The 144,179-nt window shown below is 44.6% G+C and overlaps 1 protein-coding gene and 1 long non-coding RNA gene across 6 annotated transcripts; one reads left to right on the forward strand and one right to left on the reverse strand.

Annotated features, from left to right (window-relative positions):
* Window positions 1–49,112: 49,112 nt before the first annotated feature.
* On the reverse strand, window positions 49,113–57,601 carry LOC146771008 (uncharacterized). Of its 5 annotated transcripts, XM_085640361.1 has the most exons (5): window positions 50,127–55,931; window positions 49,952–50,030; window positions 49,760–49,857; window positions 49,608–49,678; window positions 49,113–49,224 (listed from the first exon to the last, which is right to left on the reverse strand). In XM_085640361.1, the coding sequence occupies exon 1, from the start codon at window positions 53,159–53,161 to the stop codon at window positions 51,728–51,730; it is 1,434 nt and encodes a 477-aa protein (XP_085496487.1). In that variant the 5' UTR covers window positions 53,162–55,931; the 3' UTR covers window positions 49,113–49,224; window positions 49,608–49,678; window positions 49,760–49,857; window positions 49,952–50,030; window positions 50,127–51,727. The 5 variants fall into 5 exon arrangements, 4 of the variants coding, with proteins under 4 accessions (XP_085496487.1, XP_085496486.1, XP_085496485.1 ...); XM_085640360.1 differs by having other exon boundaries at window positions 49,608–49,857; XR_014975315.1 differs by adding an exon at window positions 57,403–57,601 and having other exon boundaries at window positions 49,120–49,857; window positions 50,127–50,220.
* LOC146771009 (uncharacterized) lies at window positions 55,937–107,990 on the forward strand. The gene is made up of 2 exons (XR_014975316.1): window positions 55,937–56,660; window positions 107,312–107,990. It is a non-coding gene; the product is annotated as an uncharacterized LOC146771009 (long non-coding RNA).
* The last annotated feature ends 36,189 nt before the right edge of the window (window positions 107,991–144,179 follow it).

The raw sequence follows: 144,179 nt of genomic DNA on the forward strand, positions 1-144,179 counted from the left end.
GACATCTCTTCAGTCGTCTCAAGCAGCAAGTCTTCATTGGTCTCCATTGAAAACAGCATCACGATCCGACACCAAAAGACACCTATGCACCCGGCTTCCCTGGGTGAGGTAACTCGTGCACTTCGGTGCCCAAGTGTGTGTTGGCCCTCGAAATACTTACCCTGTAAGTGGCTTGCTTGTTGATTTCTTCGAAGTGCCCTAAAACTTTAAAATACAAACTGCGACTTGCTCCATTGTAACCTATAGGAAACCCGCGGCTGTGTTTAGACACTGCACGCGTCTCCCGTGGGCTTGTTACTAACCTGCTAACACTGCAGTAGTGAAGCCCCAGCGATTCCCAAGGCCCTAGGCTTTGTCATTTTGCAAGTCGAGTTTGTTAAACCATTTTCTTAGTATATGGTCTGGTACGCCCCTAGGGCTACAGCCATATTTGTGCTTAATTTATGGAGAACTGTTGACATTTGAATGTGTATCTGGGTTCTAATCTCATAAAGAGATTAGTAGAGTGTATCTAGAAATAAATACATATATATTTGATATATATACCTATGTGGTGTCCTTTTCATTTGGTAATTCAAGAGATTATAAGGTAAAACAAGCTGCTTTACATTCCTCAGAGACTTAGCCTGAAGGCTGCTCTCCACAGCTAGCACTAGGATAGCTTTCTTTAAAAGGTTGTGTTAAACCTATCTACCATAAGAGTCGAATTGGACTGGTGCAAGGTGGCCACTATAACTAGTGACCAGCATATGCCAGGCCAACTTCTCACAGGAGGGTCATAGACCAGACCCGGCTACCCACTGCCATTGTGAAGGTTGTAAGCTGTGTGCAGTGGTGGGATGGCTACCGGCAATGGGTTATGTACAGGACCAGCCCACCGATGCGCACAGTTGAAGGCTGTGCACAGCGGGGGGGGGGGGAGTTGTTTGAGCACCTAGTGGTGGTTGGGCACATGCAGGGAGTTGGACACCCATGAGAAGTTGAGTGCAGTGCCTGGTCAGAGGCCAGGCTTTGTGGGACTACCCTCTGCTGCGCATTGCCGGAGGCTAGACCCTGCTGCCATACCAGGAACTGCAGTGCCCAGCAAGGCCCCCAGTGAGGTACCGTAGTACAGAAAAAACATTCTAAAAAAAAGAGAAGGATATGTCATAGACCAGGTCCTGTCACCAGCCACCATTGTGCAGAACGTTGGCCATATGGAGTGGGAGTTAGCTGCCTGCAGTGGGATGGGCACCCAACCAAATCAACACTCTGCACGGCTGAGGCTCATGGGCAGTGGGGGATTGGGTGTACACATAAGGGGAATGTGGTGCAGGTTGCCTGAGGGGGCTGGGCATATGCACAACTTCAAATATGACTGAAGAACTGCAGAAATTAATTGAAAAAACACAAAGGTTCAAATGAAGGTTAAATAGTTGGGTAATAGGATTGTAAGTTACATTATAAAATACAGAATTAATTGAAACAACCAAGGGTTAAGTGATGTTATAATTTGGTACTAAAATGAGTTAAGAACTATGTAGTGGGCTGGCCCCACATGTTCAGGAGATGAAGTAGACGTAGCCGAGATGATTTTATGTAATTTATTAAGTCCATAAGTAGAAGTTACAGCAAGCTAGACCAAGCCCCACCAGGAGCAGCCTCCTAGCTGCTCAGCCCATCTTCCAACTGACAACACTCACACACCAGGCACCCAAGCATTCCACTCATGACGCTCATGCCAACATTCTACATGGAACACTCACATTGGCTGAGCATCTAGGTACAGGATAAAAGGGAACATATTAACATGACCTGAGGATACTACACATCCTCTCCCTTTTACACTGGAAATTAATAAGACCCAAACTAAAAGGAAAGCAACTATACACAGAAATGTACAAAAGATGTAAATAGTCCATAAACCCTGGGATGAATGGTAAAACCACATCACGAGAGGGAAACAGACAGGCAAAGGAGGAAAGAAGGATGAAAGGATATAAACACACACTAACACCATCCTCCTCCTTTAATAGTGAACAAAGAAAAGTTAAATAGCTTAAAAAGAACTCACATAACAAGTGAGCAAAACACACGTGAAAAGAGTAAAGGGAGAAACGTACCCTAAGACTCTACACAATGGATGGACGACACCCAAAAACAAGCATTGGCATAGCCAATAGGTCTCGCTTTTGGGAACTTATAAGTGTTTAGCCATGCAAAAGTTACATAACTAAATACTTCTAAGGTCCCAAAAGCGAGACCTATTGGCTATGCCAAGCGGCCGTGCGGCCACGAAAGTGATCACAATCGCGATCAAACATCAAAGCGGCCGCGAAAGTGAAAGTAATTGCGGTCAAGCGCGGTGGGCGCGCCCGCGCACATGCACTGTAGCTCTAGGCTGGCCTGGTAGCACTTTTTGGAGCCCTCTCGAAAAGTCTCTCCAGACCAGCGCATGCGCTGAGTCAGGTGAGACCTAAAAAGATACTCCTCAGCAAAGGAGACTGTGGCTCAAACGCCACCCCTCATGTAAGGGACACTGTCCCAAAACAGAAGCAGTGTAACAGGTAGTGTTGCATGGGACTGACACCCAAGTGAAGTATAAAATGTTACATGGGACTGACACCCAAGAACTTGTGCAGCAAAAACAGCACAGTGTGGCACATGCACACATAACGTCAAGGTGAAGCACAAGGTGTCTTACACACACACATGACGACGTAAAAAAAACCATGGTGATGCGCAAGGCGACATACACACTGGACACAACATGACGTTAAACGTGTAAATGGGACTGAAACCCAAAACACACATCCAAAAGAAAGGATGTACTCCTGAGGATACTACAAACTAATGTTTAAAAAACTAAAATAACCACCGGGTTTCCCAGTTGTACTTTAGTGAACTAACTGTAAATTGTGCCCCGCCGTGCACTGCTTAGGTCTTCACATATAACATAACTCATGACATTTTAAAAGTTCATGTTCAAGAAAAACTTTATTCGGTTTAAAAAACAAAAACCATGAAAGCAACAACATCAGATTACAAATTTCACAGGGAAAATATTAAAAAGAAGAAACAACGGGTCTTATTATATTTCATCCAAGCCCAATCGTTTTCCGAAGTTTAAAAACATTTTTTAAAAAGCTTAAGACTACGGTAACAGTTAGAACAGAGTCCATTCGTTGAAATTCTAAAAAAGCTGGGCGGCATTTATTTAATTTCAGTTCTTTAAGGAATGGTATAATGAACTGTCTACGAGGTAAAGTATAAAATTTACAGAAAAATAGAATATGGATGTCAGATTGGGACGAAGAATCATCACACGGGCACAAGGGCAGATTAGACGACCATAAGTTCGTTTCTGGGAAGGTCAGAAGTCTAAACACAATGTTTAATCTAAAACGGGTCAAAAGAAAGTGATCATAATTAGACAACGGCAAAGTTAAGTAGGGCTGTACTTTGAAATGAGTTAGCAAACAAAGGTGCAGAGTAACTGACTTTTTCTTCGCTTCCTCATGTCTTCTTATGTCCTCGAGGTATTCCATACATAACTTAGACAATAGGTTTCTGGATATACTATCCATTGAGGGTGGGTCTTCATAATATTGTAGGCAACCAATATTGATCATAAAATTTTTGACATAATTTAGCCAATCAGATCTACCCACATTATCCAAAGTTAAAACATCCTGTAAAACGGCCCGGTTCATAACACACTCCCTTATTGTCCATACCCTATGCCACAAAAGTATGGGTTGAATTCTGATGGTGTCAGATATATAAGATAAACCAAGTTCAGTGTGACATATATATGTCGCGACACTTTGAGGGACTGTCAGGATGTACCTCAGGAACCTATTCTCAGCTTTTTGAATTAAGTCAATATTGGAATACCCCCAGAGGGCCGAGCCATACATAGCTACCGAGGTGCATGTGGCTTTATATATTGTTATAATTTCTTTTATCGGTTTCTTACCCAGTTTTTTAATAAAATTTTTCAAGGCCATTATAGTTTTTGGGAACAGAAAAGTTCTGGCCTTAACCGCACTAGTCCATGCCCCAGTGTCATGGAACAAGACTCCAAGATAAGAGAAAGTAGGGACAATTTCCAAGGGGACATTATTCAAAAACATTCTTTTTTTCTGCTTTCCAAAACCATTACCACAGTACATGGAGAAAGTTTTACTGCAGTTAGCCTTCAAATCTAAACTAGACATGAAGGTCTCAAATGATTTAACCAAATTTTGTAGTGCCATGGGGGTACGGGCCATCAGGACCGCGTCATCCGCATACAGGAGCGCTGGGATAGACCTCCTCCCAACCTTAGGCATGTCCCCACACTCCTGCAATAGGTGGCGCTCCAAGCCATTTATATATAGCAAGAATAAGACGGGGGCCAGGACGCAGCCCTGGCGCACACCCCGGCCCACCTCAAACCTTCTAGTGCACTGACCCCCATTACCATAACGGACCGATGCTGTGGCCCCAGCATATAAGTCTTTAAGAAAGCAGACAATGGAATCTTCCACACCCATTTCTTTCAAAATTGCCCATAGCTTGGCATGTGATACACAATCGAACGCCGACGAAAGGTCCACGAACGTGAGATACAAACGTTCGCCCTTTATCCTTGTATACTTTGATTGAAGGATCATTAAATTTAGACATTGTTCGATAGTGCCAATGCCCTTTTGGAATCCATATTGCAAATCACTCATTAAATCATTTTCCTCGATCCAGCTTTGTAATCTTGCCAGGACGATTCTCCCTAGGTTTTTATGGATGAATCCAGAAGGGAGATGGGTCTATAGCAAACACAACTTGGTCTGTCTCCCTTCTTGTAAATGGGTACAATGATCGAGGTGAGCCAAGACGGGTTTAAGCCCCTAGCCAGTGCTGCGTTAAAAAGTTGTACCAGCAATGGACCCCAGACCTCGATGTTTGCTTTGAACAGATCTACAGGGATCCCATCCGGCCCTGCCGCCTTGCCACCCTTAATTGCTTTCAGACCCGCGATAACTTCCTCCAAGGTTATTACGAGTCGTTCAGTCCCCACATCCACAATAGCCCTTACTGGAGAATCTATGCTATGACTTGCATCTTGGGACTTGTAAAGAAATGAAAAATGCTCCACCCAATCCTCCTCAGTGATTGCAATCTCTGTACGTGCTTTGGAATTATCATAGAGGAACGGGGTATTTACGGCCCTCCAGAATGCAGATGCATCCTTTAGTTGTGATGCTTCACATAAAGCTACCAGGGCCTCTTTTTTAATGATGTTTTTCCTATTTTTTAGGGCTTCATTATATTATTTCCTACATCCTCTTATTTCTGTGGGATTACTAGGTATCCTATGTATTGCGCGTTTAAGGTCAGTAAGAGACCGGGTACAAAAATTATCAAACCAACTTTTCTTACCCTTAGTCTTCTTCCTAACCTCCACCCACAAATTATCCTTTATTGTGGAAGCTATTATATTAAAATGCTCAATTATCATCTCATTGTTAGACTTTTCATCCAAACAGATAGAGAAACTGCTTGGGCAAGCGTTCAACAGCTTACCCAAAAACATTTCCGGGACCACCTTGCTCCATTTTAGGTTATACCCATTCTGTCTGCCTAACACTACATCAGGGACAGTGCACATAGTGGGTACATCTTCAGGCCCATTGAAAAAAGGGTTTTCAACCTCCATTGTTTGGGGCAGATGATCACTTAATGGTAAATCCAAAATGTTTGAATTAAGAATCTTATGGTTACAATTATTTGAGGCGATGATAAAATCGATTGTAGACTGTAATCCTCTACCAATAAATGTAGGCACAAAGGTAGTAGGTTTATGAGCAATTTCATTTATGTAACCCACGTCATACATAAACAGTATGTCATTTAATAAATCCCCAAGCAACGAGTGATTAAAATGAGATGGATTTGTCTCCTGCTCTATTGTTAAACCGCAGATGCCCTGATTACCCCTAGGGCAAAGTTTGCAGTTAAAATCCCCTCCCCATAAGATCATAAATTCCCTGCCAATTTTATCTGTTTCGTGTTGTATATCCTCCCTCAGCATTATTAAGATGCTAGGGATTTCTTTCCTAGGAATATTGTTATAAAAATTTATAAGAACAATACTAAATCCCTTCTTATTTCTTAGGGTAATTAGTTGATAAAAGCTAGATTTTGAGGTAAACTGCGTCTTGGCGCATTTAAGCTGATTCGAAACCAGGGTGAGTAAACCACCCTTAGCTCTTCCATGTTGGCTGCCCACTGCCGGTGTGAAAAAACTTTTGTAACCATTAAAGTGTACTGGGTCTGTAGACCAGGTTTCCTGAAAGGCCATTATATCATATCCATCTGTGACAGTTTCCCAAGATGGATTTTTTATTCTCTCCTTTAGTCCTGCCACATTCCAGAAAAGGAATGTGCAGATTTTCCTTATTTCGTTATCCCCAAGGTCACATAAGTGTCCTTTATCCATTGCCTTTCCAAATTGCTTGTGGCGAAGGCCTTCGTTATTTCCCCCATCCTTAAGATCGAGTATGCTTACTACATTACAGCAGTCTTTCCCAGTATCAGCGTTAGTCGCACTGAGAACAGTTTGAACTTGTAAACTGTCCTCATTGGAAGGCAATGGCCTCTGTACATTTAAATTTCCACTAACTAATTTCCACTAGTTGGCAGGCCCCCGCAAAACTAGGGATGGTCTAACACGAGTATCCTTCTCGTGTCAATCCACGCAATCAAGACCCGATAAAACCTCAAACCGGTTATAAGTTGGTATGTTGTGGGCAAATGGGACCATACCTCTGTTAACCCACAGGGAGTTATCACCATAGTTCGGGCCTCTGATGCAGGGATAGTGCTGCCTAGGATGGAAATTTGATAAATTAACTGGTTGCAGCAATGAGGTCCGGCTGAGATCATAACACATACAGGCAGACCTATTCACAGGGTGCCTTTTTGCCTCATGGTTCTTGCGACGTTGGGCTAGAACATATTGGTAGAAATAATTAAGGTAATGGGTGGAGATGGAGTCATTACTACGTGGATCAAACCAGTCCCCAATGTGCCTGACGGCTCTATAATCTTTAAAATTTACAATGATCACGTCACCTGTTTTGTCTTTGGGGCGGGCCCCCACCCAGTTGCAGCGCCTAACGTGTAAAATTTCCCCATTTATGTGGGCGGGCAAAGGTCTATTGTTACTCAGCCAATAAGTTACTTTATTCCTTAGAGCTTGATGATCTTCCTTATTTTCAAAGGGGAGCTCAGGGACGCCCGCCATAACAATCACGTAAGGGGCAGCTTCCGGGGGTAAGTCTACTGTACTATAAGAATGCCCAGTTTTATTACTAGTGTTTCCAACCTCACTATCCTTATTGGCCTTAGTGGCCTTATATTGTGAAGGTACTAGTTTTCCTTCCAAAGTCAAGGTAGCCGTTGTTAGATCCCCTGCTTTGCTATGGGGTTCCGTCCTATTGACAGACTTTTTTGTCGGCAAGGGCACGGTTAGCTCCTTGGTTTGAGAAGGGGAAGATAGTTTTTGACTACTCTGAATAGGTTTAGAGGTGGTCGCAGAACATGATGGAGCTGGTGTTAACACTGTCGACACTTTTACAGATGTTTTACTAGGGTTCATATTGCCTAAGTGACTCGCCAAAAAGTGAAGATGAGTTTTCTTCTACTTTTTTCTCAATCAGGTCCAGATGTATATTAATCATCATCATTTTTTCAAAGAGGGGCTGCATAGAAAGTTTAACCAGGTGCTCAATTTTTGCCAAGAAGTCCCCCTCATTGATAGCGCGGCAAATGGCCTCACAGGGAGTTGATGAATCAATCACAGTCCTCAAAGTTGGATATAAATTAATCTGAGAATTTTCCATTTGCCGCTCGAACGGTGGACCTCCCCCTCTTTGCTTACAGTCAACTTTATATGGGGACGTATCTTTTGGGGATGAGGAAGACGCGGGTGAGAATCCCGGATAATATGGTGACCCCCCTTGGCAAAAACTCGCAGTCTCTATCAGGCGTGCTGAAGGGATGATCATCCATACAAGGGCTAACCAGAAATTCTCCCACATCCTCCACAACCCGAGAATTAGGTAAATCAATATGATCTACTAGAGAGTAGTGGGGTTGATCAGTATGGGTATCACAGTCCCTATGTCCCCCGTAGATGAACCCTTTTTATGTTTAGTGGTTGATACTTTGTTTTGGTTATCATTCCTCCTGTGCCTCCGAAATGCTCTTTTAAATTTTCGTGCCGATTTAACGGATAGCGGGGCATACTCTGAATCAACCTTAGGGTTGGCTGATTGAGCTACATGTCTTTTATCATGCACCTGAGCTGTAGTCAGTGCAATATTCCCAACATTAGTGATGGAGTCATTGGACGCGCGTGTGTCTACCAGGGTAAGAGACAACTCTTCCGATAACATGAGGTGGGCATCCTTTCCCAAGGAGGCCCTTCTGGCAGTATTAATCTGATTTACCTTTTTAATTAGGTAATTGTCCAAGGTACCCTCCCCTTGAAGCGTAGTCGCATTTTTACCCTTGGCCATCGGGTACAAGTAAAGATAATTGCTAGCTATAGGCAAGGTATATACAAACTAAACACGCAGTGCAACCCCCAAATATGCAACAATCCTTACACCTATGGAATTTAAAATAACCAATACTTGCGCAAGCAGAGTCTCGGGCCCAGTCCAGTCTCTGTAGGCCTCTGAGGGCCACAGAGGGCCCGCCCTTTGCCCGGGCTTAGCCCGGCGCTACCCGTGCGCGGTCCCGCGACGCGGGGGGCGGAGTCAGTTTAGTAGCGCCTTCGGGCGCGAAAATGCGGCGATTCCGCTTCCAGGGTGCAAGGGATCCTGGGTAGTGTAGTCCCGTCTTGCACTCCCCTCCCCACACGGCGGTCGCGATGTCCTGCGACGGCGGGAGGGAGAAACGGAGGCCAACAGGAGAGGCAGCAGCCCAAAGAACCACAAGGGCACACAGGTGAGCACCAGGACGCAGGCAGTTCGTGCAAACAACCCCCAAATGATGACATCACTGATGGAATCTATATCGGGTGCAATATATGGTATGATAAAAATATTCCATCTACTGCATCTACGTGACCACTACATTGCAAGGTAATATTACATCTGTGCCGGGAAAAGTATCCAGAACTCACCAAGGCTACGCACATTCGGGAAGGTCGGGGTGTTTCACAATGCCACCATCATCTCATGACAGAGTGTCCATGTACTCAGACCACACTGGCTTTGCCACACTTATGGTCATCTGAAGTGCTAGTTGCCTGAAGTGCTAGGCATAAAAGGCAATGGTGAGAATGCGGTATCCAGTGCAGAATGAAGGATGTCAAGCTTGGGCTTCTTCGATAAACAAACACATGATTTTCTGGAAAGTGGTGTGGAGAAGCCTTATGACTAGCCATGCCCAAGATTGTGGCCTGCCCATAGGAATTTATTTGAGATTTCCAATCCAAGATGGCGAAAAGTCTTTTCCTGTGATGTCAGACCCTGTTTGAATCATAATAAGGGAGGCAGTCATACGAAGAACATGTGTGCAATACATTTGTTCCCCTATTTTTCATTGCGTTCTTTATCGTCTGCTACTATTTTTGTCCCAGGTTTTTGCTTCTAGCAGTCGAATTTTCTGGGGGTTTTTCAACTGGAATTCTTGTTCATCTCTTTCATTCTTCCTGTTGACAAAGCAAGTTAGGTGCCCTGCTGATTTCTTCAGTTTTAATATTCTTCTTCAATCATGGGCTAAAAGACTGTCAAGGAGGTCCTCCTTTATATTGGGACCCTCTTAAGGAGGTACTTGGAACCCTACATCTTTACTATTCTGTGCAGGGTGGCATTGGTCCTACTGGGAGTCAATGTTTCTAATTTAGAAGTGGACTTAACAGATCTTCTCAGCGTCCAGGTTCTGGCAGGTAAGTCTAGGTTTGTAGCTGTGGAGGTAAGAAAATGACCTTGATGATGTTGTCAAGCTAATGTAGTAGATGTGATATTATTGAAGGAGACATAATTGACCTTGACACAGTCCCATCTCTTATGTTATCTTACCAGAGATTTGGATAAAGCTCTTTTGCCAATACTTTCCCTCCCGCATGGTCTATGTTGGGTACTTTTGAGGATTTTGACACAGGAGTCTGTTTTCTGTTTGAGTAAGATCATCAGCGGTGTGGGTTGGGCATTGCTTGGAGCTCATTACCCAGCTTGAGCCACATGTATGAGGACAGATTTTCTGTGTCTTGTTAGGGTCCACTGTAGCCACATAATTGAGTTTAGCTGTGTATTGCTGGATGGATGTTTGATTTAGTGTGTTTTGTTTTGTCCTGGGTTGTACACTGTTTAAGTGTGTACTGCTGTTACGAGGTTGTTGCTGCCTCTAAACAGTGACAGTTGTATATGAGTTTTCTTACTGTTGTGTTCTGTTGCAGGTTGTGATTGTTTGTTATGGTTTCTATGGTTTCTGATATCCAACTATAGCTCAGATGTGCTGCATGTGTGCTCATTGTTTTATTGGATCCTGTTGGATGCTGTCTGTTATCTATAAGAATGTGCTGTTGTGTGCACAATAACCACTATGTGTGCCTCAGATCCACATGGATTAGAGCTCCCAAAAGCAACTCCAGGAAGGGTGCACAGATCTGGAGAATCGCTGCTAGAACTACGCTGCCAGGAATGAGAACTGTGCTGACAGAGTAACTTGGGAAGCAGGGGAACAAAATAAGGAAAGAGGGTTAAGCTGTGTCCAGGAAGGAGCTACAGGTGTGGCACAAAACATTGAGGGTTTGAAAAACAAGGAATTATTTGATAGGATCGAAAATATATTTTTGTCTATGCAGAAAAGTTTACCAATAGCAACATATTCCTCGAAGGCCAGTTGGGCCTCGAGGACTGAGGCAGTATTCATAGGACCCTGCAAATGGTAAAGGGATTCTGAAGAAGAGGGAGAGAGCAAAGCAACAGTTACTAGCCCAAAAGGAGCGACAAAAACAAGAAAGGTGCACAACGCCGGAAGGCCAGGAGAAAAAAAGAAACAGTGACTCACATGTTTGCCAAAGACTCACTTCCCTTGAGAGCTTTTATAGTATCCATGCTTCTAGTAGTACAGAGGTGCAGTACCCAACAGAAAGTAAAAGACATTGAGGTGTGGGGGGGGGGGGCAATTATCAAGCTGCATTTTGTAGTACATTCAGTAGTACTATTAACATTCTACAAAATGCTATTAACTAACCTTTGTGGGGAGATCCACGCCTCCACCTTTGCTATTTTATTTTTTATGAGTGAAGCTCTTCAAACGACTGCGGAGATTGCTTCATATGTAGGTATACATTTTTGTAGTAAATGTACGAATAATGGGCTCAGTGGCCTGAAAATGGGGAATTTTTATGAATAAATAGGAGGAGTTTAGGGAGTACTTAGGTGAGGTTAAGGTGGAGAAGGGGTTTAGGGAGCGACATACACCCACAAAAGCCCACTGATATTCATAAAGTGCCCTTTTATAGTTACTACAGCCAAAAAACACCCAAAACATTTATAAATGTACAAAGCAGGAGAAAGTTAAGCACCGCACATGGCCAGCCACTGGTACTGCAACACCTTCTTTAAAAAATAATGGAGATAGGTACTTAATATAGAACCCAATAGAAAATAATGTTAAAATAAATTAACTAATTTTAGGTATTTAAAATATGTATACAATTATTTTAATGTCATACTATTAAATATAAATTAGAATCAAATACTACAATGTTAGAAAAAATTACATAACTTTTTTTAAATGTATTTAATATTGCTGTACTTTTTTTACTTTAAAAATTACTTTTGAAAGTTTCCTTAAACTTTACCATAGGGGCATCTGTGCCCCAATTATGGTGTCTCTGCCAAGTGTGCAGAATGCCAAATACAGTGGTGCTATCACTACTAGTTGTAACTATAGCGTCGTATATGACTTTCAGGGGGTAGGGACATGTAAGTGTACATTTTTGAGTAACATTACACTCATGAATGGTGAACAGGCAAAAGAATAAAGTTACTCAAAAGTGTAAGAGTAAAATTACAAGTTTTGATTTACTCACATATTTTCTCGCCAACAACATAATTCCCCATGCAATATTCTATGTAGCCTTTATCTCTTTTCAAGATGGCCGCCACTGTGTAGGACAGCATTTTCCCCATCAGACTGATTGTGCATGGAATACGCTGCCAGGCGGCACCCAGTTGCCCCGAGCGGCACAACCTTCCATGACCATTCCTCCCATGAACATGATCTGTAGGTCAGTATTTGTGCAAAGGCTGGCGTGACTCCCAAGACTGATGTGGAATCTTCTTTAATAACCAACTATATGGAATATCTGACCTCTGTCTAATGAGCTGTGTTAAGAGTTTGTTTGCCGTTGTTGCCAGGTGTCATTGTGAGTGTGCTGTACCCCATATATGGTGCATCTGCACTTATGTTTGGTGCCTGCTAGGTGTAGTCTAAAGTTTCCTGTTAAAGGCATAGTCTAAACAAATAGATGGCCTAGCCACCTTCCTCTCCTTACCTGGGCTGGAGTCTCAATTAGACTGGCACTTCCATATCAAGGCTGTTGAAGCAGTTCATTTTCTAAGCCTAGACAGAGTAGAACTCTTTTCCTACTTCCAGACCTGCTGAGATCTAGGAGTGTCTCTGTGACTATCAGAGCTGTTTGTCACTAGTGTTTTGGAGCTTTCAATTGGTATTTAGCCCTAAACTACGTCCCTGCAAGGTAGTGAAGTTGTCTAGTCTAAGGCTTACTCAAGGATGGTGTGTGATGTAGAAACTCAGAATTCAATGACTACCAGTCAGTACACCAGGGTCTAGCCAGTGATTTTACTCAAAGAGAAAAATTACATTACTTCTGACATACAACACCAACAGCATATCATTATCTGAGGGCATTTCAAATGGCACACAGCTACTCTGAGAATAATTACTGTGAATGGGAAGACCATTTAGGCTGCTCCTCTAAGACAAGCGTCATATGGTCACATCGTGAAGTCCGTCTATTTGCAGCCCAGGAGGAACTAGTGGGTAAGGTTATCATATTACTCCCCTGACCACTGTCTAGCGAGAGTTTGTGAGTAGTAGCTCGAGGAATCCTCCAAGTTGTGGTTACCCCTGGGTGTCGCACCCTTGCACAATACCACTCTGCCCTAGTTGCTTGCCGGCTTATGCCGGCGACAAGAGGGGTCAGCGGTCAGTGATGTCATGAGGTCTGACTTGAAAGCACACCTTGGCTTCACTTTAGTGGACAGCACCAGCACCAGTGTTAAAGATGCCGCAATCCACCTGTGTTGCTCGCAGTCCTGTGGCTCTTCACTGGGGGTGGGGTGAGGGATCTTTTTCGGGCCCATTCACAAACACACCAATCAAATAAAGTGATGAACTCTCTCTGGGTCACGGTGATGATCAGGAGATGTAGGTCAAAGTTCCCTCCAAGTGTGGTCTGAGACACCTCTCCAGTTGCTTCGATTCATCGGGTAAGGCCTGTTGAGTACTGGTCAGGGGATAAAGTGATAAAGAGAAATGAAGGGCTAAGAAAAGGAATGGAGCTTAGGTGACATAGTGTTTTGATGGGCGTACAGTGGTTAAGGCAATGGGAAGCTGCGGAGATGACTGAGAAGAAAGAAGTGACAGGTTTGAGAAGGTATTTTTAGAGAGAGGGGCTGAACAGAGAGGGTAAATTCACAGAGGGAGTGCTGAGCAGAGACAGAAGAGCTGATGACACGGGAGTCCAGAGGAAAGAAGCAGATGAGAAGAAAGTGAGGCCAGGCGAGTGAGCGGACAAGTAGAGAGAGAAGTTGAAGGGACATGCCAACCTCAGATACTTTTCATACAATGTCATTTATATACTCAATAACAAGCAATGTTTATCGTGTCGCACCGTATATGGCTTTACACTTTCACAAGTAACCCTAGACTCTCTCAGGGCGATGACGCGAGCAGCCAGGTGCCCAAGAGGAGTAACTTGGTGACTGAACGGGAATGCTTCAACGTTATGGCTGTGGGGCACCAGTGGTACAAAACTGTACTAAAAACGGTATACTACCCAGTAACCACCGACTGCCCCAGGTACTCAAGAAATGGCTTGGTAATTGCTTCATAATCTTGAAGCACTTGCTCCACAGTCCAAATGAAATCCTATCAGTAAATGGTTGCAAAATTGATTAATTACATTCAGCTATCTGTCAGACATCCGCTAGTACAGGACTCGAATTAAGACAGAGTGCGCGCCTCTCACTGGAAACAGGTTATTGTCAGATATATGTAAGGCAATAACATGGCTACTTGTACACACATGCACTAAATATTACTGTATAACGTCTAAGCTAAGCAAAAGATGGCGGCAGGTCAGGCTACCTTACGTGATCTGTTTATTAATACTCAGATCTCACACTCAGCTCAGCCCCATGTGGCTCTAGGCAATAACTCGCATAATTTCCCCGATGGCCCCCAGCACCTTGAGACCCTTATGTGTGATTAGTTCGCACTTTACAAATATCGGATTTATTTTATTTAGTGTTCACTGTGCAATTTGGCAAATTCGTCATTGTGGCTCTTAATTAAGGTAATAGGGCTGAGTGTGGGTAGACAACATTCAGACTACCCCCTGCAGCCCTACCCCATTGGTCTGCATAGTGGCTGCTACCTCCTCCTTGAAGATGTCAAGGAATTGGACTATGCGAATGTTCAGCATGAGGTTTCATGGGCACAGAGATTCAATAAGCGCGTGCCTACAACTCCGAATTCCCAGAGCCCTTAGTTCTTTGCATAGCAGGGCCCTTTGGTGTTTCAACAAGTGTGGACAGATGCAAAAAACATGCATCAAGTTTTCATCCGCTGAGTTGCATGGTCTGTATTTTTTGCTTATAGCAATCCCCAATTCCATCCACTTTGGGGTGTAATTCAAGGGCGGGAAGGACCCTAGCCGCAAAGCCATAAACATTTTCTTTGTTTATTGAGTAGCTGGTCCCCAAATACTGTTGCTCCAGTATATTTGTATAGGGATTTAGGACCAGCCACCCATTTAACCATTTTGCAAGGTCACTTGTCCTCCAATCGACTTATCTTCTGGATACATTTATTCACTGTTATTTTAAATACAGTTTGAGTTATTGACATTTGTCCCAAGAGTTGAATGGATTCCTCTAGATAGTTCTTTCTTTCTATTCTTTCTCTCTATTGACTTTACTCTTGTATTCTATTTCCATATCTGTCATAAACCCCACACCTATATGCCATTTATCAAGCCCTTGTTATGGGGAATGACTTCTGGCTCATTATCCTAATAGTCCACTGGCTGCCCCATCCTTGATCTCTGCACAAGTCCCTCTCCTTCAGGACCAGCACACACAACCATACCAATTTGTTTTTAGAGTTTTATATAGCGCGAACTTGACCCGAAACATTGGGTATCAGAGCGCTTTACATGAGCACCAGTTTCGTTACATGAGGACACATTCATTTTTGTTAGGCACGGGGAGATTAAGTGATGTGCCCAGAATCACAGGATGTTGACCTTCGTTGTTGAGACTCGTACCCGGTTCCCCGGCTTCGAGGTCGACCGCTCTAGCCGTAAAGCTACATCCTCTCCCCGATTTTTATAATTGTCTTCCTTCCCTTCCTTTCATCCCATGAGGGTGAACAGCACACTCCCGTGACCACAAATAAATACTGCATTGCAGGGTCAATTGTTTACCAAATCTCGCAGGAGTTCAGCAGGTCACGTGAAAAGTCAGCAACCATGTTGTTTGTGACCTGGCTTTATAAGCCACTTCTACCCACTTGGCTTTTCTTCCCTTTGTTCTCAGTGGACACAGCAACAGCACCAAGAGGAAGTTCTGGCAGATGTACTATTCCAATTGGATTGTGGAGGACGTGAATTGTGACTGAAACGGCGTGAATTTCGGGGATAAAATAAAACTCCTGTTTAAACGTGATTAATATAAACTAAAAAGCGCATGGGTGTTGTAAGTGATACCATGATTATCGAGTAAATCAAAAACCGGGATCAGACTGACCTGTCGAAAGATAAGCGTCAATTTCTATTGGTCTGTCATGGCGAACCATGAGTGTTAGGAAGATTGTCTACAAAAAGGGAGGTAATGCTGATTAGTACAAGGGTACAACAACAGTCTTACGAAGCTGTACAAACCATGAAAACGGTTGTTAGAGGTCTTACCGCGATGGGATGTCAGTCGAGTAGCATGGTAGAATCGAGCATTCGAAGTCCGGAAGTGTTTACTTCCTTGTATATTCGCGGTGTCGTGAATCACTCATCACGTGATTGTAGAAAGTGAAAAAAGACTGTGTCGTCGTGAATGTAACAATATCTGTCCGAACGATAGTGTGGTTGGCGAAAAACATGTATTAAATGAAACTGTAATAGTCAATGTGTTGACCTATTACATACTTTAAGATTTGGTGGTAATTATATTACCAGAATTATTATCGAGGAATGAAAATGCCTGTGTGTCAATAAAGTTTTGAATGATGGAAAAAAAAGAAGAAATGGTAAATGTATCACCTGTGTGTGGATGTGTGACATCTACAACACCAGGGTGTGTATAATAGGTATTTGAAGGTCTATGGAGGTGCTACGGGACGATGATGACGTTCCGTATCCGATAAATAAAATACAAAAAACGTTAACAGTAAATGCATTGGTGGCGTAATCTATACGTTATTATCGAATTTCGTATTGTCAAAACAACGCAAATATAATGTGGTCAAAGCAAAATGTAAGGAGCGTGAAAAAACATCTGGTGAGGAAAGTGCTTGTGTTTTAAAACCTGTAACATTTGTACCAAGCTGACCTGTGTCAGTAAGGTGTTTACGTTTTACAAAACAGTATGCTTGAAATCATAGTCTCTTTACAAAAAACAGTGTAATTCGAAACGTTCATTTAAACCTTTCGGTTGAAGCGTATTCAAATGCTTCATCCAAAATATTTCTCTTCTCAGAAGGTGTTGAGAATTGTCTCTTCCAGGGAGGATAGGTACCTGTTCTAGTATACAAAAACGTAGTTGACTGGGATTATGATGATGCTCAGTGAAATGTAAAGCAACTGTAGATTTGATGTTCTTAAGTCTAATATTGCTTTTATGTTCAATGATCCTGGTTTTTAGTTTTCTTTGTGTTTTCCCCACATAAGGTAGGCCACACGGGCATTTCAGTAAGTATATCACATTGCTGCTGTCGCATGTGCCTGATACTCGTAGTTTAATTTTTGTTCCTTGTGTGGGATGCAATATCTCACTGCCCTGAATTATGGCGTTGCAATTACTACAATTGTGACACGGAATAGTTCCTCGGTATTTAACTGTGGTAACTTCCTCTTTGGGTCTGAGCAATTCCTTAAGATTACGAGTGCGATTATACGCAAATCTGGGAATGTTGTTAAATATTCCTCTGAAATCTTCTTCTTGCGTGAGTAGTGGCCAGTGTTTCAAAATGATTTTCTTAATACTAAAACTTCTGGTGGAGAATTTGGAGATAAATACTGATCTTTGTGATTCGTTTTTAGGTTGAGTTGTCAGTAACTGTTTGCGTTCAAGTTTCCGGACTCTTTCCTGTGCTAGATTTAAAATGGTTTCGGGATATCCTCTTTGTCTGAATTTCTGGATTGTAGATGTTTTGGATTGATTGTAATAATCTGAATTGGAAGAAATTCTTTTGAGGCGTAGTAGTTGTGAAAATGGTAGATGTTGTTTGAGTGAAGGCTGATGGAAGCTTGAAAAATGTAAAAAGTTATTTTTGTCAGTTGGTTTGGTGAATCTTTAGTTTCAAGGTTACCTTCATCGTTGATGACCAAGACATCTAAGAATGGTATTTCCCTTTTGTTGATATTATGCGTGAAACCAATTCTGTCGTCAACCTGATTCAATTCTTCGATGGCTGTTAGCAGAAGGGTTTCTGAGCCATTCCAAAGTACAAAAATGTCGTCAATGTACCTTCCATACATGATGATGTGTCTGTGCTAATTTGGTTTGGATAAAATATTTTCTTGTTCGAATTTGTACATGAAAAGGTTGGCATATGCCGGTGCGGCACAATTTCCCATGGATGTTCCTGATGATTGGATGAAATATTGGTCTTCCCATTTGAAGTAACTGTGGTATAGCGTAAAATGTAATAGTTCCATTAGGAATACTTTGAACATTTCCTCATGGTCGCTTGTGATCAGGTAATGTTCCACCGCTTGTAAACCCAAATCATGGGGTATAGACGTGTACAGAGATTTCACGTCGATGGTACACATGATCATGTCTGCGGTAAATGATTGTCTTTTGGATTCCAGTAGATTGAGAAAATGAGTGGTATCTTTGATGTAGGTACTCATATTTTGGACGAGTGGTTGGAAATGCTTGTCTAAAAACTTTCCCACTGGTTCGTGGATAGAGTTTATGGTGGAAACGATTGGACGGAATGGTGGAAAATTGGCATTTTTGTGAACTTTTGGAATCATGTAGATATAGGGAGTTGCCGGGTTGGATTTGATCAAGTATTCTTTCTCTTTGATACCAATGATTCCTTGAGAAATGGCTGCATCCACTATTAGATTCAGAATATTCTTGAATTCGGTGGTGGGATCCCTGTCATGTTTTGAGTAAATATTGGTGTCATTAACGTGTTGATTAACGCTGGTGTTATAAAAATCAGCATCCATGATCACATCATTCAAAACTTTATTGACACACAGGCATTTTCATTCCTCGAGAATAATTCTGGTAATATAATTACCACCAAATCTTAAAGTATGTAATAGGTCAACACATTGACTATTACAGTTTAATTTAATACATGTTTTTCGCCAACCACACTATCGTTCGGACAGATATTGTTACATTCACGACGACACAGTCTTTTTTCACTTTCTACAATCACGTGATGAGTGATTCACGACACCGCGAATATACAAGGAAGTAAACACTTCCGGACTTCGAACGCTCGATTCTACCATGCTACTCGTCTGACATCCCATCGCGGTAAGACCTCTAACAACCGTTTTCACGGTTTGTACAGCTTCGTAAGACTGTTGTTGTACCCTTGTACTAATCAGCATTACCTCCCTTTTTGTAGACAATCTTCCTAACACTCATGGTTCGCCATGACAGACCAATAGAAATTGACGCTTATCTTTCGACAGGTCAGTCTGATCCCGGTTTTTGATTTACTCGATAATCATGGTATCACTTACAACACCCATGCGCTTTTTAGTTTATATTAATCACGTTTAAACAGGAGTTTTATTTTATCCCCGAAATTCACGCCGTTTCAGTCACAATTCACGTTCTCTCTTTGACAGCGTTCCCGCACAAATCCATCACCTCACAGCATTAATTGCATTAATCACGCTCAAACATGAGTTTCGTTTCATTCTCGAAATTCCCGCACAAACAAGTTTGCTATCACCCTTATAGCATGAATTTCACATCTTCATAGTCCGGCACTCTTCCGCTCACAAACTAATGTACTTCATTTTAATAACAAAATGGGAGCTAGCGTAATATGTTTTGACAATTTTTTGATGAAATCTGTGTTGTACCTGATTACTTGAACATAATGTTTATTAATTCCCCTGAAGAAGGGTTCGCCCGAAATGCATAGGGCTGAAATACTTTGAACTTGATTTTGAATTTGTCGACAATCTACATGGGTTATACTATGCTAGAAATAGTATGAATGTCAAAGAAATTGTTCACAATTTGAATTAAAGAACACCTTGCGAAAGAATTCATTATTAACTGGATCACCGTTATTTGAATTTTGACAACAACGGAGTGCTGCGTAAAGGACGTTACTCCTACGGGAGACAACGCATTCACATTCACAGTCTTCACCTCCTGGCTCAGGGGGTTATTTACCAGGCACCCTAAATAAATCCAACAGCATCTACCACAAACACAAGGAGTGCGACGTTCCACAATCCAATTGGAGTTTCATATTTATCGGCTGAGCCAAGGTGGACACGCACCCATAAACAAATAATGCAATTTGAAGACATCGCACACACGTCAGACCAACGTGCTGACACGTTTGTATTTACGGAAGAGGATACACAACGAATCTACTCATTGATTGATGACCCTGAAAGCACGACAACATCAACAGGATCGACACAATCAAACATCAAACAACTGATGTATATGTCCAAACGAATCATGAACCAACGATTGCACGCTAGCACATTGATAAAATACCATAAAGCTCAAAGAATTCCACGAGGTCTACGGATATCCCTCAAATCAACATTATGCAAAAATAACGCACGTTTCACAGAAAAATGGTTTGCTATTTTGAACAAGTGTTCCTTAGACTTAATATTACTCATCATTGAAGAACTAGCAAAATTGATTGACGAACTGAACAAGGAAGCTACCGTTTTAAAAGAAGAACTAAGCAAGTCTTTAAACGCAGAAGAGTGGGACAACGTTCTCAAAGACATCAACAACCAACTTGAAATTTATTCGAAGGAAATCAACGATCGCAAGATTAGGAAATTCAAACGAGACACCACTGATTATCGACTCGGAGAGGTCTATACATGGGCGGACATATATGCACGACGTAGACAACAACGATCAAACACAGGAAGATCCTCAGAAGAAACTTCCTCTTCTGACGAAGCCCAACACAGAAAGCAGCCTCCACCCATGAACACCCAGAGACCAGACAGAACATCTGCCCCTGTAACCCAAGATCAGGATCCTTCTACTAGCAGAGACTCTTCTTTTTTAGAACGGGGCAACGCCCCACAAGAAGAACCCGGAGGAGCAAGTCTAAAAAGAAAAGTCATGACGGATACAATAGCCAAGAACACAAGGAGTCAGAAACCCTAGTAATGAACATTTCAAGACAACCAATTTCGCGTTTTCAACTGCAGACATTACAGAAAGGAACTTCGTACGTACCAACTTACCACTCCAATCTACTAGAGACACAAGTCTGCGTATACAAATTCCTACGCACACTAAGGCTAAGACATTTCTTTTCAAACGTGCTAGAACCTTCAGCAGATCAACCACAGAACAAATTATTGGGCCTAAGGAATCCCAGCAAATTTATTCCACCCACCAGTCATAAGGTTCTCGATGTTTTTGAAAAAATTGTTTTAAAGGAAGTACAAGACACATTCAAACAACCTCGTACCAAAAATTCCAACCTGAATCAAAGAGAAAGACAAACTTTAGAACAATTGTCCAAAAACAAAGAGATAACCATTTGACAAGCCGATAAGGGCGGCGCCCTTGTGATCATGGATACTGATTTTTATAACACCAGCGTTAATCAACACGTTAATGACACCAATATTTACTCAAAACATGACAGGGATCCCACCACCGAATTCAAGAATATTCTGAATCTAATAGTGGATGCAGCCATTTCTCAAGGAATCATTGGTATCAAAGAGAAAGAATACTTGATCAAATCCAACCCGGCAACTCCCTATATCTACATGATTCCAAAAGTTCACAAAAATGCCAATTTTCCACCATTCCGTCCAATCGTTTCCACCATAAACTCTATCCACGAACCAGTGGGAAAGTTTTTAGACAAGCATTTCCAACCACTCGTCCAAAATATGAGTACCTACATCAAAGATACCACTCATTTTCTCAATCTACTGGAATCCAAAAGACAATCATTTACCGCAGACATGATCATGTGTACCATCGACGTGAAATCTCTGTACACGTCTATACCCCATGATTTGGGTTTACAAGCGGTGGAACATTACCTGATCACAAGCGACCATGAGGAAATGTTCAAAGTATTCCTAATGGAACTATTACATTTTACGCTATACCACAGTTACTTCAAATGGGAAGACCAATATTTCATCCAATCATCAGGAACATCCATGGGAAATTGTGCCGCACCGGCATATGCCAACCTTTTCATGTACAAATTCGAACAAGAAAATATTTTATCCAAACCAAATTGGCACAGACACATCATCATGTATGGAAGGTACATTGACGACATTTTTGTACTTTGGAATGGCTCAGAAACCCTTCTGCTAACAGCCATCGAAGAATTGAATCAGGTTGACGACAGAATTGGTTTCACGCATAATATCAACAAAAGGGAAATACCATTCTTAGATGTCTTGGTCATTAACGATGAAGGTAACCTTGAAACTAAAGTATTCACCAAACCAACTGACAAAAATAACTTTTTACATTTTTCAAGCTTCCATCAGCCTTCACTCAAACAACATCTACCATTTTCACAACTACTACGCCTCAAAAGAATTTCTTCCAATTCAGATTATTACAATCAATCCAAAACATCTACAATCCAGAAATTCAGACAAAGAGGATATCCCGAAACCATTTTAAATCTAGCACAGGAAAGAGTCCGGAAACTTGAACGCAAACAGTTACTGACAACTCAACCTAAAAACGAATCACAAAGATCAGTATTTATCTCCAAATTCTCCACCAGAAGTTTCAGTATTAAGAAAATCATTTTGAAACACTGGCCACTACTCACGCAAGAAGAAGATTTCAGAGGAATATTTAACAACATTCCCAGATTTGCGTATAATCGCACTCGTAATCTTAAGGAATTGCTCAGACCCAAAGAGGAAGTTACCACAGTTAAATACCGAGGAACTATTCCGTGTCACAATTGTAGTAATTGCAACGCCATAATTCAGGGCAGTGAGATATTGCATCCCACACAAGGAACAAAAATTAAACTACGAGTATCAGGCACATGCGACAGCAGCAATGTGATATACTTACTGAAATGCCCGTGTGGCCTACCTTATGTGGGGAAAACACAAAGAAAACTAAAAACCAGGATCATTGAACATAAAAGCAATATTAGACTTAAGAACATCAAATCTACAGTTGCTTTACATTTCACTGAGCATCATCATAATCCCAGTCAATTACGTTTTTGTATACTAGAACAGGTACCTATCCTCCCTGGAAGAGACAATTCTCAACACCTTCTGAGAAGAGAAATATTTTGGATGACGCATTTGAATACGCTTCAACCGAAAGGTTTAAATGAACGTTTCGAATTACACTGTTTTTTGTAAAGAGACTATGATTTCAAGCATACTGTTTTGTAAAACGTAAACACCATTACTGACACAGGTCAGCTTGGTACAAATGTTACAGGTTTTAAAACACAAGCACTTTCCTCACCAGATGTTTTTTCACGCTCCATACATTTTGCTTTGACCACATTATATTTGCGTTGTTTTGACAATACGAAATTCGATAATAACGTATAGATTACGCCACCAATGCATTTACTGTTAACGTTTTTTGTATTTTATTTATCGGATACGGAACGTCATCATCGTCCCGTAGCACCTCCATAGACCTTCAAATACCTATTATACACACCCTGGTGTTGTAGATGTCACACATCCACACACAGGTGATACATTTACCATTTCTTCTTTTTTTTCCATCATTCAAAACTTTATTGACACACAGGCATTTTCATTCCTCGAGAATAATTCTGGTAATATAATTACCACCAAATCTTAAAGTATGTAATAGGTCAACACATTGACTATTACAGTTTAATTTAATACATGTTTTTCGTCAACCACACTATCGTTCGGACAGATATTGTTACATTCACGACGACACAGTCTTTTTTCACTTTCTACAATCACGTGATGAGTGATTCACGACACCGCGAATATACAAGGAAGTAAACACTTCCGGACTTCGAACGCTCGATTCAACCATGCTACTCGACTGACATCCCATCGCGGTAAGACCTCTAACAACCGTTTTCACGGTTTGTACAGCTTCGTAAGACTGTTGTTGTACCCTTGTACTAATCAGCATTACCTCCCTTTTTGTAGACAATCTTCCTAACACTCATGGTTCGCCATGACAGACCAATAGAAATTGACGCTTATCTTTCGACAGGTCAGTCTGATCCCGGTTTTTGATTTACTCGATAATCATGGTATCACTTACAACACCCATGCGCTTTTTAGTTTATATTAATCACGTTTAAACAGGAGTTTTATTTTATCCCCGAAATTCACGCCGTTTCAGTCACAATTCACGTTCTCTCTTTGACAGCGTTCCCGCACAAATCCATCACCTCACAGCATTAATTGCATTAATCACGCTCAAACATGAGTTTCGTTTCATTCTCGAAATTCACGTCGTTTCAGTCACAATTCACGTTTTCTCTATGACAGTGTTCCCGCACAAACAAGTTTGCTATCACCTTATAGCATGAATTTCACATCTTCATAGTCCGGCACTCTTCCGCTCACAAACTAATGTACTTCATTTTAATAACAAAATGGGAGCTAGCGTAATATGTTTTGACAATTTTTTGATGAAATCTGTGTTGTACCTGATTACTTGAACATAATGTTTATTAAGTCCCCTGAAGAAGGGTTCGCCCGAAATGCATAGGGCTGAAATACTTTGAACTTGATTTTGAATTTGTCGACAATCTACATGGGTTATACTATGCTAGAAATAGTATGAATGTCAAAGAAATTGTTCACAATTTGAATTAAAGAACACCTTGCGAAAGAATTCATTATTAACTGGATCACCGTTATTTGAATTTTGACAACAACGGAGTGCTGCATAAAGGACGTTACTCCTACGGGAGACAACGCATTCACATTCTGATGTACTATTCCCTCACCCATCACCCTTGCAAGAGATACTCTTGGAGCCAGCAGGGGTCTTGCCTGGAATTGAGAATCCAATGGAGAAAAGTAGATGAACCAACAGGTTAGTGTGCATGTGTAGTGTCCCCTTGGAACAGTGCTAAATGCTAGTTGCTCGTCTGCCAAAAACGGGTTGGCAAAACTATTCTTGTGTATCCACTTTCTGGTTCAAACCCTGCTTTTGTCCTACCAGACTTCTGTCTACGTTTATTGGGGGTATAGTGGGTGCCTCAAACTGAATTTTAGTGTTACATGTGGGAGGACAATAGGATTACCATAATACACCTTCCCCACACACCATGCACTCAGAGCTCAAATTTAGTGTGACCACAGACTTTAACCATCATGCAAATGCCCAAAGTCGGTAGGAAGGACCCTGGAAACCTTTACTCTTTTGGCTAGGGTATGCCCAGGAGTCATTACCACCCACTAGCTAACTCCAGCTAGGCATAAATGTGACATTTCCAGGCACCCACTTCAGAACACTTTCTGGAACTGTAGAAGAACAGAAGAGGACTGAAATTGCTGTCTGCGACATGAGTAGCATTCCGAAGGACTGGACCTGCTCTCTCTTGTACCCAGGACAAAAAAGCGGACTCCAAGTGTCAAAAGGCTAAACTGTTAAAGCTACAGTGACACAACAAACTACATGATGCCTTTTCCTGTAACTGCCCTGCTGACCAGTAGCAACTGGGTCTGGCCTGAAGCTTGCTGCTTGGTCTCTAAGTGCCTCCCTCAAGGTACTGGTGGGCTTTAGAAGTGGACTTCTGTGGTTGATTGAGACTTAAAGGACCAACGTCAGAAGGTAAAATCTATGACCAGGATGAACCTGGTTGATGTATCTGACCACGCTCCATTGCGGCCAGCATCAAATTGCACCTAGATCCATGTCTACGGCAACAACTGACTATCATTGGAACTTTATGCTTCTTGCCATGATTCCACCTTAAACCTAAAAATGTATATTTGCGGTTCTCCTTATTGAATTCTTGTCATTTTGGTTTATTTTTGTTTGTTACATTTTACTCAATTTTCCTAATTTGGTTTGGTAGTGTTTTTGTTTTGCATTTTGACTTAATTACTGCTTTGGTAATGCATAAATACTGTACACATTGCCCTAAGTCAGAATTATTCAAACTTTTTTGCTTTGAGCCCCCCCTAAGCAATATTGTTTTGAAGTTGCTCCCCACAAAACCTATATGGCAAGGATTTATGAGGTGAGGGGGGGGGGTGATCACAATGGGAGGGATCATGAGATCATTTCCAGAGTGCTTTTCTGTAGCTCGTAAGTCATACTAAATGTGGGATTTATAAAAGAGCAACAGATTCAAACAATAACAGAATTGACCAAAAACACTAATGCCCATAATTGGGGTGCTGTGGGCGCCAATGCACTCCACCTGCTGCACTATTGATTTCTGTTGCCCTGAGAAGCAAGCTATCTCCTCTTCTTTCACCATTCCCCACCATGTCGGACCATCACTTCAATCTCGAAACAAGTACGGTCTCTTTCTGAAAGAAAATGACCTACTGCTTGTTGCCCCCCTTTTTGCGCCAAGGGCGCCATCTGTCCTAATGCTAGCAAGGAAAATGACCCCCCATGCCCACTTATCATTGTAAAGCATTCATAATTGTGATGCAGTAGCTCCCTGGGAAAAAGTGTCACTGCACCTGTTTCACCAAGGATAACTACTGCCTTGCTTTCGCCTCTGACGCTTGTTAACATGGGCTCCCATCTCTCTTCATCCCTCCCATCGCTCATCATCCCCCTCCCTGCCATCTCTCATCATCCCTCTCCCTCCCATCGCTCATCATCCCTCTCCCTCCCATCGCTCATCATCCCTCTCCCTCCCATCTCTCATCATCCCTCTCCCTCCCATCTCTCATCATCCCTCTCCCTCCCATCTCTCAGCGTCCCCCTCACTCCCATCGCTCATCATCCCTCTCCCTCCAATCTCTCATTGTTCCTCTTCCTCCCATCTCTCAGCGTCCCTCTCCCTCCCATCGCTCATCATCCCTATCCCTCCCATCGCTCATCATCCCTCTCCCTCCCATCTCTCATCATCCCTCTCCCGCCCATCGCTCATCATCCCTCTCCCTCCCATCGCTCATCATCCCTCTCCCGCCCATCGCTCATCATCCCTCTCCCTCCCATCTCTCATCATCCCTCTCCCTCCCATCTCTCAGCGTCCCTCTCCATCTCATCTCTCTGATGCCCAAATCCAGGTGTATCCTCTGCTTCATTTTCCCCTGCCTTGGGCCATTGCTCCTTAGCCCAAAGATACACTGGCACAGCAAGTATGCCCTGGGCCTCTAGTGCAACTGCAGCACCAGTGATACCTACAGCTCTGCGAAGTAGGCTGTCTACTCTGCCCAATCAACAGGGCCGTTACTTTGAAGCCAGATGCCCAAAGCAGGCTTTCTGCCACTATTTGTGAAAAACAACACAAAAGCTAATTTAGCACCCCCCGCCCTGTTGGGCGCTGTTCTGTGTACAACAATGGTAACCTGCACACTGATGCTAGCAAGGAAAATGCACCCCATGTTCTTTTTCATAGCAAGACTGCCATAGCTGGGGTCCAGTGCCCACTCACAGAGGGTAGGGAAGAAAGGGGGGGGAGTCTCCTGTGCTGTGAAACAGATAATAGAGAACTAAAGAAGAAACAGGCCTTCTCATCAAGGCGCCTGCTACCTGAAAGAAATACAAATCTGTGCAATGGTAAATCACCAAATATAAAGGCTGCTTTGAACCTGTGTAGCTTTTAGTTAATGGAGAGGTAATATATGTACCCGTTAAAAGGAGTGCACCCTTTTAATGGACAGATATAAATATCTACACTAGATATAGTCTGAATGCTTATCACAAAAAATTTATCATTTTAAAGCACTTGTTTTATCTTAAACAGTATTTTGCAACAGCCCGTTTTATACAGTCTAATACAATTTTAGAAATAATGACATTCACAGTGCTTTCTGTCACATACTGGGACCTCGTGGCAATATAAATGTAGGAGAGTAGGATCTGCACTTGTGTTGCCCCCACTTTTTTTCTGATGTTTACTCTGGTTTCTGGCTATAGTCTGGCTGGGTCCCTGCTAATCAGGGCCCCAGCCTCTCTGTTCTCTCTAAACAACTTGGAGTGCATATTAGATGCACTAGTGATTGGATACTGTGGTACCTTATGAGCCCCTGGTATATGGTACCTTAGGTACCAAGGGCATAGGTACTTCACAGGCCTACCAGGGGCTGAAGCATGTATTATGCCACCCCTGGGAAGCAAACTAAATCTGACACCACAGGCCTGCTACTACAGCCTGGGTGAGGTAGTGTTAGCACTCCTCACTGAGGTATAGGTTCCCTATATCTCACCTTACACACACACATAAACCTATCAGTCACCCCTAAGGCAGGCCCTAACAATCCTGAGGGCAGGGTGCTTGGTTTTCCATGTGAGGGGGTGCCTCTGCCTGAGCAGGGCCCCTCTGTAGTCCTCAGAGTCTATTCTCTGTGGCTGTTTGTGGATGCAGTTAAACCATATACTCTTAAGTGCATTATAACCTAGCGGTAAATGCTAACTTTGGGATGGCTGCATCAAAATATGTCGTGTTTGGTGTCAAACGCCTTGGAATCATACCCCCACACCAGTAACTGGTGTGGGAGTATGATCCCACCCTTCTAGAGGGATAGACATGTACCTACTGTGGAAACACGGTAGAAATCTGAAAGAGCCTGGCATCACAAAATTGATTCCACCAGCACAGACACTGGGCTGCCCTCCTGCTGCTGACTGAGACTCGCAGTGGAGGAGGCCCAACAATAGGCATCCTGTCACAGGGAGGTGTAACCACCTTCCAGACAGGATTTAGTGTATTGGGGCTGGGTGGGTGCACTCCTAGAGTACTTTGAAGTCCTGCACTGGGGGAGCAGTAGGCTCCTCTGTGCATATGCCAGCTCAAACCAGTTCAAGGGCTACCTGCCCCTGCTCTGGCGCAAAACTGGACAAAGGGAAGTGGGTGTAACCACCCACTCCCCTGACCCTCCCAGAGGAGTGGTCATAGAGCTAGTCCCTCCCTTTCCTTTAGTATAAGATAGGGAAACTTGCCATTGCAAACTAGATATCCCTGGACGACGCTCTACAAGACGAATCCTGGACCTTCGACGTTCCACTACCTTTGGAAGACTGTAGAATCTCCCTTGGAGTCACGGAGTGACTCCCCTGCTTGGCAGGCACCAAAACTTTGAATCAGCTGTCGCAAACTTTCCCGCTCCCGCCGGAGTCCGAAGTCCCTGCAGCCCCGGAAGTGGATTTCCTGACTTCTCAAAGGCCATTGTGAGCCCCCAGCAAAAGGCGAGTGGACCCCACGAGTGACGAGGAACAGCAATACCTGGGTACCATGCACTATTGTCGAGTGCAACCCCTTCACGACATTCTACAAACTTGTGCATTGGACCACGTGTGGTCCAAGCCTCCAGCAAGATTTCCCTCGAAAATCAGAGGCCTACCTCGTCCCGAGTGACCGTGGGCTCCTGTGAAGCGAATCCTCCTGAGGCGTCTTCGCGATCCCTTGCCGGTGGGATTGTGGGTCCCCTGAAGACTTTTTCATTGAACCAAAGGGTTCCCCTGGTTTCTCCAGGCCTGCCCTGACTTACCCTTGCTGGGTGAGTCCCTCAGACCTTGCTGGTCTGCATCGCTGACTTTCTTCATATTCCACGAGACTTGCTGTTGCCAAGGCTTGTTGGCTCCAATCCGGTTGTCGACACCTCAGTAAGCTGCAGACTTCGTGGGACACTCCAAATCCAGCTCCTGGTCATTGTTGACACCTCCTGGACCTCGTGGATGAAGAGTCAAGACGCCCGTGAATCACCTGAAATCACCAGACTTCCGTGGGCATCCATCTTCCTGGCCCCAGGTCACTGGCAAGTGGCTGTGAACACTGTCCCTTCTGCTTTCAGGTCTTCCTTCTTCTGAATCCAGCCTTGGATTCCACCGGACACTTCTCCGGTCTTCACAAGCAGCAAATCTTCTTCGGCTTCCATTGAAAACGACTCCGCTACCCGACACCAAAAGACACCTATGCACCTGGCTTCCCTGGGTGAGGTAACTCATGCACTCCGGTGCTCCTGTGAGTGTTGGCCCTTCGAAGTACTTACCTTGTAAGTGGCTTGCTTGTAGACTCTCCCAAAGTACCCTAAAACTTTAAAAATCCAACCGCGACTTGCTGCATTGAAATCAATAGGGAACCCGCGGCTGTGTTCTCACACTGCACGCGTCTCCCATGGGTCCTTTACTTACCTGCCTAGGGTGGATTAGTGAGGCCCCAGCAATTCTACAGGCCCTAGACCTTGTCCCCTTGCAAGTCGACATTCCTAAACCTCTTTTTTAGTATATGGTCTGGTACGCCCCTAGGGCCCCATCCATATAAGTGCTTAATTTGTTGTGAAACATTGATTTGTGCATATGTTCCTGACTTCTAATCTCATAAAGAGATTAGTAGAGTGTGTCTAGAAATAAATACATATATATTTTATATATATACCTGTGTGGTGTCCTTTCATTTGGTAATTCAAGAGATTATAAGGTAAAACAAGCTGCTTTACATTCCTCTGAGACTTAGCCTGAAGGCTGCTCTCCACAGCTACCACTAGGATAGCTTTCTTTAAAAGGTTATCTTAAACCTATCTAACAAAAGAGTTGAATTGGACTGGTGCAAGGTGGCCACTATAACTAGTGACCAGCATATGCCAGGCCAACTTCTCACAATAAGCAAGTCACTATTCCTCACTGCACGAATCAGGATTTAATTCTGTATCTCTCTGGTCATACATAAAGACATCTGTAGTGACCACATTAGCCAACTGAGGTTGTATAAGGTAAAAGAGTATATTTCCCTTTGATTAGTTTAACTTGCATTTTTTTTTCATTTGAGGTGTGTGCATGTTTTTATATACCGTTACCCGAAGGTGGAAAAAAAACAATAAAATGATGATTTGTTCCTTCTTTTTAGCCATGTCTTTGACCCAGTCTTCACATTCACTGACCCTGCCCACTGAGTAGTACCGTCCTCACACATTTTTATGGGCTTTAACTTCTGCATGTAAATGAAGACAGCCTAGTAAGTTGCATTTCACTCTTCCAGGCTATCTTCATTTACAAGTAATTGCAGACCCATTTGCTCCCCCCTGGGTACACATCCACAGCCCCCCAGGGGGGCGCGCCCCACAGTTTGAAGACCTCTGCCCTATGTTAAGCCTGTCTGCCCTGTGCCATAGCTACCGTGGGGAGGAGCTCAGGTTAATTTAGTGACTTTGAGGGTTCATCCTGACAAGGTTCGTGATCGTTCCATGAGGTTGGTAGTCACCCACTGCATATAATAATCCATTTTTTGCAGCAACGCTAAGGGAGGGTTAAGAGGTCACGTGGCTTGTGCGTCCAGGGTACTCAAAGATGCACAATCTAAGTATTCTGTAAAACAAAACAACAAAAAACATTAGGGGATTGTGAGAAATCATCTGTTTCAGGTCGTATGTTTAGGGATTTAAATGGACAACTCACCACATGCTGCTGGTGGATCTGCGCCCTTCAAGGAAGGAGGGAAAGGCAAATCCTTGAATGGCAAAATGGCTTCCCAGACTGCAGGAGTACACCTTTAAAATGGAATATGTGCCAGGGTCAAAATACATTGTAGCAGAGTGTCTGTCCTTCTTACCCTTACCTGATAAAACGGATTGTTAAGTGGAGGTGGAGAGTATTGTGGCAGAGGTGCATGACTCTATACAGAAGTGTATTTTACGTGATCTGTGGCTTAAGGCTGTGGATGATGACATGATGCTGCAAAACACTGGGAGCTACAGATAACATGGTGGCCTGAGAAAGGTGTCCTGAGAGATGAGATGAGAAAGATCTCTTGAATGTGGCTACAGTGTTATCATGGTAGGAGGATGTTTTGGAAAGGAAGGACTCATTGGTGGTACAGAAAGGAAGAATGTATGACATGGTGCATGAAGGACTAGATGGAATCAGTGCTATGAAGAAAAGGATCAGGGCAGATTTTTGGTGGCCGGATCTCAACAGGGATGTCTAGCATAGGGCGAAGCACTGTTTGGCATGTGCATGGAGTGACAAGTCACAGAAAAGGGTGATGTATTAGTTTCAGGAGACCCTCAACCTTCTAAAGGCTGGGAAAAATGCATCTGGTGATAGTGGATTCATTTTCCTGGATGTATGCGATTATTTTTTCCTGGTACCCGGAGGGTACGTTTGTAACGTATGTTGTGTTTATTTAAGAGTTTATGAACAGGGTTCCTTTGGAAGTAGTGTCTACTAATTGGGTACAACTGGTTTTGATAGAAATTAACAGCTTTTGAGTAGGTTGGAATGTGCCAAACCAGAACCTATATTTATTACTGCCAGACAAACAGGCTGGTGGAAAGATAGACTAAGGTCATAAACTACAGATTACGTTTTGCGATTCATGAAGTTGGAGACCAGAAAGAGACAATGGTGAAATTGGTTTGCGGCTACTGCATTACACCCAATGTGGTAATGTGTGTTTCTCCTTATGGGTTGAAGATGGGTAGGGATTTCTCTTCTGAGCTTAGAGTTGGATGTCAGTAGGGTCCACAAAGGAAAGGAAAAGAGACACGGGTCCTATTTGTGGAAAGAATAGTATAAAGGATGAGTATGTAGCCGGTCATTGGATGAGTGTAAGACTGGGACCCATGATCAAGAAGGGGTTGGCTCAATGTTCTAAGCCACAGCTCTCCAAAGTCCATCCTGGAGGGCCTGATCCATGCCAGATTTTTATCATATCCCCGTTTAGAAAAATGTAGTTATCTTAAAAATCTGGCATGCATCCGGCCTTCCAGGATCGAGTTTGGGGAACCCTGTTCTAAGCTTATGCAAGTGGTGGGAGTGGAAAAGAATGTGTGCCTGCGCATATCCTGAAAATGGAGGACAGAAAAAGGAGAGGATGAGGAAACGTGTGTGTAGGTGCGAAAGTTTCATGTTGTGAACGCATGGAAAGGTGAGTGGAAAAGACAGTTAGAAAGGGGCCATCTGACATGACTTTTATGCGGCACTGTGATCATGCCGTTGTGTGCATTGTTTCTTCCCAGGCATGTAACTTTGTGACGTATCATATCTTGTTTTTATTTATGTTATTATGCTTATTATTCTTTCATTATTTAGGAAAAGGGAGTGGTATAGTGAGTAGGAGCTTTGTTCACTGTTTTGGGTGGGAGCTATGCTTTAGAATGTTATTACATAATATGATATCATGGTATTTACTCAAGCTCCAACCGCATGGAGTCCAATGCGGCCAGTCCACCTACTTCGCTGTTGTACACTTTTTTCTCTGTGTAAATAAACATAAAGCCATTCAACCTTGCACGTGTACTGTGTTTCACTGGCGACGAGGATGTACGTTTCAAGTAGTGTTATAATGGGCTACTACGCTGAATTAAAGGGATATGCTGCAGTATTGAAATTGTCTCATTATATGAATTCCAATTGCATATAACACTATGCTCGGAATTTCTCCTGTGATCGAATGGACTGTTTTATTTTCTTGTGTGCGTATACTTGTTTCAATGTTGCTTTGTGAACTGTTGATAATCTGTGTTACAAAAATAAATAAGGCAGCAACTAAGCTGCTAGACCAGTGTTGCCTGTGAGTAAGACGGGAGTACGAGTGCTCTGTGGGCAGAGCTACTGTGCAAACGTACCGGCAACAGGTGCATTTACCCACTGAGCACTTATTCTTTTATATTAAAAGCGGTAACTCCGAGCTGTTCTTCATGTGTTCAGCCAGTTGACAACGAGATTCTCCTTTCACAGCTCGTTTTCTGACAGGTTCTGTGCAACATTGGAAATAGGACTGGACAGAAGTGGCTTTAGGACTGGAAATGCAGTTATTACAGCGAAGCCTTTCAAAGCACACTGCGCCCTCTTTCAAAGCACACTGCGCCCCTATCTGCGTTACTGTGTCACTACTCGCCTGTAGTTACATGGGGCTAATCGCATCATTTTCTCATTACAAGCGACTTTTGACATCAGAACCTGCTTTAAATAAGAAAATAAATCACAGGCATTTACAGACTTTCATGTATCGTAAATAAATCAGAGGGAACACTTTGATTTCATTGAAATGCCAGCTCGGGTGCGCTGTGCATTCCCTCACCTAATTACGTTTCATATTACTGTCACAGGTTGTTTTTTCTGTGTTTCTGTCTTGCTTTAAGGAATTTCTACTCTAAGTGGATGCCTAGGCTTGTCATGTTCATAAACCAACATGAATAGTACAGAACAGGGCTCCCTTAGAGAGAGCTTGCAGCCTATGATCTCTTGGCAATTTTTTCACAAGGAAAACTACATACACTATGTGTATGTGAATTTCATAGTTTTTACTGTCTTGCCAACATGAATATCAAAATAGGCGCTCCTGAACAAAATGGTGTGGTGCAAGAAGTTAGTAACAAAAAGTGAATCATATATGCACAAAGGATCTAAACAACAGATTTCCCACTGTTTATTTTATTTATTTGTCTTTAGTGCCCGAATCCCCCCCCCAAAGGGGTATCTCCGTGCTACGGAAGTGCTACAGAGTCAACAGAGGGGTTCAGAAGAGTTCGGTTTTAAGAATAGTTTGTTCATTCGCGGGGGTGTAAAGGAAGTTGATTCCAGTAGGAGGGGGCCAAATGATAGGCTTTCCCACCTATATGGGATTTCTTTACACAAGGTACCGTGAGGAGCAATTTAGAGCCCGATCGGAGTGTTCTGGAAGGTTGGTAACGTATGAGTCTGTCGGCGAGATGGCTAAGGGCGTTGCTTTGTAGTGCCTTGTGTACTATGCAGCAGATTTTAAAAACGGATCCGCTTGCAGATGGGCAGCCAGTGTAGTCCCAGGAGAAGAGGCAAGGAGGCGGTCCTGGCAGGAGAATTAGAGACTAGGCGGGTCGCTGTGTTTTGGACCAGCTGGAGTTTGTTAAGAGAGGATTCATTAGCTGAGATCAAAAGGGCATTGCAATTGTCAAGACAACTTATTAGTAGTGCCTGAAGGAGTGTTTTCCGGACTGTCATAGGGAGGAAAGGAAAAACCTTCTTCAAAAGACTTGTGGAAACAAGAGCTCACTGTGGTTGCGATTTGCTCTTTCATAGTGAGTTTCTGGTCTTGATGTACTCCTAGGTTTTTCACCGATGTTTTCAGGATCGGTGCAGGACCTAGGTTAGTGGGCCACCATTCTGGGGACCACAGTAGGGGTGCCTCTCCAAAGAGCATAATTTCAGTTTTTACGAGCATTTAGCAGAAGGAAGTTGTTCCTCATCCAGTCCGAAATGGCTGTCATACCTTCAGAGAAGGCAGATTGAGTATTGATGGAGTTTTTGTCGAAAACCATTTGGAGCTGGGTATCATCAGCGTATGAAATTGGGATGAAGCCCAGCTTCCTAAGTAGATCTGCAAGAGGATCCACATAAATGTTAAACAATGTGGGACTAAGGCAGGATCCCTGGGGCACACCTTTAGTCAACTCTGACTTTAGGGAGTGGAAGGTGCCGAGATTGACAGTTTGGGTAAGATGGTTTAGGAAGTTTGACAGCCATTGAAAGGCAAGATTTTGGATACCAACGTTTCTTAATCTAGTTAATAAGATGGAATGGGATATCGTGTCAAATGCTGCTGACAGATCCAGCAGCACCAATAGTGCTGCCTGTCCATTATCCAGGAAGTGCCTAAGGTTATCCGTGACTTCAATAAATGCTGACTCCGTACTGAATTTGGGACGAAAACTGGACTGCGAGGGGTCAAAGCATCCTGTTACTTCCATATGGTCTGAGAGGTATTTATTAACATGTTTCTCCAAAAGTGTACTCCGATATGGTAGCAGAGAGATGAGATGGTAGTTTGACAAATCTTCCGGAGGAGCATTAGGTTTCTTTCTAATGGGAATTATTTGGGCAGCCTTCCATTTGGAAGGTAATTTGCCCTTGATCAGGGAGGTGTTGAGAATGGTGCAGATCATGGGTGCCAACTGTTTGTGAAGTAGCGAGGATACCTTAGCAGGTAGGATATCGTGAGGGTAGCCTGATTTTACTGTTTTCATTAGGGACTCCACTCTGTCAGTTGTAAGTGGGAGAAAGCAGTCCAAGGAATGTGCAATGTCGGAGTGTGAGGGGTAGAGGGTGGTGGTATCTTTCTGAGGGTCCTTATCTTTGGTGATACTGTCGTAAATGCTCTCAATCTTCTGAGTAAAGTGATTAGCCAGCTTGTCACAAAGGTCTTGTGTTGGGGTTACGTCGTTATGACATGCTTTAGGGTTCGTGAAAGAGTTAAGAATGTGGTAGAGTTCTTTAGAGAATTTTCCTGCCTGGTTCAGTTGTGATTTGATGTGGGTTTTGCGTGCCTTCTTTAGATTTTTATGGTATAGGGCCAGAAGGCTCTTGCAGGCTTCTTTATCAATTGTGTCATGGGAAAGACGCCAATGTCTTTCTAGCTTTTTGCATTGGCTTTTTTCTTTCCGTAGATTGGGAGAGAACCATGTCACTTGTGTTCTGCCGGATTTGGTAGGGTAGGGTTTTTGTGGGGCCAGTTGGTCTAATGTAGTGTTAACTAGATTGTTATAGTTGGCCAAGTCCTCCTCAATGTTTTTTTAAGTCAAATTAATATTGGTGGGTAGGGCATTCGCGAAGTGGTCAGGCATGATTTTACGCCATTGTCTTCTCAATCTGTGGGAGGATATAATAGGAGTGGAGTTGACCCTTACATCTTTTATGTGAAAGCTAAGTAGAGAGTGCTCAGTTCAAATTAGTGGGCAGGGGGCCTCACAGCAGATATTTTGGGAGGTAGTCAGGATGAAGTCTAAAGTATTGTCCTGCCAAATGGGTGGGGCCAGTATTAATCTGCTCCAGTCCTAAAGTGGCTAAATCCGTCAGGAGCGCTGTAGCGTCTGCATTAGAGGAGACTTCGCTATGGACGTTAAAGTCTCCAAGTAGTATAAAATGGTTGGTGTAGAGAATGTGAGGGGCAATAAGCTCCATGAGCTGTAGCGAGAAGTTCAGGGCGGGGCCAGGCGGCCGATAGACAAGTGCGCCTTTCCATCAGTGGTGGGATTGGGATTCGATTCTGAATCTCAGGATTTCAAGTTTGTCACTGCTATGTTCTATAGTAGTGACCTCGATAGAGTCCTTGTGTACTATAGCTATGCCTCCACCCATCGTAGATTGCCTGTCGCATTATTGAATTTGGTAGCCATCGGGAATAGCCACCGTGATGGCAGGGGTGGAGCTAGGTTTTAGCCAAGTTTCTGTTAGGAAGCAGATATCTGTAAGTCCTGATGAAAGCAGGTCCCAGATTTTGAAGGCATGTTTCGGTAGAGATCTGACATTCACCAGGAAGCGATGCCAGTCCCGATATGGATTGCAGGAGGGACCGTTAATGGGGAGTAGGTGAGCATTTGAAATCACCTGAGGGTATTCCTTATCAGTGGTGTCAGTCATGGGATTTGCCAGTGGTAATCCTAGACTGTTGAATTGGCAGCTACTGCAATCAAAAGGTCCTTCCAGCAACGGAGGAACCTTGCTAGTCCATCTGGAGGTGCTGACCCCTCTTAGTGCTGTTAGCTCTGTGCTAGTGTATTTAGAGCTTTGGCTGTCGTCTGAGTTAAAAAGGAGCAGGGGTCCTGGCGCCGGCGGTACGTCAGCTGCGCGTAGGGCAAAGCATGTGTTTAAGTAGATCCAGGGAACAGCTAGACTGATAACCCTGGACTCCCTCCCTGCCCGGAAGTGGATGAAGTAAGGAGAACACCACCGCAACTCCCTCTACGCAATAGGGTGAAACCTGTGGTATACCGGGGAGGAGAGGCAGAATTCAGCCGGTGGGAGCAAGCGAGCGGGAAGCTGGGAAAAGGGTCAGGTCAGTGGAAGCGTCTGGTAGAAGGAGATGTTGCAGAGTAAAGTGTCCATGCAGTATTTAAAATGATTTAAAACCAAATACACCTATTATCACTATTGAGGGAATAAAAGCATAAAAGGATTTAAAAGCATTGAACTTTTGTGAGCAATGAGTAATGAGGGTTGAAGCAACAGCGTTAGCCTTACTCTGTAGCGCGCATCCACTGCGCGTAGGGCAAAGCATGTGTTTAAGTAGAGCCAGGGAACAGCTAGACTGCTGACTGTTGACAAATGATACGTTTCTACAAGCACAGAACTCATATACATGAAATTTGCTGTGCAGGAGAACAACTTGATGACAAAAAACAGTGAACTGCGTTGACATTTTGACCCCTTACATTGATTGCTATGGGGTCTTCATCAGAACAGAAGAACAAGGGTAGCAACATATAGTCCATAAAATCCAAAAGAGAGAAAACCAGTTACAAACTAATTACACTGGGTAAGGATCAACAATGACAAGAGGAGCAGTCAACTTACCCTAAGGGTGTGTCCAGAAGAAGATTTGGCAATCATCAAAGTATTCACTTTTTGTCATGAACCACTTTTCTTTTGAGCCCTATATTGAACCTTTCTGCACAAAAACAATCCTGAGAGGCTTTTTCCTCCTTCTATGTGTTCTGCAGAATGCACACATAGAAAGAGGAAGTAACAAGGAGAAATAAAGATATTACTCCTTGTTACGCATCACCTGGGGAGGCATATCTTTTGGGCGCATTCCCAGGATTACAAGGCCTTGTAAATCTGGGAATGGGTCAAAAACTATGGGGGTTGTGTGAGAACACCCACACAACAACCACTGAACGCCCTCCCAGGGTAGAGTAATGCAACAGAGCAATTTGTGTTGCGTCACTCCAGATTTTTTTATGCCACTGAAAGGCATGCAAAGAGGCTTCAAAATCGGACTTGAGGTTTGCGTCGCTCTTGCACCATGTTGCGTGGTGCAAGAGCGATGCAAACCGGGTCATAAATATGGCCCCATGGGTTTAACATACAACAGATTGTTTATGTAATTTTCCTTGTGAAAAAAATGCCAAGGGGGCATAGGCTATAAGCTCTCTCCCAGGGAGCCTTGTTCTGTACTATATATGTATTATCCAGGTTCCCAGGGTGACCCCTTTCCTCTTTATCAGAAACCAAGAGGGTCAGTAAAAAAAAACCTATGCCTGCAGTTTCAGACCCTGGTTTACCCTGGGTGAGTACCTATGCACTCTGTCATCCCTTCCAATTTAAGAACCCGTTTAGTGCTGGTGCGCATATGATGCTGTTACAGGTCCAAGGGCTGCTTTATAAACCTGCCTTGTGTTTTTGCATCCCAACTTCCCCGGCGACAGCCCAGTGGTATTGTTTAACCCTTAACTACATATGTGCAGTTTTATTTCATCGGGTTATTCTTTTTCAGCACATGTCATAAGGGCGGATTCACGAAGGCATGTAAAAGTACCTTACGTACGGAGGCATGTAAGAGTACCTTACATATAAAGGCATGTAAGAGTACCTTACGTACGGTACGATGGCATGTAAGAGTACCTGTCGTACGAAGGCATGTAAGAGTACCTGCAGTACAAAGGCATTTCAGAGTACCTTACGTACGATGCATGTAAGAGTACCTTACATACGAAGGCATGTAGGAGTAGCTTATGTACGAAGGCATGTAAGAGTACCTGCCGTACGAAGGCATGTAAGAGTACCTGCCGTACGAAGGCATGTAAGACTACCTGCCTTACTAAGGCATGTAAGAGTACCTTCCGTACGAAGGCATGTAAGAGTACCTTCCGTACGAAGGCATGTAAGAGTACCTTCCGTACGAAGGCATGTAAGAGTACCTCCCGTACGAAGGCATGTAAGAGTACCTTACGTATGAAGGCATGTAAGAGTACCTTACGAAGGCATGTAAGAGTACCTGCCATACGAAGGCATGTAGGAGTACCTTACGTACGAAGGTATGTAGGAGTACCTTACGTACGAAGGCATGTAGGAATACCTTACGTATGAAGGCATGTATGAGTACCTGTCGAACAAAGGCATGTAAGAGTACCTGCCGTACACAGGCATGTAAGAGTACCTGCCGTACGAAGGCATGTAAGAGTACCTGCCGTACAAAGGCATGTAGGAGTACATAACGTACAAAGGCATGTAGGAGTACCTTACGTACGAAGGCATGTAAGAGTATGTGCCATACGAAGGCATGTAAGAATACCTGTCGTACGAAGGCATGTAAAAGTACCTTCCGTACGAAGGCATGTAAGAGTACCTTACGTACGAAGGCATGTAAGAGTGCCTGCTGTACTAAGGCATGTAAGAGTACCTTCCGTACGAAGGCATGTAAGAGTACCTTACGTACGAAGGTATGTAGGAGTACCTTAAATACAAAGGCATGTGGGAGTACCTTCCGTACGAAGGCATGTAAGAGTACCTTCCGTACGAAGGTATGTAGGAGTACCTTATGTATGAAGGCATGTAAGAGTGCTTCCGTATGAAGGCATGTAAGAGTGCTTCCGTACGAAGGCATGTAAGAGTACCTTCCGTACGAAGGCATGTAGGAATACCCAACGAACCCTTACATTCCTTTGTGAACCAGCCCCGATATATCAAAATTAGTAAAAGTGCAAAGACGGTACCGTCCTTTCTATTTATTTTGAGAGTTTTATAGAGCGCGAACAAGATCCTTGCGGATATCAGAGCGCTTTACATTAATACAAATGTGACTTAGCAAACAGGATAAAAGCAGGTAGCAGTCAAATAAACAACATATCGTACAAACAGCAGCAGGGTAGATACCGGGAAAGCATCCCCAAAGCGAAAAGTCCAGGGCGAGGGGGGTGATTGGCACATTATAATAGAAGGGCATAAACATATAGGATCTGTATAAGTCGGTGCGTATAGGATTGTGTTCATGTGAATTTTGCCATGAGAATAGCTTTGACTTCCTTTTTGAAAGATGCGGTAGAGGCATTCAGTCTGGTTTCGGGGGGTAGAGTGTTCCAGATTCTGGGGGCCATCCCCGAGAAGGATCGTTTGTATATTTTCTTCTTGTTGAACCTTTGAGGTTTCAATAATAGGTTAACGGCACTCCTTGAGGATCTTAGACCACCAGAGATCGTTAATTTCTGTGCGAGGTAACGGAGTATTATGATGTAAGGCATTATGCGTCATGCATGCTATTTTCAGGTGGATCCTAGCTTCAAACGGTAGCCAATTCAAGGCTTTTAAGTCAGGGGAGATGTGTGAACTTCTTTTCGAGCCAGTGATGAGTCGCGCTGCAGCGTTTATTGAGGCTCTTAGGGGCGCAGTTGTCGCTTTTGGGAGGCCACAAAGGGAGACACTACCGTAATCCACACGAGGGATGACTAGCGCTTGTACTGCCAACTTGAAGTCATCGACTGAAAGGAAGGGTTTCAGCTTCCAAGTATTTATCTGGAAGTTTGCTCCCTTTGTAGCGTTGCTAATGTGTTTTTGCATAGAGAGGTTGCTGTCAAGAGTAATACCCAGAGATTTCGAAGAGTCCACGATGGTTTGTTGCACGTTGAGTGCGGTAAGCTGTTTGATCAAGTCTTGCATTAAGGGGACTCTGGCAGGTGGGGCTATAAGGAGGAATTCTGTTTTTAGAGCGTTCAGTTTGAGATGGTTATCTGCTAGCCAGGACTGGGTATTCCTGAGAGTGGAGTTCAGCAAATTGATGTCTTCTAGGGTGTTGTTCTTGAGGTAGAGTTGTGTATCGTCAGCGTACATGTGAAAATGTACGTTGGAATCATGGAGCATTTTGGTGAGGGGTTCCATGAATAGGTCAAACAGTGTCGGAGAAAGTGAGGACCCTTGCGGCACTCCCAACGTTACTGGTGAGGAATTGGAGAGCGTGTTGTTGACCTTGAATTTTTGAGTACGGTTATGGAGGAAAGAGGTAAACCAGTTTAACACTGACCCTGATAAACCCATTCTGTGTTCCAGGAGATCTAATAGGTTCTCGTGTTTGACCGTATCAAAGGCTGATGATAGGTCTAGTAGGATGAGTAAACAAGATCCGTTCTGGTCAAGGATTTGTAGCGCATCATCAATAATGTGCATCATGGCAGATTCGGTGCTGTGGCCTGCTCTGAAACCTGATTGGTGTTTATCAAGAAGGTCAAAGTGATCAATGTGTTTAGTCAATTGGCGTTGTACACATTTTTCAAGAAGTTTAGCGAGGGTGGGAATATTGGAAATAGGACGATAGTTATTAAGGTCAGTAGGGTCGGCTGTAGGTTTCTTTAGAATTAGTGAAACCTGTCCTATTTTGAGGGAGTCCGGTATGCAGCCTTGTTGAAGAGAACTGTTAATGATTTTGGTCCAGAGTGGAAGAAGCCATGGTGCGAGGTCTTTGACAGCATTCGCAGGGAGAGGATCGGTGAGGTGATTGGCCGGCTTCAAGGCGTTGAGAATCCTGCCTAAGGTTTCTTCGGTGTACGAGTCAAAGGAAGACCATGTTGCATCATTTTTTGGGCCAGACTTAGGGGGGAGTTGGCATGGCGGGGTAGGGAGGGTAGTGGTGATTTTCGTAAGAGGATCAGAGTGAGGTAATCGGTCATTTAGGAGATCCATCTTGATGTTGTCGATCTTCTGATTAAAGAAGGTAGAGAATTCTTCACAGTTGGGTTGTGGGCGAGCTAAGTTTTGTAGCCGTGGAGGTGCGTCCTTGGATTGTTTTGATTAACTCAAAGTTTTTGGGGACGATTTTTAGCTTGGTCTAATTGGTGGCTGAAGAAGTCTGCTTTAGTGCGCTTGATCTTTTTGTAGTAAGCATTTCTCTTTTTCCTTAGTACTTTGAGGTGATTAGCAGATGGAGCTGATCTCCAATTGCGTTCCAGGGATCTGAGGGCCCGTCTATCCTCAGTAAGAAGACCGTTGTACCAGGGCTTAGAAACTTTGGTGGGAGCTCTCTTAAGTTGCAGGGGGGCTACCTCATTGATTAACGTGGACATGGCGTTGAGGTAGTGGTTGGTGTGGTCATGGACGTTGGAGGTACCTAGAGGGTCCTGAAGCAGGTTGTAGCTGGAGGAGGGTAATGAGTTAGGGTTGAGATTTTTCAGGTCTCTTTTCCAGATCTTTGGATTTGTAGAATGAGCCGAGTTGAATTTTAAAGTTTCCTTAATGTAGAAGGTGATAATATGATGGTCCGACCAATCACAGGGTTGGATCGAGTCCAGCTGATTGACGTCAGATTTCAAGATTATAAAATCAAGGGTTGAGCCTTTGTTGTGTGTCGGGCTGTTGCAGGATTGGATGAGGGCTAGATCATCCAGGAAGTTTTTGAGGCTGTTAACCGCGGCATCATTGCTGTCATTCCAATGGAGATTGAAATCGCCAAAGGAATATTTGAGTGTTTTGCCGCCCGTTGTTAGTAGAGATCATGTCCATGAAGTGTTCAGTGAAGAGGAGGTTGTCTCCTGGGGGATGATAGATGATGTGGAGTGAGCATACTAGTTTGCCATTGCAGCTAATGGCCAGGCATAAGTATTCACACGAGGGGAAAATAGGCGATATGGCTCTATTTACAGTAAGGTTGCTACAATGAATACAATCTATACCTCCCCCTATCTTGTCCGATCTGTCCAATCTAATGATGTCATAGTCTGGTGGGACTAGGATGTCGATGAGTGGGGTGGAGGATTCTGTTAGCCAGATTTCAGTTAACTTTATCCTGTCCAGCTCCTGTGACATGATGAGGTCAGCTATATCGGTTGCATGTCTAGAGGCCGATCTACAGTTTAGCAAAATACATTTAAGACGGGGTGAGATGAGGGAGGGGGAGGAGTCCTGAGTGAGAGGGATTCTTCTAAGGTTGTTATCGCTGACTCCTCTATTGTTGTAGGTAGCAGGTCTGAAGGGGTTGAGGTGGATGGTCGGGATGGTCAACTTAGAGGACATACAGGGGTTGAGCAGAGCAGGATCATAAGAGTGTAGAAGAGAGAGAAGGTCGCTCTCCGAGAGCTGATTGATGCTACGCATAGGGCGTGTACGTGTGTTGTGGGACGAGACTGTTTTCCAACTGGATGGAGGAGTTTTAGAGATGGAAGAAGTGTGGTGTGTGCGCTCGATTGAGTTATAGGTTTTAGAGGAAATAGAGCGCCATGATTGTCTCGACAGCACCACTTTAAAAGAGTGGAGCTCCGTTTTAATTTGGTGCAGCGCGATCATAATTTCATCTAGTCTAGGGTCTGGAGCAGATATAGGCGAGGTGGATGGCTGCGCTGAGGAAAGGATGGGTGTGTGAGCAGTAGCTGGTATGCAAGGAGGTGGAGGCATTGCTGTGCGTGAGTGTGGGTGGGTTGTGGGGGTGGATGGATAGTGGGAGTGGTAGGCTGATGTGTGGGTGCGGGAAAAGAAGGGACAGGAGTAGGGATGGTGGCTTGCACTGCCGGAAACGAGGTTTCTAAAAGATGGTGGGGTGTCAAGTTATGTGCCAACAATCTACGTGGAGGGGGGTGGGTGTGCTGAGGGGACGATGTGTAGGGAGAGGCAATATGGGGCGTAGATGAGGTAATGGTAGAGAAAGTATCTATGGGAGATAAGATGTTACAGGGGAGGGGGCAATGGGCTTAAGCAGAGGGGGTTCCAAATCTAAGGGGGGGGCGCATGCTATCTCAGTCATGAAGGGCTGAGGAGTGATAGGGTTGGGTGCAGTGATGTGTGGTGTGTTGATGGGATTGATGGTGTTCAGGGGGGGATGCCAGAAGGAACCGATGCTTGTGGTGTCGGGGCCTGACTAAGGGTGAGGGTGTCAGGCCTGCAGGGTGGGGAGGATGAGGTGACGTGCGGTGTGTGGAAGGGAAGAGTAAGTTGAGTGGGGGACGGAGGAGGAGGAGGGGTGGTGTTGTTTGCCAGTGTGGGCGGTGTTATCAGTTTTGTGCTGGTGCGGGTGTGGGTTGAGTAGCCAAGTGGGGCATAGACACCATATTATTAATGATGGGGAAGATGTCAAAAAGGTTTACCTTATGGTCTGTGGCTTGGATGAGGATAGTAGCATTATTGTATAAGGTGATAGTAGCTGTCGCAGGAAAGAGCTGGGAGGGGGAAATACCGAAAGCTGTACCGTGAGAGGTTTTCCTCGTGGAGGAGATCGAGAGCGAAGCTAGGAAAGCTTTTCTCTATTGAGCTCTTCGTTTCGTGTGGAAAATTAAATCTGTGGTAGTAATCCCACTGTGAGGTGAGAAATAAGGATCAGCGAAGAGAGTTTCGGGGTGAAGTTTTAAAAAGTTGTGCCTAAATCGTTTGGCAGATTGTTTGGTGAGATTAGGGGGATAAGTGATGCTATAGGAGTGCGAACCTGCGCGCTCCATGATGATGCGTATAGCACGGTAAGAGGCGAAACGTGCTAGGGGTAGGTGGATGTCAGCCACGGGTGCCGAGTGATGGTGAGGCTGAGAGGTACACAAGGGAAGGGGGAAAAAAAAAGGGGTCAGCACGAGGGCTTAGAGGTGGAGAGGCTGGAGGTGTGTAGTGTGAGGGATTTACAGTAAATTCACTGAGGGGAAGGGGAGGTCAGGCTAATGAGAGGTGGAGGGTGGGGGGAAACTAGGAAGGTCGCATCAAAGCGAGCGAGCTAATAAAGCAGTTATGTGGTCCATAGTCAATCAATCAAAAGTTCTTTATTCGGATGTTAAAAACACCATAAAAGAGCATATATACACAATATAAAAAAAATTTTTTAAAAACAATTAAATCAACGTCATAAGAACATTTGATGAGGGGAAAAAGAACATGTCACATAGTAGATACATAGCTTCTTGGCATCACAGTTTAAACCTGTCCTTTAGTTAGTCTTAATCTCAATGCTACTTTAATGAAGTTCAATATACAGCACAAGGTCAATGGATCAGCTGCCCTTTGTAAAAACATTAGCGCTGATTTGGCTTGAGTCAGGTTGGCCTTTTTCAAAATATTAATTAAAAAACTTCGCCTTGGAATGGAGTAATAAGAACAAAAAAATACAAAATGAAGGGTGTCCTGCGGAGACAAATTGTCGCAGCCGCAGGCACCCTTCTGCTCAATCGAAACAGTGTAGCCTTGTGGATCAGCTAATAAATATGATAAAAGATTGAGCCTAAAACGAGATATTAAAAATCTGTCCTGAGCATTATACATTAGGCAAAGATAGGGTTCCATTCCCACAGTAGTCTTGATAAGGCTATGTGCGTTCACTGACCCCTTAGTCCCTTCTTCCAACGCTCTACTAGCGTTTCTTTGGGCCAGGAACAAGCTTTTTAACAAGGGTTTATCCTGCGCTCTGATTACTAATGGGTTTGTGAAGAGTTCTAAATGACCCAAACTCTCCAAGGTGGCCTTAACATACTTAAACCAAGGTATATTCATCCATTTTTCTCTTCCTAGACAGTCACTCAATATTAGCCTACTTATCTTAGCTTCTGGGTTTGACCAAATATTGAGCCACGCTGAAATGGGTCTATACTTGACCATGTCTTCAATATATGGCCTCCCTAGCTCTCTATGGGCAATGATAGCGGGGGTACTCTGAGGGATTTTTAGTATAGACCGAAAGATTTTATTTTCCTCCCGCTGTAGTTGTTTAGTATCTGCGAAGCCCCAGACTTCTGCTCCATACAGAGCTTTAGAAAAACAGATGGAGCTATACAGATACATTACTTGTTCTGGGGACCATCTTCCTAGCCTTCGCCCGTAACTAGTCACTGCACCATTTGAAGATATTAGTTTTCCGCATCTCTCTTCTATCAGGGATGTGAATTTTAACCTTTCATCGAACAATATCCCTAGATAGGAGAAGATCTGCACACTTTCCAATGAGTGAGTCCCAATTCTGTGTGTAAACTTGGACTGGGATTTCTTGCCTGCCCTCATTACAAATGATTTACCAAGGTTTACAGAAAGGTCTAAAGTACCCATAAACCTTACGAACCCATCTATTAGAATCTGCAAACTTTTCGGGGTACGAGCTAGTAAAACTGCGTCATCTGCATAGAGCAGGACTGGAATTTGACGCGTGCCAATTCTCGGGCAGTCAGTGTTTAAGGCAATCAGGGTCTGCTCTAAGTTGTTAATATAAAGAGAAAATAAAAAGGGCGCAAGTATGCACCCCTGTCTCACCCCGCTAGAGCACACAAAAGCTTCAGTGAGGCCCCCTTCAATATTATAGCGTACCCTAGCTGTTGTGTCTCTATGTAACTCCCTAAGAATTGTAATCAGTCCCTGCTCAATCGCAAGTTGGCTCATCATTAACCACAGTTTGTCCCTATTTACATGATCAAAGGCAGCCGCCAAGTCCATGAACCCTAGATGGATGGATTCATTACTTGTCATGGTATACTTGGCGACTAACATGTACAGGTTCAGACATTGATCACTGGTTGACCTTCCCGATCTAAATCCATATTGAATGTCCGAGATGATGTTGTTATCCTCGGTCCATTCAATTAGTCTATTAAGGATTACCCTTCCCAGGATCTTAGCAGAGACGTCAATCAGTGAGATGGGCCGGTAACACTGGGGGTTATCCCTGTTACCCTTCTTAAAGATGGTAACAATAGTGGCGGTCGACCAGGTTCGCGGCAGACAGAACCTAATTGCTGCATTTATTACCCTAGTCATTAATGGGGCCCATAACGCCACGTTACTAATGAACAGGTCGGGTGGCACCCCATCGGGACCTGGTGCCTTGTTTTTTGATAGGCCCTCAATTCCCATGGTTACTTCAGCTAGGGTAAACTCAACCCACTGTTCCTGCGGGATAACAACTTCTTCGGGGGCGACGATCATCTTCTCATGGTTATATAAGCTCTTAAAGTGTGAGACCCACTCCTCCGGGAGGATATTTACACCAACCTCCGGGGTGCGGCTATCATGAAAGCAGGGTTTATTGATTATGCTCCAAAATTTTGAAAGATCCCTACTTTCTGCTGCCTCCCTTAGATCGGCCCGCACTTCCCCCTGAAGAACTAATTTCCTTCTTTTAACCTCGGCCTTATATTTTACTCTGCACTGAGTAACCCTGTCTATATTCCTGGGCTTCTGTTTTAGGCTGCTTTTTAGTTCTCTAAGGGCCCGTGAACAGTCACTATCGAACCATCTTGGTTGGTTTGGGATTCTTTTTGCAGTTCGCGTTGTTAAAAGCCCATCAACCAGACTGGTAATCCTCCCAAATGCACTTAATTATTGTGGTCCCTCAATTGTCATGTCAAGACATTCTTCAATGGGCTGTTTCCCTTTCTCAATTAGGGCTCTGTAGAATGCTGAACACTCAATCTTGGCCCACTTGAGCCGCCTTCCTTGGTCTGTCGCCTTCACTAAACCTCCACCCACTGTGCATGTCCTGGGTGAAACCTGGTACTGCAATTTCATTATTAAAGGATTGTGATCACTAAATGGGTTCCACTCAATTCCAACCTCTAAGATCCAGCGCTTGAGGGGCCTGGAAACTAAAAAATAATCAATGATTGACGAGCACCCTCTCCCTTTGAAAGTCGGGGGGAGGGTGCTGTCACTTCCCATGGCCATCATGTCCATTGTGTGTTCCATGTTGTGACTAATCAAAAGCTTACTCAGGACTCTACCTTCCGGTGTATGGGCAAAATGGGGACCTTTTTTAGAGGGACAGCGTGACCAATCAGAGCTTATTGAAAACAGGAAAGGGCATAAATGAGTATTTAGATCGCCCATAATTATGTGAAATGGATGCATTGCTCCATTTGCATATGGATAATCCTTACTCAATATCCAGTCTAATGCTCCCAAAATGCCATTTTCCTCATTACCCTCACCCTGATTATATATATTGTATAGTATCAGGCCAAGTCCTTTCCCCTCGAACCTTACGGCTTGTACATTGCGGGATGGACTTAATATATTTGACCATTTACCTTGCACCCTCAAATCCACATATATAGATAAACCCCCCATAGCTCTGCCAGAGCTGGGTTTTAAGGCTGGAATAAAAAAGCATTTAAACCCCTCTATATGAAAAATGCTATTTTCGGTAACCCAGGTTTCCTGCAGGGCTATTACCTCGAATTTTGTAATATATTCCCTCCACTCCTGATTGTAAAACTTGCTTGCCAATCCAGCCGTATTCCAGGAGATAATATTTAAACCACCCTCTATCTTCCTTGCCTGACCCGATCTTTGAACAGTTTCTTGTACCCCACCTAAGCCTCCCTCCCCTCTTATTCCCTTGTGCCCCTGGGGTGTTCCTTTTTTTTTTTTTTTGTGTAGAAAATGAGGACCCCCTGAAAGTTCCTAGGACAGGGTACAATATATTTGTAGAGTAACAACCTAGGCAATTCTTGTAAACAACAATAGTCAATATTTTCCTTTTTGTAGACAGACCAGTTTAAACAGTGAGACGAAACAGAAAATAAGATTGTGATTCTTTTTTAATTAGAAGTTCTATATACATTCACAATTAAAAACAATTTTATTCTATACATAATAAAAGAATTATAACAGATGTTAAAATAAATAACGGGTTACATAAAGATAAAAGATAAACAAGTGTAGTGGCACAGATTTTTATAGTTCGACGCGCGTTTCGGCGTAGTTTACGCCTTCGTCAGGAAAACTAAGGCCACAATTCCTGTAATAAAAAAACAAATAAACAGATTCTAAATAATGTTTCGTCACTGTTTTTTACAATTTCTACAATTTCTCTCATTAATTGGGTTTAACATCTCTTAGGTCTGACTTGATAATTCAGGATGATAGATATAAGGTATGCCTTCAGTCACATGGTTATAATTATGTATGATCATAGACAAAAACAAGCAATCTCTGGGATATGATTAGCTTCGTAATCTAGGTAAAACATTAACAGAGTACATTCTATTTTTTAACATTCAGCTTATTAGTAGTTCGTAATGGTTTCTATAGAAAGATAGAATAATAGAATAGTATAGAGAAGGAATATAAGGTCTTCATTAGTTTAGTTTTAGAATGAAGAGCAATTTATTAGATGTCTACCTGTATTTCAAGGTTCAGGAGGAGGCTTTTTCCAGGTGGGTAGGCAATTAATCTTTCTTGTTGATGGATACCTATTAATGTGGAGCAAATAGTTAGCTATTTGTATTTAAAGACATTAACTTTATTCTAAGGTTTCTCCGGTTAATTTATACCTTAATTGATGTTTGTTCGCTCAAAAATAGAAAATTTGGAGATGAGCTAGCTATTCTTTTATAGTTGCATTCTGGTGAATCCAAGAATATAGCGCAACCTAAGGCGGAAATAAAGAATACATGACTAGCTAATATTTATATGGAAATATAGCTGCACAGCCTAGTTACTTGTTGGTATCATTGATAGGTTACCTTATTAGATTGAAGATTTGTGTGTCATTGACATTTCTTTTGTTATTTCCGTATAAACGATTCTTATGTATGTTAAAACCTAGAAAAAGTGGAAGTATAATGATGTTAAAGAGCCGTGATATATATCTAACTGCATGTGGAGTATACATTGTATTTCTGTGTGGTGCCGCATTACCTGGTATTTAATGAATTCTTGTACATGCCGGTCTTGATAGAAAGTTGTAGGTAAATAAAACACTGTTGAAGAGGCGTCACAGGTATGATATAACCTAAAGATTGGAAATGACACGGTTTGAATAAAAATAATAATGGTAATACTCGAAGGAAGATGTAGAAATCTGATTAATTGCTGTATTATTGTTACAGACAAAATGTATACATGTACGAAAGGGTATTATTCTTGCATGGTTTAAAAGTACTTTCTGTGATATTCGCTAGCGGGCCTTAATAGAGTCGCTTTGAAAATGAGAATAGTTACTGATTAGTATGGGCGGATAGGTTTTTAATGTGTGTGACACTTAAAAAGGAAACGTATAGACTGTTTCATTAATCTAGATGTTTGCCGACTTTTCATTTATGTATTACAAAAATGCACGGCTACATAATGTGTCACATTCAAGGCGATTGCGAGTTTAAGAATGGCTATTAGTTACTGTGCCCGAATGGGTCTTTAGCACGTGTGACGCTTAACCAGGTATATACACAGTTTGATTTAATTCGATGTTTACTGGCTTTTCGTTCATATATTACCAAAGGAGACGGTTACATAGTGTCTGTATATAGAGCGGTTGACGGGCGTACTTTAGCATATATGCCGATTCAGACGATATGTATACAGTTTTAATTATCTAAATGATTGCCGGCTTTCCGTTCATGTATTGCTAAACGGGACGGCTACATTGTGTGCGTATACAGAATAAATAACGGGCGTTTTTCTATGATTGCTCTCCAACTAATTCAAATTGATTTATAAGTCTCGTACTTGCTCTAACTAGTTCGGTAATCTAATTTATTATTACATATTGGGGATAATGTTAGGTTGCGAGCCATCTTACCTTTCTTTTCGACGCGTTGACGATATCGACCGGGCTCCTTGGATAGCAATTGAAACAATGTATCCCAGTATGTAGCCTTTATATTGGCTGTCACTTGTTAAGGTCGTGTTTGCTAATTGGTGCGATTCTAAAGCCTAACGTATGCGTGTGACGTAGTTCTAGTATGAGGCTTCATTTGCAGTGTGTTTAATTGGCTGGCCTATGAGTTTAGCGTATCGCTTTTCAGATTATATAATGAAGCGATGAAAAACGATCGGAAAGGCGCGCAGTGTGGTAAATTAAGGTGACATGTGTTACTCGTAACAATGTCACAGTTCGTGCTCTTATTATCACAACACAACACAACATCGTTGATAAACGATGTAACCTACAAGTTGCAAGGACAGTTAATGTGTCACAGTTTTACAAATAGTTTAATAAAACGATGTGAAACAATCGAGAAGGCTCAGAGAGTATGCGTATGAAGCCCTCCACCATCCTCTATCTCACTTTCCGCTCTATCGGGGCGTGATGTATCTCCACTGGTGATATTTAGCTGATCAGCGGACTCGACCTCTCTTGTTTCCGGTGATGGTACTAATTGGTCTGTGTTGTTCGGTTGCCACGTAACTAAGGGGGAGGCAGCCTGTACTGTGTTCAGCAGTTCATCTGTCTCAACCCTCAGAATGTTAAATTCCCCTTCATTACTTTGATGTAACATTACGACAGGAGAATGGGTTAGTCAGTCATTATCCTCTAGGAACATGAGGGGGGTGAATCTATTATCCCACATAGCCAAGCCTACTTCCTGCAACTCCATCCTTACTCTCTGACATCCTTGAATTACATGAGGATTTATACGACTTATGTCCCTTTGTCTACCCTCATGATGTCTTTCCATATTTGGGGCAAATTGACGAGGATAAAAATAGTCCAGGGGTAGAGCTTTTATAATCCTGCTATGTGTTGCTATGTCCTCTCTTAGGATGTATTTAACCACACTACTATCCCTAAAGTTGATAATGATGCAGTTTCCGCTGATATCTTTATGCCTGTTACCAAGCCAGTTCACCCTTCTGACTAAAAGGATCTCTCCATCTTTCCCCTGTGGCAAGGGTTTATTACAACTCAGCCAGTGTATGACCTTGTTTTTCAGTTCCTGATGGAACTCCTTCTGATCGCCCTTAAGTTCTGGGACCCCTGTGAGAATCACTACTAATGGGCATGCCTCTGGCGGTAGATTTATCGTTGGGAGGGAAACTAAGGGTGCTAACCTGAGCGCACTCGTTGATTGACAGGGCACTTGATTTGTTTGAAGTGTGTTTGGGGGGCTTAAATAGTCCCTTGGTGTGACATTTGGGTCCTGCCCTTGCACTCCCTTTTGCTGGGACTTCTCCTTTTGGCTTGTGGGCTTCATCTGCTGCATTATGTGAACCTCTCGTGCTGAGGTCTGTATGGCTTGGGCTTGTCTCTCCTCTAAATTGCTAGGTTGTCCCTCATCCGCTGAGGCACAATTGGAACCACTGACACTAGGAGTAAGAGTGGCATCCGATACTGGCTTACATGCCCTATCCCTACTTTTTACTTCGTTGAATATCTTATCCAATCTACTCACAAGTGGTTTAATCTGGCTGGCTATGAAGGTTTCCAGTTGTAATTGCAGGTCAGCCATAATTTGCGACAACCAGAGTGGTGGGATTGCATATTGTTTAGGCTCAGCCTCCCTCCCTGTCCCTATTTTGTTTTTTGATATAAGTGGGGCATTGCCAATTTTAGATCTCTTTGATCTAACTTCCGTTGGGCCGACTTTACGTTTCCTGCATGCCCCTGTTGGTATACCCAAAGTTTGGTCTCCCGTGTCCCTTTCTGATGTCTGCTGGGCACATGGGAGATCCGGAGCACTCGACTCTGGGGTTTGGTGGGGGGAAGATTCAACTCTCTCGCAGACTATCACCTGTGTTGGGGACGATATCTCTAATATTGGGGTCAGGGATAGGCGTCTCTCAGTACGTTCTATTTCGCTAGAGACCGCTCCTATGGCTTTTTGCAACATACGGTCAATTGCCGTGGGTTGGACCTGTAGGGGCAATATGCCGTCTTCCATAGTGGACGGCTTTAACTGGGTAGGTAACCTTAGTTTTGATTTGGTTGAGCGTGTTCTGATTGTGCCTGCCATGCTACCTCTGTTTTACCCTTTAAACCACCTGGTGGTATGTAACAACTTATGCTCCCACCAATCACTCGACAACCCCTACAGGTTTTCCCGTGACACCCGTATGAGTCTTAAACACCCCAAATAATCACCAGCTCCTTTATTCAATGTCTTTTTGTATCTTCCAGGTTGCTCTAGCCACACTCGCAATTCTATATTGATTGGAATCCCAGTAACTTAATGTATAAAAGGGAGTCAGTCCTGAATACTTGCTACTGGTTCTGTTCTACTTGACAAGTGCTTTCAGGTGAATGTTTACTCACAGTTCGATAGGCGGGCTTCCCAATCCTTTGTTCCCAGTCACAGTATCGCTGTTAGAGGGGCGGCCCAGCCCTGCCTCTTCCTGTCACTGACGGGCAAGGACGGGCCCGCCCTTGGCCCGGGCTTCGCCCGGACGCTGCCCGCGCGCGCCCCGCGCTGCGGGGGCACCTGACAGCCTTTATGCTGGTCCGGCGCGGCCGCGTAGCGTCACTGGCGTGCGCGGCCGCAAAGAGTGCTGGGAATTGTAGGCCGTTCCACTCACGGCGGCGTTTGTCCTGGGTGATGCCGTTCCGCTGCCACTACTGTTGAGCCGTTCCCATCACGGGTATCGAAGGCCCAAGAGGCTCTGGCCAAAGGTACGGCGTCCCGCGCTGCGGGGGCACCTGACAGTCTTTATGCTGGTCCGGCGCGGCCGTGTAGCATCACTGGCGTGCGCGGCCGCAAAGAGTGCTGGGAATTGTAGGCCGGTCCCCTCACTGCGGCGTTTGTCCTGGGTGATGCCGTTCCGCTGCTACTACTGTTGAAGGCCCAAGAGGCTCTGGCCAAAGGTAAGGCGTCCCGCGCTGCGGGGGCACCTGACAGCCTTTATGCTGGTCCGGCGCGGCCGCGTAGCGTCACTGGCGTGCGCGGCTGCAAAGAGTGCTGGGAATTGTAGGCCGTTCCCCTCACGGCGGCGTTTGTCCTGGGTGATGCCGTTCCGCTGCCACTACTGTTGAGCCGTTCCCCTCACGGCTATCGAAGGCCCAAGAGGCTCTGGCCAAAGGTAAGGAGGGGGATCCAAATCTATGGGGGGGGCGCATGCTATCTCAGTCATGAAGGGCTGAGGAGTGATAGGGTTGGGTGCAGTGATGTGTGGTGTGTTGATGGGATTGATGGTGTTCAGGGGGGGGATGCCAGAAGGAACCGATGCTTATGGTGTCGGGCCTGACTAAGGGTGAGGGTGTCGGGCCTGCAGGGTGGGGAGGAGGAGGTGACCTGCGGTGTGTGGAAGGGAAGAGTAAGTTGAGTGGGGGACGGAGGAGGAAAAGGAGGAGGAGGAGGGGTGGTGTTGTTTGCCAGTGTGGGCGGTGTTAACAGTTTTGTGCTGGTGCGGGGTGTGGGTTGAGTAGCCAAGTGGGGCATAGACACCATATTATTAATGATGGGGAAGATGTCAAAAAGGTTTACCTTATGGTCTGTGGCTTGGATGAGGATAGTAGCATTATTGTATAAGGTGATAGTAGCTGTCGCAGGAAAGAGCTGGGAGGGGGAAATACCGAAAGCTATACCGTGAGAGGTTTTCCTCGTGGAGGAGATCGAGAGCGAAGCTAGGAAAGCTTTTCTCTATTGGGCTCTTCGTTTCGTGTGGAAAATGAAATCTGTGGTAGTAATCCCACTGTGAGGTGAGAAATAAGGATCATCGAAGAGAGTTTCGGGGTGAAGTTTTAAAAAGTTGTGCCTAAATCGTTTGGCAGATTGTTTGGTGAGATTAGGGGGATAAGTAATGCTATAGGAGTGCGAACCTGCGCGCTCCATGATGATGCGTATAGCACGGTAAGAGGCGAAACGTGCTTAGGGGTAGGTGGATGTCAGCCACGGGCGCCGAGTGATGGTGAGGCTGAGAGGTACACAAGGGAAGGGGGGAAAAAAAAGGGGTCAGCACGAGGGCTTAGAGGTGGAGAGGCTGGAGGTGTGTAGTGTGAGGGATTTACAGTAAATTCACTGAGGGGAAGGGGAGGTCAGGCTAATGAGAGGTGGAGGGTGGTGGGAAACTAGGAAGGTCGTATCAAAGCGAGCGAGCTAATAAAGCAGTTATGTCGTCCATAGTCAGTTTCTATAGCCTATGGGAGCAACCGTGTAGTCCTATTTCCATGTCCATTAGGGAAGTGTGGGCTCTGGGGAACCACCAATAGAGTCTAGTTTCGCTGACCATAGGAGCTGAAAGATGGAAAGGAAGTCCTATTTCAGTGTTGACTGATTTAAGTCGGTAGCTGTGGCCGGTGCTGGGAGTGGACAGGACAGGAGATATTTATGGTCTCGGCCATTTTAGGGGAGAATAAACTATGGTTGCTGCCATCTTAAGTATATCAGAGGACATACATGTGCAAACAAATGGTAGTAGAGTAAAATGCCCAAACAAGCGTTACCTTGAAGAGACCGAAAAGTTTGTTTAGGTGTATAAAGAATCGGCAGCTGAGATGATCCAGGTCCTCTTTTGATTGGAGGGGGAGTTGTGGCCTTGAAATGTTGGAGTCATTTGTATCCAGAATGATGATAATAATTTAGACACTGGGGCAACAACGAGGCAGTGATCGCGTTATTTTGTGGGTTAAGGTCATTTTCTTCGAGATCATCCTAGGGGGCGGGGCCGAGAGGTGGCTTCGAACTGAGGCCCGTCGAACCCCGCTTCCGCCTGTGAGCCCCGAGTGTCCTCGATGGAACAGAACACCGTGGTCAGGAAGGGCAAGCCTCCACAGTTGGCGTTTTGGTGATTAACAATTCTATATTGTACTTGCTGGATACATGATTGAGCGGTTTGCGGTGCCATGGTCATCCATCGCTCCTGTGGGAGGCCTGCGGCGGGAGAGGCCAGGTCGCAGGGTTTGGCCGCTCCGCTGGCCAGACGAGCAGCGGTATGCAATTAGAGCCCCGACGTTCCAATCAGCTGCACGCCGAAGGCCAGACGAGCGGCGGATCGAGATCAGGCCTCGACGCTCCTATGAGCTACACACCGAGGGCCAACAGCTGGCGTCTGTAGCAGCTCCCACTAGAGTTATTTGCGGTGAGATAGGTCACCGGTCACATACGCTCCCGCACTGAACCAGCCAGCTGAGAGCGCCTGGAGGCGGAAAGCAGCGCCCAGCTCCGCTTTCTCCGCGAGGTGAATCGCCGACCAGCTGCCCGGGGAGCACAGTCTTCGGCGTCAGGACCTGCGGGGGAGCAGCAGCACTCACCCCTAGGTCTTGCAGCGATGTCTCCCTCGCGGCTGGCCACCCAGGCACACCAGGGGTCCAGGAGACCGTCTCTGTGCTGTCCTCAGCGTCGCTGTCCTCAGCGTCGGAAGGTGCAGGGGAGCAGCGGGTGCAGCAGCACACAACCCTAGGTTCGTCCAGCGATGTGTCCCTCGCAGCCGCAACCCAGGCTCGCCAGGAGTCCCGGAGACCGTCTCTGCATGCGCACCACAGCAAACGGATGCTGAGGGGCTGCAGAACGTTGCGACGAGGTAAGTTGGGTCGGTCCGGGCGATCCAGTGCTACAGGGCACACGATGCAGTAGAGAGAGAAGGGTAGCTGGCGGGGTTTACCAGGGATATACACCGATGCGATAATCCCCAACCCGGAGCTCTTGCAGGGAGCTCCTACTCAGCAGCCATTTTGGATCAGCCTTGAAAAACGAAGTAATTCTATATGATCATTCCCAAATATCTTAATTTTATCCCCGTTTTAGATGCTTTCGGGCCAATTTACAAGGCTTATAAGTGCACGTGAAAGAGAACTGCAGGGATACGACTGTACTAACTCCATAATTCCTTGGTGTATAGGCCCCGGAATGTGTAAAACACTGGCGAACCTTACAATGTGTTAATTCACAGTGCAGACACCAGGTGGTTCTACCGAGCTTTTCTGACAGGGCCTTTTAGTTCCATGTCAACTCACTCAAGATGACTTGGGCGTACAAGGCAGACACAGCAGAATGTAGTAGGTTACAGGAAATATAAATACGACTTACTCATTGACAGTAACAAATTGATAGCTTAATTTGGCTAAACAAAATACGTTTTTAACAGCGTTCCAGATCTCCTTGTCAGGCTGTGTGGGAAGGTGTCTGTGATACAATCCTACACATTATCATCAAAGTCTTGTAACAAAGATCTCGGCATTTCCCAGTTGCACCCGATGCTGTTTTAGCCTTGCTGATTGCTTTCATTCTCAGCCCCGCCCCGGCTCCAGTAAACAAAACTTTACCTTTTGCTCCTCGAGCAGCCAGGAAAGCGAAACCGCCGTTGGGCCTGGATTGAGGCCAGAGTCCCTGTATTCTGCTTGCTCCCCCGTCGGAGGCCTCTCTCTCCCTGTCATCCAGAAGCCCACAGGTTAGCATCTTGTGATTGTGGGAAAATCACTTAATCAGAATGTGTCCGTCTGTAATGCAACTGGTGCTCATGTAAAGCGCTCTGATTACCTTCGGGTCGAGTTTGCGCTATATAAAACGGCAAAACAAAAAGACTGTGTCACAACTGACTACAAGCCCACTAGAAAAAACTTTACTAGTCTATTATGCGGTTCGCGATAAAACTGTTTCCCTTGGTTCTGATGAGTGTATTTCCGAGACCTGTTTAAAATGACCTATTTTTTATATTCATTATCTGCATTTGAATTCTTAGTTTAACAGGTCACTAAACTCACAGCAAACTCACAACACACAACACTCATGCTGAATCTTAAAGTGGACCTCCTTTTTCGAACGTCCGTGCCGCAGCGCTGTGACGTCACTGTCCCCTGGGGCTATAGCCAGGTCCATTGGAATTAAACGATTTTGCAGCTGCTGTGTTTCCTTATCATTATGGATTTGCCTCATAAACCATAATCTTCTGCATAATTTGCAGATGTACAAAAAAAACGTCAAACGGATCAAAAGTAACTACAAATGCAGCAACTCCCATGGCTGCTCAGTGAATGGCTCTTTGAAAGGTTGACCTGCCCTCTTTCTGTTGCTTGTTGGTCTATTTCGCTGTTAAACTGGAACTAATGAGATGAAACCTTTGCGCGGACAGATGTTAACCTGTGGGAAACTGACAAATTATGGAAATAATGCTATTAAAAAATGTGCCACATTATGCCGTATAATCTCTCTTGCTGCAATATTTATTCACCTCTGGCATAATTTGGTCCTCCTCTGCTGCCCTGTGACCGTGGCTATAGCACTGGGACTTGCCCGTCTGACTGTTCCACAGCGCCAATGACGTCATTATAAACTCTTCTTTAATCGGTGCTACTGCAATGTGACGTCAGCGTCTCCCTTAGACCAAACCCTTAAAACTGCCCAGCACTTCTGGCACACCAGTCCTAGCACCGCAGTTAATTATTTAACTTATTTTAGAGCCATCAATCAATGGTTTAAATCCTACCTTAACCCCTTCTGTGCCACGCCCTTTCCCCCTCCTGTGCCGGGCGTTTCATTAGTGGGTGGGGTTCATGACGAGATAGTCTCGTCATGGGCACAGCGCGACCGTGCTCCATGACGAGACTATCTCGTCATGGGCACAGAAGAGGTTAAAGCTGTTATCAGTGGTGTGACTTATGCCTTTCCTTTTGTGACAATACACAGAGTTCTGTTGCTCCAGAACACTACACAGATGTCCCAAATTACCAAAAACAGTGCAACACAGTAGGATTCATGAAACCGCCTACCGAAGCAGTACCATGAAAACCACAAGGTATTACAACATATTGTGAATTAAAACCTGAACATCAAGCGTCTGAAGGTACAATAGCTCACAGTCATCCAGCACAATTTCCTTGGTGCAACAACATAAACTGTTGCATTGATAAGCACTTATAAGGTCCAGAGGCGAGACCTATTGGCTATGCCAATGCTTGTTCATCCTTCGGTTTTGACCCAGAACAAAAGAGAGACAAAGACAGAAAGGGGAGAACGATAGCACAAGACAGTAAAACAGCGCAAAACCATTGAGAAGGAGAGAAAGGAGGGATGAAAAAGAGCTTGGAAGAGGGCGACAGACAGAAAGAGAAGAGTAGTGGAAGAAACAGCGGTGAGGTGAAAGAAAAGCTTGAAGTTTTGATATTCAGCAACAACCCCAGCATTTGGGACTGTGTGGTCCCTCAGTCGTATTTTTTTTTTTAAACAGTTAGGGAATGCAAATGTGTCCCGAGTCTAATATGTAGAGCCTTCATGCCACCTTATAGCTGTCTCAGAGCACTTAAGGCAGCGAGTGTGTAAAAGTATTAAAACAACAGCCGTAGGCAGAGCACGCGCCCTCTATCAGGGCCTTGAGAAGGAGGCTTGTCTAAGGGAGGGCTCAGAGCACTCTTGGTTTGTGGAAGTTTTAGGATGCTAATGGTTTAAATATAGCGCTTTAAATGTTCTCCCATGTCCTCCATTGTTGCAGCTCATGGAAACCCTCAATGACCCCGGATTTACTCCGGGTACCGCAAGCTGTCTCTTATTCATTCTGTTTCATGGTTTTCAACCATTTGTGCTTGCAGTGAAACTTCTCACTGGACATCCAGGTTTCGCTTTCTGCCCCTTGGCAAGAGGAGACCCACTGTAATTAGGATTTGGTGCCCTGAGTCTCTTCGAGAACCAAGATATCTCTAAACACGAAGCTGCTGAAAGTTTATACTCTGTTCTACTCATAGTGATCCCTGAGTTACTTTTCTGATTTATGGAACACTGTTTTTCTTTTTGACTTTTTTTTATTTCTGGTGTGGTCAGATGCCTCTTTACCAAGCATCAGCCACCATGGGATCAAATTACGAGTAGGGCAAAATGGGAACCGCATGAGTAATATCATCTACCCGACCACGACTGGCCCAGTGTGCCAGCACCTGGATTTCCTGGGTGCGGAAACACCAGACAAACCATCTGGTAACATCATTTTGGGATTTGGTGCAGGTACAGTCAAACCCAGGTCTAGAGCCTGACTGATTCCTGCTAAGATACATGGGAGCATTTAATACCAAGTTCACAGACGTATTATGTTGTAAGCAATGAGCAACTGGTACTAGCGGTATGGTACCAAATACAATGAGTTAAATATATATTATGCATGAAGAGGTAAATGTGTGAAACTCTGAAATGAGCACATTGAAGTTCAGATTGTGATCAATTCAGTTTGAATTGTAGTTCTGAGTGAACAATGCACCTTGCATTCAAGTCTGTGAACTTGAATGCACACTGCATTCAAGTCTGTGAACTTGAATGCACACTGCATTCAAGTCTGTGAACTTGAATGCACACTGCATTCAAGTCTGTGAACTTGAATGCACACTGCATTCAAGTCTGTGAACTTGTTATATTTCGCTAATTAATAGCATGTGTTGACAGCACATGCAGCTGAGTAGCACCATTTGGAATTTGAAAAGATTTAATTGGAGTAGGATTAGCAGTAAGAAACGGAACCCAACCTTAAAAAACGTAAAATTAGCATTTAATACCACCCATTGCCAGGCCGCATCCTCCTCTTCCCTCTCACCAGGACGCACCGCCTAGTCACATGGTAAATGGGAGCATTAATCGCCATGTAACTGAGAGTTCCACGTGGGATTTTGTCTGAAAAAAACATGACTGCAGGTATTCCCCATCCCATGAGAAATAACTTATAATCAGGGCCGCTGGAATTATGCGATTTTACAGCTTCAGCATTTTTCACATAAATATCAATTTGCAGCATTTGCCACATGGTCTATCATCTGCTGCAGTATCTGCAGATTTTAACAAAACAAATTGTTTATAGATCAAATGGATCAAAAGTTACTTGCAGCAAGGTGTTGCAGGGCAGTGATAGGCCGTTTACAAAGGTTTCCTGTTCATCTTTCTGTTGCTTATTGCTGTATCAGTGTCAAACTAGTACTAATAAAGTCAAACGTTTGCCCAGAGAGTCAACCTATGCAAAAAAAGAAAAAAGAAATGATGTAACACTATCACAAAATGTGCTACATTATTCCGCATAATTTGGTGTTTCTTGCCACATAATTTAATCAAGCTTGCCACATAATTTGGTCCTGTCCTGCTGCTTAATTCCAGCGGATGTGGTTATGATAGCTGAAATTATGGGCGTGGATGCTGGCTGGAAACACTATTTCTCTCCACACAGTATACCTGTCCATAAATGTGCATTTCCTGTAATCAGGGCCTATATGTTTTGTCTAAAATGGTCTTCCTGATCTCCCAGTGCTGCCATTGTTGCCATGCAAATGGCCTGCCATTGTGCTAACAATGAGACGTGGTAAAATCATAACTAGTACAGTAGCAATCTTCAAACTTTTTTATACCAAGCCCCCTTAAGTAATGTTTAAGGATGAATGCCGAATACTGTCCGCATATTGTTAGAATTGAGTGATATTTGTGAGAGGTTAAGCGCTAAGAAGGCAGAACAAATGTGATGCACGCAGTGCCTCCCCACGCCTACAAGTGCCTACACAACACCGGTCCCAAATACCTCAACAACAGAGTCACCCTCCACGTACCCAAGAGAAACCTCCGATCAACCAACCTCACCCTCGCCGAAACCCCTCGCATCGCCAGAGCAGGCGGAAGAGCCTTCTCCTACATCGCGGCCAAGACCTGGAACGAGCTCCTGACAGACATCAGACGTGCCCCCTCCCTGAACACCTTCAGGAAGACCCTTAAGACCTGGCTCTTCGGCTAAACAGCACTGCTGACCCTCCCAGCGCCTTGAGACCCTCACGATGAGTAGCGCGCTTACAATTCCCTGATTGATTGATGTATTGTAAATTGCATCCAACGCTGTAAGAATCACACACAGCAAAGCAAGCTTCCCTCACACACTGAACAGGTACAGCAAAGTAAGGCATAGCGCAAGCTTCCCACACGCACAGTGACTAGAAGCCGCTCTGTTGGGGCTCAGGCCCACTCTGCTGGAGCTCGGTCTGCCTTGGCCCCTATACTGGTACACCACCGTTCCAAAGGCACCTCAAACTGCTTTCATCCTCCATTTGTAAAGCTGTGCTGAGATACACAGGACCCAAGGTGCATTAACTGTTCACGAGAAACTCTTGCCTAACTATGGGAACCCCTAACCTGTCCTCCACATACCTCAAGGCAGCCCTCAAATACCTACAACTGGCCTCACTGACCCTCATTTGCACTCATAGACCCTCATCTGCACTTACAGACACCATGCCCTTCCCGCCTACCCCTCTACACGCTCTTGAACATGAAGTATACGTCTGCTGACCCTCAGTCCTGCTTTGCTGGCCCTCAGATATCTGCAAAGCATCTCTGCTAACCCTCAGTGGCAGCTGCAAGAGCCCCTTAATCCCTCTGTGGTCCTCAGAGCCCTGTAGACACCCTGGACTAGCCTCAGATCCTCACAGAACATGCCACTCCTGGCCAGCCTGCTCTCAGTTCTCAGCCTAATGATGTTCCAGCCATCTGCATTCACTGAGGAGCCGGACACTACAACTCATTGGGGCTATCTTTGCTGCAAACAAAATGCCACGTTTAGGCTCCACCCAGTTGCCTCCAGTACATTTATATGAGCACATGCACATATTTTCACATGTTTTTGCACGCCATTAATTACCACAGTCCTGCAGGTTAGTAGCAATGTTAATACATCTTCTACAGAGCACTGCATATCACTTTAAAACCTCAGTTTCAAATACAAAGGGGGAGATTTACCCAAAAAAGTCAAGCAGCGCAGCCCCCCACGAGGCTGCGCTGCGTTGTGCAACAGGGGGGGAGAGAGCAGGGGAGCGCCTTATCTTCAGAGATACGTCTCTCTCCTCCCCTTTCCCTTGCGCTGGTACTATTTTCAGGTGCCGTGTGCCATCCACACACCTTAGCTCTAGGGTGTGTGCATGAGTCAAGCATAGGTTTTGTACAGGAAGGGTACCCTTCTTGTACAAAATACTATGCCTAGACACAATGGAAAGCTTTTACCACTATGCAGTACTCATGCAAAGTCGGAAAAGCACAGAGAAATTAAAGCATTTCTCCTAGTTAGTGCCTCCTTTAAAGTGGCGTTAACTGTCAGCTCAAAACCATGTCTACAAATCTTTGTAAATATGGTTTCTTGTCAAAAGGCATGGGTGGTTGCATGGGAACGCTCACGTTCCACCCGTGTAATGCCACATTGGCGCTAAGTAACGCCAAGCAGTGCTTCGCGCTGCTTTGTCCTACTTTCAGGGTGACTTCTAGCACAAAACAAGTTTAGCGCTGGAAAATAAATAGCAAAAAAAACATTTAGCGCTGGTTATCATCACTTTAGTTACGCTAACCCAGCGCAAAATGTTTGTAAATCTCCCCCTACGAATCTATCCTAGTATATCAGTGCATTCTCTTTTTCTAACCTGTAGGTCAGAAGATCCTATCCTCTGAAATAGTTTAAAGGGTTATGCCCCTGCAGCAGACATCTCTCTGCGATCTTTGCGCCATGAGTTTGAATGTTCGTGGGGCGTCATTCTTAGCAAGCTAAGTAAAATTAATGTCATTGAGTTGGGTGTCAATATTAAGTGGCAAAAAACATTTCTGTATCTATTTGTGCTACATGAATAGTCATTATAAATTTGTTACGTAATTAAACTATTATTCTCTATTGTGCACTTATGTCATGAATCCGAATTATGGAAAACAGGATTGATTTCTGAACCGGGCAGTTTAGCCCACCATGTTGCCTTCTTCCACACCCAGTTAGACACTCAGTAGGGGTTTCGCCCATTTTTAGAGGGGAGGGGAGGGGACTAAGGGTGTGTCTATAAATGCAATAGCCAATAGCCTACACTCTACTCATGAAAAGGGGCAAGCTTTCAGCGTCAGGACCAATGCAATTGAGGGAGAGGTGCCTGGAAGGGGGGTTCTTTGGAAAATACATTATATAAGCAGACCCATTCTATCAGTAGTCAAGAGGCAGTGGTCTGGGAGGATGTGCTGCTGCCTGGCCCTAATGTGTTCAAGAGTTGGAGGGCGGCTGGACCTAGCAGCCATCCTCCCTCAGCCAGGTTGGGAACCCACCCTTCTTCAAGAGAAGACACAGACTTGAGAGACTGAAGTATTTACTTTGTAGACCTGAGGGTGATTCTAAAAGAGAACTCTGTCCATAGGATAACAAAGGTGCTTGAAGACCTCTTTGCTGTATCATCCAAGGAGCCCACCCAAGGAGAGCTACTTTATGCCACCTTAATTGCCCACTCTGTCTAGAAGCCGGGTAAATCAACTTTTCACACTAAAGAATAATCAATTATAATTAATAAGTGGACTGGGGGATCTCCCTTTTGTTTACATAACAGAACCTTTAAGGGAGCTTTATTTCTGGGTTTCTCTGCACCCCAATACTCAAAATAGCTTGGGCTCCCCTGAGGGATACAACCCACAGCTTGAAGACCTCGGTGTACTATAGTATAAGATAGCTTTAGTAAGTAACTGTCACCATGACCAGCTATCAATATGTTGCTTTTATATGGCTGCTAAGCAAGATATTTTACCCACAGCAGTATATGTCTAATGTTGTCAGGCTCACAGACCGCCAGGTACATTCACTCCAGAAAAAGCAGCATATGCGTCGGAATCTTTGGCCAAAAAAATACATTATGGCCTTAAGAGTAGGCTGTGGAAGCTTTTGCAGACTGGCTGGTGACGCCTTGAGCAGCAGCGAGAACAAATAGAAAATATAAAATGGTCCATAAATCACTTCCGTGGTGTGGGAGGTTACATCCAGGTGAGCATAAGAAGAGACAGCACAAGAAGCGGTCAGATTAGTTGCTCCTTGCCTGGAAATGTCTTGAGTTGTTGTTAGCTGTAGTGTCAGTCATAAGCTTTTATTCGATATGCAAGATATCTTGTAAGCACATAAGAAAAATACAATTATTACAGTAGATACATAAAAACACAAGCTACAAGAAGCCAGTAGGAAATTTATAAAAAGATAAAAAGGACATAGATTGCCCGTTAATAAATTAACTAAAGAGAATTAAACAGCTACTGACAATTGCAAAATTTTTAAAGTGGTCCTGGCTCATTTGTTGTAAGAGATTGGAGCAGGACTAGACCTGATTTGCATATGGTTGGAACATGTCTGAAACAGCACTGCGGAAGAATAGACTGGAATGTGCCAGGAGTTATTTTTGGAATTTTATATAAACATACTTGCTTATCTCAAGTACCAAACTGCAAAAATCTGCAAAATCCACTTCCTTCTCCCTCCCTTGTGGGGTGCCGCAGGGATCGGCGCTTAACCCCACACTTTTCAATGTGTACATCACCCCCCTGGTGAAGCTTATTCTGAGCTTCGACCTGACTGTACTACTATCCTATGCGGATGACACTCAGATAGTGGTGTCCGTTTCGTCTCAGTTTGAAAGTGATGCCAACAATTTATGCAGCTGGATGGCTGCAGTTGCCAGCTGGATGAAGAAGAATTGTCTTAAATTAAATTCAGAAAAAACTGAGGTGCTGCTCTTTGGGAAAGACTCCTTTTGGAATGGATCCTGGTGGCCTCAGGAGCTGGGTGACCTGCCCAAGCCTGTGCAGAAGTAAAAAAAACATGGGAGTCATTTTTGGCACCAAATTATGATTCGATGCTCAGATCAATGCAGTGACCTCTGGGGGATACTTTATGCTACGAGTTCTCAAAAAAATTCTCCCGTTCATCCCAACGGATTTACAGGCGACCATAATGCTGGCCCTTATAGGATCCAAACTGGATTACTGCAATGCCCTTTATCTTGTCACCTCGAAATATTTGCTAAAAAAATTGCAGTCCCCACAGAACGCGATGGCCAGAAACCTCTTGAACATCCCTAGCTTTAAACCAGTATCTCACCTGCTACACGGTCTTCATTGGCAACCCTTGGAGAAGAGAATCTCATTTAAGTCTCTGTGTTTAATACATAAGGCTCTTCACTGTACTGGTCCGCTCTATTATCAGGAACGATTCAACTGGTATGCGCCCAGTAAAACACTAAGATCTAGCTCGACGCACATGGTCCTGATCCCCAGAATTAAACGAGCAAACTGGGGCCGCAGAATGCAGACCTTCCGGGGGGCAAAGTTATGGAACTGCCTCCCTCTTGCCCTCCGGTCTCAATCTAGCTTGCAGCTATTTAGAAAGCAGCTAAAGACCTAGTTCTTTCCCTCTGGTAACAATAAAGTTACTCAGACCTAATTCGGCTTGTTGCTATGTCCTCAGTCCTTGATCCGCTTAGTGATAAGACACCTTCGGGTAATGCGCACTTTATAAAATCACTTCATTCATTCATTCAACTCTATCGTTCTATAAAGGGGAGTTATATTCTTCGGGAGAAACTTACTGGCGTTCGAATACAAACTATATATTTGGAAGTGATGCTTGCAGTCCCTGGTGTCACACCTGCTCCGCCAATCCAAGGACCGTCTAGGATCCTGGCCCTGCCAGGGTTTCTGTCCCCTCTCTGCCTCCCTGCTCTGGGGGCAGGGGGAAGCAATCTCCCAATGTTTTAAAAATGAACGACACAGCCCTGGAGTACCACCTTTTTGTCGCAAGTCGCTGGGTTCCTCAAGCTCGTGCACAATTTCTTGGAGGCGCTCTTTTTTCCAGGGCCCACACCTGCCCCCCTGTTTTTAGGTCTCGCCTACGCAGTGTGCATGCGCTGCTTAGGATGGCCTTTAGCTGTCGCTCTGCTCATTTTCAAGCACACACTCGTGTTTGTGGCGGCATCCACCTTGCGGGAGCGAGCAGGGGCGCGCCACGAGTGCAGTGCTTAAAAATGAGCAGACTGCGCGCACGCACTACTCCAGGGCTCACCTCCTGCTCCCCCTCTCTCTGACGCAGATAAGCAGAACAAAGGCAATTCTAAAACAGAGCTGTTTTTTCAATGCTCATGTCTGCCTCTGAAACCGACCTTGGTTTGCATTGTATAGTTTATTAATGTTTTCACTTCAGAAACATGTCAGAAAGCTTTTGCTGTTGTTTCACCAAATCTTTTATTTCATTACTGACAGAAGGTTCATAACTTGAACACACTTAAGTTTAATTCTGTTGGGACTCTGCTGTTGCATGAAATCTCCAAGATTCCGAGTTTTGTGACTACATGCATTAACATCTTGTCTTGTGACAGATGACATTGACATAGACTCCATGTGGTGTAAATTAAGTTAATTCAGGCTGCTGACTGGCACACGCGGGGAGCTGAGAAATACAGCCAGGTTTCACAAGACAAGTCAGTACACAAGATTTCACCGAGCGCACACACACCTGAACAAACTGGGCGTCTACATAAAAGGAGCTTAAACCGACTGAACACCGGAGGCAAACTTGTTTCTTTTCTTTGTGAGCCACTCTCACTGCAGGCACGATAAGTTTTTTTTTTAATTAAAGGAGCATTGCGCTTTAATGCGCTTTAACTTTTATTGCGTCTAATATTCGGTCTCTTTCTGCTCTCCCATATGCCCCCTTCTGTGCTGGCATTCTGCCAGCACCCTCCTACCCAATAGTCATCCACCACCACCACGTCCACCACCACTATCACATCCACCACCACCACGTCAACCACCGCCACATCCACCTCCACGTCCACCACCATGTCCACGTCCACCACCACTACGTCCTCCATCACCACCTCATCCACCACCACCACTACGTCCACCACCACCATGTCCACCACCACTATGTCCACCACCACCATGTCCACCTCCACCACGTCCACCACCACGTCCACCACCACCATGTCCACCACCACATCCACCACCACCACGTTCACCACCACGTCCACCACCGCATCCACCACCATGTCCACCGCCAACACCACCACCACGTCCACCACCACCATGTCCACCACCTCCACCACCACGTTCACCACCACCACCACGTCCTCCACCACCACCACGTCCTCCACCACCACCACGTCCTCCACCTCCACCACGTCCTCCACCACATCCATGTCCACTACCACCACCACGTCGTCCACCACATCCACCACCACCACCACGTCCACCCGTGACAGGTAAAGTGTCACTGGAGGGCAGGGGCAATAGGAGTGTCAACCCCGGCTGTACATGGGACATTTAAGGATGCTTTGGGTGCAAGAAGACGGGAATAGGGGCTAGAAGTAATACACCAGACCCAAGATACATTTTGAAGAGGCGCAATGTCACTGGGACTCCTGTAAAAGCACTTGCAGTATCTCTACCTCACAGTGGCATACCTGCACGAGCAACTCACACAAAACAAGCATTGCCATAGCCAGTAGGTCTCGCGAGACCTATTGGCTATGCCAATGCTTGTTTTTTATTTCTTTTCATGTAATTATAATTGAAGGCAGATTGCATCCCGGGAGTCCCTTGCCAGGCGCGAGGAGACAAAACGTGTACCCCAAGTCTTTCTGTCCCCTGCCTGCTGCAGTGCTGCCATTAGAAACTCTGACCTCAGATGGTGTTGCCCAGCGATGGCACGACAAGCTATCTGCTATGCGCCCCCTCCCCCCGCCGCCTCCCACTCCATCAGGCGCTGATCAGTGGTACCATCGGAGACGATTGAACAGAAGAACGTGCATGGAGGATGGGGGCGATGGGAGGCTGGGACTGCCTGTGATTCTGGGGTGCACCTCCTCCCCCTCCAAATACGGAAACCTGATAGTCCCGTCCCGCGAAATGGCAGCTGCTGGTGAAAGGGTCTGGTTCCTCTTCGGTCGAAATATCAAAGCCTGTGTCCTTGGATCCCTTGAAATATGACTCCCCGTGGAACATGGCTGCGCGCACGGTGCCACCAGAAATGTGTCATCTAGTGATGCAGGGTTCCACGCGCACCTTGAAATATGTTACTTTGCCAATCATCCGGTCACATGCGCCTATAACATGTGCATCTTTGATGCAGGACTGCTCACACCCCTTAAAATATGCGCCACCCTCTGACACAGGCTGTACTACCCCTTGACATACGTCATCCTGTGATACAGGGGTGCGGGTGCACGTACCCCTTAAAATAAAGCAGCCTACGACACAAGGCTGCACGTGCTCCTTGAAATGTGTTATAATGTGATTCATCCTTTGATACAGGGGTGCACACTCTCTACCCCCAGAAACAAGAGTACCTCTCCCTTCTGCCAGTCACGCAAGCGCCGCATTCTTTCCCTCCGAAATACTGCAACCTGCAATACAAGGGTGGTCGCACTCGCTCCTTGTAATGTGGCAAGCTGAGCTGCAAAGGTGTTTGGCCTTCACTCATGACAACCTGTGGTTTGTGTGCGCTCTTTCAATGGTACAGGGGCACTGACTGGTGCGAGGGTACTGTGCTCAGAATGTTGGCAAGCCTCACCCACCAGGTGGTCTGAAGACTGTGGCAGTTGGCACTGTGCCCCTATAAGGGGCTAGTTGTGGGCAGGGCCAACGGAATTATGCGGCAAGGGAAGACCAAATTATGCTGAAGTGCTGACTAAATTATGAGGCAAGAAAGGGTAAATTAATTGTCATAATGCAGCACACTTTGTGCTAGTATTATTTCATTCCTTTCTCATTTTTAGATTTGTTAACGCGGTCTGGGCAAAGGTTTCACCTCATTAGTACCAGTGTAACGCCCAAATATAGCAATAAGGAACAGAAATGTGAAAACCTAAGGTTTGTGGAGGGCCTTCCACTCTCCGAAAACACGTTACTATGTTTTTAGTAATTTTTGATCCGTTTGAGAGAATTTTTTTTGTTAATCTGCAGATTATGTAGCAGATGATGGATTATGTGGCAGACGGGCGAATCCATAATCAAGCAAAAATAAAATTTAAAAAAGCTGCCGTAAAAATCCATTATTGCAGTGGTCTGGTTTATAGTACAACTCTGTGGGGCTCTTGTCATGTAAAATTAAGTGGGGGACCATGGGTGGGGAATGCTGTTAGCGGTATAGCCTGATCATAGGGCTGATTACACTGTGATTGACTAATCGTTGAAGTATGTGATGCACAACTGCCGTGGGTGTAAGCAGCATTTATAGAGAAGAGTGGTGATTACGTTCCCACTTCGATATCAATGCATGTGATCTTGGGCAATTGTCTGTCATGTATCTGACTGCTCCAATGTAGTTACCTTGACATGTGACTAACTACTACAGTCCCGCTCCATCATTACTGCCTGTTTTGTGATCAGCTGTTCTCCCTCCAAACTGGCTCTTCAGAGGCAATCACCACACATTAAGCTCCCCCTTTCCAGTTCCAACTTGTGTTTCAAATACATTGGCCTGACATGTGACTGACTCTTCTCCAGTCTTGTCAGCCTTTCAGCGAGATTAACTGGTCTGATAAGTGACTGACTCTTCGTTCGCATGTTTCTAGTTCAGGGAAGACCTGGCTGGCAATTCGGGCTGGACAGTTCCCATGAGGAACAGGGTCAAGAATGATTTGCATATGGCTGGGTCTGAACTGGGGTGGCAAAGTGAGCTAAAGAATGATGATGGATTCAACCCAGATCTGTGACTGCGGGTGAGTGTCTAAAAAGTTTCAGCATGTTGTCCATCAACTTCTTGTGTTTGCTTTATTCGCCCTGAGTTGGCAGGGTATGCCCAGACGTGGGTCCCGGGCTCACTGTGCCACTGGATTCAAGCTAGCCTGGCTGATGATGGGTGTTACCCAGAAACCGGTCCCAAGATGCTTGTTTCCGGTCCCTGGAAGACATGGCTTGGCAGTTCGAGCTGAACTGTTCCCCCCGAGGAGCAGGGTCAAGACTGATTTGCATATGGCTGGGTCTGAACTGGGGTGGCAAAGTGATGATGGATTTAACCCAGATCTAACAGTGACTGGGGGCGAGTGTCTGAAAGGTTTCTGCGCTGTGCTTTCACCTTGTGTATGCTTGCTTGCTTTCTTCCTTAACCCTACCAGTCTTTCAGTTGCGCTGCTGGTATATTTGACTGACTCTGAGCTCTTGAAGCAGCAGCCTTTGCAGAAATGCCTACAGTCACCCACACCCCAACACGCCTCAGAGGATTTCTGGAGGAGCCATTATATTGAAGCTGCTCTCCCTGCTCCACCAGGGAGAGGCTTTGGTCCCCGTCCTTCCGGGAGCAGGTGTGCATCGCTCTGCATGTTGCAGCCTGTCAGGGCACCCTGCACAAACACCTGCCTTCTTACTAAGCACGGCAGAGGACAGAGGGTCAAGTGCACAAGATGTTCCAGTGGATTCTTGCACATGCTGCAGAGCGCTGCGTCCAAGCTTCTCCTTGCTCAAATTGGGATGTTGGTTGCAGATACTGGGCCCAGCACTTATTTTTGGAAACCGGGAACGTTTTTACATCATTATGTTTTGTCCCAATGCAAGAGAGAGAAAGAAAAAAGAGAAAGCAGGTGTATGAGAAATATCTCACACACATCTTTTTATTTAGTATAAATTAGCAGCAGCGGCTCCTCTGCAATGCCGAAGGAGCTTCACCTCACTGGCTTAGAGCCAGCAGCTGAAAAATAAAACGATATCTTTCGATCAATTTATTTTTTAGCTGCTGGTCCTGAGCCAGCATTTGCAGGGAGGGGCGGGGCCAGGGCATGGAAGAGGGGAGGAGGACTGGTTTGTTTACTTCTAAGTTAGTATATTTGTTTGGCTGGTTGTCTTAGGCCGGACAAACACACATGCACCCTTAGGTTTCTCCAACTCCAATGTATTGAACAGCCACAGCAGGGTTGGAGAAATAGCGCAGACTCCCTGTCCTGAGTGGAGCATCAAACCAGCCAGCTCAGGCCAATCTCTCATGCTTGAGAGCAACGTGGGGATTGGATGGGAGTCAAGATGCTATTCCAGGGACTCCTGGGACAGGAACTGCACCAGAGTGGCTCAAGATAGCTGGCAGCACCAGGTAAGTGTTCTTTTTTTAATCATTAACCTGCCCCGCCGCGCGCTCCGCCGCGTGCTTCTCGCTGCCCCGACTCCCCCCCCCCCCCCCCCCCCCCCCACACACACACACACCCTCGACCCACCCCACCAATATTTTTCTGTGTCGGCCGCGACTGAAAATTTGGGTCTAGTCTTTACAGTAGGGCTGTGAAGGGAAAAGTGGTAGGAAAAGGAGGGCAGATAGAGAATTAGAGAGCGAGCTATTGTGAGAAGGCCTATAGCATATGCCTCATGGATAATTATTTCTAAGCGCTGGTCCTTGTCAGGGGCGTAACACAGGCCCCCCGCAGCCCCCACGGTGTGGCGGGGCTCCCACGCTCCAGGGGCCCCCCTCACGCTCCACAGAGGGAGACTGCTGTGCCTGCAAGCAAGCCTCTTCAGTCACAAATAAAATAGTGCTCCTGCGCGCACGGCATCCCCAAGTCCCCATAAATTAAACTGTGCGCGCAAGCCATGGTGACGGCCTCTAAGCCTCCGAGTCTTCCCTCTCTTTCTGTCTCGCTCCTCAGTTAGTGAAAACCGAGACTTCAAGAAACGGGTAATATCCTCTCTTTTGTCCTTTCGTTTATTTGCTCCCTTATGGAATGGACCCAAAAAAGAAAAACATTTTTGCTGGATACGTTGTCTTTTTCTGACACAAGTGCAGCCTCGGGGCGGAGAGAAATAAAACAATCCAAATGTGAAAAATAAATAACTAATTAAAGCAAGACAGCGTGGTTGCAAGGTGTCCAGATTGATTTATTTACACCTAAACACATTAGCGCCACTTTACAGTGTTTGCCAGTGCAGTGATACTTTTGTTTACTCCTCTCTCTTTGAACAACATAGTTTTCCCTGTGTGGGAAAGTGCACCTTGCCTGGAGATACTGAAATACCTGCTTGATGGGTGAATTGGAAAACAAAGTGTGTACAGCAACTGTGTGTTTACGAATGTGGTCTTTTTAAACCATACTGCCTATGTTTTGAAAGAATATAAGCAATGGACACTGAAACAGGTCCTTTCCGGGCCCTGTAGTCATGGCCTTACCTTTTCATGCAAGAGTACTCACTAATTCCAGAATAATGAGTGTAAAAGGAAAAAGGTAACCATGTTGTTCCTGCTTACATTTAACATGCTTTCCTTAATATTGCTTTCCCTATGAGTGTTTACTTTTTTCTAGGATGTTGTTAATTTTGTTTAGGCAACATATTGCTCTTGTCTAGTGCATAATTAGAATTGTCACATCCAGGTGTTTATAGCGGGTCAGTGCAGTGCAAGTTTCTCTCAGTGGGGCAGTATGGTGTTAACTGGGGGAGAGGATGTGGCGCTATGGTCAGAGCTGCTGAAGTGGAACTGGTGAACCAGGTTCAGCCTTAATGGCCAGGCTCCCAGACCACTCTCCTGAGGGAGCACATTCCTGTGCTACACCTTGGAAGGCGCCGCAAGATTTTAAAAGCCCTGGTGTCTTAGCACCAGCAGGTGGACCCTAGCGGTGGCAGGTGTGGATTAACCTTGAAGGCCTGTCCACCACTATCCATGAAGTTCACCTCCAGTCTTGGGGACAGACCTATGAAGCAGCACACCATAGAGAGACTCTGTCACTGAGGTCACAGGACCCTTGAGCAGGGTGGCTCCAGGGCAGTGCGACCGCACCGGGCGCTAACTTCAGGTGGGGACGTCGTGTTTGTAAGTATAATATGGTTTTAAAAGCACTTGCTGCCTCCTTCCTGGCCTCCAACATTTTTGGGCAACAATAAAAATGTCTTGATAACTCTAGTGATTAATGTTCTTAGTAGAGAGAGATGGTGTTTTGTCTAGTGGTAGGTTTGACTCATGGAAAGGAATGGTAGAGGTGTAATGTGCAAGCTGCTAAGAACATGTGCCATGCAGATCACAAAGTGCACATAATGTGAATAGGTCAGTGGGTCACTGCTTTTGTCAGAGAGACCCTATTGTTACTTGCAGTTAATAAGTTAAAATCCTAACATAGAACAGTGAGCTATTAACTGTCATGTAAGAGCTGCATGCAAACTCCAAGGTATAAATTAGAGCATTATGTTTTTTTCCCCAGTCTTCGATTATCCTAATGTAGCACAAAAGGGTTCATTTGGGTAGAAATCAATTCGGATTATTAAAGAGAACCCCCAACCATGGTATTATGGTTTTAATTCTGAGTTTGTGTTTCTGCAGACCAATCACTATTAAACTATGCTGCCTACTAGTATGGTTGTCATGTGACTCCTACACCTTGTAGTCCTTTGTCTTATGTAACATTTCCTACAGAGTGATTTACACACATATGAATGATTGTCTCTGTGTAATATGTGTGATGTAAAGTGCTCTGATACCCTACACTGGTATTAGTGGTGCTGTACTGTGAGAAGTTGGCCTGGCATATGCTGGTCACTAGTTAAAGTGGCCACCTTGCACCAGTCCAATTCGACTCTTATGGTAGATAGGTTTAAGACAACCTTTTAAAGAAAGCTATCCTAGTGGTAGCTGTGGAGAGCAGCCTTCAGGCTAAGTCTCAGAGGAATGTAAAGCAGCTTGTTTTACCTTATAATCTCTTGAATTACCAAATGAAAGGACACCACACAGGTATATATATCAAATATATATGTATTTATTTCTAGACACACTCTACTAATCTCTTTATGAGATTAGAAGTCAGGAACATATGCAAATATCAACGTTTCACAATAAGTTAAGCACAAATATGGCTGGGGGCGTACCAGACCATATACTAAAAAAGAGGTTTAGGAAAGTCGACTTGCAAGGGGTCAAGGCCTAGGGCCTGTAGAATCGCTGGGGCTTCACTAATCCACCCAAGGCAGGTAAGTAAAAGACCCACGGGAGACGCGTGCAGTGTGAGAACACAGCCGCGGGTTCCCTATTGATTTCAACGGAGCAAGTCGCGGTTGGATTTTTCAAGATTAAGGGTACTTCTAGAGAGTCTACAAGCAAGCCACTTACAAGGTAAGTAGTTCGAGGGCCGACACCCACAGGAGCACCGGAGTGCACGAGTTACCTCACCCAGGGAAGCCGGGTGCATAGGTGTCTTTTGGTGTCGGGTCGCGTCGTCGTTTTCTATGGAAGCCGAAGAAGTTTTGCTGCTTGCGAAGACTGGAGAAGTGTCCGGTGGAATCCAAGGCTGGAGTCAAGATGAAGAAGACCTGAAAGCAGAAGGGACAGTTTTCACACTCACTTTCCAGTGACCCGGGGCCAGGAAGATGGATGCCCACGGAAGTCGGGTGATTTCAGGTGATCAAGGGTGTTTTGACTCTTCAGCTACGAGGTCCAGGAGGCGTCGACGATGGCCAGGAGCTGGATTCGGAGTGTCCCACAAAGTCTGCAGCTTACTGAGGTGTCGGCATCCGGATTGGAGCCAACAAGCATTGGCAACAGCAAGTCTTGTGGAAATCGAAGAAAGTCAGCGGTGCAGACCAGCAAGGTCTGAGGGACTCACCCAGCGAAGGTAAGTCAGGGTAGGCCTGGAGCAACCAGGGGAGCCCTTTGGTTTGATGAGAAAGTCTTCAGGGGACCCACAAGCCAACCGGCAAGGGATCGCGAAGACTCCTCGTGAGGATTCGCTTCACAAGAGCCCACGGTCACTCAGGACGAGGTAGGCCTCTGATTTTCAAGGGAAATCCTACTGGAGGCTTGGACCACACGTGGTCCAATACATAAGTTCGTAGAACGTCGGGAAGGGGTTTCACTCAACAATAGTGCACGGTACCCGGGTATTGCTGTTCCTCGTCACTCATGGGGTCCACTCGCCTCAGCACTGCTGGGGACTCATAATGGCCGTCAAGAAGTCAGGAAATACACTTTCGGGGCTGCAGGGACTTTTGGACTCCGGCGGGAGTGGGAAAGTTTGCGACCGTTGATTCAAGTTTTTGGTGCCTGCCAAGCAGGGGAGTCACTCCTTGACTCCAAGGGAGATTCTTCCGTCTTCCAAAGGTAGTGGAACGTCAAAGGGCCAGGATTCTTCTTGTAGAGCGTCGTCCAGGGATGTCTGATTTGCAATGGCAAGATTTCCCTATCTTATACTAAAGGAAAGGGAGGGACTAGCTCTATGACCACTCCAATGGGAGGGTCAGGGGAGTGGGTGGTTACACCCACTTCCCTTTGTCCAGTTTCGCGCCAGAGCAGGGGCATGTAGCCCCTGAACCGGTTTGAGCTGGCACATGCTTTTTTAAACATGCTAACAGTCTCTGCAAAGATTTTTCCCTATTAGTACTAGTGGAAAATACAACTGCAGCAATGAGAGAGGTGACCAGTCAACCTTTGCAAAGGGCCCTCCACTTCACAGCAGCACAAGTCACATTTTTTAGTAACTTTTGATGTGTTTGAGCTATAAACAATTTATTAGTTAAAATCGTCAGATTATGCAGCAGATGTATTATGTGGCAAATATGGCAAAGCCATAGTTATGTGGAAAACATTTGCAAACTAGGATATTTTGCCATTCATGTTTGAACTGCTCTTGTGGAAAAAGGGAGGAGAAGTGCTTATGACAGAAACTCCATGGCTGGGAGACAAATGGCTTGCGATTCCACTTTTAAGGATATTTGGGACATTCTGTGATTGGAAACGTATCCCACTTTGTGAATGTATTTTAATGTTAATAACACATATTTAACCTTAAATAAACGTGTATCTATTGGTTAAATTAAATAATGTAATAAGCTGCAACCGGTTAGTAAAATGGGAAACTGTGAGAAGTTGGCCTGGTATATGATGTTCACTAGTTAAAGTGACCACCTTGTACCATGCCAAGCAACCCTTATGGTGTGGTTGTAAGTCAACCTTTTCGGACTAGCTGCCCTAGTGGTAGCGTAGGCTAAGCAGTCTTTGAGGCTAAACTCGTGAAGCGTGTTAAGCCAGCTGTTTTACCAAATGCAATCCCCTTTTATACCAATGAAAGGACACCACACAGATATATATTCAAAATATATATGTATTTATTTCTCAAAGTAACCCCTAGTCTCTTTATGAGCACAGGAGCACAAATCGTCAAACAAGATTACAGTAGAATACACAGAAGTTGCACTTTATATGGATAGGCCCTGGTGGCCGCTCAAACCATATTCTAAAATAGTGGTATAAGTACCACGAACAGAAAAGGGAAAAGGCCTAGGGCCTCTAGAATCGCTTGGCCTACAAGGAGCTAACTTCAGTTAGTGACCAGGAGGTCCACGGGTTGCGTGTGCAGAGCAAATAGTTACACGCGTGCTCCCATAGGTTTTCAATGGGTGCGTAAAAAGTACAAAGTTACTGCAAAAAGGATCTTCCGGATGGACTATGAACTCAAGATTGGAAACACAGACACTAGAGATGATACTCTACACTTGGGCACCGGAGTGCCAGCTTTTCCTCACCCACAGGAAGCGGGTGCGTAGGTGTCGAAGTGCGTCGGGTTTCTTCTATCTGTTCAGAGGAGCCTGTGGACAAAGATGCTGCAGGCGGTCGGCCCGGAAGAGATGCGGTGGATCCAAGGGTGGATCGGAGTTGTAGAAGACCTGTAAGCAGAGGGGACAGTGTTCACAGTCACTAGCCAGTGACCAGCGTGGCACCAGGTGGGTACCAGGCGATGTCGGGTGCAAACAGGAAGAAAGGTGTAGCTTGTCTCTGCAGCCACCTGGTCCCTGAAGGTCGACGACGTCCAGGAGTCGGTTCACGAGCTGTCCCACGCAGGCTCTCGCTGTCGGCGGTGTCGGCGACTTGATCGAAGCAACCAAGCCTTGGCAAACGCAATTGTTGTGGAAAACGAAATAAGCTGATGGTTCTGACCAGCAAGGTCAGAAGGACTGCTCCTTTGGAGGGGAGGAAGGGCCAGTCTGGAGCAACCAGACCAGCGGTGTATTTCTTGAAGTTCGTCGCCAAGATGGCCACTAGCCAGCGGGCCAGCAACCGGTTAGGCGCGTCGAGTGGCAAAATGCAGAAGGGCCCCACGCAGATCGTGGAGATGCTGGAGGGCTCACCTTTGGTGCAGATGCTGCTCGGATTTTGGGCTTCTCAGATCCCAAAGCACAACTTGGAGGGAGCCTCGGTTGTTGCACTTGCAGCTTGTCGTGGTCGTTCCAAGATGGCTGGCTCCACGTGTCTCGTTGCCTCCATGGGTCTCCTCTTTTCAGGGACTGTGGATCGGGCGGTGAGAGGTCTGGAGGTCCAGGTCTTGTCCGTCTCTGGGCTCGGGCTCCGGCGGGAGGCGGCGGCAAAGCAGACGTTGATTCGCTGGATGGTGCTTGCGTTAGCAAGGTGGTCACTCCCTGACCACAGGGGAGATTGGCTTCAGTCCTCTGTGCGGCAGAGCGTCGAAGTTCCCGTCTTCTTCTTGCTTTCAAGTTGATTCCAGGATGTCTGAAGTCTTAGGACACAGCTCCTACCTTTAAGCGGATTCTAGGGGCCGGACTACCTGCTAGGTCCCTCCCTATGGGTGGGACCAGGAAGGGGGGTGGTTACACCCCCAATCCTTTGTCCAGCTCGCCCCAGGCCCGGGACTGGTGTGCCCCAGGACTGGATTGAACTGGCATATGCACCGAGGCTCCTTGTGAGCCTCAGGCATGTCTGGTTTCTTTCAAGCCCTACCTGACCAATACACAAAATCCTGTCTGGGGTGGTGCACGCACCTCCCCTGGCAGGAAACCCTTTGTCCACACCTCCCAAGCTGGAAGGACGCCCAGCAGCAGGAGGGCAGACTTGTGTCTGTGGTGGCAGCATCCATTTTGTGGAGCTGAGGCTATGTCTGATTTTACCTGGGTTTCAGATACTGTACATGTCGTGTCCCTCTAGAAGGTTGGAATGCTAACCCCGTCTCCAGAATTGGCGAGGGGTTAGTATTCCAATTCGTATGACACCTTACTCGACATGTTTTGATAAAGCCAAACCAAAGATAGCATCTAACCGCGAGGTTCATAATGCACTTAAGAGTATATGGTATGACGATATCTGGAAACAGTAGAAGGAAGTGGTTCCGACCACTGCAGACAGACTCAGCTCATGCCAGAGCACCATCTCACATGGAACCAAGCACTCTGCCTTCAGGATTGTTAAGGCCTGCCATAGGAGTGACTTATAGGTTACCAGGTGTCCCATTTAAGGTTAGGTATAGGTATACTACACCTAAGTAAGAGGTGGTTACACCAACTTACCCCAGCTGAGTGATCAGCCAGTTGTGTCAAATTTGTTAGGCCAGGCCAGGGGTGGCACAATACATGCTTCAGCCCCTGGTAGGCCTTAGATACACCAATGCCCTGGGTACCTAGTGTACACTGGTACAGGGGCTCACAGGGTGATCCACTTCCAATTGGTTATGCACCTAGGGTGCATAGTGTACATTTAGTAGAGAGAACAGCAGGCTGGGGGTCTGATTGGCAGGCCCACAGCCTCAATATGTCAAAAACCAGTGAAGCAAACAGCAAAAATTTGGGGTGACCATAGGATAGCAGACCCTACTCTCCTACAGAAACTAATACTAAAAATTGGGATATTTTGCTCTTTCTGCCACACCTCTCACTCCGCCCACTGACCCAATCCATTGGTTATTCCCGCCCTCTGATTCTCCTTCCACAGTTCCCCTACTTTTTTCCCCCCACTTCGACTACTGCCTGGCACTAACGTGCATTAGAGACAACTTTGGGCTTTTACCACTGGGTCTCTTAGAGAATGACGTTTCTGGGTTCTCCTCACAACGTGTTTGCTATTTGATGCCAGACTTGTGCAGCTTGTGTTGAGGAAATTAAACATCCCCTTGTGTTTGTATAAAACATAGCTGCCAAGTGTCATTGGCACCATGTCGTGTCCATTTGTAGCTTTTATCCAACAACACTTTGCATGCTGGAATTTTTAACCCCTTACTTAGATGGTCACAGCACAACTCCCAGAATGCAAGGCGCTGTTGGCATAAAATCCAGGCCTGGCTGGCGGTGTCACATGTGACGATAGAGCCATTTGGAGGTAATGGTGAATCTGTAATTTAGCAGGCGTGCCTATACTCTTAGTGAATTGTAAACACCGCCAGTGTTGACACACTGCGGTCTGAGGCCTCTGTTTGTTATGAAGTAAGGCCCAGTCTGGTGGTGCAGGTCAGTCCTTTTGAGGGAAGCTGCTGGACTTGTTTTTACCATGCACTTTGAAAGTATTTTCACCTTGATGCAAGAAGAAAGTTCGATTGTTTTACAACACATGCTTGATTTTTGTATATTGCTGGACTGATGATTTCTTTATTTTGCACTTTGAAAGTATATGCACTTTTTCTTTTGCTTTACCAACTACAGTTTGTATAGATTGTCATTAGGTACTTGCTGATATGGTTTGTTTTTATTCTACATGCAGTGTTATTTATGGTGTTGCTTGCACTTGTCTGTAATACGTGTACCTTAAATCTTGTATTTAGCATTGTTTATACTACAGAAATGATAAATTAAAACAGACAAACATCTGCATCAATGTTCTGAAGCATCCAAACAGTGTTGTTCCTCAGCCTTGTTTGCCTGCCTGTTTTGCAATGCTTACTAATAAAGACATTATGATTGAAATCGCTTCCTCAGATCACGTTATTATCGTGCACAACCCTTCATATTCGCTAGTGTGTGGCATGCAGATAATTCACCAGTCTATTTCTCTTGACTTTCGCAGGATACTGAGTTATAGCTTGTGTACTTCTCATGTATATTGTCAGTCGAGTTTTTATGGAATTACAGGTTTGGGTTGTTCTTTGTTCTTCAGCCATAGGCAGTTCCTGAGACAATAGGATCACTCCTTGGCATTGTTCTGATTTCTGCCTCAGTTAAATAATCTGCTTTTGACAGTATTGTTACAAATGGCATAGCTTGTATGTTAAGAGTGTTTCCCACTTTCTCATTAGAACTTAGAGGAAGACAATATAGAGGCATTTCATTTAAACATTGGAGGTTTCAAATCGAAATATGCTAGATTTCTGGGTGGTAGGGCAAAGTGGTAGATGGTGGGCCGCGCCGCTGGGGGAGGGGGGCTCCCTCCATGTGCTTTGCAGGGGGGCCCCCTCAAGTTTCGTTACGCCACTGGTCCTTGTCTGCACGCAGGAAAGAACCAAGGTACTATGAAGGAAACATGTAGTCAAACTAAAGGAATATCTGTGTAAAGGTCTTCCAAAGAGCAGGATGTTTCTAGAACACCTTTCATTTGAGATTTTGCAGATCGCTCTTTCCATCTCCTTGGATCCCAGAAGCTGAAGGGCCTTTTCTGGTGCAAAATAAACTTTGTGCTAAAAAGTTGACACAAAATGCAGAGCACCAATCCTTTCCTAACTAGCAGGGACAGCGCAAACCCCCATATGTTTTGACGCAAAGCCAGATCTACTAAAATATTGTTCCATGTCACTTTCTTACTTTTGCGATATAGCACATGGCTTAGTGTTGCACTAAACAGGCTTTTTTGTAACATCAAGTAGAACATCAGGCGCTCCACAGATGTAAATCTTCATGTAGCGATGCACTGTGTGAATTTTACTAAATCTAGGCCTGTGTGTAAAAAAGAGTAGTGTTCTAAAAGTTAATATATGTCAATCAATGGCACAGCAGTTTAGGAACAGACTGCAACAAGGAATTCCACCTGATAGTAAGGCCCATGAAAGGAAATCTCTTTCGCGCAGAACCAGCTCTGATGCTTTCTGGTTTCCAAAATATGGTTCCTTCCACCAAGTTCAACTGTTTTTAGGTTGAGCCTACCAGACAGCGCAGTGGATCTATTGCTGGCTTACCAAGAGCTTACAGTTTTTATTGCTTGGCTTTATTGTCACTCTTATTTGCTTGCTTCTTATTCAACAGCTTTCCTTGTCAATCTTGTGTTTGTCCCTCCCCTGAAGCATACCCTGAATGACTTACTTGTGTCCTTTCATTGCTCCAGTGCTCAGTACTTTTATGGCCAAGCACTCCATGAGAGTGTGTGTGTTGCCAGCTCTGCACTCATGAGCAACCCCTCCCGGAACTCCATATTGCATGTGTCTTGTGTACTTCTGGTCTGCCCCGCTCGGTGGTGTCATTGTTTTGCGTCCTTTAAACCATGCTTCTTGTTGCTCTATCCCTGCTTTGCTGCTTGCCACTCTCCCGTCCACTCTCTGCTGCTACCTCCACCCGCTCTGCCGTTGCACAGAACTTTTTTTTAATTATTATTTTTTTAAATCTATTAATTTTTGGAGGACCAGGCATCTATAGTTTAGTATCATCATCCACAATAAGGAGCATAAGAGGGAATTTCAAAACAGGTCGCCCTTCACTCATAACATCAATATATCAAAAAAGACCTGATTGTACATGGACGCGTAATCTTTGCAAAGGTCCGAAGGGCAGGGTAGTGAAATCTCTGCCCAAAAACTGGCTTCTAAAGAATGCCACTAGAAGCTGGGCCTTGGTGTCCAAATTTAAATGTTTGTTAATCCACCCCACTTATATCCCCATGTGTTAGTGCACACAAAGAAAAATATGTGAAATATTTGAAAGTACCTCACTTAAGCATCACCAAGAGAGCTGCTGGTAGGTACTCACCAGTCTGCTTACATTTCCTCATCATTGGTGACTTTCAAGACTGTGAAACATTGAAATCAGTGTCAAGTATGAGTTTTAAAAGGTGTAAAAAAAGGAAAGGAACAGATAGTGATGTGTGAAAGGATGCACAACAAATGCTTGTCATGTACTATCCCACTACGACCCCATAGTGACAGTAAACTCGCTTCTCCAAGCTAAAATGAGCTGTAACTCACTTGCAAAAATGCCAACTTTATTAGATGCCGTGAGCCCACTCAGGTTAAAAAAGAAAACATAATGTTGCAGACCGCTTCAATTAGGGAAGGCCCACATGTTTCATTGTCAAATATCTTGCGACAATTTCATCAGGGCTTGTGGCCAGTCTTCACCTCACTAGTATTTCCTTCTGAGCCTGGGGTAATTGACAAACAGACTAGAGAAAGACAGTGCCACACAGTCAGGACATCTTAAAACATAAAAAAGTTACCAGGCATGTTAGCTCAACAGGCAAAACATATTGCTCAGTAGTCACGGTATATTTACCAGGTGGTTGCCATCCGCATTCATACCGGCAACCCACCTCCTGCGGGGTGTTCTCCAATCGTTAGTTCACACCAACCATGTATACAAGTGCGGTTGCTACCCGTCAACCTGTGGGTATATGCACTTTATTATTTATACGACATCACCCCTGTAGCGCGCAGAATATTTAACCCTCATTCACTCATTCATTCAACTCAGATTATTAAAAAATGCCAACTGCATTGGGGGTAAACGTGGTAGAGTACAAATGTTTGTTGGTAACGTAATAACCCCCACCGCTCCTGTTAGGCAATCTTCTCTCTTTAACACCCCTGTACCAATATATTGAGTGGATCTCATAACACCGATTCTCAGACCATTCATGATAAACTGCCCCAGTATTCACACCCCCTTCCCTCATGCATCGCGAGGACCAATGGTCTCTCATTCCGTTTCTTAAAATCAGGCACATACACTCTCTTACCACATAGACATGCAAGTCTGGCTTCGCTCCCCTCAAGCACCCGTCGCGACCACGCTCTACTTCAAGAGCGTTTGCCGGACGCCCCTACAAGGCCACGCCCACTGACCTCTTGTAAATACGGCCCAGTCCAGGAAATATCCATGGGCGCCATCTTTGAATGGTGAAGTGGGAGTATTTTCCAATATTAAAATTATCATGTCCACACAATGCAATGCCTAGCCTCAAATGGAAAGTACACCAGCACCCCAGGAGGGGTGGATGTTCCCTTTTCATATCACAAAAGTCACCATTACAAATTTTAAAGACAATACATTTCAACTACCTTGTGTGTAGTGTGGACACCCTGATTTTGCTGGGTGTTTGACTGTGTGATTAACCGTAACAACTTGTATCGGGGGGGGGCGGGACTGATAGTCATCACAATAATTAGGTAACTTTCTTAATAAGCGTTTTCTGCCTAGTTCATCATCCAAAAGCCCGAAGGCCTTCCTTTCAACATCCAGGTCCGACTGTGCAATATGAAAACAGGGGGTCCTGTCCAGATATCTCTCTATATCAACAAAGAGAAGTCATTAGTGTATGCAACAACTACCATCACTGTCATCCAAGATATTGCTGCAAGCATGTCATTAGCGATATTACACTGCTAATGGAATCTGCACACAGTGAATACCTATACCCCCAGCCGTGTGGCAACTACCTGCCCACTTTATTCCATTCAATATAGTCGTTCAAGCCTGGTTGGCCGCCCTCTCCGAGAAAATCCAACGTGCCTCCTTCCTAGCCAGTCTGTTTTCCAGATTACGTGCATCTCCAATTACTCGTTCTAGCACTGTCCATCTCACGTCCCTGAAGTTGTGTTGCTGTTCTTGAAAGTGGCAAACCAGGCATGTAGTTAATTTTCCTGCCGTCAGTGTGCTAATATGATCCTGAATCCTCAATTTGATTTTGCAGTATGTTAGTTTAATATAATGTAGACCGCAAGCACAGGTCAGTCAAGTCTTTATTTCGATTTTTAGAAAAAAAAATCATAAAAGACAACAAAGTTTAAAATGCAATTCATATCATCATTTGCAGAGTAAAAACACAAATCAAATATAAAAACAATTTAACATGAAAACAAGCAACAGGAGGAATTAAATCTACTAGCATAGTTTCATCTTCCTAGCCCTTATCGCCCAAGCCCACCCCAAGAATTTTGCCACAGCTATTACAATGGCGGGTTCCGTATCAGTCCTGAGCACCCTAAGAGCTGCAGAAGCTACCCTAAAGCCCAAGTTTTTACATGTTCGGACTAGCCATTTCAGGCGTGGTTGCCTATAGGATGGGCATACGAAGAAAAAATGGGCAGTTGTTTCCCTCGTACCTAGACAAAACGGGCATAGACCATCCCAACCCTGTTTCCAACTGAGCATAAAAAACCCTAATGGTAGGGACCCCACCCTGAATTGGTGATATAGCTTCCTTTCCAGGGTACTCCTAATAATATCCCAGTAAGGCTCGATAAACCAAGACAACTTAAACTCCAAGAAACCACTTGTTACAATACTAGTGCTCTGGGATAATCGCATCTGGTCAATATAAGACCAGTATGCTTCTTTTAGTTGCTTCTTGGAGGGGAACACAGCTGAGGACGGAGAGTCCCACAGGTTTCTCATCCCCATAGCTATTAATGTAGACTTGAGTTCCCTTAACCACTGGATTCTATCAGAGGTATTTATTTTCTTGACTTCGCTCAGAGCCCGAGCATACTGAGCCAGCTCAGGCGTTGTCCACAGCCGGCGCCAGTAGGCTATTGGACGGAACTGGGCCTGATCTCGGATGTTCCTACTTCCAGTATCCATATACAGGGGGAGTAATGGGGTGGTTTTAGGGAGTCCTAAAAGGGCTCTAAGAAAGTTATGCGTTACGGCATGGGGTGCTAAGTCACTGAAGCCCCACAACTCCGCACCATACAGAATCAAGGCCCCCACCTTGTTGTTATAAATTTGCAGTGCTGGAGCAATGGGCTTGGATTTAGATTTCTTGTGCTCTCTGAGTAGAACTCCCACCAACTGGGAGTGCCTAAAATTCATTATATCAATGTGTGGTTTCCAGGAAAAGTTTTTACCTATAGTTAACCCTAGGTACATAAATGCATCAATTTGATCCAGGGGGGCCTGATCTAACCTAACCCTCCCCCTCACTATTTTGGTCTTATGAAAAACCATAAATTTTGTTTTTGACACATTTATAACTAAATCCTGGTCATGATAGAAGGCCTCAAAGCAAGTGAGTTTGTCCTGCAATCCTCTTTGTGTTCGCGATAACAACAAAGTGTCATCAGCGAACATCAATAGGGGGGTATGGAGACCCGCAATTCTTGGTGCATCTGTCGGTTGCTCATCAAAGTAGTGTGTAACCACATTAATTAACAACGAGAAAAGAGTGGGGGCCAGGAAGCGCCCCTGTCTGACTCCCAATCCAACCTTAAATTTACTTGTCACATTCCCCTGCTTCCCCCAACGTACTTGTGCATAGGTATCATGGTGAAGTTTGACGATAATGTTTAAAAGTGCTGACGATAACCACATCAAGCGCAGCGCCTGCCATAATTTGGCACGTGGAACCATGTCGAAAACTGTCTTTAAATCAATAAAAGCAGCGTACAGCGACCCCCCCCGCCCACAGTTACTACCTTCCAGTGAATAGCCACAAATCAAGAAGCCTGGTCGATGGTACCAGTGTGGGAGCGAAAACCTGCCTGTAAAGGTGTTAATATTTCATTTTCCACTATCCAATTTGGAGTCTACCCAGGACCAGTCTAGCTACAACTTTCTGGATACTATCTATCAGACTAATGGGCCTATAATTATTCGGGAGAGAACGATCCCCCTTCTTGAATATGAGAACAATCTCCGCTCCTGCCCATGTTTTTGGTAGTGACGCTCCACTTGCCACAGCATTAGCCAGGAATAGAATATACGTAGCCCAGGTTTCAGGGTCTGATAAGAACAGATCCGCTGGGACACAATCTAGGCCCGGGGCTTTTCTGCGTGGAATAAGTTTCAAAATTCTAAAGACCTCTATTTTTGTGAAGCAGACAGCAGGTTCTTGAATTAGGTCCATTGGGACCGAGAAATCACTAGGGGGCCCCCTGAATTGTGCATTATTTTCGGGAGTGTTAGGAATGTCGCCCCTCCCCCATTTTAAAATATTCCAAAATCTCATCATGTCCCTATCTCTACTAGCCTCCAACAAATCCAGCCAATGTTTCTCCTCCCAAGCACTGCGAGCTATCTTTTGCTGTTCTCTATAGACGGTGAGCCAGTCGTGTTGCTTGCCCATCGCGAAGATTGATGGCCTTAGCCAAAGTCTTATATGCCTTCCTACATAAGCCGTTGTACCAGGAGGCTCTGCGGGATTGGGGTCTCTTCTTCTCTATCTGTGGTTTTGTAAAGTACATTTTAAGGTCCCCAAACAGTTTTTCATGCGTCCCAACTATCATGTTGTTAATATACTCCTGGGAATCACAGGCCAGAAGAGAGAGAAGAGCAGCATCAGTGAGGGCTTTTATTGAATCCCTAGCCTCATCATTTTCATCAACATATTGCCACCGAACTCTTCTCATATTGTTAGCAAGGACTAAATCGTCTGGAATGATGTTATTGGACCATTGGGGTGGTAGTGTAGCCAAGGATAGAGATTTGAAACTCATAACTAATGGATCATGGTCACTCTCACATCTCGGGAGGATCACCATGTCCAATAGCAGTGGCCAGAGAGGCATACTCAAAATAAAATAATCAATGCGACTGCTTCTAAGACCCACACTGAAAGTATTCCCAGCCATCCTGTCCTAGGTGGTTCTCCCATTTGCAGCCCTGAAACCTTTAGCAAGGCAAAGACCCTTGAGTTGCAGGGCTGCATCAGACCATCTCTGTATGGGTGGGATTGAGAGCTGGGGAATATCCCACTTGGCATCCTCCTCACTTCCAAAATCCATATCTCCCCCATCTAAAGGCTCAAAAGTACAATTAAAATCTCCTGCTAGGATGATATTAGTCAGATTGCTTAAAGTGTCTAAAAAACATTCTAATTCTAGCAATGTTTTCAAAGTTTTGCCTCCCGGAAGTCCTCTAACATATACATTAAACAAAAGGAGGTCTGGCATTTCAAGATCAAAATATCTGGGTTTTCAAGGGTGACTTCCTGGGCTGTCCATACCCCCTCTTGCTTAATCCAAAGTCAGGCCTCCTATTGGCCTTCCCCTTCTCCCTGGTATTGCTTGTTTTGAAAAATTTAAATATCCCGGGGAAAAAAAGGGGCTTGGTATCCCAGGCCTCTTGGAAGAGGAGAATATCATGCATCACTACAAAATCAGCCCAGTCAGTCGAGCCAATTCTTGATGAGAGTCCCGCAATATTCCACGAGACCATGGAGCAATGTCGCTGGTTCTCTCTCTGCTTAAAGGGCAAAGATGTCCATTTGGGCCCCAATGTATCTTCTCTCCCTTCTGCCCTAACCTGAGACCCATTATATTTTGCTGAAACTGGGGAGACTATCACAGTGTCAGAGCGAATCATACCAAAATTCTCCATTGTGAGATCAACCTCCTTTATAGTTAAAAGGTTCGAGGAATCGTGCTGGTGCCTCGTCTGGGAACCCCATTTTATGCTGGCCTCATGACCCATGGTCGCATTCGATATATGGTGGAGAGGTGGGGATATGGCCTGAGAAGTGTTAAGGAGGCATCCCTTTTCCCGTAATGGTTTCTTATGGGGTGCACAAATATTCTCCAGTCAATCGAGCTCCTCTAGTGATGTCAGGGGATCAAATCTATTTCTATGGGGTAGTGTACCTTGATATCCAGGAAGAACGTCTAGCATTGGGTAGCTGGGGCCCAACCCACTATTAGGGCTAAAAATTCTCCCTTGACGTTCATGGCCTCTGCCATGGCTCGGTTTTCCCATCTGATAAAAATAACCCAGGGGCAGTGGCCTGATATTACTTGTCTGGTTTGAGGACCCCCATCTTAAGATGTAATCAGCTACTCTATAGTCCCTAAAGTTTACTACCACACAGTCACCAATGATGTCCTTGTGTCTATTCCCCACCCAACTCACCCTTCGAACAAACAGGATTTCCCCCTGTTCGTTTCCTGGAAGCGGTCTGTTCCTATTTAACCAGAACGTTATTTTGTTCTTTAGTTCGATAAATGATTCTGTACGGTCAGGCTTCAGCTCAAGTACCCCAGCTAGTATGATGACATAAGGGGACGCCTCCGGTGGCAAATTTATACAAGGTAACTGCCTATTATTCTCCTTGGATGGCAGCCCCCTAGGTTGACCCTGCAGGAGGGGCTCCAGAGCATTCCGCTTGTAAGTTGTACCTTGCGGGATAGTTGCGAACGGAGCAGTAATTGCCTCCACAAGACTTGGGGGATTTCCTGTGGGGATACCACTTGTTTTTTCACGTTGAGGAATTAATGGCAGTGTTGGCCCTGTCATAGAACTTGCAAGAGCAGCTGAATGTTTGCAAATTGTGGTTGGGGCGAGTTCACAGGAGAAGCCCCAGAGCTGCTAGAGGCAGTTACTGCAGTTACTACGGGAGTGGGCAATATACCACCCATATCCCCCCCCCTTTGTTTTTAATAATGTAACCACTTTGTCCAACCGATTCACAATCAATTTCATCTGTGAATTAATATGATGCTCAAAATGAGATTGCAAGTCAGTAATTAATTGGGACACCCAACTCGGGGCATCCCAACGGCCCCAACAGCGCTGGGATGCCTGGCCTCACCATGGGGGTGTCCAGGAGTGGACACCTCACACGGAAAGCCAGGAAGGGTTCCTTCAGCGGTATGAGTACAGCGCTGAGATACCCGTAGTGGTCATCGGCGCTATATAAATACCTATACATTTACAAGTCAGTAATTAATTGGGATGCCCAACTCGGGGGTGCTTGTAATCTCGGCACGTGCTCCGTGCTTCCCCCCCCCCCCCTCTCCCACGCAAATTGCTTCAGTCAAAACAGAATTGTTTTTACCCTTCTTATGCTTATGTTTCCTAAGGCTAGCCCCCTTTGTCTTTGTAGGAGGTGCCTTTCCCCCAACTTTGGTTTTTCCACAATCCTCTTTATTCATCTGAGTACTGAAAGGCTCCACGGCTAGTGGCACTAATACATCAAATGGACTGTTAGGGGTAACATAATCCTCAAATTCTTGGGGCATGGGAGTAAAGTCAAAAAGTAAATTTGCAGGGTTAGCGATAATCTTCTTTCGGTGTGCTCGATTTCACTGGATACCGCACCTATAGCTTTTTGAAGCATTCTATCAATCGCAGTAGGCTGTATAGATGTAGATGTAGAGGGGAGAGTGCCCTTTTGCTTGGTCGCAGGTCGAGAGTTTGGGGAGATGTTGTGACCCAATTTGGATGACCTTGTTTGCACAGTACTGGCCATTTTGCAGTTAGATGGAGGGCTTGACTTGTAATCCCAACCACTTAACCACAATTTTCGCTCTCTAGTTAGAAAATCAACAGAACCACCCCAAGATTGTTCCTTTTACCAAAACACCCTTTCTCTGCTCCTCGATTCAAACCAGAGTACAATTTTAGGGGTTATAGCCTAATTCAGTCACTCACAGTCACGGTCTTCGCTCCTTGTCTCGCCAGCCGCAAGTCGATGACCTAGGAGCCACTTCGACGCTGGGATTACCAGAGGGAGTACCTCGGGGGGGGTGGGGGGGGGGGCTCTTTCGGCCCGCCCTTTTCTGGCCTTTGTCCACTGCACTCCCTCTTGTAGCGCCTCCAGGCGCTCTTCTGATTACCGGCAGCTGGCGACGGGCGCAAAGCACACTGGATGTCGTGGTCCTCCGGGACCGGACCAGAGCAGGAGAAACTTCATCAAGGGACCCACGCTGCGGGGAACTGCACTCCCTCTTGTAGCGCCTCCAGGCGTTCTTCTGATTACCGGCAGCTGGCGACGGGCGCAAAGCACACTGGATGTCGTGGTCCTCCGGGGCCGGACCAGATCAGGAGAAACTTCATCAAGGGACAGGTCAGTCTATATATCACATTGGTGGTGTTACAATTGCTAAAGTTATTCAGGTACCATATCTTTCCATTGGCCAACTGCACACTTTTTGTTTTTGTTTTCTCTGTTAAATCACACACCGAACAACCCCCACATGGATAGTGTCCGGACAGAATGCCAGATTCTTTAGTCCGTTGGATGGGGCGGGTGTGAAACAACCGGTCTTGCAGATTGGACACTCTTCTAAATGCAAACCTCGGGGCGGCATTTTGAATTCGCTCGTGTTTAGCAATAACCAATGATTTTTTAATGATTTGGTGAATTCTTGTTGACAATGGGTCAAAGGCAATTGGACAACTGGCAAGCAATTCTCCTTCTGCCTCTCATTTCTTTCCAGTAAAGCAGCGTGGGGAGTATTGAGAGCTCTCTTGCGGGCTCTTTTCACCACCTTGGTGGGATAAGCTCTATTTTCAAGTTTGACTACCAAGTCCTCAGACTGCTCCATGTACATTTGCGTTGATGTACAGTTCCGACGATATTGTAAGAATTGCCCTAAGGGCAGATTATCACATAGGTCCCTAGGATGGAAGGAACGGTAGTGTAACAATGAATTCCTAACAGTTGGGTTTTGGTGGACAATTATATGGAGTTTATTGTCCACTACAGTAATGTCCAGGTCTAAATAGGTAGCAGTGTGCCTACTGATGGTCCATGTAAATTTAAGGCACCTGTCAAACCTATTGATCCATTTCAAGAAGTTCAACACACCGGTATCAGGCCCAGTCCAGATACATATCACATCAATAAACCTCTTCCAAAGGGGGTTAAAGATGTGATAGATGAAATTCGCCTCAAACTGGCCGACATAAATGCAGGCCAGCCTAGGCGCGAAAGAGGCCCCCATGGAGGTCCCAGGCACATGTAGGTACAGCTAGTTCTTACAGCCAAAGAAATTTCTAGTCGGAGCAAACTCCATGCACTGCAACACAAATGACTGCGGTGTATCGTAGAACCGTTCTCGGGCCCAAAGCGCACATGCTGCTGCCACCAGCGTGGCGTCTTGGGGTATGCTGGTATATGGAGATTCAGGGGCTTATTTATGAGCACTTGCGTCACTTTTGCGCCGCCGGTGCGTCACTCTTTGCGACGCATCAGCGGCGTAAAAAATGTACCACGTTGCGTCATATTTACAAAGTGACGCATCTAGGTAGATGCGTCACTTTGTAAACCCCTGCGCCACATAATACCTGCGCCAGGTATAATGTATGCAGGGTGGGTGTACCGACGCAAGTAAGCCTCGTAGAAGTGACGCAGTGAAATCTATGATATTTCACTGCGCCACTTCTAGGACGCAAATGCGTCAATATCTTACGCCTGGCTCACAGCAGGCGTAAGACTGACGCAGGCACATTGAAATGAGACTTGCCCATGTTAAATGACCCATTGCTGAAGTGGCGTCACTTTTGTGACACACTCCAGCAATGCGTCATTTTTGCGCCTACAGATACGTCAGAAATACTGACGTATCTGTAAGTCTTTGCGACATGATGCATCCTATTGTAAATATGACGCATCCAGCATGTCGCAAGGAGGGCGCAATGAAAAGTGCCGCATCGCTGTTTTCACGCAGCGATGCATCACTTTTCATAAATGAGGCCCACAATGTCTATTGTCACCAAGAACTGGTGTTCAGGATTTTACTCCACAGTGTCCAGGATATTAAGGACATCGGTGGTGTCTTGGACATATGAAGCTTGAGTTATAACTAACTCCCTTAGAAAAAAATCAGCAAACTGGGACAACGACTCCAGAACTGATTGAATCCCCAACACTATCGTGCCACCGCGGTTCGGCCGCTGTGCCTTATGAATTTTCGGCAAGATGTGAAATGCCGGCGTCCTTGGTTTAGGATTCACAAGGAAATCAGCTTCATTATGGGTAATCCACTTCTTTTCTTTGGCATTTGTCACCATGGCCATGATATGGTCTTGGAGTTCCCCAGTCGGGTCTCGTGTCAACGGTTGATAATTCTCACGTGACCCCAATAGTCTAAAGATTTCTGCCTCATTGTCCTTGGTATTCATCACCACCACCACACCGCCTTTATTGGCTGATGTAATAGTTGTCTCGTTGTCTTGTAGGGATTTTATTGCTTGCCAATCATTACGACTCAAGTTGTTAAAAGTGTGCTGACTCTCAGACTGCTCTAAAACAGCAATATCTTGAAGCACCCGCTGTTCGAAGACCAGAACTTCTGGCCCCACAGAGGAACTTGGGGGGCAGAACTGTGAGGGGCGATCTAAATTTGTTGAAAACAACGAAGGAGGGTCATGACTATTGTCCGCAAAAAACTTTTGGAGTTTGATCTTTCTCATTAATTAAAAAAAACTCCGCCCTGAACTTGAAATTGTCATGTTTGGGTGTCGGCACATAGCCAAGGCCTTTGTTTAAAACCTGTAGCTCCCCAGCAGTCAGTCGTTGGTCAGACAGATTGACCACTAAGTTGCTCACAGTGGCGTCCTGCCCCATGCTGCGAGTAATCTGGGGCGAATACACTAGCCATGTTTGGTCTGTGTTTTGGCGTGCTCTGCCTATTCCTCTCTGGCCACCCCCTCTGTTGCCTCTCTGGTTCTGGCCTAAAAAAGACCTCAGTAGTGCCACTACATCTTCGTTAGTTTTATTCTGGGGATTGAATCTGACTCTGTTCTGGTTGGACGTGGAGGGTTGTGCACGGGCCTCTTCTTCCTCACTACTAGTGTTGTCATAGGTCCAGTTTTGTGGGGTTCTCCTAGTCTGTCAGCGTCCCCCTCTTTGAAAATGCGGTTGGTATGACTGTTCTGTACCGGGCTGATAGTATTTATCTTCCACATAGGGGAAAGCCCATTCATAGGAGAACCACTCTAGGTTACTCTTCAAACCCTTAATTTTCTGATTGACCAACTCATTTTTATAATCGGCAAGGTCACCTTGAATACGTGCCAGTTGTTCCTTAGTGTCAGTGATGGTAGTGTCACCTTTACTTGCCTCCTCAAGTTCAACAACTTCCATTAGTAGCTCTTCGCTAAGCCTCTTCGCTGTGTTGATGATGACAATTAGCCAGTCCCGGGTGCACTTATTTGCAATGTGACTCCAGTCCACCTGGAACTGCTTATCCTCCAAAAATATCTTAGGTTCAATCCTTACTATCAAGCTCGCTGGTGCAGCACCTACCCGCAAGTATTCAGTCATTAACGCCCCATGAAGGGCAACACAAATCTGGCGTTTTTTTGTATTTGTCAGCTTGTCCCACTCCACTTTAGCTGACGTAGTGCTGGTTAACAGAGCATCTGGTAATAATGAGGGACCTGGCAAAATTAAGGTGATCTGCTCATCAGAAAACGCTAGGCAATTCCTATCCAGTAAATCAGTATTTTTTTTATTTGATCCAGACCTTAAAATACAGTTTTAAAATTATTATAAATACTCTTAACAATGATTAAGATGAAAAACGTTTGCTTTTAAAACACACTGTAAAATGGTACAGTAGCAATATTCTACCACCTACCCATACAACATTCAATAAAGATAAGATAGGATCTTCTGATTGTGCTTACGACTTAGAGCAGCTTCAGAAAGCTTTTTAAAAACTTAAACAAGTAATGGCAAACAAATTCATTAACAGGGGAGTTGCACGATATAATTAGAACTTGGGCCAAGAATGCATTATACTTTAATTGGATTGGAATTATATAACGTCGCCGTGCCGCTACTAAACTCGCATTGGGACATATTAGTAAAACGTGAAGCAAATCTTGATGGCCACCCTTGCATAATTCACATAAGCCTTTGGGATTATTTGTACCTTCCCAGCTAGCTAAAAATGTTGCTAAAGGGAGTATACCCAAACGTAAGAGTAGGATACAACGCCTTACTCCGTGCTCTAGTTGAAAACGCAAATAGGGAGCATAGGTGTTACATTCTATTTGTTCTGCAAACTCTTTATAATGCTTCAATTGAATGCAATGTTCTTTATCAGATTCATAACTGATTCTAGGGGCCAGATGTTTTAAAAACAATTTCAAGTGTGCTGGGGACCACTCCTGTAAAAGTGCAACCGTGCATTGAGAAACCTCAAGGGCTTTCACCATATTCCTATTAAAAGTAAACCCAGACGCTTCCTCTCTAAAAGTCTCCATTTTTAACAGATGTCTTAAGGTGTCTGGCCCTGCATGTAATAAATTGTACGCCCACCTAATAATATTCGAAATAACTCTGGCTGAGATTCCCGTAACCGATAGCTCGAGACGTAGGGCTTGAACTGGTACCGACTTCAACACTTAACAATTTTTGGAGTATGGTCCCTTCCTGTACTTTTATAGATTGCCTTGTCTTAAGTTGTGTGTATTTCACGGCATATGATAAAATCGGAGGGATTTTCATGCCGTAGACCTCCAACATTGGTGTAAAGTGTCTATTTCCCGTGGAGAGGTACAGTCTCTGTTAAGCCCCAACGTGAGATTCTGCCTTCCGACTCAAATGTTGGGCTGTATCTAGCAGATTAGAAGTAAAAATACAACCCAAATAGACATAATCTCTTACTGTCTCTATCGGTTAGTCTCCTAAAGACCAAATATAAGGTAAGGGCTTCCCTCTGCCACTGAAGGGGGGAGTGCTTCAGTTTTAGTAATATTTGGCACCAGAAAATGTTCAATTGCATACAGATTTAATTCATTCAGGGTTCTTTGCAAGCCTATCGGGGTCTGATCGAGTATAACGATATCATCGGCATACATTAAACCGAGTATATCAACTTGAGCTAATTCAGGAGGGAAATTTTTAGTTTGAGAAAGACACCCCGGGAGATCGCTAATGTAGATGGAGAATAATAGGGGAGCTAATAAGCATCCCTATTTCAGCCCGTTCTGCGAAGGGATGGGTTTGGTTAGGCCTTTTTCTCCCCCCCATTTGTACTCTCCACCATGTTGTGTGAAGGGAGATTATTATTGTTAAGAGACCTTTGGGAATCCCCATATTAGTCAATTTTCTCCATAGTGTCAATCTATCTACACTATCGAACGCCGTCGAAAAATCAATAAAAGCACAATATAGAATTTGGGCATTTAACTTAACAAACTTATCAAGCACTGTTTGGGACACAGCAATATTGTTGCTTTGTGCGAAACCCTGCCTGATACATGGGGATCACTTTTCTCGAAAAAGCCCAATCTTTTAGGTGTTCCAAAACGCAAGCAGCAAAAATCTTGCCAGTGGCGTAGAGAAGAGCTATTTGTCTATAATTTGCAGGATTCGTTCTTACGCCTTTTTTTAGGAGGGGAACCACCACACTCCCTCGCCAAGATTCTGGAATTTCTCAGCTTTTCAGGCAATGTTGAGTGGGGCTAAGAATTTACCCCAGAAATCAGCGTTCTTTTGTAAAACTTTAATTGGGATCTTATCTGGTCCCATCGCTGCTGAAGACCTGGTGGAGGATATCAGAATAGAGATTTGTGCGGCTGAAATTTTCATTGGTTCCCGATCAGGTTGGTTCTTCAGTGCTTGATCCAGTCCGGGGAAAAAAGAGGTGATGATGATTAGATTTATAGAGCTTTTAGAATATACTTTTCCCAGTCAGATGATGATACAGGTGTCGCTTAAGCAGATTTTCTATCCATTATAATCTCAATAATGTCACCAAGAACTGAGCATACAGCAACAAGCCATAAAAGGGGTGACCACTGAACAATTATACCATTAAAAATTCTGCACTGTGGGCACAGTCCGGCTCAAGGAATAAAAAAAAAAAAGTTGTTCTCACGGCTAAGCCGCCGTTCAAATATCATCCACAATAAGGCGCATAAGAGGGAATACAGTTTACTATCTTGGTGCTTTGCTGCGTAAAAAGTGCTTTTATGCCACTGATTATTAAAATTACAGATCTAGTGAGGTCCATCATCTTGGATCGATAAATAAAAACAGACACGATGCGGCTGCTGCGTCATTCACTCAGCTCGCACATATATAATCACACACATGCGCCCGAGGAAATGTTGTACACTGTCAGCAGCGTTATTGTGCCCTTCTGTGTTTTTCCTCTTTTAATGCCAATATTACATTACTAATTTGACGGGCTTCTTATCTACCATGTCCGGCTTTAAAATATTAAGCAATCCTGGAAAAAGTTGTGTTTGCAGAAGAATATTTGTCTGTAAGAGTAGAATTTCACCTTTGGTGGTATTTACTCAGGTGAAGAATCTTGGGATTCTGCTTGACGCCAATTTATCATTTACTCCCCACACGAAGAAAGTAGCGGGCACTTGTTTTGGCGTTCTTCAGAGTCTCAGGCCTATTCTTAAATTTTTTGATGCCTCTACTAGGCAACTCATAGTGCAGGCCATGATTCTTTCCAGACTGGATTATGCCAGTGCACTTTTATTGGGTACCAATCAAGCAGAGCTCACATGCCTTCAGCGCGTGCAAAACGCGGCCGCTCGTATGCTGTTTGGTTTGCCTAAATTTTGCTCAGTCAGGAGCGCCATTTCTGATCTTCAATGGTTGCCCGTTAGACAGAGGATACAATTTAAAGTACTGTGCCTGGTTTTTAAAATTCTGAAGTTTGCTTCCCCTCCTATTTTGGCTCAGACTATTTCTTACTACACTCCTGCTAGAACACTTCGTTCAACGGGTCAATTTTTGGCCATAGTTCCCCGCTTTAAAAAAGCCAGAATGGGCGGACTCTCTTTTGGTGTTCTGGCGGCCAGCCTTTGGAACACATTGCCGTTCAGTATTCGATCCATCCCGGACTTGCTTCCTTTCAGGAAAGCGGTGAAAACATTCTTGTTTCCTTTAGCCTAGCGGTTGTGGCTGGTATGTTTCATCCTTCTGTTATGTTACTCGTCCTCTGTTGCGCCGGGACGCCGCTTGCTGTGGCATCTGTGCGCCTTATAAATGTAAAATAACATAACATAACATTTTGTTGTACGAGGTCTGACATTATAATTTTGCTTTTAAAGTTGCACATAAAAGACCTTTATTAGATTAACCGCATTATGAAGCTAGTGGACACGTCCCAACTTCTCGTGATTCAACATTATTTGCCAAAAACGTTTTCCCAAAACCCTTATTTTTTGGGCTGGAAGTATATTTTGCCTAAAAAAATTACATAAAAAATATTCTTACCACTTTTCCCCTCACATTTTTCTAAAAACCCTTTCCACATTATCAAATTTAAAGAGATTTTGCAAAGTGTTTTTGTATTTTAAAAGAAGGCAAAATGGTGGAGTTGTCAAAGATCACAACTTTGTTTCTGCTAGTAGTAAGCTGATTTTAACCATTCGACGTTTGATACTGGGAAAGCAACTACCAGTGCTACACATGCACAGTTACAACTACTTCTATGAAAACAGTTAAGCACATTTACACTTCTGATGATCCAGCTGAAACACTCAGAAATCTGACTCTAGTCTGGGAATCACCAAAATCAAAGAACGGAGTTCCAATCGTGCACTCAGATCTTATAAGGATAGGAACTGTGGTCTTAGCCACACAATCCACCCCACATGTTAGGTATGCCTTAGTCAGGAATTTAACAGACATTAAATTCCTGCGTTAAGGCATACTTAACGCGATTTTAAATATCGCTAACCCTCGTTGTCAATATGACGAAGCTGGGTTAGCGATATTTTCCCAAGGGAGTCTTGTCAAGCACGCCTCCTTTGCATCTCTTTAGCGATGCGATGGAAGGCGTGCTGACAAGGGGCGCTATTGCCAGTAAACTGTCGCTAACAGCTGTTAGCGACAACTTGCTGATAGGGCGATAAAAATATCGCTGCTTTAGCGGCAAAAAGTACAGCTAAAGCGGCGATATTGCCCGTGATAGTATGCCCCCGAATACTGCCCTTTTTAGAGAACTCAGCTTCACAATGTAGTAATATGACCCTTCCTGGCCCAGCTTCTAATCACTCATTGACGGCATCTTTGCCTTTTACCCTACGCAGTCCTGTGCTGCCTTTTGGTCAGATGTGCACTATAGAAATACCATATACATGTTTTTTGTCACTGTGAGCAAGTACTTTAAATCCTTCTTTGGTGTATAAAAATAAAGGGACATAAAGCGCTACTGCAGTGCTGCTTCGTCCTTGATAAATTATCAAAATACATACATTAAAACCATTTCCAATGAGGTTTTGATGCTTATCAATTAAAGTCAAGCCTGCTCTTATTTTTCTCATATAAGACATTGTGGTTGTTTGATGAAGCCCTTCCATCAATGCCCAATCACATGCAACTACTGAAATGATGTTGTATTGACATATCCTACCAGAGTTGGCTGGGGCTGTGACTGAGTTTAGTGCATCGACAGTCAATGGTTTAACTTAAGCAGATATCAGATTTTTTTATCTATTATGTTAGATAGTTTTTATTTAAGAAGAAGATTAACAATAGTAATATACAAAGGAAAAAAATATGCATATAATAACACTGAAAGTATATAATACCAAGAATGCTAAGAATATGAAAAATGGCATTGAGAACTTAAGAATAAAAAGTCAAATATATGTTTTATATAAAAAATAGAAAGAAATATGGAGAAAAAATATGGGAGGTGGGAGTTAGCAGTAGAGAGCCAATGGATGGATGAACGAAAGAATGGTTACCGCACATAGGGGCCGATTACGATGTCGGTTCGACTCGGTGTCAGAATGCTTTCCAACCGACTCGGATTTGGGGAGTCCGACCGACCGATTACGATGTTTCGAGTTCCGTTCGTTCAGACTCCCATTGATTTCAATGGGAGCCTGTGTTCCAACCGATAACACAGGCTCCCATTTAAAAAAAGGGTTGTTCCGGAAAACCTTGCACCCTGTTGTGGTGCCTGCCACATTGTGCATGGTTGTAAAGAGGGGTGCCATAGGTACCCCCACGAGGCCCATTCGGAGGCCTCCGGGTGAAGGGGGGCCCGCTAAGGATGCCAAAGTCAGTCGCTGACAGCCTTTTTGTGTCAGACAGTCCGAGTTGGAAAGGCTGTTGAAATCTGACATCGTAATCGGTCAATCGGAAACGCGGCCCGTAGAGCTCTACGGTTTGGCTTCGACTCTCCGAATACCGGTCAGACCTGAATCAGAATGACCGACTGACTTCCTTTTATCGAAATCGGTCAGTCGGAAATGTTTCTGAGTCAGTCGGAAACACAGGTTCCGACACGGTTTTGGACCGAATGCCAGTCGGAGCCTTTCCTACCGACATCGTAATCGGCCCCATAGTCGGAAGGATGCTACTCTACGTATCACATTTCATATATTAAAATATCACATCACATTTAAGGACTCTCGTGTGGTGTACCGTGCTGGAGTTAGAGTGCAGATGGGAACTGGCAGTTCCTAAAATGGTTTGTGGTGAGAGTTGACTAACACAGTGGTGAAAGTTGACTAACATGGTTTCATGAAAAATAGTCACTAAATGGCATTTCTGCTGCTCCACGCTCTCAGCAAACCTGACCCCTGCATTATTCGTCCAGTGCTGTAATGGTCCTTCCATGCACCATTGTGTGTAAAGCCCTGGGGTTGTGTTGTTAATGTCCTATTACTTACCGGTAATCTTCCTTACTCCTGGTCCCGTAGTCCTCGTCCCATTCCTCACAAGTGGAGATTACTATCTCCGTGACAGAAAAAAAGAACAGGAGCATGCTGGGATACCTAACCCACTCCCTCCCGCTGGGTGTACGTAAGCGGTACCAGCCCAGCATGCAGCCTGAAATACCAAGCCAACAACCGGAAGGCCGGCCGCCAGGGAGGGAGGGAAGTAAGGAATGGGAAGAGGACTACGGGACCAGGAGTAATGAAGATTACCGGTAAGTAATAGGACATTACCCCCAGGTCCCTCCGTCCTCGTCCCATTCCTCACAAGTGGAGAATACCAAAGCAGAGCACCCGGCCTTCCGGAACCCCACCAAAGCCAGGGGCACCAGACCGAGAAAAATGGCACCCAACAGAAGCAGAAGGGAGCCCACAAGAAAACGCAGGCAGGAGCACACAATCAGCCACGCCCCCTACCAAGCCGACAGAGCCGAGACCCCAAAACAAGCGGGGGACGATCAAGAAAGGACTGCAAACGAACACAAGACCCCCCAGGCAAGCCTGAAGGAGGCCCCGCACCAAGAAGCAAGACCCAAGGGAACCCCCAGAGGGGCAGAAAGAGAAACCACCCCCCTGAACCACCAGGGAAAGGAAGCCCCGGAGAAGCTGAAGCGCCCCAACGGAGCAACCCAGCCTGGAAGGGCAAACAACCCGGGAGAAAAACCACCTAGGGAGAAGCCCACAGCCCCAGGCACCACCAAGCAGCCGCCCCAACAGGGACAAAACAGCACATCCCGGCCCAATGCTCAAGAGCGCACGAGAGCAGGCTGCACAGGGAGACAGGCCAAAGGCCCAGGAAGGAACACAGCAGGGCAAGACGGAGAGCGAACCCCCCCAGAGCAGGGAAGAAGGCGACCCACAGCCGGACCAACCCACAAAATACCACACCAAGAGGCAAGGGGAAGGAAGAGGAGAACGAAGAGGCACGCCAAACTCAGAGAAACACCGAACGCGACCAACCACAGGACCAACCCCAACACACCAGAGGAAGCCACCCGCAGAGCCGCAAAGACCGAAGAGGAAGGAACCAGACAAGAAAACAGGCACTGACCCAGAGCAACAACCAGGAAGAAAGGGGCCAAGGCATCCCGACAAGGCCCAAACCCCCCCCCCAAACCCCCCCCCCCCCCCCCCCCCCCCACCGACCAACAGCCGACAACCGCGGCATAAGGGAACCGGAGGCACAGAAAACCCACAGAAGGCCCAGGCCAAAAGGCAGGAAAGACAAGCCGCCAACCTCAGCGGAGACACAGGATGGCCGCAGCCAAGGCCGCCACACCGGGAGAAGAAAACCCGGGCACAGGAACCAGCCAGAGGCCAGGACCGAGGCAACCAAAAGCAGGAGACACAGGGACACGAACCCAGGAACCCACCCAAGCAAGGCCAGGGAGAGCAACAAGCGCCACCCAAAGCAGACTCCACACACGGCCAGCGAACAGCCAGGAGAGAACAACCAAGGGCCGAACACAGAACCGGGGAAACAAACCCCAGAACCGGGAAGGAGGAACCCCCACCAACCAAGAGCCGACCCACAGGTCAGGAGGACACCAAGGAACCACCCACGGTGAACCCCAAGAAGGGCAAAACAGGAAGGACTAACAAGGAGGCCAACAGCCCAACAACGCAGGCAGCCCAGAAGACCCAAGAAGCCAACCGGACAGCGTACAAGCCAGCCAGCCAGCCCGGAGGACCCCAAAACGGAGCATCGGAACCCGAAAGGAGAGGCAAAGGGCCAACCGACCCAACCCCAAAAACCCCAACCAAGAAGGGGCCCAGGGACCGGCACCAAAGCAAGCCAAGCCACCAAGAGAGGAGAAGCAGCCGGGGAACAGAGAGGGAGACCGGCAAGCCACAACCGTCAACCAACACAAAGGCCACAGCTCACCAGCCAGGCGCAAAGGAGCAGCACAGGAACACAGGTCCAACCCGGCACCCAGACCAACAGGGCCAGAACCACCGGCCAGCAAGAGGCCAAAAAGAGGCCCAAAAGCACCAGAGAACGAGCGGCCAGGGAAGAACCCAGGCAGGGACCCCTCAAAGGTAGGCCAAAAACAAGGACCGTAAGCGAGCAAACGCCACAGAGGCAGAGCGGAGACCCCAGCAGCACCCCGGAACACCCCAGGCACCCCCAAACCAAAGGAGAGGAGCCCGGAGAAACCAAAGGCGCACAACCCCCGGGGGGAGCGGGAACATACCCAAAAAGGGAAGAACAAACCACGCAGAGCCAGCAAGAGCAACGGCCAGAGACACCACAGGCCGAAAGCAGGCCGCACGGGAGCGGGAAACGCACAAGCCCCAGGACAGGCCCACAAGGGGAAAACCACAGCCCCAGGGCCCAGGCAAATCCAACCACCAGCACAAGGCTGAAAAAGGGGAGCGGGGACGCAGCAACGCGGCCCACACACCAGGGGAGGCCGACACCAGACCACAACCGGCAGCCTCACCAACAAATCCACCGGCCAGGCCCAAGAGAAGGCACGGCGAGGGCGGCACCCACAAGCAGGAAAGAAGGGCACAGGGCAGCCAGAACCCACAAACAGGGAGGGGCACAGAAGCAGCGCACCCAAGAAACCAAGGATCCACCCAGGCAGAAGCCAAGGAAGACCCACAACACCCAGCCACCACAGGAGGCAAAAGGAGCGGCAGCGAGAGGCAAACGACCCCAAGCCACAAAGAAGAGACACGAGGGGAAAAGGAAACCACAACAGGAAACAAAACCCCACCAGCCAACCCAGCGCAACACAACACAGCACCAGGCAAGAGGGAAGAGGCAAGCAGCAACACCAGCCAGAAAGCCCACCAGAGGCCCCAACAGGACAGCCCCGTAGCCAACAGCCAACCATGGCCAAGACCTACCGGGACAGAGGGAGGGCACAACCGCCGCCCCCGATTTTCCCCAACCCAGCCAAACACAAGCAGGGGCCAAGCGCAAGAGCAGAGGAGCCGCAGACGGGGATATACCGGGGGACCGCAGGCCCACCTCCCCGACACACGACCAGCACGAACCTTACCCACTGGGAACCCGCCGAGGAAGGAGCCCACCAACCCAGGCAGGAGGGCACGCCGGAGGGCAGGAGAGGAGCAAACGCAAGGGCACCGGCACGCCCAGCCGCAACACCAAGACATGACCAGGCGCAAGCAGGGAGGAAAGGCCACAGGCCAGGAAACCTCACACAGCGAAGCCCAGAGCACCGGTCAGGCACAGGGGGGCAGAAAGAAACAAGGCACCCCGAGCACGGGCCACACCAACACCCCCAGAAGGACGCAAGAAGCGCCCAGCACCAGGAGCCACAGGCAGGCACACAGATAGGCACGCACCAGGCCCGAATCCACAAGAACAGGCAGGAACCAACAGGGTGGACAGGCAGTAGGCGGAAGAAGCCGGGCAACAGGCAACCAAGGCGGACATCCAACCAGGCACCAACCAGGGGGAACAGAAGCACGCAGGGCAGGAAGGCCGGAAGCCCACAGGCCAGAGGTACGAACCAGGCAGAACCCCACCCAAAAACGAAAAAGCCCAGGAGAGCAGAAGCGTGCACAGGGGAACGGGCGGACGGCCACAGCACCTCCCAGCCCCGGCACACCCCCAGCAGCGCAAAACAGGGAGCCAAGGCCGCAGGCCAGTACAGCAGAAGAGCGCAGCACAGGGAAGAAAGAAATGCGGCACCCACCAGGGGGACAGGCCAACACCACCAAACAGAGACCGTCCCCCAACCCCCCGCCCAGACGCCATCCAGCAACAAGCGCTGAGCAAGCGGAAAACAAGAAGGACAGGGAACCCACAACCGGAGGAGGAAGCCCCCCCCCCCCCCCGCAGCACCGGTAAGCAAGGCAGAGACACAGCGCAGAAAGCCACGCAACGCCCCCAACCCGGCAAGCAGGAACAGGGAGCGCCACAAGCCAGCACGGACAATCCCCAACAGGAATCCACCTGCAGACGGAGAGACCAGAGGATGCCAGGTCCCAGAGTAGAAAGCGCCAGCAGCAAGCAAGGTGAGAATACCACCGAAGCAGCCAAGCAGGTCCCCCAGCCAAGTCCGCCGAAGCAGCCCACCGCGCACAGCCAGACCCAGCAGGCAAAGCACAGACCACAGAGCCAGAAGAACATGTAGCGAAGAAAAGCGGAACCGCTATGCGGTACTCACCACAGGGGCAGGAAGAGCACACCAAAAGCGCCGCGCCCTCCAAGACACCAGCGCCGGGCGAGGAAGAGTGCTGCAGCAACCGACCAGACACTGACCCCCATCAAGGTCCGCCCCTGCACCAACATCAGGAACAGCAGGGGCAACAGGGAGGAAAGAAGGCGAGCAGCACACCAACAAGCCAGGCAGGGAGACCAGGAGCACCGCCCAGCGCAGCCCCTGGACCCCCATAACAGCCATATCAGCGCGTCTTCCAGCCAGGCCAAGCCGTAGGAAGACGCGCGCTGTAACCCGGAAGAAATCCGGCGCCCCAGCCGCAAAGAGCTAGGCGCCAATCAACGCGACTCCCAGCAAGCCCGGCAGGCCAGGAGACGCGGAACAGGACGTCGAGGACAGCCCAGCAGCCCGACGAGACATCCATTGAAGAAACACACAGGTAAGTCAGCAACACGTCCCATTCTGTCGGAAGACAGAAAAAAGAACAGGCTGTATGCTGGGCTGGTACCGCTTATGTACTTCCAGCGGGAGGGAGTGGGTTAGGTATCCCAGCATGCTCCTGTTCTTTTTTTCTGTCGTGGAGATAGTAATCTCCACTTGTGGAGAATGAGACGAGGACGGAGGGACCTGGGGGTAATGCATTGTAGTTTGTCCACTTGTAAAGGCATAGCTTGCATGTGTCCTGTGTGTTTTGATCTATTGTGGAACGGTCTCATGCGTGTTTTAATTTGTTCAGTTCTGGACTTGTGCCTTACACTTATTGTGTTTTTTACAATTACAAGTCATCCTAATCCACCCCTGATACAAATGTGCAGGACTTTAAGTGGGATGAAAAAACTGGGGGAGGGGTCTCTCAAATGGCCGTGGCCTGTGTCATTAAGGGCATGGCGTAAAAGCACGTAAGCTAAAAATTTGTGCTTACCATAGTGTGACCTCTGACTGGAATTTTGCGGTTTCTGTCATTGCATCCAGATATATAATGCAATAAATAGCATTATACCTACAACAAGCCATGACTATTGGCTTTGCCAGTGGTTGCTAGTTGCATAAGATGAATAAGCAATAACTATGGGTTCGTAGTATGTAACCTTGAAAAGGCTTAAGTTCTGAAATGATGAGACTGAAAGAACTATAAGGAGTCTCTTTGAAGTTACATCAAAGGCTGTGAAGGCTTTTACTGCTGCAGAGTTGAGATTTTTTTTTTCACCCGAGTGTGAGGGCAAAATGAGGAGCCAGATAGGGACCCAATTTAGCAGCTGCTTTTTAGAACTGCCGGTGCCGAGCACCGGCAGAACCCGGCCCACCTGAAGCCCTACACAAGTAGTATCAGCAGTTCCGGAGTGGTGACTAACGTGTGTCCTACTCTGTCTAGTGCTTGGCTGTTGCCTTTCACAATCATGTAGCAACGGGTCCCTATTGGGCTCTCTATTTTTACCCTCGGGGTGGGGGAGAAAAAAAACTTAACTCTGCAACAGTAGCACCGGTCACTGCTTTTGATGTAACTTCTAAGAGACACATTTTTCAGTTTTATACAGCGCAAACTTGGAGCGCTTTACACGAGCACCAGTTACATTACTAAAGGACATATTCATTTTTTTAAATCACCGCATGTTGAGTTGATGTCAGGCTCGAACCTGCTTTCTCAGCTCAAAAGTTGGTAGTTCTAGCCTTATGCTACAGCTTTGCTCACAAAAACTGCAGAATGTTCAGTATTATATACAACGAAAACATTCTTGGTTCTTGCCTATCTTATGCAACTTACAGCCATTGACAAAGCCAATAGTCCTGGCTTGTTGTAGGTGTAATGTCACTTGTATTATATATCTGGAGGCAATGACAGAAAAAGCACAATACAAGTCGTGCGGCAGGCCCGGACTGGGAACCGAAACTGGCCCTGGCAAACTGCTCGGCCGGTCCCCCCTGAAGGCCGATTTTGTTACAGGGGGCCAATATTGCCGGCCCCTGTAACACAAACGGCCCCCTAGGGGCTCAAAACCGGCCCCCACCCTGAGAGCCCACCGGGGAAACGCTCGGTGGCCGCTACGGCGTGTCCGGCCCTGTCGGACGGCACACTATGCTAAGCAAAGATTTTCAGCTTGTTTTAAGCCACGCCCATAATTACATCGGCCATGCCCCTACGAGAGACCCCACAGTTTTTACATCCCACTTAAAGCTCTGCCGTATAGGATTGACCTGCTGAAATGTAACCAAGGCCAAGATATTTAACACACCTGTTAATTACTGGATGTGGTAAATGCGCTCCAATTGATCATTTCAACCCCAGCGCCAGCAGGGGTTTACTCAGGGGTCATAAAACACCGACCCACTCATGAGCAGGGCTTTAGTAGTGTGTCCATTCCACCCATGTTCGCCTTTTCAGAGAACACTCTTGTTCCAGATTGTGATAACTAGAAACTATTATGATTAAATTGAGTGAATTAACAAAATACGAATTTGGAGCCCTGATGATGTCCAAGTGTGGACAAAACGCGTAGGCTGATTGATTTATGTTATATTTGGTTTGGATTTAATATTCTGATAGTATCTGAAATAAATTACAGAATTTTCTACAAATCCAAGTTTGCCTATGGACTTGATTTTTCCAGAATCATTACGTCAATAACAGATTGATTGAAATCTTGTGGAACGAGACGCTCCTTTCTATGGAAGTTTGATCATATATATATGTGCATTTAGCACCATATACTCTGTGTGCCTAACCTTATTAATAAGAAGTGAAGAATTCAAATGTATTACTGAAATGCCAACACTGTAGAAACTAGAGATTCATAAACTTGTGCACATTAATGTTTAACTTAACCATGAAGAAATGTAGTTCTCGTACAATTTACACTTCTGTCTCAACATAACATTGCGTTTATTTGAAAGTGCATTGCACATTGTAAACATGAATTCATTTACCTAAGTTACATTTATCATGCTGCATTTATTTTGAAGTTATGCATGCACCTATTATCATGTACTCAAGTGCACATTTTAGGGTTCTCCTATGCTAATCTAACTAGGCCTAAATTTTAAATGCATTTGGTTGCCTTACATGTTCTCTCTTCTGCAGATGCATTTTCAAGGCTTCATTAGCTTTAGAAAGGAGTGCTATGTAATGGAGATAGCAAGGCCTGAGAAGAAAATCTTGGCAGAGACGTGAAGAGCTAACGAGTTGGAGAAAGGTGTCTAATCATCATGCATCAGCATCTGTGTTCTATCCAAGGTTGTGCGAATGTCCAGGTTTCGTGAGATGAGAAAATGTTGAATCGTTGTTATAGCGCACATGAAGTGCAATTTCATTGGTTCTTGGAAGGGTGGTGTGAAGATCGAACCATGGGAATGTATCTGTGTGTTTTAATTAATGTATACACTGTTAGAATGTCGAGCAGATCCCTTTGGACTTTGAGAGGTATAGATCTCTCTGCTTGCCCTTATATTGAGAGTGTAAGGCTATATGCTGAAAATGTTTGTTCCCTTTTAGAGGTTTTCTACATAAATCCTCACAATGCTGACACCATCCTGCTTAACTTTCCTAGTCCTTAGATTGTGCTGAGATTTTTTTTCATTAGAACAATCCTCAATCTAAACTTATAACCCTGATTAGATGACGTTAAAACTTTTGTCAGTTGTACTTAAATAACTGAATTTACTTTGACTAATGCTTCCTTTTTAAATTCTGTATCTGAACAATGCTTAATTTGCATTGATTTGAAATGATTACTAATTTGTAATAAATCCACGTAACTTTTTCCACCGATTCCTGGTTCTTATTGCGTGGTCAAATGTGCTACACGGATTTTGATATGTTATGTTATATTATTTCCACTTGTACCGCGCTCGGATACTACAAGAGTGTCCCGGCGTGAACCTTGAGAGAAGGTACATGGTCAGCTTAGTTAAAGAGGAGGGTTTTCAATTGTTTTTGAACAGGGCAAGGTCCTGGATGCTGCGAAGAGCAAGCGGAAGTGCATTCCAGGCCAGAACTGCCTTCACGCTTAGTGAGCTGCCCTCCATCCTTTGTAGCCGAAACCGGGGAACCATGGCCAAAAGTAGGTGCATAGAACGCAGTGGTCTTGAAGGAACATTAAAGGAAAAGCGGTTTTGTAGATAGCTTGGACCCAAGGCGTGGAGCGCACGGTGGGCTATTACAAGGGATTTGAATTTCACCCGCTCAGCTACAGGCAACCAGTGTAGTGCTCTCAGGTGTTGTGTCTCACTATTTCTAGCGGAAATATCGAGAAGGAGCCTGGCAGCCGCATTTTGGACTACCTGCAACCTATTTATCAGATAGCCTGGAATGCCAGCATAAAGAGCGTTAGCATAATCTATCCGAGATAGAATAAGGGTCCGGGTGACCGTTTCCCTTGCTGCTCTAGGCAGGAGAGGAAGACATTTTCTGAGAGTTTTTAAAAGCCCAAAACATGTACCAGCTAGCTTCTTAATCTGCGTAGAGAAGGTGAGGTTTTCCTCAAACCAAATCCCCAGATTTTTTACGGGGTGGCCAGTCGACACTGGTAGGGCTGAGCCCGGCGGCCAGAGGGAAACTTCCCAAAAAGAAGGATTTCAGATTTTTCTTCGTTGCACTTGAGTTGTGCTGAGGACGACCAGTGAAAAACTGAAGTCAGGCATTTTTGGGCGGCGTCAACAGAATCCTCATTTTTACTCCAAGTGAACAGAAGCTGGGTGTCATCAGCATAAGCGATGATATTTGCACCCAGATCCTCTGCCAATTGAACTAGGGGCATGACATAAATATTAAAATGGAAAGGGCTCAGGGAAGAACCCTGTGGGACCCCGTACTTTCTGGGGCAAGGACGAGGCTGGAGGAAACCAGACCTGCTGCATGCGGTCCTCCAGAAAAGATTTAAGCCAACCCCCAGCCGTTCCAGTGATGCCTATCTCAGCCAATCTGGTCAGCAATAGTGAATGAGGAACCGTATCGAATGCCGCTGAGAGATCAAGCAAAATCAAGGCTGCCCTCCCACCAGCATCCAAGCATTTACGGATAATCTCTGAGACTTCCACCAAGGCAAGTTCGGTACGATGGCTAGCCCTAAATCCCGACTGAGCCGGATGGAGCAGGCCAGCACCCTCTCTAAACTACGTCAGCTGCCTGTACTTTTTCGCAGACTTTGGCCATACTAGGCAAGAGGGAAATAGGGCGGTAGCTCCCAGGGCACATAGGGTCAAGAGAGGGCTTTTTCAAGAGGGGCAATATCTTGGCCTGCTTCCAAGTAGGCGGGGCACACACCTCCTGAAGGGACATGTTAATAAGCCTGTTGACTTCTGAGTTGACCGTCTCCTCAGCAGCGGCCAAAAGTCTAGCAGCACATGGGTCTGATGGTGAGCCAGACTTCAGACTTTTAACAATTCTAAGGTAGCTAGTTAGATCAATAGGGGCAAAAGCGACTAGGGTTTGAGAGGGAGAAGGGCACACCCTATCTACCAGAGGGAGACCTGAAACTAAACTGTAGGAAGGAAAAGATACCTGAATAGAACGGATTTTCTCCAAGAAGAAGTTGGTCAATTGTTCACACTAGGAATTGGAAGAGGGGAGAATACTTGTTTGTGCCTCGGTAGTTAGAAAACTCTGGACTAGGGAGAAAATCTCCTTTGAGTTATTCCTAGCGGCATCAATGCGGGTCGCATAATACACCCCTTTGGCATGAGTTAAGACAATGTAATACATTTTTTGTTTATATCTCAGCCTAAGTTTAGCCTCCAGGCAATAGTCCTTCCTCCACACCTGTTCCAAGTTTTTTGCACCCCTGTTTGAGATCCCGCAAGGTGGGAGTAAACCACGGTTTGGAGAGGGACTTTCTGGAGAACCTGTAGGGGGCGGCAGGGGAGATGAGACCCACAGAGCTAGCAATCCAGTTAGTAAAGTGCGATACTCCTCCCTCGAGATCCTCAAAATGTTTAGGTCTAGATTCGTCCAAGGCCTGGCTAAAAGCCAATGGATCAATTCTAGCAAAGGAGGGGACCTGCTTGGGCCGCGGCGGGGATTTAGCCTCTGATATAGCCCAAGTAAAAAAGGTTAGAAAATGATCCGACCAAGGGACCGGAATAGGATCCTCAACCAAGATGGGGAAATTAGAGCAAATGGGGTCTAAAATATGACCCCCTAAAGAGTCGATGAGTTAACCCATTGTGTAAGCTGGGCGAGATTGAGTATGTCTAAAGCCTCTCTCGAGGAACCCTGGTCAAGGTGAATGTTCAGGTCCCCAAGAACAATAAAGTTGGAGTAGTGGAGAGCTCGGACCGTGATGACATCTCCCAGTGCCTCAAGAAAGGCTCCCGACGGGCCTGGGGGTCTGTAGATCAGGGAGCCACCCAGTGTAAAATGATCTGACATTTTAATGCTAAAATCAAGAGCTTCGCAATCACCCCACCCTGTGGCCATACCCCGTTGAAGGACCCATTTGTCCCTATGGATAATGGCCACCCCTCCCCCACTCCCTGAAGACAGGTCAAGCCTTGAGATCTTGTAACAAGCCTCACTGTAGGGTTTGAGAAAGCATCTAACCATGTTTCAGGGAGAAAGAAAAGATCAACTGGTTTGTCAACCAGAAGATCAAAAACATCCTGGTGATGTTTCATGAGTAAGCGTGTGTTAATTAGGGCTGCCTGGAGTCGAGGCTCCTGTAGGCCTCTATTTGTCACAACAGTAGGAGGAGTGCTATCAAAGCCCCCATTATTCAGTTTAAAACCGCACATTGAGCAGACAGGACTGATACAATCAAACAAATCCCACCTACTAATATGCAGACACTGCTGTGTTTGAAGGCTGTAAAGCTGCTTGCTACCGTAGTACCTTTGATCTCCAGTGAAATCCATGGAACGGGCAGCATTACTGGCAGCGGCCTCCTCCGGGACATGGACGGGCGCAGACGGGCTTGCCTTAGGCGCACCTTTCTTCGCATCAGCGGCGCGCCCGCTGCGCACGTCCGATACCCGTCCGCGCAGCGTGCATCTTTATGCTAATGATGGAGCAGGTAGTACAACATTTTGTATACCTCCCCCATTCTGCATGAAAATTATTAATTAAATAATCCATTAACTATACTATTATTAATTGAGTTTGCATGTTTTATTAACCGACATAATTAACATTCGAATTATACGTGGGATTTGCATTTGCATGGCTAAAATAACCTTTAGGACTAAAATCTGTACGCATATTAACAATAGTATAAGTGATAATTAGAATATTGCATGATATATGTTGCTTTTGTAATGTTGCCCAAAGAAGAGGACCGAAAAGGTGAATATAATGGCTTTAAATGTTGCTATACGCTAGATAAATACAAGCACATAGAGAGATTAGTAAGGAGTTAACATTAGATTCATTATTTCTATATATTAATTACACTTTTGTGTTTGGTTCGCTTAAGTTGGCATTTGGGCCTAAAACCCAAAATGGCCGCTGACGTGACACGACGAAGTGGCCACTGACCCACGAGGCATGGAGTAAAGTGCGCAGAAGCGACAAAGTCTTCCAGACCTCGTCATGAACCCTGATCTCTATGTACTCAATCAAGGACACTGTGGGATGACGGCCAAGACGAAAGACAATAGACTTTCACAGTAAACCGGAATGGACTGACTTTAAATGAACTTGTGACATCACCCCTTGAACTGTACCAAAGTCCCAAACTTTGCCATCGGACGATCTCAACCAACCATTCAGGACTATACAACATTATTATTTTGTATCTTCTGTACTATTTTTTTTATTATAAAAGATATAGTAGAATAGACAGGAAAGAGGCTTTTCGATTACTCTCTCCACCTCCATCTTTTCGAGATTCTGACGCTTTGGCTGATACTGACGCTGATGCTGACGTTTTGGACTATGACCTGCCGAGCTAAGAACTATTGAGCTTTGGCTTGCTTTTGGACGATTTACAACAAAATTATGCAGAACGAATGAATTAGAGGACTCCAAATAGCCAGATTAGGTAAATATGATGATCTGCAATGTACTAAAATATTGAGATGAACTTTCTAAACTTTGACGAGACAAAATGAAAATTTTAAATTCATTATAAAATATTAAATAAATAGTTAATGATTAACGGGAATTCATGACTCATGAGTTTTATTTAAGAAATAGATTCTGAAGTCTTAGAATGTGTTTTAGCTGGTTCTAAATCACCATCAACCGATCCAACTAATTTGGTCCATTGACCGAAGTGGGAGGAGTGCCTTGATGTTTTGGGATTAAGGATCTATAGGCGAGAGGGCGTTAATGTATATTTTGTAAATGATTTTTCCTCCCCTATAGGTTATAAGGTGTTCCCCTCACATGTCTGGAGTGTGAACCACTCATCTCTCCTGCGTGCGGACTCTTGAATAGTTTGTGTGAGTGTTGGTGTTATGGGCCCCACCAATGGATGTATGTATGAATGAGAGTGCGTGACGAAGGGTCTGCGACGCAGGGTGGATATCGGTATAAGTTGGTTTCCCTGTCTCTCCCGGTCTTCCGCTCCATCAGTTTTTCTGGTAACAAGATGATGGTTATTATTGTATTGGTTTGGTGATTATTGTTTGTAAATTGATTATTGATTGTGGATAAGAATTGGTTTATGTATTAACACTCTATGTTGAGTCGTGTCGAGTTCTATGTTGTTTGACGGCTTCTGGGATGTAGGAAGTCAGAAGTTTGTAACGGTTCCGTAGTAGAGCAGAGGTAAGCGCGATTGTCTGGAAAGACGGAATTGTTATTGCCCTGTAGGTTCACGGGGAAAACGTGTGACGATTGAAGTTGCACGACGCATTGTCTGGGTTCGATTCGGTAACATCGTCGTGTGTTGCCATTAGGGATATTGTCTGTATGAGAGAAATGCATGGTAGCGAAGGTCACCTGTGAAATTTTGGTCTTGGGTACCAGGAGTCCAAAAGGTACTCTGATTACGCTTATCACTGGAAAGGTAATAGGTGTTCCCTAACTTGCTAGAAGGATAAAGTATAGGGAAGTGCTACTTTATTAACGTGTGTCATAATTCTGTAGTAGGACAGACTGTTCGCTGTTCTCAGGAAAGACAGAATTCTGTGTGAATGAACTACATTTTCCGTATGAAAGTGCGTGAATGAAATAGCATTCAGGTTAATTGTGAAACTCTGGTTTTATTTCTCAGGAGCATTGGGTCTCCAACTAGGTGTCTTAATTCTGGAGAAACGGTTAGCTGATGCTTGTTAGAAGGGGAAGGTAGAGGGATGTGCTACTTTATCAACGGAAGTAACGATTCCGTAGTAGGGCAGAGGTAAGCGCTGCTCTCGGGAAAGATGGAATTCTTGTGAAAAAGGTCATTAACTATTCTTGGTTAGCGAAACAGATAATGGTGGCATATTTATGTCGTTACTAACAGATTTGTAAGTTTAAAGAACGTAAGAAAGCTCACCGAGAAATGTTTGTAATGGAGGGGTGAGTAGAAGCAGGAGCAGCGAGAAAAGCTGACGTCAGAAAGGCCGCGCTAGGATTGGCTAGTCAGTAAGAAACATAGACGCTCCTGATTGGTGCGTTAGTGTATGCCGCGCTGAGAGTGGAGAATTACAGGGTGACGTAGACGCTCCTGATTGGTGTGTTAGTGTGAGTCGCACTGGGATTGGAGAATTGCAGAAGTGACATAGACGCTCCGGATTGGTGCGATTGTGTGAGTCGCGCTACGATTGGTTAAGAACAACAGAATAGTCTAGCGATACACGGAAGACAAAATTATGTATTACAGTCCACCAGAGAAAGAGAAAAAGACCTGGTTTGGAAAGATCAAGAGTTTATTTAAAAAGGACAAACCAATTAAGACTAGAGAGGGACAGTTGCTTCCTCCACCGAAATCGCCCGCATCCTTTATGGTTGCAAAGTACGGATATCATACATGTATTTGGTTGGACAATTGGGCAAAGTATACAAAAGATGATGGAGTTTTGGCATTTCCAGAACATGGTTCATTTAATTTAGCTGTTTTGAGGAATTTGAGAGAAAGAATGATGAACCGAGACCTAGACCAACACAGTTTGAAGCATTGACTGAATGGGAAGATGAGATGCATGACAGAGAATGACAGAGGCGTGGCGGAAGGTATAGGTACATGTTTGGTAGATCATATGGACAGGAGAATCATGATGATAGAATGAGAAGATGGCGAAGTGCAAATATGGCTGATGGTTTATTCCCTGTGAGACATACTGAAGAAGCTAGCAGTAGAAAGTGTATGGAATAGAGAAATAATGTCGAGTCAAAAGGATATAGTGTGCATGAATCAGAGGATGATGTTCTTGACGACATGTTTTATAAAAATCCACCTCCCTATCAGTCAGATTCTACCGTATTGACACCAAGTGCCCCAATGAGAGAAACTTCGCAGAATATAAAATTTTAATCAGTATTACTGGAGACAGTAAGGAACAATCCTTTTAAAGAATTAGAGCAAACGCAACATGGTAAAATGGGTAATGAAAATTCAACTGAACTAGCAAAGACCACTTTAGAATTAACTGAGAAGATTAGGGAATTAACTAAAAATTTGGAAGCCGTAACTGTTCCAGTGACCATAGGACCTGTAATGCCTATTTTTGATAAGCAGAAGGATAGTGAGCATTGTCTGACGATTCCCTATAACAGTAATAAACAAACAGAGAAGCCAGAAAAGAAAATAGACAATCCATGGAGACAATCAACGAGTATATTAGAACAGAGTACACCTAGAAATTTGACAGTAAATCAAAGTTTAGTGGATAGGATAATAATGACGACAGAATCAGTCCCAGAAACGCCAGAAAGATTAGCACCACAAAATACTGAGAAAGACAGTGTAGGTCCTACCTCAGAAGAATTGAGTGAATGGCTAAGGAGTTTACAGCAAAAAGATAAAGAACCCCAATCTATAGATGTGGCCAAGCTCAGGATGGTTTTGGAAGAATTAATAGTAGGGACTATCCCCACAGAAAAGCTTAAAAATTATCAGGATGAAGAATTACTATTTCTATGCAGAAGTATAACCTGGAGAGCAAGAAACCTACATGAAAGACTAGAAGAAGTGGCAAACGAAATGGGTATAGACTTCGAAAGAGTAAAAGCCTTACAAAAACCCTACAGAGTAGATTTTTCTGAAAAAGATATTGAAAATCTGAATACCACAGGGAGAATAACTCAAATTAAAGATATAATCATTTTGCCAAGAAAATGGGAAGACGTAGATAAATGGGAAAAGTAGATGGTTTAGAAAACGAGATGATGCTTCAGACAAAACATTTGCAGCTTTTCCTGTAAGAAAAAGGAAAAGGTAGTAACAAAATGTCCTATGAGAGAAATCCCAGGAGGAGGATATGTACATGTTCCTTGGAGTAGGCAAGATATTTTGTCATTTACAAATGATTTCCCTCGACTCCGCGAAAAGCCAGTTGTGTGGTATAGGCAAGTGGATAGATTTGTAAAATTATCGAAAGTTTTGTGGATTGATTTAAATAGTCTATTTGACATAATAGTACCGGCAGATCTATGGACAGAGTGCAAACTGATGATTAATTGGTCTACACAAGAATACCCTAGAGACCCAAAAACAGGAGCCCCAGATCCGGATGTTATGAAAAAATATGAGCAAGTAATTGTTTTCCTGAAAACCACGGTACCTCCCAAGGAGACTGATTAGGTTAAAATTGCCCAAACTCATCAAGAAGCAAAGGAATCAGTACATGCTTATTACGAAAGGTTAATTCTTGCCTTTAAACAGTTTAGTGGTGATGAAAACTTGAGTGAAAAGGATTTAAGTCACTTTGTATACCGATTTGTATATGGTTTGCATCCGGAGATAAGTGAAATGATTAAACAGCATACAGTAGATTGGCAATATAAGAAAATAGATGAAGTACTAAGGCATGCAAAATATTTTTGTGATTAAATCGAAGCCAAGCAAGTTAAAGGAAAAAGCCATGTGGGCATAGGTAAAGGTGGCAGAAAGACAGGAAGCTCAGTTGGTCGAACAAGCAAATAGTGCAGGATCAAAACCTAAATTTAATACTGGAAAAGGTAAGGGACAATTCAATATAGAAGATGCCAAAAAGAAATGGCCATGTCACAATTGCGGAAGAATAGGGCACTGGAAATCCGAGTGTAAATTTCCCCCGAATACTAACAGTGATAATGCATCATTGAATCCGCAGGTGCAGAAAGAGGTGAGTTGTCAACCACAGCAACAGCAGCAGGTTGTTACTCAAAAGAATCAGGCGCCAAAACCGCCTTTTCCACAGAGCATAAATTCACAGAGATACAGTAATGAGACAGGATTCTACAACGAAGAACAGGTAACTAAGCTGCCGCGCGCTAGTGCTGTTTCGCAGTATTGGCTAAAACGCGATGTGAGTCAGAAGAAGGGTATTGACGGTGCCGAAGGGAGGAAGAAGAGTGCGTACTTGGTGCAACTCTAGAAGTAGACCAAACAGGCCCTTTTGTGGACGGAAAGGTAAATTATGAAAATATTACTTTCCTAGTAGATACTGGTGCTACTCGATCAACTGTTAGGTCAGCTGATGTTAAGAATCTTCCTCTCTCGGACTAAACAATCCAAGTGGTTGGAGTATCCAACAGACAGATTAAAACGTATCTCACAGAACCACTAAAAGTCAATAGAGGGAAATTTTCCGAAATCCGCTTTGTTGTGTGCGATTCAAGTCCTGTAAATTTGTTAGGAAGAGACTTACTGTGCAAGATGAATTGCACCATATTTTGTACCCCTGATGGTATAGCATTTGAAACCCCTGATGAAGATGTACTGTATAAAATGACAATGGCTAACATGGAACCAGAGATTACTGAAGCATTTGCTGTGTTCAACCCTGATGAACTACCAAGAGAATTGAAACAAACAGTAAAAGCAGAAGTCTGGGATTTCACAGGAGAAGATGTAGGATTAATGAAAAATGTGGATCCTGTAAAAATAGCAGTGAAGGAAGGAATAACTTACCCAAATGTTCCTCAATATAAATTGACACCTGAGATAATTGAAGGAGTTACTCCTATAATTGACAAAATGGTTAAACAAGGTATTTTAAGAGAAATGATGAGTAATCCATGTAATTCACCAATTATGGGACTGAAAAAGCCTAATGGAAAGTTCAGGATAGTGCAAGATTTGAGAAAGATAAACAAAATAGTTGTATCATGTTGTCCTATTGTACCAAATCCATCTGTGATTTTGTATCAGATTCCACATGATGCAGAATGGTATACAGTGATTGATCTATGCCATGCTTTCTTTTCCATTCCGTTGCACCATGATAGTCAACAAATTTTTGCGTTCCGTTTTAGTGAACGTATTTTGGCATGGTGCCGAATCCCACAGGGATATACAGAAAGCCCCTCGATATTTATTCCGATATTGAAGAAGTCCTTAGAAGACCTAGAAATGCCCGAGAATTCAGTGCTAGTTCAATATATTGATGACCTACTTGTGGCGTCAAAGACTCGAGAAGCTTGTGTAATGGACACCATAGCATTGCTAAACCATTTGGCAGATGGAGGACGTAAAGTATCCCCATCGAAATTGCAATTTTGTCTGAAAGAAGTACAATATTTAGGCCACAAAATCGAAAAGGGACTGAGGAAAATAACTACAGACAGAATCAAGATAATAAAAGGAATGAGAGCCCCAATGACGCAAAGAGAAGTAAGGATGTTTCTTGGAATGGTAGGATATTGTCGCCAGTGGATAAGTAACTTTTCCCTGATCGCAAAACCCTTGGTACGCCTGACAAGAAGTGATGTAAAAGACCCAATTGACTTTAAAAGCTGCTAGTTCTTCCCTGTTTAACAAGTGAGAGACAGTCTGTGTGAAGCACCAGCATTAGGAATGCCTGATTGCGAAAAACAATTTGAGTTGTACTGCAGTGAGAGGAATGGATGTGCACTCTCTGTACTAATACAGAAACATGGGAAATTGAGAAGACCGATTTCATATTTTTCAGCTGTGTTAGACCCTGTAGCTGTAGCGTTGCCAGGTTGTTTGAAAGCAGTAGCTGCTACTTGTAAGAGTCTGGAACAGAGTGAAGAAATTGTGATGGGATATCCTGTGCGAGTGTTTGTACCTCATGACGTGGCAATCCTTTTAACAAGGAGCCGCACTCAGTTCATGACACATAGTCGGCTGACTAAATATGAGAAGGTCATATTGGGTGCAACGAATGTGAGTCTTACGACATGCTTGAATGTGAATCCTTCAACATTGCTGCCTGATGCTGAGAATGTGGAAGTCAGAGATGAAGTGGATCATGATTGTTTGGATGTACTTGATTTCTGTCCCAAACCACGTCCTGATATAAAGGATGAACCATTGTCAGAAAGTGACTTTGTGATGTTTGTGGACGGGTCATGCTTGAGAACAGACGAAGGAATGCGAAGTGCAGCATATGCAGTATGCACAGTTGCAGCAGTAATGGAAGCATCTTACCTGAAAGGAGTAAAATCAGCCCAGGTTGCTAAACTTGTAGCTTTAACTAGAGCATGCAAGTTGGGAAAGAATGTGAGAGTAACTGTGATAACTGATAGTCAGTATGGCTTTGGTGTTGTGCATGATTTTGGTCAGATATGGCTGCACAGAGGATTTCTGACTTCAAGTGGAACTCCTATAAAGAATGCTGAAGTGTTTGGGAAGTTGCTTGAGGCGATACAGCTGCCTAAGCAATTGGCCGTTGTGAAGTGTGCTGCTCATGTTCAGACAGGAGATTATGTCGCAGTTGGTAAAAAGTACGCCAACGATGCAGCGCAAAATTGTGCTCGCAATAAAAATTCAATCAACCGGGCGAAAGAGAGAAATTCATTCTTACCCCCTACTGTTTACTAACATTGTGAGTATCTGGGAGGAAGTGAGGCAGTTGCAGGAAGAAGCAGGAGATGAGGAAATGAGACAATGGGTAAAAGCAGGATGTGCACCCAAAGAAAGATCATGTGTGGGTTTATCGAGATGGAAGACCAGTTATGCCTGACAGCATGGTGTCTGTCATGGCATGGATGTATCATGGACAAGCACACATAGGAAGAGACGTGATGATTAGGTCCTTTAAACAAACATGGTACAATGCAAAATTCAGACTTGTAGCTGAGAGCCTTTGTCAAAGATGCCTTATATGTCAGCAGTTCAATCCTGGAAGGAAGACCGTGGTAAGTCTAGGAACAATAGGTCGAGAAGGAGGGCCTTTCACCAGAATGCAGATTGATTTAATAGAAATGCCTCCTTGTAACAGGTTGAGGTATGTTCTAGTGATGGTCTGCTTGTTCTCTAGATGGGTAGAAGCCTATCCCACAAGAAGGAGCGATGGAATCACAGTAGCAAATTTGCTTTTGGGGGAATTCATCCCTAGATTCGGGTTCCCAGTCACAATTGAATCAGATAGAGGAAAACATTTCCATAATGAGATCATGAAATTGATTTGTGAAACATTGAATGTACAACAGAAACTACATTGTGCCTATCGCCCAGAGGCATCTGGTGTGGTGGAACAAATGAATGGCACTATTAAAAACCGATTGGGAAAAATGTGTTTAGCCTCAGGTTTGAAATGGCCTGATGTCTTGCCTCTTGTACTCATGACTATTAGATCTATTCCAGATAGGAACACAGGTCTGAGTCCTCATGAAATTGTCATGGGAAGAGCAATGCAACATGTTTTCATACCAGTCAACAAGCTGTTGCCTATAACTGATGACTTGGTGTTGGATTACTGTAAGGGGCTGGCTGACGCAGTTCATTCTGTGTTTCATCATGTTGGATTGGATGCCACCACCCTTGAAAAGAAGCAAGCTCATGATCTGAGCCCGGGAGACTGGGTGAGAATTAAAGTACACAGAAGAGGAAATTGGCTGGTCCCACGTTGGGGAAAACCACAACAAGTGATTTTGACCACAACAACAGCTGTGAAGTGTGCTGGAATAAAGAACTGGATCCATGCTAGTCACACATTGAGAATTCCATATCCAGTGGATAACAAGGAAGGAGAATATTTTGAAGAGTCGGAGAGAAGTTCTGAATCAGATACTGAAGAAACAAGAACTAGAGAAAATCCTGAAAGGGGGGGGAGTCAGAACCAAGTTTGATCGTTGCCCCAGAGAGTATTCCTTTGAGAAGAAAATTACAGATTTCTGATACCAGCTCAGACTCCGAGACTGAACAAGAACAGGTACATTGGAGAAAAGAGAAAAGCAGTGAAGAGGCAATCAAAGAAATTGTTGATAAAGAAGTTCCTGATGGAAAACTGAGAGAAATTCCACCTGAAATAACAAAAATAGATGAACAGGTGCCAGTTACAGAAAGTGAGGGAAAGATTCTTGCGGAAGACCCCCGAGGAGTTGTAGGGAATTCAAACATCCAGTTAGAAGAAGGGTCAGTTAGTCAGCAGAAAGATTGTGTGCAAGAACCACGAGGAGGGACAGAAGTAGGGGAAATAAAAGATGTGGTGGAAAGAAGAACAGCTGAAAGCAAAAAGCATGTGGAAACCGAGTCAGAGGATAGTGAGGAAGAAATACCAGAAGGTCGAGTCCTGAGGAAAAGAGCATGAGGAACTGAAAAGAATGATAAAGGAAATGCATCGAAAAGACCAGCAAGAGATGAAATCTGGCCAAACAAAATAAAGAGATTAAGATATAGACTGACACGAGTGAATTCACCAAGAGCAGAACAAGTGAATGAAGTATCCAGTCAAGAAAAATCGAAAAATTTGAAAATAACTACAGAAGAGGAAAATAAGAGAACGAGGAAACCTAACCAGAAGTATAAGTCACCAGAATGGACGTATGTGGCCTTGCCTGAAATAAAAGAAGAGGCAGACAGCCAAGAAAACCAAGATGTGACTGTACCGGAAGTGGTTGAGGAAGACGAAGAATCGGAAATCCTGAGAGTTATCTTGTCCGATATTGGAGAAGAAACGGATGTTCAGGAAGTTCTGTATCAAGATTACGAGAGAAAAATGAAAGACGATCAAATGCCAAACTGAAAAGACAAAAATACTGCTAATGGAAAGAAAATAGAATACTGGAAAAGACATAACTGATAGAACCAAGTAGGTGCTTAGAGCCTTGGGTTAGACAAAACTAGTTGTGAAATAGAAGAGGCTAAGTCAAAAGACACTGATCCTTTTACGAAAATGGCAAACACAGAAAGTAGAAAAGCTAAATGTACGTTCCTTAGAAGGTGGTTTAAAATATGGTGGTGTTGTACAGGATTACTAATGCTTCTGTGGAGCGTATTAGCTTTGATGATATCATTTAAAGTTACATTAGAAACAATAGAAGGACATAGTGAAAATAAAACTAATATAGAAAAGATTCAAAAGGTATATCCGACTAAAATAGATAGAAATTATCTGCATAAAGACAGGTCTATAAATGATTTTTCTAACAATGTATTTTCGAAACTACTGTATGAATATGTAAAGACCATGAATGTGAGGGATTGTTATGTTTGTATGCAGTTACCTGCTTCTGTATTGGAGGGAGTGACATACCATCATCTTCCAGTAACATATGGAATAACAGGTAGTTTGATAGCTAGTTTATTTTACAAAATAGGGAAATTAGAATATTATTTTTCAGATGTAGATAACGTATTTTCACAAGAACCTGTAATTAACAAATTGAATTAAGTGAAGCCTGCAAAGGTATTAGGTGAATTTTTCTTAGAAACTAAAGAATTAACATTAGAATCTATTTTTAGGAATAATCTAACTTGTAGTTTAAAGAAGCAAGAGAAAGTGTTTTTGGATATGGTGGAAGAAAGGAGATTAAAAATGCAAAAGAAAGTACCTGAGGGAAGAGAGAAAAAGACGGTCTTGGATGTTGAAATGGAAAAGCACTTGAAAGGCGAAGCTAGTCCAACAATGGCTTTAGATTGGCCTCAGAAAGGGAAGTTGTGTATTAGAAGGAATCAAACTGTATATGATAATTGCTTTGTAGGTAACAGTGAATGACATAATACATACCGAATCATGGGTGGATGGGGATTTAAAGGAGGAAATGATCCAGTTTTTCCTGGGTTATATTTTATCTGCGGGAACAAGGCATACTATCGATGGCCAAATCATTGGTATGGCACATGTTATGTAAGTCGGTTTTTCTAAAGATATTCCACATGGGAAGAGGAGAAGATGGTGTACATAAATTAGGTAGTATACTAACACGTAGAAAAAGAGATTCTTGGTCAGAAATTGTAGGAGACATCTTTGGAGCATTGATACCAGCAGTGGAAATATCTCTAAATGCACACAAAATTTGAAAATTGTCAACAGTAGTGGATCGCTTGTCAACAAGCACCGCTGGAGGATTCTTATTGGTAAATACTGAAATGGTTGCCATGCGTGCCATGGTGAGGCAACATCGACTTGCTCTTGATATATTATTGGCAAAAGAGGGTGGAGTCTGTGGAATGCTTAAGGTTCAACATTGTTGTACTTACACTCCGGATGAAAGTAAAGATCTGAAGATCTACATTAAAAATATAACTGAATTGCATGAGGAAATTACACCACTGGAGATCTGCGGATCCCCCATGGGAAGATCTGCAAAGGATTGGCGTCCCTAGTTATCTATAAATGTCTTTGTCTTACAACTCCCAAACTACTGAACAGATTTACACTAACTCACAAAAAGAGCTTTTTCTGGACCAAGATTTAGCTTTCTGCCAAATTTGGTGTAATTCTGTCCGGCGATTTTGTGCTGTAGCCGTGTCTAAAAACTGCAAAATCCCCATAGACTCTCCCCCCCCCCCCCCCCCCCCTTTCTTGGCCCCTGCTTCACAGATCACCTCAAAAACTTTCCATGCAGAACTAGGCAATTCACAACAAAAGACTGAGATGTGGGAAAGGATACATGCACTGCAAATTCATCAAAATGATTACCTGAATTAATCATCGATCAACATACTAAATTCATGCATTCTTGTATTCAATCATGTCTGGTTGTATTCAGCATTTCTTCTGTACAAAAATATATGTTGCTGTATGGTGTCACATGATAAAACATTAAGACCAAACAATAAACAAAAATTATACAACAATTCATCAAACAAGACACAAAAAATTATACATCAAGGTTAAACAATCCTAAAAAGAACTCCTCTTCTTTCCTTAAATATACAGTGGAGGCTGTGCTGTAGATTTTACACACAATCACAATCGAAGATAGTCCCTTATATTAGTACACATATAGGAAGTGTAGTTGTTCTCTTCAATTTCTTAATGATGTGTACTTGATGTTGAATACACGGCTCTTATATTTGTGGAGACTCCTTAAAGGAAATTTTCCACATCTCAGTCTTTTGTTGTGAATTGCTTTGGATATAGCCGTTGGGATGTGGGATGACTAGGGCTTACCCCCCAACTCTTCTTTGCTGAACTAGGCAAAGTAGGGCACTTTTCTTGTAGAATTTTATGAAGAGAGTCATCAAATGGCGCTAAAGTTATTAGTGAAACAAAAAAATGATTTGCCTATGGGAAAAGGTGCTCCTAACTATAACTATTTACTGGCTATTGACAGGGGGTAATATACATATATATGTGTGAGTGTGTGTGTATGTATATATATATATAAGTGTATAAATCAAATGAAAACTCACATGTTTGTCACCATGTGAGAAACAAGACCTCCAGTTGGGAGTGGATTAAAATCATTTTATTTCAGCTGGTATAGCACTACGCGTTTCCGAACTAGCCAGGTCTTAGTCATATGCAAATTACGAGGCTCAGTTCCTGGTGAGTTTAGATACACTGAGATAGTTAAACAGTGAGGAAGGTCTCAGACCGAACTAGCCAGGTCTTAGTCATATGCAAATTACGAGGCTCAGTTCCTGGTGAGTTTAGATACACTGAGATAGTTAAACAGTGAGGAAGGTCTCAGAGTGCAAATGTTTTTGTTAATATGCTGTCAGTCAAGATAAAACTCTACAGTTCTTTAATGGCTGCAAGATCATTTTTCACTTTTCCACACCCATTACTTCAAATCCATAAGTTGCTAATACGCTCATAATAGCATTATTAGAGTAGGTTCCACACTCATCTCAATGCCCCTGCGTTGACAGAACTCCAAAGTCCATAATGCCTTGCAACTGTCCATAGGCGTTATTGCGTCTTTCCATAAATGCCTTTGTCAAAGTTTGCGATAAACGTTGCACTATAATGGACTCAAAAGGATTAAATTCCATTTAGGGCTAAGTGACAGAGTTTACTTGCATTCCAAATAAAGCACTCTTCCTCGTAAATTAGTTGTAAGAGCATTCATCACTAGGGTACCCACATAAGAATGTGTCTGATGTCATCACACTCCCGTTGAGACGGAGTAAATACCTCTACAAACCCTGGCTGCTTCCAAAGTGCTTCAAACAAAATAGCAGGCAGAATGTTCTAACAAATAAAACAAAGGCCTTAGTTAGCCAGAAGGGATTTAAATCTCCTCGGGCTCCATGAGGCCTTTGTTCACAGCAACACCTGTGAACGATAAGCATTGGATTGTTGGAGTTCCGGGTTTATACCAGCCATTAAAAGCCCGGAGCTACTCCATTGTCTTCAATGGAGCGCACAATATTCTAATTTTCTAATATTTCTTACTGTTTTTTTATCTTGTTCTGAATATTAGGGGCAGAGAGTCCCTGAATTAGCCAACTTCTGTGTTTCATTACGATGTTGTTCATTTGATATGCCAAATTGTCTGTGCTTGTTGTCATAGTATTAAACCCTGCTAATGATATTTATATAACTGTAAAGTAATAAAGAATTGTTGTAAAAAAAATATTTAATTCTATGATCACTGACTCTTCATCTATGGCCCATTTTGGGAATCCATCAGCAGATCTTCATAGATTTGGGGACAATGACACCAAAGCAGCGGTGTCTATATTCATCACGCAGAGATGTGAACACCTGTAGAATATCCCAGTGGAGCTCAACGGTGGCCTGTGCCCAGCTCGATGTCAGAATTAGTCATTGCATGAAGAAAGTGGATCCTGGAAACCAGGGGACCGTAGCTTTGCTAGCTCGGGTGTCGGCATAGCATCTTAATCAGTCTCCTATGGCTCTGACTAATCCTGCTCTGGGGTGTAATAAACTGTTAATTTAGTTATTATTTGGGTGTAACTTTGCTTTATTTCATGCTGGAATGAAGAGGGCAGGTAGGGGAATTTATGTAAAATTTCTAATAAGCCTTTGACTTTGGAAGGCTGGTACAGCTTGGGAGGAATCAGTCACATGTTAGACTTTTTATGTGCCAGGCTGTGCCTCAGACTTCCTGACCTTCCAAAGGTACCAGCCATCTAGAATTATTTATTCTTCCTCTATCCTCCAGGTCCACCTGAACTTGGAATAAACAGAGGTTGAAAGTGTGTTACCTTGATCAGGAGTGCGATGCCACAGGTTGTAACCCAAGACTAATGCAGTGTGTCATTCCATGTCACAGAATGGGCCTTGTTCAACCGAGCCTCACAGGCACAGCTGTCTTGCAAACAACCCACCAGAGTTCATGGCTCGTGTTTTACAGGCTACAATCAGGAATACCCATTAATGTTTCATGGACTATAGAGAGAGGATGGGGCAGACAGGCTCATCCAAGAAGTTGGTTTTTAATTTCCTGAGTGAAAAGCTGTAAAATATTTATTGCTCCTTTTATTTTCTATTGTCGAAGCCCTTTTAGCAATAGCAGTGGCTAGAGAGCCCCAAGGGCATTGCTGTGCTGCCAGGCACAAGAACAGTAATATTGATTATGCATACAGAGCATAGCACCAATTGAATAGCCCCTTGTCACTTAATGAATAGCTGTTAATATTGCTCAACTCAACAAAGCTCATTTTATCATCCACAGATGAATAGAATGCTGCGGCTGAACGTGTGGCAGGTATTTCAACGCAATGAAGCCTCAACTTTTTCAGAAAGCACTATGCAAGAAATGTTTGATTAAAGGAATTAAGTGTATTTCAAAGTGGTAAATGCAAATGACATTATAGTATAGAAAAAATAACCCTAAATGTATACGCAAATTAGTACTAAGAAATAACTCCCAATGTAGAAAGATAAAATGAAATCGTGACATCACGACTGCCTATAACTCCACATATAGAAGCAAGCAAGGTATGAGTAGTTTGTAGTACTATCATTATAACGAAAGACTGTGTGTCCATGCATAGGTGTTTATGGCCTTAGCAGTCAGACTAGAATTCAATAACCTAGACAAGAGAGCGAAAGGAAAACCTTGGAATTATGTGCAGTCACCCTAGATAGCTGAATAGTGCTATGAGGCAGGGGTATAGCCAGCATTGTCAGACTGAGGCGGGGCAAATTATATAAAATGTCCTAGTGCAACGGGGCACAGGTCTTGGTGCCTGGTGGGCATAATCCATAGTAGTTGGTTCAAATGTAGTATCAAGTGGCAGACATGTAAGCACTGTATATTGGTCAAAATATGGAACAATATAATGGCTAATTAACAAAAGGTTGAGCCTTTTCAACAATTTCAGGATAATAGAATGCAAATATCACTTAACATGTGGGGGCTAGAGTTCTCCTAAAGCATTTTATGAGAATACACCAGAGAACATACCATTCCCGGCAGCAAACTGCATAAAAAGGCAAGATATAAACAGGGGCCTTTTGATTGTGATGTTTTATAGTTCCTTTTGGAATCTATCAGATCAATATCTAGTTTGAAAAAGAGGAAGGGAAGCAAAAAGTATTTGTCATGGCACAGTATCAAGTGGAACCTTCAGTTTAATTTCAACTCCACCAATTTGTCGGGATTTTGTCTCATGGGCTACAAACGATTTCTACAATTAATTAAATACTATTTTTATTTTTAAATTTATAAATAATTGCTTTCTTTACAACATCAGAAATTGACACTAGCTGTTGTCAAACAGTACAACACATGATATAAATACAGAAATTATATGATGCTTGTTTGGACTACCTAAATCCAGTGCTTATAATTTTATGGTGGTATTAATCATGGCTTGGCAAATGATTTCAAATTCTCCTCTGTCTGTTCATTTTGAGCAAGTCCACTGTTTTGCTGCACTGGTTCTAAGGTCTCTTCGTCAATGGTGCTTGTTTGTTATCGTACTGGTGTTTAGCTGCCTTATTTTATCTTTCAGCAAACCTTTCACAACAAAACCAGCCTGATTTGAAACAAACAAGGTATACCTTGCAAACCCTTCTCTTTAAATTATTTTTAATATGGTTGCTGCATATGTGTGTCGAATCTTTGAAAAGCTGCATTAAAATAGCACACACACTGGTTTTTTTCCCCGTGAGCCATGGTAACTTCTTTCCGAGTATGAATGTACAGGCTGCTATTAAAAACACCTTGCTGCTTATGATGAGCAAGTCAAGAAGAACATCTTTAAGATACTCAAGTATGTACCGTTACATATTAATTTGCATGAAAAAGATAGCCTAAAAATAAAAGAATGAAAACACTGACGTTTCTGTAGCACCACCACCGCTGTACCAAAACAGCTACAGGCTTGGAAGCCTCTCCTACAACCCGGCCCATCTGCCAGTAACTAACAAGCACTGATGGGGAAAAGAAATCTACAAACTTCTGCATGGCAAATTGAGAAGAGAAGGAATCGCATTTGGAGACTGTAATGGTCATAAGGAATCAGGATTTTTTGACTGTATACCCACGGGGGGGGGGGGGGGGGGGGTGCTTGCCCCCTTTGATGAGAGGCATCATATTATAATGTACAGATTCGTTGACCACCCACTAATCTGGGTGGAAAGTGAAACTGAAAGGGTAAATGCTTTAGCAGAGCCCAGTTTAGATGTGCATTTTAAGCAACGTGTTATTTTGTTGAACATTCCTTGGTAGATACACACCCATGCCCAGTGCAGTTTTAGTTTTTTTGTTGTTTTTTTTACCTCTTACTGTTCATAGCCACAGGGAACAATCATTGGATCTTCCCACTCAAATTCAATCGACTGGTGTACATCTTCTATTATCTTCACAACGAAAGCTTTTAATGATTCTCTCGTTGTGTCTCCATATAATTTATTTAAATGGGGCCGCCACATTTCTGCATTTTTAGGGCAAATGACTGCCTTTCTGCCACCATGCTCTAAAAGGCTTTATAATCATTATGTGATAAAGCTCCTTTAACCCCTTCGATGCTCATGACGGAACGGTTCCGTCATGAGCATCGGTTGCGCTGTGCGGATGACGGAACCGTTCCGTCATGGCCCCGCCCGCGCTCGAACCCTTCAGCACAGCGCGGGAATCCGCGCCGCACTGAAGGGGTTAAATAAGTGTGATATTCAGATTTCAAATGTGTTGCCTAGATAGATGTGTTTATCAATGATCGATATATTTGTTTTGCCCATATTTTATCTATATCCCGACAGGTACTCCTATGATCTAACCTCATTTTTGGCAACTCACATTCCGCTTTTAAATTATGAATTATTTTATCCAGCTTCACTATTCCATTCTGAGAAGATACCAGTGTTGTCTTTCTTTACGAAGAAGATATTTTTCAAATGCTACAACTTTTGGCGCTTTTGAATAACAGCACATCATTACTATTATGACTAGCTTATTTTATCACTGTCAAACCCGTAAATAATAACTTGGTTTCTCCTTGTTCTTTAAAAAATGGAATTAGAACCTATTATGTGCATCATTGCTATCATATAATTCATCTGAAACATCCATGCCTTTAATATGCTCCATCAAAGAGTAATCAAAGTTATATATTCTCCAGTAGCATAATTTGCAACTCTTCGCCATGGGAGAGCGTTTTTCCCAATATATTCTCTATTACCTTTAAGTGTAAATTTCACATGATAAAGCCAATCTGACAATCTTTTGCCTCTAATGCCCGGTATTTTATTTATTATTTAAAGCTCTTGTAAGTCATGCATACTATCCTTTTCTGAAATACATGAATTTGTGCATCATTCTCTACTACTTATTTTTGCATTAAAATCACCTATTAGAATCATCCACCAATGCGAAAATTCCTATTTCGTGGGCTCTGGATGTTCAAGAACCTGATCAAGAAGGGTGATATTGGACACACCTTGGCGAATATAAACATTGCACATTGAAATAGGTTATTTTTGTTACAACCTTTCCTGTGACAAATTATAGGCCATATGCATGAACACATTTTCCCATAGACACGGAATAGGCAAAACCATTTGATGCATCTGCCCCTATATGCTTAGTAAGACCCATCAATGGCTACTCAGATGTCAGTGCTCTTTCTTTTCCTCTGCATTTACATTTGTAGCTAACCCACTTCAGGCACTACAATTTTTACAATCTAAAGATAGGGCGTTTATGAACACATGATACTCCACTGACAAAATATATTCTGTTGCTCAAGTTTCTTGTAGATAAGAAAGTGTTCTCTTTTGAAAATGACCATTGATGGAAGCCTTTGTGAATCCCTCAAAGTCATTAATCTAAAGCCCTGTGAGATTCTGGGGGTGGAAGACGTGCTAAGGCAGAGTTATGACTTTGTTCTAATATTGGGCCATGACTTGGGTACTATCAGTAAGCCTACGCCCAGATGCAGAAACACCTGGAGTACCAGTGCGAGTACCAGTGCTCCAAGTCTGTAGAGAGGCAAACCTCCAAAAAGCAGGGTACATGTTTCCTGTTTCGTGTCTGGCACTCTTTTGCCTGGCTTTGTGGTGGTAGGTGTTGTAAATATATACTCAGTAACATTTGAATAAATGAAATGTCTTTGTCGTGTGTATTACCTCAAAGCCAGAATTTGTTTCTAATAAATGCATTTCATTTCCATGTCACATATATAATTTCACCAAATGAAGCCTCCACATGACCCATGGAGGACCCCAGACAAGACACTACTGCTGCTAGTAGGGCTCAAGGGGATGGGTAGTGCACAAACAAGTGAGGATGAGGCTGTGCTTCCCAGGCATTGCTCAGGTGGATCTTCTTTTGAGGTTCTCCCTCGAACCCAAATACAAACCCACCATCTAAACAAAGTGAAGAGACCATCTCAGATTGCAGCAATGATATAACTGTTGTGTCTCCTCAAGATGTATATGGATCAATGGGTGTACTGACCAATATGCATTTGGAAATAACACAAACCTCTGTAACTATATCAAAAGCAGGTAAGTCTGCCGCCCACTTTGACAAACCTTGAGCAGCGCCACACCAGCAGCATAACAAAATGGTGTCAAGGTGTCGGCAAGAGGGTAAAGGGGCGCCCCCCCCCCCTGGATTTTTCACTTGCATCTGGCATTAATGACGCAAATCAGCTAAACCTCCAGCTGCCAGGTGATTATCTCCTTTAAGATATTCAAGGGGCATATTAAGGCGGCGCTATAAAATTATCGCCACTTTTGTGGCCGTTTTCGGACGAAAAGCGGCGATAATTTTATCGCCTTATCAGCAAAACATGCAATCGCTTGTTTTGCTGACTTAGCGCCCGTTTCCAGCACGCCTAACTTTGCATCGCTAATGAGATGAAAAGTAGGCGTGGCTGTGAAACCAACCAGGGAAAATATCGAGAAGGCAGCTTCACGATAATAACAAGGAAGGGTTGCGATGATTTAAATCACGTTAAGTATGCCTTAATGCAGGAATTTAACGTCTGTTATATTCCTGACTAAGGCATACTTAACATGGGGGGTGGATTCTGTGGCTAAGACCACAGGCCCTATCATCTAGGATATCACCGTTTTCCACCATGGAAAACAGCAATATCCACACTATCTCTGGAATTTGTGTTGCCTCGGCGATGCGTGTTGTTAACGCGCTAACCGGGCGATAAATTCCAGAGATAGCCGGCGATAAATATGCAAGCACTAAGCACGCTTTGCGATATTTATCGCCGGCCCTTGTTAATATGCCCCTAAGTATTTAGACTTTGCACTACAGAGCCCGCCCCTACGGGCTGCAGGACAATCGGAAATAGGATTAGATGGAGAAGTGGCCTAAACGGCAGTCATTGGCGGTGCGGCGGACGATTGGGGAAACTAAATGGAAGGCCGGGGAAGGTTAACGACAAACCAGTTCCCCCGATCACCCTGCTGCCAATTATCTATGGTTATGACATCAGAGATGACATTTGAGCTGTAACTGTCAATATCTGAGACGATCACGGCCACTTCAGAAACACGGTGATGACAAGACAGGGTAAGAAGCTTAGCGGAACACTCACAATATCAAGTTGCTGCCATGTACTTCGGTCATGCTTCACTCCCAGTTCTGCTAGTCTTAAATCATGAACTTTTACCCAGAATCAGTTTGCACACTGAGAAATCTAAACACAAATTATTTTTTGGGATACTCAAATTTATTGATTTTAAAAACATACAAGCAAATCAGCAAAAACACAGAGGGCAAATGTTCAATTACATCTTCGAAATCAATGCCTAAACACAAATTAAAAAAAAAGTTTAACTCCAAACCCCAGAATGCAATGTGATAGTGGTTAAAAAGCTAGAAATAGCTGATAATGTTACACATGATAAGGCATCTAAACAGTTGATAGCAGAATTCTCTCACAGTATGTGACACAACAGCACCAAATATATACGGGAATGAATAGTGCATAGTGAAGATGAAGGAAAGGGTGCTATGGAAGGATATAGGGGCATATTATCAAGGCGGCGCTATGAAAGTATTGCCGCTTTTGCATCCGTTTTCAGGCAAAAAGCGGCGATAATTTCATCGCCTTATCAGCAAAGACACGCTATCGCGTGTTTTGCTGACTTAGCGCACATTTCCAGCACGTCTAACTTTGCATTGCTAATGAGATGCAAAGTAGGCGTGGCTGTGAAACCAACCAGGGAAAATATCGCAAAGGCAGCTTCGCGATATTAACAAGGAAGGGTAGCGATTTTTTTAAAATCGTGTTAAGTGTGCCTTAACGCAGGAATTTAACGTCTGTTAAATTCCTGACTAAGGCATACATAACATGGGGGGTGGATTCTGTGGCTAAGACCACAGGCCCTATCATCTAGGATATCGTCGTTTTCCACCATGGAAAACTGCTATAGCCACACTATCTCTGGAATTTTTATCGCCTCAGCGATGCGTGTTGTTGATAATGCGCTAACCGGGCGATAAATTCCAGAGATAGCCGGCGATAAATATGCAAGCGCTAAGCGCGCTTTGTGATATTTATCGCCGACCCTTGTTAATATGCCCCTTAGAGACTAAAGGAGGAGCAAGAAGTTGTTTGGAATGTCAAGATAGAGAAGCTGAGATATTAAAGCGAGAGGAGGATGAAGATAACGAGGTACATGTGAAAAGACGAGAGGGAGAAGATGAAAGCAAGAGAAAATACATACATGAAGAGAAAGGGAAAGGACAAGCAATCGAGATAGGAAGAGAATGTGAATAAATGGACGAGAAGGATGGGGACGTGAGTTGGAAAAGAGAGGAGTGTGCTAAGAATGTTCCAATCTGTAAAACAACAAAAGGATGGTCCGGGCCTCTAGTGCTTTGTCTTGTGATTGACTAGTTCAGGGCTTGTTTTAGGATCAGGTGGAAATGGAGACATTTCTGACTCATGAGAAAAGTGGTCAATCTAGAAAAAAATTCCCAGTTGGAATTATTTTCCCCATAGAGATAGCATGGCGGAGGTAATATAATTAGTAGAGGCTCCATTTTATGCTGTCTGTTTTTCTCTCTCTGCAGTGCCAGCGACCCAGCTGTTTAGCATTGCTGCTCCAAAATGTCACTGTACTCCCCACCTCTGTCTGACCTTAAGCAGACTCAGATGCAGGAGTAAAGAGCACAGGGGTGGCTGTAGTACTGGAGACAGGCAGCCTGCTGCAGCTATGCTCTGCCTGTCAAGGGCCTATAGGATCCACGTCATTGCATCTTTAGGTTCTGACATGCCAATGTAAGCATCATGTGTGTCAAATGTTGCTGCAGCTTTCAAAGCCCTTCTAGACCACTACTATTTAGAAAAAATCTTTATTGTCACAAATAATCTCTTTATATTCCATGACACAGCTCCACATACAATAAAGTGTCACTCAAAGTGATTGAAGTGTCACACATAAAATCATGGCAAATGTGAAATGTCACACATAAGCAATCTCAAAACATGGCAGCTATGTATTGAGATGATGTCACCGCATGCGATGACTTCAGCGGTGTACAGAGTATAGATGAGTTTAAAATTAAACCCCCCCTGAAAAACCGTCTGCGGATGCCCATACTGAGGTACCCATTTCTACTGTATGATTGTTCCCAAACACATCTCATATTCACAAATGACACCATGAGCACAAATGACCATGGTATTTTTCTGCGAACAAAGGGGATATCTGTTGGTGATAAATAAATGACAAGAACCAGGTCACACAACAATGGTATAGCTTTTCAAAAGCAACCGAACACAGCAAAAGAATTCAAAGGTCCTAAGAACATTGCGTCAAAATCTCATTCACTCCTAATAATCAATTTATGCTTAGGAAAGAGACACAGCTCATTTGAAAATGGGTTGTGTTTACAAAACAAATGTACATATGCAAAACATTTGCAAAACCTTTCTGCACTCAGTTCAGAGTGGCACCAAGCAGTCAGCTGTGATTTCTGGGCTTGTCTTTACTTCACGTACAAACACATTGAGATCGCCAACTTATCACAAGATCTTTCTCTCCGATTCCATGATTTCAGCAGTAAAAAAAATCCACATTCCCCAGTGGGTCATTTACTATGAAGCCCTTCCTGTGTCCAAGGACAGCTGGAGGTCTTGGACAGTACCTACTCCCCTTTCTTTGTATGACAGTTGTTGGCGGGGGTTGGACCTGGCCCTTTTTGCAGGGTTATCCCCAACCCTTTTGCTTTCTTCCTCCGATTTTTTTCTGACTTGTTTTTGCTGGTTTTTAAACTCTGGGCACTTTATCACCTCTGATCAGTGCTAAAGTGCAAGTGCTCCCTGTGTAAAGTATGATTGTGATTGGTTATCCATGATTGCCATATTTGATTTACTGGTAAGACCCTAGTAAAGTGCACTGTGTGTACCCAGGGCCTGTAATTCATATGGTACTAGTGGGCCTGCAGCACTGATTGTGCCACTCAAGGAGTAACCCTGTGTGAGAAGTTGGCCTGGCATATGCTGTCCTCTAGTTATAGGGGACACCTTGTACCAGTCCAATTCGACTCTTATGGTGATAGGTTAAAGACAACCTTTAAAGAAAGCTATCCTAGTGGTAGCTGTGGAGAGCAGCCTTCAGGCTAAGTCTTGAAGGAGTGTTAAGCTTATTGTTTTACCATAGATAACCTCTTGAATAACCAAATGAATGAGTAGTCCACACAGGTATATATATATATATATATGTTTTTTTTTACACCAATTTCCTCCGAAAGGAAACACTGCACACCAAGTAAGTTGTATGATTCAAGGGAGTCAGAGGATGTATCAGAATTGAATACATCGGCAGCACAATCACAGCTACCACACTGCGAGCGTACAGCAATACCAACGCTGGGATACGCAAAAGAATACAATAAAAGGAGTTTGGAGCCTCCCTACCGCTTGAAGTACCCAGCGGATCGGAGTCGGAGGACCCCGCTACAACGGAGAAACCTCCAGGTAGGCGGCTTCATTTTCTCTCTCCCTTATTGTTAAACTTTGGATGTCGTAGCAAGCATAATCAGGCCAATACAACCTGAGTAGATGCAAAGGAAGTTGGTGGGGAAAGTGCACGCCATTAAACCAGTGAACCACCAAGTGTGAGTCTCAACGGACATTATTACCATTGACAGACATGGAAGCCAGAGCTGCGAAACGCATGCAACGAGAAGAAACCATGTTCGTAAGAGCAGGAACAGCAATACAAAGGGAAATGGCTAACGACCAAGATACAAGCCAGGCAAAAAATCTCAAACAACTCTTCATACAACTTGAGAGACTTTTGAAAAAAGAGATTACCAAAAGTTGGGAAGTAATCACGTTAGAAAAATACATTGAATATGAACGCATACCGAGAGGACTGAGAATATTCACGCTCCCTAACCATCCAGATACAAAGCCCGAGATGCTTGAAGAATGGGGAAAAAATAGCATGCAGTGCTCTAAGAATATGGTACTTATTGTCATTAAATATGCCAAAAAGGATATAGAGGAACTACATGACAATATTGGCAAAATTGAATCACAGATCACTAGCCTGAAGAAGCCAAAGAAGAAGAAAGCAAACGACTAAGAAAAGAAATGGAGAAGAACTTAGACACGAAAATGAAGTGGAACAACGGAAGCAGAGAAAGTTTAGGAGAGATGAACTGGATTATGAAACAGGGGCCATTTTAACATTTGCTCGTAGATTTGAAGTATTGAAAGAACAAATGGGCAAGAATGCAAAAGCGACCCTGAACGCACCAGTAACCAGCGAATCAGAGTCAGATCTAAGCGAAGAGGAAAGAACAACAAGAACAGGACATCTATCTTTTTTAGAGGAAATGAAGTTGATGTACATCGATCAGAAGAACCCAAGAGGTCAAGGAAGAGGACGAGGTCGAGGGAGAGGAAGAGCTTATCATCAATCTTCAAGAGAAGGAGAAAAACGAGAAGAGGGGGCAGAACAAACAAAAAGTTACCCTCTACGCAATCGTCTGAAGAAGTGAATACACTGAAAAGATTGAAAAAGGAGAAGGTGAATCTAATTATCAACCTATCTGACTATAAATTGAATTCCCATGAACAGAATGTACTAAATAAAGGACTAAGCTTCTGTCCGGAACAACATTACAATCATGTAGATACCAGGATTGATATCTACAAATTCGTCAGAAAACTAAAACTCGCTAAATTCTTCAGTAAATTCACGAATTCTACAACACCAATCAAAAGGAAGATGACACCGGAGACTAGCAACCTCACAATTGAGGATATGCCTGTCCTAGTCACCACACACGAACTGATGACCAATAACGATGACATCACTGAATCTCAAGCTCTGGAGAACTTACAAATTCGCACTAATGAAAGAGAACCTACTGCTTTTAAACCCAAATCGAAATTCTGTCCTGTCCTTAGTCCAGGCAACAGAATAGATACGTTTCATGATCTAATGGTCGGTGACCTAGAGACAATGATCAAAGTAAACAATAATTACAAAAAAGAAAACTTGAACAAAATGGAAAGACAAGCAATTGACACTCTTATGAACAATGACAAGATCATAATCAAACCTGCGGACAAGGGGGGCAATGTGGTCATTCAAAATAAAATTGACTACATTAAAGAGGCCACAAGACAACTGAATGACGACAAGAACTATGTGAAACTAACTCACAATCCACTAAATGAACTAACTCTGAATCTAGAAATGAGGATCAAAAAGTGGCAAGAAGAGGGATTATTGACATCAGAAGAATCTCTATTCTTAAAGAATGAAAGTCCAGTCATGCCTACGATGTACTTCTTACCGAAGATACACAAAACCCTAATCAATCCCCCAGCCAGGCCAATAATGTCAAGTTGCAACTCATTATACGAAAATGTATCCGACTACGTAGATTTCTTCCTAGCACCGCTAGTTACAGACTTAACATCTTACATAAAAGATACAGGGGACTTTTTAAGAATTCTATCAAACCTTGGATGGCATAAAGGCTACTATCTAGCCACAATCGATGTTGTATCATTGTATACTTCCATTGAGCACAATATCGGATTGCAAGCTGTTGGTTACTTTCTGAAACAACGTAGTATACAACAATCTCAACACACAAGAATGCTCCTAGAAATGATAGAGCTTTGTCTTCATAACAACATCTTTATATTTGATTGTCAAATATACTCCCAGCAGTGCGGAACTGCCATGGGAGTTTCATTTTCTCCGAGCTACGCCAACCTCACCATGGGTTGGTGGGAGAAACGAATAGCTTGGAGAGAAGGAAATGAAGTACACACTACTAAAACAGAATTGTGGTTACGTTATATTGACGACCTATTCCTTATCTGGAGTGGCAGCCAGAAGTAATTTGAAGATTACATGATCATTCTGAACAACAATGAAATAGGTCTACAGTTCACTCATAACATCAGCAACCAAGAAATCCAATTCCTGGATGTAACAGTGTACACAGAAAATGAAGAAATCAAAACGAAACTATACAGGAAACCAACGGCGACCAACAGCATTCTACATGGAAAATGTTTCCATCCCCCCCAACTGAAAAAAAGCACCCTTCTGGGGAATTTCTGCGTGTGAGACACAATTGCTCCGACGATCTAGAAATGGAAAAAACTTCTAAAGAAACAGCAATAAGATTCCAACAGAGAGGATACTGTGACAAAGACATAAAACAGGGTCAGGAAAGAGCGAGAGCCACTCCACGAGCACAGACTTTGAAATACCAAAAAGAACAAACGGAGGAGGATGCCACTATTCGAGTAATTCTGACATACAGTAAAGAAAACTATCAAATCATAGATATCCTAAAAAAACACTGGGACATCTTGAAGAAGGATCCAGATATCGGACGAAAAATTGGCAATCAACCTAACATCTCATATCGCAAAGCACCTTCCTTAAAGGATAGGTTGGTAAAGAGCCATATGAAAACCACCAAGAAATCGAGAAATTGGTTGGAGACCAAGCAGACAGGTTTTATACGATGCAACACATGCAAAGCATGTAAACATGGCATGAATATGAAACAAACAGTGGATTTCATGGGCAATACATTTAACATCACAGAAAGGATTACCTGTGAATCTACATATGTTGTTTGTTATTCTGTGTGGATGTGGACTCTGGTACATAGGCAGTACCATTTGCCCGCTGAAAAAGAGAATCCTGGAACATCTACGAGCTGTACAGAATGAAGACACCAATTATGCAATTGCGAAACATCTTAAAACCCACAAAGAGAACATGAAACAGAACATCAGATATTTTGGCCTGACAAATGTGCCGAAACATGAGCGGGGAGGAAACAGGACACTGAAACTACGGAGATTGGAATCCAAAATGATTATACGGTTCAAGACAAAGGCCCCGTTTGGTCTCAATGGCGATGAGGAGTTACACAGCCACCTGTGAGCCTGTGGCACGACATGAACTTAGAATGGATCAACAATTAAGGGCAATCTCTTAAGAACTTATATCCGTATTTATCTGAAGAAACTATACAGTGTTCCCTCACATGCACTAAGCCAAAAATCACTGGGAATCATGCACTGAGCGATATACTCCATCATTCCAAGATTGTGACACACTATAATTCAGTTACACTACACACTAAGTGTTATTACTGCATCGTTCACAATCTCGTGTATCATCGTCATAAACACTGTATGTAAATAACTGAAATACACGGATATAATAATAATCTCCCTTATTGCAATAATGACACCATATCCACTAAGTAATACATTTCAAACATGCTGAAAAATGGTAAAATTTGAGTAAAACTACATCTCCCATAATTCCTCCTAAATGGTTAATATGGGCAAACTATAAATAAAGAACATTGAAAACGGACTCGCACACCGTGAGCAAGACCGATTGTGGTTGAAACGCGTTGGTGGTGGAGGTTGGTGACTAATTGCACGGAAAGAACAAACCCTTGAATCATACAACTTCCTTGGTGTGCAGTGTTTCCTTTCTGAGGAAATTGGTGTAAAATTGATTACGAGGACTGGCCCGTTCTCGACACTAGCACCCGCTATGAGATAGAGCGCTGTCCTTTTGGGCCGTTTGACGAAGTAGGTATATATATATATAAAATATATGTATTTATTCTAGGAATAACCCCACTAGTCTCTTTAAGAGGCTAGAGGTGAAGATACAATTCAAACCAGCATTGATAGTTACAATAAATAGCACTGGAATCACAGGGCCCCAGGGGGGGACCAAACCATATATCAAAAAAGTGGTATAAGAACCACGACAATTCTACAGACAATGCCTAGGGCATTTAGGGCCGCTGGCCCCTTGTGAAACCACCCAAGGTAGTGAGGAAGGGGACCCACAGGAGACGCGTGCAGTGGCTAAAGCTACTGTCGGGATCTCTATTAAAGCCTATGGAGAATGTCGCAGTTGAATTTTACAAGTTTAAAAACACTTCTAGCAGGAGTTCAAGTTCTATACTTTAGAGTTAAGCTTTTGAAGTGCCCACACCCACGAGAGTACCGAGGTACCACTGTTACCTGCACTAGGGAAGCCGGGTGCATAGGTCGTTTTCGGTGTCGGGTCGCGGGCTGATTTTCAATGGCATAACGTGAAGAACTGCTGCTAGCCAGAAACGTCGTCTTTGTCGTGAAGAATGAAAATGTAGATCTTGTAGAGAAGGACCTGAAAGCAGAGGGGACAGAGTCTGGGTCACCGCACAGTGAGCAGGGGGCTCAAGAGAAGGAGCCCTTCAATGTCGGGTGCTTCCAGGTGGAAGAGGCGTAGTTTGGATCATCAGCCACGGGGTCCAGGAGGCATCAAGGAAGGCCAGCTTCTGGAGGGCGACTGTCCCACGAAGGATGAGGGTCGCTGCGGTGTTAGTGTCCGGATTGGATACACTAAGCCTTGGCAACCGCAACCCACGCAAGAAACACAAAACTGCTACTGGTGCAGACCCACGAGGTCTGAGCGAGGTCTCCAGCGAGGAGACTGAAGAGCAGGCCTGGAGCAACCAGGGGAACTCTTGGAATTGAAGATTGACATCCGCTAGGGCCCACAAGTCGAGAGACAAGGGACCGCGGGAGGCAGCAATTTGGCGTGTGTAAAGATGTGCCCACGGGTCGCCGGAGCAGGCTAGGGTGTCGATCTTTGGCACAGATGATGCTGAGAGGTTGGCTCAATAATGGGCCAAAGCACAACTTCCCCACTCATCGGGGTCGGGTGCTGTGCAAGAGGTGGCCGGCGTCCTGGGGTATTGGGGATCTTGGCACCCACGGGGTCGAGCTTTGCTATGCACACTCACTGGCCTCTGGGATGCTTGGAAACCCACCTCAAGGTAGGAAAGAGTCATCGATGTCCGTAGGAGCAGCGAGGTTCCAACCGGGTCACTTGCAGTGGTTCAGGTGCCTGCTAAGCAGGGGGGTAACTCCTTTACCCCAAGGGAGATTTCTTCAGTCAGCTGTGCGGCAGCAAGTCGAAGTTCAAGTCTGTGAAGTTCAAGAATAATCTGAGGCTCTGGGGACCCAGTATTCACCTTTATCCAAAGATTAGGGGAGTGTCCAGATCAGAGCCCACCAATGAGAGGTCAGGCGGGAAAAGGGTGGCTACACCCTCTCCCCTTTGTGTGTTTCCCGCCAGGGCAGGGGACAGGATGCCCCTGAACCGGTTCCAGGCGGTGTATGCAGAATGTAGGCACTGGGGAAGCCTACGTGCAACTCTGAAAGGCCTCCTATGGTGCACCCACCCAGTTCCAATCCACATAGTCTGCCTGGGGAGGTGGGAACACCTCCCTGCAACAGGATCCCTATTGTCCAGCTGCCGTGGCTGGAGTTCTACCCAGCAACAGGCAGCTAGAGTCGTGTGGGTGGCGGGTAGCATCCATTTTGTACTACGTGTGCACTTTTAAATTGGTGTCTAAATTCTGCCGCTTTTCCCATATCGCCCCTCAAGCAGGGGGGAATCATGCCCTCAGTCCCATGGCTGGATTGGGGGTATGATTCCTACATGTTTGACACCAAACACGATATGGTTCTGTGTAGCCATTCTCAAGTTATCACGCAATCGCGATTTACTTATAATGCGGTTAAGAGTATATGGTATGGCTACACTACAAACAACCCAGCAATGATTTTACGAAGGTTGCAGAGGGGCCCTACTCAGGTAGGGGTCCCCCCTCACACATATCTCAGCACCCTGCCTTGTAGGATTAGCAAGGCCTGCTTTAGGGGTGACCTATGAGGATATATGTGCTGTATTAAGTGGGATACAGGATACCTATATCCCTGTAAGGAGTGCAAGCACCACCTTACCCAGACTACAGTAGTGGTCTGCTGGTGTCATTTGGTATGGCTGTCCCAGGGGTGGCACAATAAGTGCTGCAGCCCCTGGTAGGCCTCTGAGGGACCCATGCCCTGGGTACCTAGGGTACCATCTACAAGGGGCTGATAGGGTGTCCTCAGTATCCAATTGGAAGGTACCTAGGGTACTCACATCAGTTTTAGGGAGGAAGCAGATAGGCTGGGGTCCTGGATAGCAGGATCACAGCCAGACTATTCAAAAACCATCCAAATACCAGGCAATAAGTTGGGGGCAACCATATAGTCAGATTCCACCTTCTTACACCCTGTAACCATGTCTCAGACCTGCCACTGCAGTGTCTGTGAGTGCAGTTTTAAATTTAAACTGCCATGTCGATCTGGCAAGTGTACCCGCTTGCCAGGCCCAAACCTTTCCTTTTACTACATGTAAGACACTCCTAAGATAGGCCCAAGTTCGCCCAATGGGTTGGGTGCAGTGTATGTGAAAGGTAGGACATGTGTTGATGTGTTTTACATGTCCGAATAGTGAAATACTAGCAATTTTGTTTTTCACTATTGCAAGTACTATCTCTCCCATAGGTTATCATTGGAGCTGCCTTGTAACACCTTACAAGTGTAACTTTCAATTGAGAAGAGATCGTGATTTGGAGTTTGGGTTCCCTGAACTCAGACATCTGTCTGTGTAGTTGGTTTTTAAATTGTGTGTTTGAAAATGCTACTTTTAGAAAATGGGCATTTTCTTGCTTTACCATTCTGTACAATGTACAAACTGCTGCTGTATGAGGAAGCAAGGTTTGCCCGTAAGGCCAAGCAGTTGGCATTAGATAAAGAAGCCTTTGAGCTCCAGAAAGCTTCTAGAAAAGAGGGGTTAGAAACCCCTGGTGGCAGCAACAGTGTCCCTAGAGTCAGAGATTACATTCCAGACCATAGGAACCTGTCCAAGGTTGTTCCTCCCTCCCTATGGAGAGGGCCTGTAGAGTACAACAGGTCCCCCAGAAACAGTGGGCAGCAATCTTGTGGCTCTCCTTTTCAGATAAAGGTAGAGACAAGTTCCTCACTGTTAGAGAAGAGGTTGCTGATGACTATGAAGTCCTGAAAAGTGCATTAATAGATGGGTTTGGCTTAACCACTGAGCAGTACAGGTTGAAGTTCAGAGACGCCCAGAAAGCACAGAATCAGGACTGGACAGACTTTGTAGATTGTGCAACCAAGGCTCTGGAGGGTTGGCTGGTTGGTAGTAGAGTTACTGATTTTAAGGGATTGTATAATCTTATAATGAGAGAACAGATCCTGAATAATTGCCAAAACCAGTTGTTGCATCAGTACCTGGTGGACTCTGATCTGACCTCTCCCGAGGAATTGGGAAAGAAGGCAGACAAATGGGTCAGAACCAGGGTGAGGCAGAAAACCCAGAACCAAGGGGGTGACACTAAGAAGCAGGATCCTAAAGGCTCTGAGAAAGGTGGGGATAAGTCAAAAGACCAGAAGTCTTCACAAGGGCCCCAAAAATCTGCATCTGGTGGGGATTCACAGTCTAGAAAGGGAAAAGGCAAAAAGAAGCCCTGGTGCAAATTCTGTAAACAGAAAGGGTACTGGACTTCTGATTTTAACAAGTCCAAAGACCAAACCTAACCACTCCTGCCCCTAAGGCATCTGTTCCCCCTAGTTCAGCTGCTGGTGGAGGTGGCACTCAGAATAAGGGTGTAGTAGGGTTGACCCTGGGTTCTGAAGTGGACTCTGGCCTAGTCAGAGTACCCACTCATGCATTGCTGGTTTGTGATGGAGACATTGATATGTCCTTCCTAGTGAGCCCCAGTAATCTGGGAAAATGCAAACAGCAGCCTGTGATAAATGGCAAACTGGCTTTGGCATTCAGGGACACAGGTGCTAGTGTCACCATGGTGGCAGAGGATCTTGTGGACCCTGGGCAGATCATCCTGGGTGAAATGTACCAGGTTACCAATGCAAGCAATGTCAGGACCAACCATAGTCTGGCAGTTGTGAATTTCTCCTGGGGAGGGGTAACTGGCCTCAATAGGTAGTAGTCAGTGCAGACCTCCCTGTCGAATGCCTATTGGGCAATGATCTAGAGGCTTCAGCCTGGTCTGAAGTAGAGTTATGGACTCATGCTGAAATGTTGGGCATACCTGCAGAGGTATTTGCTGTGACCAGGTCACAAGCCAAAATGCATCAAATTGAACCAGCTCTGGATCCTGAAAGTATGGGCCAGGTGCTACCCAAGAGGAGGAGCAGCAGGGTTAAGGCAGTGCCTTCCCCTCTGTCTCAGATCTCAGATTCCCCTCTTGAGGGAGGAGAAGCAGATCCTGAAGAAGGAACTGCACCAGAGGGACATGAGCCTGATCAGGTTGAGTTCTTGGGGGCAGGGGGACCTTCCAGGGAAGATCTGAGTAAGGAGCAATAGTGCTGCCCCTCTCTTGAACCCCTCAGACAGCAGGCTGCTGCTGAGGCTGCTGGGAGTGCTTGTGTGTGAGAAGTTGGCCTGGCATATGCTGGTCACTAGTTATAGTGGCCACCTTGCACCAGTCCAATTCGACTCTTATGGTTGATAGGTTTAAGACAACCTTTTATAGAAAGCTATCCTAGTGGTGGCTGTGGAGAGCAGCCTTCAGGCTAAGTCTCAGAGGAATGTAAAGCAGCTTGTTTTACCTTATAATCTCTTGAATTACCAAATGAAAGGACACCACACAGGTATATATATCAAATATATATGTATTTATTACTAGACACACTCTGCTAATCTCTTTATGAGATTAGAGACCAGGTACACATTCAAATGTCAACGTTTCACAATAAATTAAGCACAAATATGGTTGGAGCCCTAGGGGCGTACCAGACCATATACTAAAAAAATGGTATAAGGATGTCATCTTGCAAAATGCAAAGGCCTAGGGCCTGGGGAATCGCTGGGGCTTCACTACTGCAGTGTTAGCAGGTAAGTAACAGGCCAACGGGAGACGCGTGCAGTGTGTGAACACAGCCGCGGGTTCCCTTTTGATTATAATGGCGCAAGTCGTG

Source organism: Triturus cristatus, unplaced genomic scaffold (assembly GCF_964204655.1).
Source record: "Triturus cristatus unplaced genomic scaffold, aTriCri1.1 SCAFFOLD_149, whole genome shotgun sequence".
NCBI lineage: Eukaryota > Metazoa > Chordata > Amphibia > Caudata > Salamandridae > Triturus > Triturus cristatus.

Excerpts from the sequence above, each read along its gene's own strand:
- LOC146771008 (XM_085640361.1), bottom strand. The coding sequence starts at position 53,161 with ATGGCAGGCACAATCAGAACACGCTCAACCAAATCAAAACTAAGGTTA.